Source organism: Pinus tabuliformis, chromosome 3_2 (genome assembly GCF_031772625.1).
Source record: "Pinus tabuliformis cultivar Carrire ecotype Pingquan chromosome 3_2, CPIR1, whole genome shotgun sequence".
NCBI classification, from domain to species: Eukaryota; Viridiplantae; Streptophyta; class Pinopsida; order Pinales; family Pinaceae; genus Pinus; species Pinus tabuliformis.
In genome coordinates this window covers 1,123,140,421-1,123,284,599 of record NC_142302.1, presented here as the reverse complement: position 1 = coordinate 1,123,284,599, position 144,179 = coordinate 1,123,140,421, and the positions used below count along the sequence as shown (strand labels likewise).

The 144,179-nt window shown below is 34.8% G+C and overlaps 3 protein-coding genes across 3 annotated transcripts; all 3 read right to left on the bottom strand.

The window, feature by feature from the left end:
- Positions 1-12,825: 12,825 nt before the first annotated feature.
- On the bottom strand, positions 12,826-14,316 carry LOC149184626 (DNA sliding clamp PCNA-like). Its single transcript, XM_089418959.1, has 3 exons — positions 13,890-14,316; positions 13,621-13,773; positions 12,826-13,135 (listed from the first exon to the last, which is right to left on the bottom strand). Exons 1-3 carry the CDS (start codon positions 14,206-14,208, stop codon positions 12,996-12,998), a joined length of 612 nt encoding a protein of 203 aa, XP_089275085.1. The 5' UTR covers positions 14,209-14,316; the 3' UTR covers positions 12,826-12,995.
- A 32,721-nt stretch (positions 14,317-47,037) lies between these two features.
- LOC149184624 (3-oxoacyl-[acyl-carrier-protein] synthase I, chloroplastic-like) lies at positions 47,038-106,617 on the bottom strand. Its single transcript, XM_089418958.1, has 6 exons — positions 106,270-106,617; positions 51,520-51,951; positions 50,984-51,157; positions 50,733-50,846; positions 47,266-47,367; positions 47,038-47,127 (listed from the first exon to the last, which is right to left on the bottom strand). Exons 1-6 carry the CDS (start codon positions 106,588-106,590, stop codon positions 47,053-47,055), a joined length of 1,218 nt encoding a protein of 405 aa, XP_089275084.1. The 5' UTR covers positions 106,591-106,617; the 3' UTR covers positions 47,038-47,052.
- On the bottom strand, positions 48,217-50,691 carry LOC149184625 (E3 ubiquitin-protein ligase WAV3-like). The gene is made up of 2 exons (XM_089417991.1): positions 50,674-50,691; positions 48,217-49,872 (listed from the first exon to the last, which is right to left on the bottom strand). The coding sequence occupies exons 1-2, from the start codon at positions 50,689-50,691 to the stop codon at positions 48,217-48,219; spliced, it is 1,674 nt and encodes a 557-aa protein (XP_089274117.1).
- Positions 106,618-144,179: the final 37,562 nt, after the last annotated feature.

Below are 144,179 nucleotides of genomic sequence, written 5' to 3'. Positions count from 1 at the left end.
ATAAATATGCAATAATAATACAATACCTATAAGAATGTATATTTTTCTACTTCACATGATTTCCAAGGGAAAGAGTTCAACTTATCATCTTTTGTAACACACCCTCCTTGATCTCAACAAACTTTCCACATGATTCTTTCATCAAAAATTCATTTAAGTTGTCTCTTTCTTGCCACACTCACCCTTTTAGGCTCATGCTTCCCTTTCTGTACTAAATAGTCCCTTGGGGAATCCATCTTACTGAGGCTTTTAATTGCAAGAAGAGTGTTAACGTGTGATGTGTTATTGTTAGAAATAACATTGGTAGCCTCCACTAAATCAATAAGCTATGGAAATCATAGGATTCCACTATCGTCATAGTGGCCTTCTTCTCAAGCTTTCTATAGACTTACATTAGTTATTATCTTCCATGATTAGCTACATTCACCAATATTCTATGTCATAAACATAGGTATACAAATATTATGAGTTATCTCTCTATATTTGAACCAAATTCAAAAATAATGATTAATACACTTGGATTTATATTAATTTAGGAAGTTTCACATATACTTAACCATCAATTGTGTAGGTAATAGTCATTTACTTCATTATATGTCTTACTTTTACTGCCGTGTCCAAGACATCTTTTTCTCTAACTCTATTTTCCCAATAAGATTTCTTATATTCCATCCAAACATGACTACATTTGAATAAAAAAAATCCACTGCATCCACCACAACCTTATGAAATTATTTCATAATTATGAATTACCAATAACTACACCATTTCAATAGTTAACATATTAATTGCAATTAAAAGCATCAGATGCATGCATTCACACAGTGCATTGAAAGATGTGTGTATAACCACAACTTGCACACTTACATAATGTTCTTGTGTTCATTCACACAATGCATCTTTGCATTGTTTCAATAATACCACAACTTCATATCATGCATTTCAACATGGTGAGTTGAAAGGTCTAGTAAACAACTTGACATATCATCCAACTATTTCCTCTTTTTTTCTCAATTTTATTCAGATACTTTCATTTTCATCCCAATATAACACCAAGAATATACCCTTTCTATGCTAAATAATCTCTTCAAGCATACTAGAGGGCCTTTCCTTTGTTCTCATACTAGTGCCCCAAGCACAAGGGGTTTCACCTTGTTGACCAATATCTTACCAAATTCATTCATAAATAAGGTTTTAAAACTATGAAAAGCAGAGTCAGTATATTGTAGTTATTTAGTTTGGGGCAATGTGAGGTAGTTTGATTTTTTAATATTTACTATTACGGGGTATAAAAAAAGGGTATTTCGTTAAAATAGGGGGTATCTGCAAAAAAATGGTGATTATTTTTATTAGAAATATGTATTCAGAGAGGGGTTTAACAAAATGATTTTGGGAGTCTTTTATCAATATCTAGTGGGAGTGGAAGAACTATTTAATATCCCATGAAAGTAGTGCTATGACATACGTTGAATAAGTGGACACCTTGTGACCCCAAGAAACATTTCCCCTTTAATGTCATCTCAATTTTGTGACAAAGGTTACTATTGAGGGCACAAACACTAGCACGAAGACCACTTGACACTTTTACAATGCTATAAACTTTCCATATCCAATATAACTATGGTCTAACATATGTCTATCACATACGATATTCATTCTAGGATATGAGTATAAATACTCATTCACTCTCCTTATTAGTTCATAACTAGTACAACAACATCAATATAAGAGTCAAGGGATTCTACTTTTCTACTCTATATTGCATGGATTCCCAAAGCATAACTAATCTAAATCATGGCATATCTTGTTTCCCTTATTATCCCTTTTTGTATTAGAACAAATTCCTTAGAAATTTGTAGCTTTCTTTAACATTGTTGTAGCTTCATTTTTGTCCTAAGATTCCTTCAAGTACCATTTGATTATTGAAATCATGTTATGCTTTTCTTTAGAGTTGCCTTTGCATTTTGTTCACCCTTTCAAGGCTTGTTGACTTTTCTTGAACAATTCTAGCCTAGTCCAACTTAGCCCTTCTCTAGCTTTATATGGACCTTCTAGCACTTCATAGTGTTGCAATCAATGTCATTCCAACTTCATAAGACCTCCTTTAAAAGTCCATTTTCTTTCACAAACCATCCAACTTTAAATGCACTTTTCTACTCTATATGCATTCTAATCCTTCTCTTTTAAAATTTTATAATTACAACTATCATGTCATGCGTTGATTTTCTAACCTTTGTACACTTAGGATCCACTGAATATTCCTTATCCTAGTCTCATCCAACAATTGGCATATACTATTGGAATCATTTCATCAATTCTATAATATTTTTTACCAACCTTAACATTCATCAATATTGGATGTGTGTTATATTCTTTCTAAGCATTATGGGGTCTGAGGAAACACCCTAGAATTTTTTTATTTTTTGTGGACCCAAATATGGTGGGCGGACCTACCCATGGTTTTGTTCATGGTATTTGGGAACAGTGATTTTTTCCCATGGTATTTGTAGATCCAGTCAAGGGAATTATGATTATGTTCTAATCCATGGTTAGTGAATTGGGGTTTATGAATGTTTATGAATGTGTGTGTATATATATATATTGAAAGGAGTATAATGAAAAATCAATATAGTATTCTCTGTTTTGGGATCTAGAGGAAAATATTTGTGTATATTGTTTTATGTTCTTGCCATTGTATTTTTTATGTTCTAAGAATTCATTTGCAGGTGATTTATGTACAAGGTTAAAACCTTCATTTGGTATCAGAGTTGTTTCAACTTCAAGGGGACACCTTTTTTGTTGAGGGGTTTTGCTCAGCCCTGTGGTGGACCCTATTACAATGGGAGATTTGTAAGATCAATTTTTGCGGTGAAAGAATATGGTGAGCAGTGGAAAGATAGAGATGGATAAATTCAATGGACTGAGTTTTCAGTTGTGGAAAATCAATATGGAGGATTTGTTGGTGGATAGAGATCAGTGGATGATTGTAGATCTAGGTATGACACCAACAATAATGTTGGAAGGGGACTGGGTGAAGTTAGATCGGAAGGCGAAGAGCACAATATGATTGTGGCTCTCACATTCAATATAAATGAATGTATCAGGGGAATCTCATCCTTGTTTTCAGAGGAGATGAGACAAAAAACTATGTAGAGTGAGAATGGAGATGCCTTGACGGTGAGAAGATGGTCCTAGAATAGAAAAAAAAAAGTCATCAAGTGGGAGATATAAATTTGTAAGGAGATCTAAATCTCTATGAAAATTTATAAAGGTATGCTGGAAATACGAAAAAGAGGGGCACTACAAAAATTACTATAGATATAAAACTCTTGAGAAAGGAAAGGGACCTGATGATGCTCCTTCTGCAGAGGTAAAAACCACCTCAGATGAAGGTGAGAACGTGTACTTGGATTCTTCTTCAAGTACACACGTAGATGAAGAGGGATGGTTGATTGACTCAGGTGCATCCTTTCACTTAACACCCCATAGGGAATGGTTCTGCGAGTATGAGAAACATGATGGTGGTGATGTTTGCCTAAGGGATGGCAGTAAGGCTAGAATCATAGGACATGGAAAATTCAATCTGAAGTTGCAAGGTGGAAGGATTAGAACACTTCCTGGTGTTCTACATACTCCTGCATTGGCCAAAAATATGATTTTTGTAAGAAATATGGATGATGCAGGTGTAAAAATAGTGTTCAAGAAAGATACTTGCAATATTATTCAAGGAACATTGGTATTGATGTGAGGAGTTCAGATCAGAACTCTATATAAGTTGTTGGGTAGTACTCTTATTGATCAGTGTAACAATTTTGCGGATCCTGAGGTGGAGAAGAAAGTATTCTAGTCTCTGGACAAAAATACTATGTTGTTGCATCAAAGATTCAGATATATTTGAGACAAGGGCCTTCGAGTAATGCGTGGTAATGGTATGGTAGAAGGTATGTCTAATTTCTATCTGGATTTTGATTTATGTGAACATTTTGTATATGGGAAGAAAAATCGGGTGAGTTTACCCTCTGGTGCTAAGAAGGAAAAAGGGATATTAGAGCTTGTGCATAGTGATGTGTTTGGACTTGTATTGGTCCCATCACTGGGTAGGTCTATGTAATATGTCTCATTTATAGATGATTTGTCGAGGAATACATGGATATATTTCGTCAAGAAGAAATATGAATTCTTTGACAGGTTTAAAGAATTTAATGCTCTGGTGGAAAATTAGACAAAGAAAAAGATTAAGTGCTAAGGATAGATTATGGTGGAGAGTTATCAAAGAAGAAATTTGAAGAGTTTTGTAAGAAGTGTGGTATAGCACGACAAAATACTACTTCATACACACCTCATCAAAATGGAGTTACAAAAAAGATAGACAGGATGTTGGTGGAGAAAGCAAGAATCATGCTCAGTGATGTTAGGTTAGAATAGGAATTCTGGGCAGAGGAAGTGGATATTGTATGTTGCTTATTTAATAGATCACCTTCATCAACATTGGAGGATAAGACTTCACATGAGGTATGAACTAGTAATAAAACCTCTCTCTCACATCTCAGGTTATTTGGTTGTGATGCATATGTACATGTTCCTAAGGAGAAAGCAACCAAATTGGATATTAAATATGAAAGGTGCATATTTATTAGATATAAGTATGGTTTAAAAGGTTATAAACTTTGGAGCCTAGAAACAAGGAAGGTTGTGTATAGCCGAGATGTGTGTTTAGAGAGGTGAAATATGTTATTAAACATGAAGTCCTACCAAAGGAACCTGAGAAGATAGAATTGCAACTAAAGGAGGAAGAATTAGAATCTACAGCGAAGAGCCACATACTCTAGTTTTGAGAAGATCAGTTCAAGAGAGAAGGCAACCAAAGAGGTATATTACATTTTCTTTCTATTCAAATTATTCTTTATCTATTACTGATGACTATCCCAAAACTATCTGGGAGGCGGTGGATTTAAAGGATGGAAAACTCTAGAAGCAGGCCATGGTTGATGAAACGACATCTTTGGACAAAAATTATGCTTGGGATCTAGTGGAGTTTTCGGTTAGAAGGAAACCCATTAGCAGAAAATGGGATTTTAAGAAGAAGATAAATGTAAAAGACAAGGTGGATAAATACAAAGTTGGGTTGGTAGAAAAATGTTATTCCTAGGTGCCGAGAATTGATTTTGGTGATATTTTTTTCTCCTGTTGCCAAGTTAGCTTTTATTAGATTATTTTATCTATTGTTGTTTCTTTTGACTTTGAGGTAGAACAGATGATTGTGAAGAAAAAATTCTTGTGGAAGAAAAAACCGGTATGTAGGTCAAGAAAGTCTTTGTATGGGTCAAAGAATTCACCAAGGATGTGGTATCAAAAAATTGATAATGTATATAGGGACTTGGATTAACAAGGAGAAAATCATATCATTTTGTGTATTTAAATTAATTGGCGACTATGTTATTTATTTAGCCTTATATGTGCATGATACGTTGCTGATTGGAAATGACAAAGAAATTATCGAATATTTGAAGACCCAATTTTCCTCTAAATTCGACACAAAGGATCTTCATGTTGCAAGCTAGATTTTGGGCATGGAAATGAAACGAGATCGGCCAAAGAGGAAGCTATGCTTAAACCAAAGTAAGTATGTTGAGACAATATTGCAAAGCTTTAATATGCAGGACAACAAACCGGTGAAGGTTCCTATTCTTGTAGGTGTAAATTTATTTGTTGAACAGTGTCTCAAGACACGGTGAGAAGAATAGGGCATGTCATGTATTCCATATGCAAGTGAAGTTGGTAACCTGATGCATGCAATGGTTTGTACGAGACCATACATTGCACATGAAGTGGGGGTATTGAGTAGGTTTATGTCTAAACCAGGGAAGGAGCATTGGACTACATTGAAGCGAGTTTTAAAGTATTTGTGTGCCACTAGTGATTATGGTATGTGCTACCAAGGAAGACCAGAATTGGATAGAGTTTTGGACATACATGAATTTGTTGATGCAAAATAGGCTGGTGATTTTGATCAAATAATATATACAAGTCGGTATGTGTTTATCCTATTTGGAGGAGAAGTTAGTTAGATGAGCAAGAAACAATTTGTAGTGGCACTTTCAACTTCGTAGGTTGAATACATGGCAACCACTCTTGGAATAAAGGAAGCAATTTGGTTACAAAGATTGTGTTCAAGTATGGGGTTGGTACAACGCCCTATAAGGATAGATTGTGACAAACAAAGTGGAATTTTCTTGGCAAGGGACCTAGCTTATCATTCAAAGAAAAAGCACATTGATGTTCAGTATCACTTTCTCGGGGATATGGTTGAAGATAAAAACTTGTTTTCGGTAAAGGTGGACACCCTGAAGAATTTTGTAGATGCATTGACAAAGTATATTATCACTGAGAAGTTTTCTTGGTGTAGAGAAACAATGGGAATTGTAGCCTTGGACCAATGCCTAAGCTCTATTGTGACCCCTAGTGTGGCAATAAAACAATAAGTGGGAGAATGTTGGGTGTGTGTTATATTCTTTCCACACATCATGGGGTCCAGGGCAGCACCTCGATTTTTTTTTTTATACGGACCCAAGGATGGGGGGCAGACCCAAAGATGGTGGGCAAACCCACCCATGGTTTTCGTGCATGGTTTTTGGGCACAATGTATTTTTCGCATTGTATTTATAAATCTGATCAAGGGCACTACAATTATGTTCTAATCCAGGGTTAGTGGATTGGGGTTTATGACTACTTCGGAATGTATATATATATATATGTATTGTAACATTGAAAGGAATATAATGAAAAATCATTCTAGTATTAATTGTTTTAGGATCTAGGGGATAATCTCTCTGTATATTTGTTTTATATTCTCGCCATTGTATATTTTTCTATTTTAAGAATTCGTATGTTGGTAATTTTTGTACAGGTTTAAAAGTTAAAACCTTCAATCATATGTCATTTGATGCCATAAACTCCAATCATTTTTAGAATTTGTAAGGCTCTAAAATTTCCCCTTTTAATTGGATAATTCTTTGTGGAGTCTAACTCCATCCACCAATACTAATCTATACATGGAGTTCTTTATTCCCCTATCAACATCCCTATGATGAGTCGAAGTTCATTACTTTTCCTTTCATCACTTACACATAAATCATTCTAGGCTTTCACAATTCCTTCCCATAGAGCTGGTCCACCCATCACATAGTTTGTCCATTACTTCATACACATATTCTCATTCCTTGACAATTCTCCTTTATCATGCAAGCACTATAACCTCCATCACATTGATGGCCTCCATGAGCATAGGAACTTAATTTCTCTTTTAATGCATATTGATGTCATCTTTATTCACTAACCTATTCCATATTCCCTATACTTATCACGTTTTCTTGGCTATATATAATAACTAGCTTCAACAATTGAAACCTCGCAACACTTCTAGATAGGTTGGTATCTTCCATGCCTTAACTAAATATTTTTTATGGAAAAGAGTAACCAACTCCAATAACCAAGAGTTTCCATGGCTCTTCTTTGTAGTTTAGAGGGGACATAAGGATTTTAATAAATTCCTTACATGCACTCTTATTCATAAGTACAACAATTATCTAGCCCGAACCATTCACCCTAGTCGGCAATATGCACCTCTACCATGCTCTAATCATCTAGTTGTGTTTCCACTCTATTATGAAAGCACCATCATGAATTATATGCATCCATCTCTTAGTCAACTTCATCTTTAGGAAACTCCTATATCACTATATAATTGTCTCTCAAAGTTTAGGATACCTTTGAAATTATGCATATTTATAATTACATTACCACTCAAAACTAAGGGCTCTATTCTGCTAACTTTTTGAAATAACTAGAAACATATTTTGGAAATCATAACCTTTTATTACAGTTCTCTTGCATGTTACCTATCTAATGACTGTAACCATGCTCAATTCCAAGCTACAATCTAAAAGTTATAGCTCTCAAAAGTTATCAGTTTCTCCCATTTTTCACAGTTTTCTCGCTAATGCAACTATGTTTTAAGAACTACTTATTCCATCTATAAAATAGAAATCTAAGGATAACTAGAAAAACCTTTGAATCATGTGCATATAGTACTTATGATTGTGGATGCTCAAGGGACGCTCAAAGAGCTTCTTCTTAGTGATCTAATACTCTAATAACTCTTAGAATAATGGAATTTAACATACTTTTAACTTTCAAGTCAAACCCCTTGGAATCTAACCAAAAATCCAACTAGGTTTCTTTGTGTCTAGTTGTATTCTAGATTGTCCAGATTTCATACCAAATAGAGCTCCTATAAGTGAGTACCCTCACCCTTAAAAATCCACTAATTACCACTTTTTGGAATTCTAGAGTTGAATCAACATATTATCCTCATTAACACTTTTATAGTCTTCAACCCTATGACTTACATGAAAACTTTCATGTCTATAGAACTTCATATGTCTCCACTATGTCCAAAACAAGAAATTGGCTCTAAATTTTTTCTTTTGTCGACATTTCATGACATGTGGATGTTCAGTTGTGGACTTGGAGTCCATATGGAACCCATTGTTTCTACCATGTCATTCTCTTGTATCTATGGCTCCTTTGCATTTTCCATGACGTGATTTGTAATGTGGATCTCATTTCCTATTGTAGCCATGACCGCTTACAACACTTGCTTTTCTCTCCTCCATACCTTTCTCCCATTAGTCATGATTAAATCTAGGTTGTTCACGGATCTCTCTATTTAGATCTTGTTTATTTGTGCCATTTTACTTTCTTTGTTTCTCTAACATCTCCCAACATTGTAATGATATGTGTACTATACATCTCCCCTTTTAAAATGATATAGAATTTCCCAACAAATTTATGTCCATCACCTCCACACTTTACAAAGGTCCCCCTATGACGATATCTATTGTAGATTGATCTATTTGAAAAGATCTTAATTGTTCATGACAATTCCAAATTATTGAAACCCCAATAAACTCAACCTCATGGTAAAGACACGACCATTGATCTCACCTATCAAAAGAAAAATCCACCATTTATGACATTTTCAAAACTATGAATCCCCAGGGAACCTAAACTTTGTGTGACTGTATCAATTGTTGATCTCACGCATATGAGTAACACTTTTCTATTGACAACATCTCCAAAATTGCAAGTCCTTCGCAACTCAAATCTAGTGAGGATATCCATTGTTAATCTAAATTTGTCGAACTTAGCCTAGTCCATTTGTGGGTCCTCCAAAAATTAACCTCTCAAGGAATGTTATGCCCAATATTTATCAATTTAAACTATTTTCATTTGATGGAAATTGAAATTTCATATATTTTTATAGTTTTCCCATTTTACCATTGAGCCAAATTTTCAATCCCTAACTACACATAATAATGTTTCCATAAATAGCTCATATGTTTTCTAAAGCACAATCTAAGTATTTCAAAGCCAAAAATATTTCCTTTGTGGGGATTTATACTATCTATCTTCCTTAGCTATTCTCAAACATATAACTTGCAATTGCAACTATCCTTGTATAGTTAAATTCCCACATATATGACCAAAATGTTAAGCAAGAAACCTTGCAAAATATGCCCATCTGTATTAATTTGAGGTATATTTATCCAAAACATTGATCCCATTTAACTAGCATATGGTTTTACTCAATTTTCATTGAGGGTTTTTATGAAATACTTTGTATACAAACGATTTTTTTTCAAGTAGATATTAATTTTAGCCCATACAACATTATTAATGTAACATGTAGCTTTGATACCTATTTGTAACATATCAAGCCACTTGATTAATTCGTAATTAATATTATTACATGGAATCAATTTGCAATTAAAAACACGGTAGCAGAATTAACCTTCCACATGTCAAATTATTTAATTTCCCATGAATGTGACATTCAATGATTTCAACTCTTGAAACATTTTTTTTATTATAAATGAATTACTATAGTTGATAAATGAGACATTATGACAACAGCTATGTACAATTAATTTCCTTCTATAACAATTACATATATTTCATGATTTTTGGCCTATTATGAGATACATACAAAATCCATTATATATATTGTATATAATTGAAGATTGATTTACAAAGTAGAAGCATAACTATTCCCTCTACATTACAAATATGGCTATAAAAACATTGACAATCATCATATAAATAAATGTCAAACAACCCAAAATTATATTCCTAATAAAATATTGATTTCTAGCCATGTACCCTTACCAAATAAGAACCTATTACTCATTTACACCAATAACTACAATCATTAGCCATCAAAATATAATCAATAAGCCCTAAATCTTACCTATTATGAGTTGCACTCGAGGAAAAAACTTTTGGGGATTGTTTTTCCTCCCAACGGTGGGCACTAACTCTAGCAAGTGCCACCCTGATTCTAGATAGTGAAACACGGGAAAATATACTGGCCATCGCTCTTTTTACCTCACTCAATCCCTCAACTATACATCTCATCTAGGGAAATAACATTTTCACTCATTTATTTTAAAACAACCATCCCACTCACTAGTATTTCTTTCCCCTTGGCCTTGCTCAACAAAAGGAATGGCTATCCTTCACTACTAAATAGTTCCTCAGGGTATCCCACTTCCCTCTCTTGTTGCAACAAGATCTAGCAAGAAATCTCAATTATTTGAGACAAAATAATCTCAACTATAACTTTTACCTGTAACTCAACCATGGCCTCTCTAGGCAAAAAAATTATGGAAACGATGTATCTTTCATGGAAACATGTAAAATCTAGTTTTAACATTCCACACAACCATCATTAGATCTACCACATATGTGAATGGTAAAATAAATCAATAGTTTTCCCCAAATATTGAGTGAACACCCCTCCCAAGGTCTCCATGCACTTTAATCTTGCATGAAGAATACATGCACACTCATAAACTTTTGAAATAAAACACATGGGCATATATGAAAAGATAAAAAGAAGGCTTTGAGAACTATACACTTCTCAACTCAAATAGAATAAATATTTATTGGAGTCACCCCTATTTCCCTAAGGTTGGTTTATTACCCTCATGGTGCTCATGGGGAGGTATAACCCCAAGTGCACTTATTTATTAGTTTATACTATAATTTAACTCAAATATAATCAAAGGGTAATATACTTACCCGACTTACCATATAACTACTCATATAGGATATTATATTTGAGAGGATTTATCCTATTATAAGTACCCCATTAATAAATGTTTTCTTTCCTTCTTGAATCTCAATTAGAACTTTATGTTATTCAATATGAAATAAGATTTTCCTCGTAACAAAATATATATCAGTGTCCTTAATAAGGTCTAAATCAATCCCTCTTATATCTTCCTTAACCTCTCCTTCCTTAACTAATTTCTTTGGCTTAAAATAATACTGACTAGATCCCTTTGAACCTATGTCCATGCCCTATCCAAACTATGCATGATGAAATTCCTCTTTAGATAAATAACCTATTGAGGAACCATTTGAAGATGTTACTACTCTTCATCCTCTTCCTAGACTTTATAGGATCTTCTAACCAAGAGGGCCGATGTAACTTATTCCCCAAATCCAAATTAAAATTGGCCTCCTCTATATTAATACTATCAAGTGAAGCTAAAAGATTACCAATATTGCATCTTTCTTCATTCGTTGGGAGTTGGGAATCAACCTTCAAATCTAATGGCACTTCTAATGGAGACTAGATGTCTTCAACCATGGAAACTTCTCTACAATCAACATTTTCAACAACCATACTCACAACCTCATGTAATACTTCTAAGATAATGGAATTTTTTTCTACATGCACTTGATAAACTATGAGCATCAATTACTCATTGGCCTCATTATCCTTTACACACCCAAGTCCTTCTTTCTCCATGATTTTCATGAAAAAAAATCAAACTGTTGACCAATAAACCCTACACTTGACAACATAGTTCATTTAAGGATTAAGGGTTAGGGTTTAAAGTTTTTTTTGAAAGATCGCTTCTCTAAAACCTTGTAATCCCAATCAGAGATAATGAAGAACCATTTGTGTGACTTAAACAACTTCACTAGTTAGAATGATGGAGGCGTTAACTTCATCGCAAGCCTATGTAGGTGTGGGAGCTGCTCTAAGCTGGTTTTCTTCTTCTTGACTTTGGTATACTTGTGTGGGTTTTAGTACACAAAATTGTTGTACGTGAAATGTAGGTCTGAGAGCTGCTCTAAGCCGGCTTTCTTCTTCTTGACACTCAGGGGTTAAATTTGACAGGTGACCTTACCCGTCAAGGAATTTTTTTATGACGTTTTTATTTTTAAACTGCCCATCATATGACTTTTAAAATTTATTTGTACAAGTTTTATCTAATTTCAAATTGTACTCATAATTGTTCAAATTTTTCATTTAAAAACGAGGACCTAGGCTAAGAACATCACATCTGATCAAGTCAGGCACACTAATCCAAGGTTAAGCAAACCCATCTAAAAAAGATAGGGACCCATCTAATCCATCTAAAAACATAGAGGCCGCTCTAACCATTATAGGTACAGGAACCTATGTAGTCCATGTTTAGCACAGGCTCGTATGAAAAAATGGGGAGATATCTAACCCATCTAAAAAAATTGGGGACTGACCTGTAAAAAATATAGCAACCTACCAAACCTGGATTTAGGATAGACCCATGTTAACTAAATTGGGACTGTAATTCAGGATTTAGCAGGGCCCCATCTAAAAAATCAGGGGCCTGTACAATCAAGTGTTTAGCACAAACCCATCGAAAACTACAGGCACTATCCAGTACTTAGCACAGGCCCATTTTAAAAAACGACTTACCTAACCTAGAGTTTAGCCCGGATCCATCTAAACAACCAGGGTCTGTAATGTGTCTTGAGATTTTAAGATGCATACATCAACTGGCCAGCTATCAAATATTAGAATTCAAACATAAAGGAAACCTTAAGGTTGACAACTTCCAACTGGAACTGAATATCAAAGCTATGGGTTTGTGCTAACTTCATAAAGCATTGAAAATTATGAAATAACACGTGAAGCTTACCTTATCAACAGAAGGGTTTTGCCTACACACAATGTTAGCACTACCAATATCTCCCCTGGTTGAGAACTTCACTCCTTCCTTGCTCACAGAGATCACAACTGCAAGCAACACAATATGCAAGGGGAACATTATTGAATAAAACACATAACTGCATTGACAACCATTACACTAACAGAGTACTAAGATGAAATCAACCACATTAAGAAATATCTAGGTGCCTATAGTCAGGTTGGGACTGGAATCAGCCAAACTGTGCATGTGTAATAGCACATTGATGCATTTGACATGAGATACCCATATAGGCCCCAGGTTAATATGCATATGGCCTGGGCCTAGATTGGTTCATGTTACTCAAGTATGATATGCACCTGATCCCACTTTACATGGATTTTATCCTTATAGTAGCATGGATATGCCAAGCCCATCCCATTTTCTCAAGACCTGGCATTACCTTGGTTAGGTTATGGCTCAGCAGAACCAGTGGATTCACTCCAACCGACATTAACTGGCCTAGGTTCAAATACCAGGCCAAACAAAACGAGAGCTTTATGTTCAAAAACTCAGTAGCATGATTGTCACTCACCAGTGTCCCCAATGGAGCTGAGATCCTTGCAGATGCGAGCAAATTCTTGAGATGGCATTCTCACAATGGCATGGTACTCTGACTCTGGAATGCCCAAATGCTCGCTGTCAATGTCCATTAACTTCATTTCGAAGTCGGAAATCTTGTCCTGGTCTGAACCCACAGAAAAACAAAACCCATCAATTATAAAACCTAAAAGGAAAACGAAAGATTGAATGATTGGAAAAAAAAAATGACACACTAGGTATATTGAGGTCGTTTCAACTTACTGGGGCTTTCGAACATGAAGGTAACGGTGTCGCCTCCATCGTCGGCCTTGATGGTGATGATGTCATCGTTGCCGGCGCACTTGAGCATCTTGGCCATGTTATTGAGGTTCATCCCCATGGACATGTTGCGGTCGCAGCGATAGTGCTCGAAGCCCTCAGATCTGAGCAACAGGGAAACGAGGGCAACGTGGCTCGAGTCCATGGCCTGCAGGGAGAAGCCCGTGGCCGAGCAATCGAAGTTAGCATCGGTGACGAGGTCCTTGATGGACTCCAGCACCTTCTTCAGAAGACTCCCCTGCACAAGCCTTAGTTCCAACATCGTTACAGTGAAAACAAACTCTGAGAGAAGAGGACTCTTTCCCTTGTGACAGAGCTCGAGAGAAACGTAATTCGTTCCGAGAGAAGAAAGATGGGTTGCGAGTGAGTGTGGATGTGTGTTTGTAGACTGAAATGGCGGGAACTCTGCTCTGTTTTCCCGCCAGAATAAAAGCATTACACCATATTTGACCAGGGCATCTACCAAAGACAAATGCCAACCAAGTTATTACCGATCCCGACTTGGATGTTAAATATATATATATATATATATCAAAAAATTATTAAAAAAAAAACTTAAAACTTTTCATTTTCAAACATGCCCGTCATATTGACGGTATTAAAAATTAATAGCACGTTACCGCTGACGTGGATATTTGAAATTAGAACGTATTTTACGTGTAAAAAACCTAAAAACGGGCAGACGGGCGTCAAATTTAACCCCTGTTGACACTGGTATACTTGTGTGGGTTTAATGCCTTCAAAATTGTCGTACCTGAAATCGTCTGATATTTAATGCCTTCTCTAACTCCATTGAAGTTCGGCACATGGAGCATCGATAACTATGTTGACAGTACTGCTGGGTTGCTGTTTTGAATAATTCATTATATGAATATTTGTACCGGTCTGAGGTCTCTTTTAAGACTCTGTCAGCTGCTGAGTAGACATGCATATATGTTCGGGACAATGGAATTTAATTTGGCGTTGTGGATTTAAATTCTAAAATTTAGAAGAGTGGATATTGTGGAACGCTATGTACCTGGAATAAAGGAATTGAAAATGCATTTGTGTCAAACTTTTAATTTTTTAATTATCATTAATATAATTTTATAATTATTAATAAAATGCTAAATTATAAGTATTAAAAGATTTGATCACCTTAATTCATTAAACATTTTATATTGTTTTTTTGGTGGGTAAGCACTCATGGGAATTTGAACCAGTGACTTATCAAAAGGAGTGGCTTAACAGTGCGCCGTCAATCCAAAGCCCCGTGGGCAAACATCTTATATTGTTAATATAAGAGTTAAACTAATTGAATTAATTAAATTAGTAGCCATATAATGATAAATATCAAAATATTTAATCATTTAATTCAAAATCTAAGATTTTAAAAAATCATAAAAAATAATTATATTAAAGCAAGACTCATATAAATTAAATAGCAGGTGAGAGTCCATAGAGATCAATGTATGATAGACATCAAAACACTTACTTCATGATACATCTAACATTGTCAAAGGTTATAAAAATAAACAAATTATCATTTTATTTTAAATTATTGTTGTTGTTATTAATTTTTTTCAGTACGAAAAAAGCTAGATTACTATTTATTTCAAAAAGAGATAACAGTACATCATCTGGTGGATAGTGATAACATATACGTGCAGCCTAAATAGGCAACCAAGCCAATGGAGTGAGATACAATATCGATGCCATAAACTCAAAACCTCATCAAAATATGTAGGAAAAAGATACAATATCGATGCCATAAACTCAAAACCTCATCAAAATATGTAGGAAAAATATGGAGAGAGAGAAAGTATCAATGAAAGTATGCAAGGTCAGAAAATTCAAGAGCAACCGGAAGAGAAAAACGGAATACTTGATACATACCAGAGTTGAAGAGGGATCAAAGAGGATTAAGTACCTCACAGTATAAAATCCTGAATTTGGTGCAATTCATCCACCACCGTTATACTCATCTTCCAATTTTTGTATTGCGAAGAAAGTCCTTTTTTTGACAGAGAATCGGCTTCTTTGTTTTTTGCTCTGTCAATATCGCTGATAGTATAGTCCTTTCGAGTTTTCCTGATAGAGTCAATTCTATTCAGCCACCCGTAAGATTGTGGTTTTTTATGGAGTGTATTGACTTTACATGGTCAATAATGACCTTGGAATCACCATAAATTTGCAAAACCTGAATGTTTAGATAGTCACTAAACATAAGGAGACCAGCCAACGCCATTGCCTCTGCTTTGTTGTTTGTTCCTTTCCTACCGTTCCAAAAAATGTCAATATGTTGGTTCTCCATTGTAATAATAAAGACTCCACAAGCACATATACCATTTTGAGCCGCCCCATCAAAATAAGCTCTAGGTATGTCCGTCAGATCAAGATTTTTTGCCTTCAACTTTTCAAATCTCTGTAGGGAAATGGAGGAATGACCGAAATAGTACTGGGAGAGAATGATTCCAAAAACTGAGTTAAAATTTTCCTTGCTATTTTGAAAAAGGGCCTTGTTCCTCCATTTCCAGATTGCCCAAAGGGTTAATAGAGGAATAGGCCTCCAAACCGATTTCAGATTGTTCCACCATTCAAAAGCTTCTTTAAGAGAGAGAAAGGAAACCAACATGAATCCGAAATGGTCTTCCACATTCTTCCATAGCACCTACGTTAATATATGAATTAAACATATATGCATTTAAAAAAAAAAACCTTTACACTATTTTTAACTATAAAGATTCACCCACATTTTACTATTGATAATCTTAACTTGTAAATATAAGTTTATCTTATTTTATAAGATTTTTTAATTAAATTGAAAAGCAAAAGGAGCATAACTATTTTGAGCTAAATCTCAACCTTATGGTTAAACACTACCATCTATCTAATAATTATTGATAAAATAGACACTCTTATTGGGGTAATTATAATTGTATTCTAAATTATTATTATTATTAATTATAGAAGAATTAATGTATAAGCAACCATGGAGATTCACTCTCACTTTACCATAGATATTTTTAATTTTTAAATATGTTTTGTTACAATACCATGGTTTGTCAATTTTTAATCTTGAAATATGTTTTGTTACAATACCATGGGCCAATACCATGACATATCAATATTAAGTGCCCCAAAAACCATAACTCATTTAAAAATGCATAACTAAATATCATCATTTGATGTTAGATCTAAGACTTTTGTGATCCATAATTTAGAAAACAATCGGATTAATCACATTGTAAGGATTAGGTCTATGTTTCAAACCAAGTAATGTGGTTCATCCTCAGGACAAGGTGAGAAATCAATTGGATTAATCAAATTGTAAGGATTAGGTCTACGTTTCAAACCAAGTAATGTGGTTCATCCTCAGGACAAGGTGAGAAATCAATCGATTTGAGAGAATACATAGCATGGATAGCCGTTCAAAATTAGCCATTGGTGAAATAAAATTATTTAGTTAGAAACTAGCTGTTATGTAATAATTATTTATTTATTATTGAAATTGTCTCAATGTATTAATTAAATAATAATATAATATAATAAATATTATAAGAAAGGGTTGACCTAGTCAATGTGAAATAGGAATTAAGAAGAAGACTAGTGGTTATCATGATATAATAAAGAATAATATTAATAATATTAGTTTATTTATGTAATATTATTGGTAAGGGTTGACCTATTAGGTAGAAAACTAGACGTTATAATAATAATTAGTTTATATAGTAATAATATTTGATTAAAAGTTAGTTGTTATAAAATAAATTAGTTGGTGATAATATTACAAATAATTAATATAACCATCAATTCAAATAATAATATCCAAGAATAATTTATAATATTATTAGTTGCGGTTGGCTTATTGAACTCATGGTTATGATATAAATTGGTTACTAATATTATTAATTTATATACTAATATTAGGTAGAAGAAAGTTGAAATGTAATAAATGAATTATCATTTTTTATAATACTATGACCTAAACTAATTATTTAAAAAAAATTAAGAATATTTGGTTAAAACTTCATTTGATTTTGATATATTTATAACCATATATTTAAAAAAAATTAAATTTTTTATCAAAACCTCATTAAGGATTATAAGGTGGAGGATAGCTCACCTCATTGAAAGGAGGAAAGCAAAGAAAAGAGTAACCATCAACATGAGGAGAGCAAATAAATTTAAGGAAGAAAACAATTGAAGCCAAAAAAATAAGGGGGGAGAGAGGCCGGAAGAGTTAGAAGCGAGCACTGGAATCCACCTTTTACTTAATTTCCAGCCATCATCCCTATTAAGGTTTTTGGCATGCCTCTCAATCTCAATCGCTTCCATGAGCTTCCTGTGGTGGAAATGACCAATTTCAGCAATGATCTTAGATTCTTTAATGCAGACATGGTGTTTTGATTTCTTAGCATTTTTTGCAAGGGTTGATGTGCGGGAGCGATTATGTCTAATGTTAGTTGCATGCTCACTGATTCTCTAGCTATTAAATAGTTAATTATTACATAACGACTAGTTTCTAGCTAATTAATTTTATCTCACCAACGGCTAACATTGAACAACGATGCATCCATGCTATTTATTCTCTTATATTGATTGATTTCTCACCTTGTCTTGAGGATGAACCACATTAGTTGGTTCGAAACGTCGACTGAGTCCTTACAATCATTGTTTGATCTTGAGTACAACCAATAATACTTTAGAATATTTCTGGGAGATTAAATGCTACCATATAATTAAAGTGAATTCTAAACTTCTTATTTCAAAATAAACTAACCAATGTAATCCATTGTTAACAAAATATATATAACCATTAATATCTAAACAAGTAACTTAATTTCAACTTTAATGTTTGTGGTATATGTTTGTATTCATACATACTAGAAAAAATGACCTATTTCATTGCCTTTAGTATATATCTTGTTGAATGGGAACTGTTACTTTCTTTTACGATCATTGTTATCTTGTGAACTATTTTGCAAGTTAACTAACAATTCTTTCTATGTTCATGTGTGTCTTTATTAGTATAGTACTATTACTTTTCTCTTAAAGGTTCACTCTTTCTACTTCATTCGTGAAAGAACCTTATATACATTGCAATTGTATGCTTCACAAGTTTAACTTACTTTCTTATCTCAAAGTTTGTGCATAATCTCCTATGTTGATAATTGCAGCTAAGGCATATCTCTAAGAATAATGGTGGTTAGGCCTATTATCCAAATAGGTATCCTACTCCAAACAACATAAGGTTTAACTGATACTTCATAACGAGAAGACCCCTACTATCGGGGACATCCAGCACCATCAACAAGTTCAACATCATTTCAATAAACATAAATCCTCAAATCTACCATGCTTGATAAATGTATTTTTATAGTCCTTCATGAGATGGTATTTGTAAAATCTCCACAAGTATCTTATCTTGTCCAAGAGTATCATTGTTAAAAGCATTTGTAACTTGGTACGCCTAATGTCCTAGGACCTAAATTTACTAATTTTCCCTTTCTGGAATTGAATGACAATCCTTAAAATCATTGAGTATGATTCTTTATTTTCAAGCCCAAGACATCCACACATAAGATTGTCATAAAATAGCTACAAAACTAAGGGTCCCCAAAGTGGTGCGATTAAATTGATCATTTAGACATCAATTATATATGACGTATATAACCTATGACATGTATCAAGTGTTAAAATAATGTAGAAATGGAAGTGTTAGTAATGTGATAGGTTTGTTGAGTTGTCTTCTTAGATCTATATGAGTTACAAGTTGTTGTTCTAGAAATATTTTTTTTTCAATGTAAGTGAGTTGTAGCTAAGTCAAAGTGAGTATCTTCAATGTTGTTATGTCCATTGAGTCTAGTGATCCCATAGTGATATAATGAGACACATTGTGATGTATTTGCAGTGAGAAAGTGTAAGAAGGCTTAGGCCTGAATAAATAAAAAGAATTTTGTTGTGTTAAACTCTGTATTTTCTATTTTGGTATCAGAGCCAAAGGGGAAGATCTAGAGAGATTCAAATCTAGGAGCCAAGAGGCCAAGATTTGTGACTATTGTAAGGTTGTTTGGTACATGTGAGTTTGTTTGGTGTTTGTTGTTCATAAGTTGTGCTTGTTATCGGTAAATTTTGTCGTTGTTTGCATATTCCAGAACATTCACCCAGAATCCGTGAAGGAGAGATCAATGTTATTACAGAAAGTGCGATCTAGATTTATTTGTCTTTGTGTGGTACATTGGTGACTAGATCTACTATCACATCTTGAGGATTTGCATACCCTACTGAAAATATTACTGAAGCTTTTGTCATGTGAAATTGTTATGTGCAATGTGCCTCGCTCTTTGTTTGGGCCTCTAAATCCACATGAAGGTTCATTGCAATCCATGGTACAAACAACTAGAGAGTGAGATTGATGCAGGAGCATCAAGGGCGTTTTTTTATTTTGTAAATATGTTAAAAGGGGGTGTGTTGATTTTTGATATTTTATTAAATTAATTTGAGTAAAATAGGAAAATGTGAGGATCTATTGTAAATATCTTTTTATTTAATAAAAGGATATGAGGGAATTTAATTAGTGGAAGGATTTTAGGGATAAAGAGCTATCCTTTAGGGATGTTGAGAGATTTAGGGGTTTGTTGAGGAATTGAAGGGATTGAGCATTTAATTTAATGATATTTTTAAACTGTGTAAACAGGAGGAAGTTGAAGAAAAAAGTGAGAGTGAGGAGTGAGTGTGAGAAGGAGCAAGGTTTCTCCTTGGAAGCTTTCTGGCAGTTTGTAAAAGGGCCATGGATTTGCATATCTGTCCATGAATGTAAAGTTCTGTATGAATGTTTGTTTTTATGTAATTATGAGCATGTTCTGTATGAGCCTGATTGCTTAATGAATTCTGAGATTTGGTTCTATCCATGATGGCAGAAATCTATGTTTAATGGCTCCTATTTGTTTTCTTATGTGCACATGCTGTGGAATAGTTGCCTGTCGTTTGATGTATAATGACTTAAAGCGCCGCGGTGAATGGTGTCATGTGCATCGATAGTGTTTGTAGTTTCAGGAAAGTGAGCAGTCAAGCGATGGCCTGTCTACACAATCATAACTGCGTAGAACATGATTGCAGTTCCGAATGGTCTCCTTACAAGCTCATTGACATGCCAATGTTCTGTGCTAAATGAAATTGTGGTGTTAATTTCTGGAGCAACGAACGCCGATCGGAGTGGCGTAGCAAAAGCGTATCAGTATGGGGAAGGTGTCGCTGTAGCGTATTAAACCTTCACATATATATTATTTTTATATGGTCTATCTCCAAGTAAAGACGAGAGTGGATATCTCTATGGTCTGCGTATTGTATAACCTTTGAATATTCATTAATTAGACACCTGCTGTGTGGTTAATTACCGAGGAGGCGACATTGGGGAAGAAGGTTCTACAAACCAGTTAAACGTGTGTTTATTTGTGATATATATGTATATCGAACCTGATGGAGGGAGCAAAGATACATGGCGACTTGTAAATATAATGATCCGAAACACTGTAAAATGCTGAAGCATACATAGTCGTCGGTCCATCACATAGGAGCTGTTATCTGTGGTAAGGAGCAGTCATCACCATCGCCGATGCAAGAGGAGATAAAGAACTTTCCGTGGTTATATATATGTATGAGCCTTTGGGTTAAGTAAGAGCCAAGCGACGATATTAGAGGGGAGGAAAGAACATCCAGCGCGTGGCGTAAGTGAATAGTTATTCTCTGTGTATTATATGTTTAAAAATCCTTTGGAATATTCTTTGGTGCTGTATGTTTGCTTGCGGTGGAAGGTTGAATGTCATAAACAAGGTTTTATAAAACTGGTTGTGCGACTTAATGACTATGACTGTCATGTATAAATAGCCATGGTTGCACAGGAAGGAGTAACGCTGTATGCCTTAGCGTATACCTATATGTTGCGTGGTAATTATAACATGAAGGTATATACAATTAGAAGTCCTGGATAAGGGAGTCTTTGTTTATGATGATTCCATTATGTATTGCGTGGATGTATATGGCGTTTATGTAATCCACATTAAAGGAAAGATATCGCTTTTAATCCGCCAAATGGACACTGCTTTTAAGCCTTCACACCAAAGAGGATGTTGTGGGTATGTGTAACTGAGCATATATATATTGTGTAAGGCCGTCGATTGAATAACGTTTTGTTTTGATAGATAGATATACGAGCTTAGTCCGCTGCAGAATTCGGTCTATGACTGTCGCAGAGATTAAAGGTAAGGGCGCAATCCAGCAAATATATATATGAGATTGTTTATTGATATGGAAGGTTTTATGTGGATTGAAATGACGGTATGGCGCATCTTTTATTGAGTTATGAATTGGGTTTTAAATGGAAGGCTTCCAAGGTTTTGAATTTGCATGCTGATGAATATTGCATTTGAGATTATTCCATATATGATGGCGTTAATGAAAGCCTGAAACAAATGGTGAATGTTTTGAACCACATGAAAGATAAACTTCCGCATGGAAAATGGGGCAGTTGTGAGATTGCCGTGTATGGAAATTGAATTGGGGAAATGTTTGAGGCGCATTTTTTTTGTTTACACGCACGAGTAATGGAGATCCTGGGTATTGCAGGCTCTGCCTGCATCAGAGATCTAGAGATCTAGAAAGTAAGAAGGTTGAGATCTAAGAGACCTCTTCCAGGTATAAATTTTATAGAAGGTGAAATTGTCAAAGTTGTTTGTTTTAATGTGGCTGGAGTGGTTTGAATTGGTGCATCAACCGAGGAGAGCCTCTAGATGATTTGTAGCTGTCATGAGGTGAAGGAGTCACTGCAATTAGGGTATTAATGTGAAGGCATGTTGTTGTGTGGTTGATTGATAGAATTGTAGTGGTTGTGTTAAGTGGAATGTCAATCCACATATGAAATTGAATAATTGTCATGGAGGTTTGAAAGGTCTTCAAGTTATAAGTTTTACATTTTAAAATTTTTATATTAAATTTTGGTGTTTTCATCCCCAAACGTTGTGAAGGAGAGATCGAAGTCACGGTGGGTGCGGTCTGGATTATTTCGTCTTGTTGCGGTTTTTTGTTAACTGAAATTTGTGCGTGGATCTGCATGTGGGTGTTGTAAATTTGGAAGAGAAGTGTGGAGTGTGTGTAAAGGGTGAAGTATGGATTGTACGTTGAAGCCACTGTAACCATCTCCATTTGAGTAGTTTGCGCGTGGTCATCTGCAGCCACATTCGTCGTGGGTAGTGAAGCCTGTGGCTAGGAGTGGAACCCATTGTCATGTCATTGTTAAAAACCACCGTGCACAGCGGAGGTGGATTTCGTACAAAGGATTTAAACCAAATGAACCATTGTAGTCTGTAAGTCATCTCGTTGGATGGGGTGCATTACAATTCAGGTGAATGTGAATATTTTATTCACCACTTTTATCTCCATGGTGTTGCATGAGTTGATAGGTATGATTTTGATTTTTAAGCCAAACCATATGTTCAAATTTAATTTCCTATGGAGAAGTAAATTGGAGAAATAAGTGGCAAGGTCAAAGACCTAAATTTAGTATCAATTTTTTTAAATTTGTTTTATTTTTCTTTTGAGAGAAAATTACGAATGGGTTAATGGAGACATAACAAGTTAAAAAATTTATGGTGAAAAAAATATATTTTTTTATGAAGGGTAAGTTGTAAAAAGGAGTTTGTGTGGGAGATACAGAATTTTTTTAAAGATTTGTTTTCAATATCTTTTAAAGATTGAATATATTTTTTCTAGAAAAATGTAAAATTTTTTTGGCTAAAAGACTCCTTAAGAAATTGTGTTGGAAAGAATTGATTTGTGAGTTGCCCATGAATTGGTACATGATTATGGGCAAAGAAATTGTAAAAAAAAAGAAAAAGTGCATGCATATCAGCTAACAATGGAAAATTAAGTAGTTCTGGATAGAAGTAAAACACTTGAGGTGAAAGAATCAAAGGGTAGAATTTACAGGAAAATTTGCAATGTTTCCAGAAGAAGAACCTATACATGAGGAAATCAGAACTAGGCTAGATCAATAAAGAATTTTAAGAAACTTATGCAATTGTTGAAATGATTAATGTCTGTCTTGCCATCTTTCTCAGGTAAAAACTTTAAACATTGGGCATTAAAATTGGAGGGACTGCTTGGTTCAGTAGATTTATGGGAATTTGTTCAAGAAACTTCTATAAATTTTGATGATAAGAGTAGAGGTGCAGTAGCATTGTTTCTTATTATATCAACAGTGGATGAAAACATCTTGTCTAGTATTTTCTATGAATATGGTGAAGTAAACAATGAAAAATTATTTTGGGAAATTCTTGAAGCAAAGTACAGTGAGAAAATAGATGAAGGTGAAGGTGAACATTTAGTATCAGATCTACAGCTAGGTGCAGAAATTGCAAAGGAAAAAGTTGTGGATGACTCAGCAACAACTGATGAATTGAAGAAAGAATTTGCAATTAAATTTTATAATGGATATTTGTGTTATGAAAATGAAATGCAGGTTAGCTCTAAAAAGAAGTTGATTCATAAATTGTTGTTTGTTTTTTATGATCAAGTGGTTGATGAGAAATTTATTAAAATAGCAAAAGCGTAAGAACATGATGAGGAAATCATAACAATAGATGTCAAGCTTGATTATGACGCAGAGATAAAGCTTATTGAAGAATGGTTTAAGAAGTCTTTTGAACAAATTGATGGAGGTCTCAAAGCAACAGTTGTAATGGTGAAGGCTCTTGAAAATGAGAAAAATGGTAAATCAATGAATGATTTAGATGATATAGAAATGGAAACGGTGGTGGATACATATGAAGATGTGATCTGAAAATGAGATCTTTGACTAATATTAAGTTATTACAGACTTATGTGCATGGATTTGCCTATATCACTTAGTGCAACAGATCGAAAAGATTGCGAATAATATAGAAAATGAAGTAGTTAAAGAAAGATAACAGACACACACACATAACACAGCAAGATAATCAAAGAGTTCACCCAAAAATCCTGGGCTACGTCTCCTGGTCCAGCCTTAAGTGGTGACCTCTCTATTATGTCTTCAAGAGCAGAGTTTTATAGAAGTGAGCTCAATTTGAGTCTCAACACAACAGATACAAAACAACAGGCGTGTACTTGAATCCCTCAAGTCTCTTTGAGTACACAGACTCTCCCTCTCGCTCTCTGTCTCAGCATTTCTTGCCTCTGTCTCTGTCATTCTGTGGCTTTTAAGCCAATCAGTGTTGTCTGTTCGTTTCCTCTTCTGGGCTCTCTGGTTCCCGTCATCTGTCCTTTCAAATCACCTCTGAGCGTTAACCAATCGTGGTATAATGTCTTCAGGTATGGTGGCCACCTATTATGAAACAGAAGGGACCATCGGCACCTTTGAAATCCCCAAAATAGTAGTTGTCTGTTTACATAGAGAAATACACAAAAACATGGGAAAATCTGCCCAAACGCGTCTATCGGACTTGAAACATTATCCATTCTGCCCTATAATCCCTTTGGATCCGTCTTTGGGTGCTATCGCAAGTGATCATTCATCCAACGATTATTATTTATTTTGGGTGGCTTATGCGCATGGAGATTACCCACCCGAAAAGGTGGTTTTCTCTCTCTAGCGCCTAGCCATGTGTCGGCCAGTGTATGGGCTCGGGTGGAGCCCGACCAATACCACTTACCGCCTAAGGCCCGCCCAAAATCCCACTCACTACTCAACTCAAAATATATGTCGCGGCATGTATAAACCCTTTCGGGTCCGTTTTATCGCCTAATTCACATTTCCTTTGATTTTCATTTATGTAACGAAAATGTGAATTTACATAGGAAAACTCCTTTTTGTGGAACTCAAAACATATTAAATTTCATCCATAACACCATCGGGTCCGGCTTTATCGCAAGTTGCATGTATATCGGCCCCGCTCTTTTGTATCACTCCAATGCGATATTGCGATATCGCAATCGCATAGTCCTCTGGCCTTTGGTAAGCGCCCCCTTGTATTTTGTCGATTCGATATTGCGGGTTAACCTGGGCTGTCGATCTGCGTGCTTGATCGACGATCCTCGTCGACTCGCGCTGATCGCGGTCGGAACTTCCATATGGTAGCCTCCGATAGCCTCTGCTTGCCATCCCCGATTGCGATATGTCGATCAGATCTGGACCGTTGATCGGCCAGATCCGACGGCTCCTGTGCATCATTGTTCAAGCCTCCAATAGCTCTGTTTTTCGCTGTTTCTTCACGTTTTTCACTCTCGATAGTGTTTTCCACCATTTTTAAAGGTTCATCCTCTATAATAGTTTTTGGTTTTTGAAGACTTAGAGGGTTTTTAGGATCCATTTTGGATCAAGATGTTAATGAAATTTCCATGTATTGGAGTCCCGGAGAGATTAAATAGTATTATGGATTTATGTGGGATATTTCCAATGAACAATAAATTATTAATGATGAAAATGAACTTGTTGGAGGAGGAGTTGAAATAGACTGGCATCATCCTAGTTGCAATAAGAAGAAATATCTAGAGTTCATGATCTGGGGTAGGAAGAAGAATAAATAGGGTGAAAGCGTGAGAGTTTGGAGCAGCAAGTCCATAAAGAAATGTCATCAATATGTTGAAGCAAAGAAAGTCAAAATGAAATGTTTGAGTGATATTTGTAAGCTTATCTAACACTTGACCTGCAATCATTGTTATTTATGTTATAGCAAATACATTTCTCCATTAAGGGGGAATGTTAGAATAATGTAGAAATGGAAGTGTTAATAATGTGATAGGTTTGTTGAGTTGTCTTCTTAGATCATTATGGGTTACGAAGTGTTGTTGTAGAAGTAATTGTTTCCAATGTAAGTGAGTTGTAGTTGAGTCAAAGTGTGTATCTTCCATGTTGTTATGTCCATGAGACTAGTGATCCCATAGTGATATAATGGGACACATTTTGATGTATTTTTAGTGAGAAAGTGTACACAGGCTTAGGCCTGAATAAATAAAAAGTGTTCCAGTCCGTTAAACTCTGTATTTTCTATTTTCAAGTTATTTTAACCATATAAAATTTGTTACATGGTTATTCAAGGACCACTTAACAAAACAATACGATGTGAAAATATATTGTTAGTATCATATTTTTATTTTTTTGGTTAGTTTATCTACAAATTAGTAAGTAAAGTTTTTTGTCATTTAAGTCGTCAAAATCATCGAGAGATGACTCTTAGACCACACCAACTTGTACTCATGGTTGGATTTGCACCCAATGATCTTTTCACCATAAATTACCCTAACAAAACACACGGTCACTATCTCTTCTATGGCCTTTGAGCTATTTCTCCCACTTATAATTACTAATAATAAGATAAATATCAAACATTTAATAAATTACATTAAAAAAATAATAAATAAAAATGAAAAACAATCCTAATAAAAAAGTGAAAATAATTATGGCTATTCCACTTAATTTAATTACATTTTTTATTAAACTAATGAAAAAATATTATAAAATATAATTTGAAATTATATAATTCTTATTATTAAAAATATTATCTATAGAATAATTAAATGATAAAAGATAAACGTATAAATTAAATTAATAAGTTATTAAAAATTAAAAAATTATTATAATTATAATAAAATAATGAGAGTACCTATTCACGGGGTCTAAAATAGATGTTGGGCGCAAAATAAAGGGTAATGGGGTGTACTACTAAGTCACTCAGGGATGTGAAAACTCTGTGAGAAAAAAATAGATGTTGGGCGTAAAATAAACGGTAATGGGGTGTACTACTAAGTCACTCAGGGATGTGAAAACTCTGTGAGAAAAAAATCAGTCATGCTAAGAGCTAGTGTGGCACAGGCCGGGTGCGACCCTGAGTGATTTTGACAACTTAGTTGTATCCATCCATCTTTCTCTCTCTTTGTTCTTTTTTCCCTCTCTCCCCCTTCAACTCCATCTTCGTCCCCTCTCTCTGCCTCCCTTCTCTCTCTCATATCTATGAAACATTTTTAGTAATGGTGAGAATAGAGAGTTTAAATATATCTTAAAAGTAATTATAACTATTTTTTTTTCTTTTAGATTTAACTAAAAAAATGTTGTAAAATTAAATTATTTTGATTGTGAAAAAATTTATGGTTTTTTTGGCATCTAGTATTCATAAACCATGGTATTGGCCTATGGAATTACAACAAAGCTTATATCAAGTTAATAATATGTATGATATAGTGGGGATGTATATCCATGGCGAAATTTTTTGTTATACTGTAAGTATTAAGTTTTTATGTTCTTATTAATTAAATTTAAATAAAGCCTATTGACAAGTTAATATTATCCATGTTAAAATAAGATTGAATATATATAGTTAAAAATCTTATTATATTGTAAATTTATTATAAGTTTTAAGTTTTTGTATACTTATTAATTAAATTTAAATAAAACTAGCATTTGCACCACATGTTGCAAAGGAAATCCCGTAAGGCAATGGCATAAGAAATAATAGCATAGAAGAAAGAAGTCAAAATTTTATGCAATTTTGTTTCTTTACTGGTGTTTCCTTTTTATCATATGTTATGTTTCACGGAGATTACAATGGAATAAAAAACAAAAGCATAGAAGAAAGAAGTTATGCAATTTTGTTTCTTCACTGGTGTTTCCTTTTTATCATATGTTATGTTTCACGGAGATTCCAACATCCTCTTCAACACCAAGACATCCTCTTCAGCTCCCATGCTCATATGGATCACATTGTAAGTGTTTTCATTGTTAATTGGTGTTTTTTTAAGGGGTTGTTAAATTTTTTATGGTTCATATTGAAAAGCAACTATAGCTCAATCTTTTCAAATGTGTAGAAAGCCCCACAATTGGTTTTAACGTCCAAAAATCGAGCATATAAAATAAAATTAATGATGTGGGTTCCTTTCACAAGTCAATCGAGCATATAAAAGAAATAATGTTGTGGGTTCCTTTCACAAGTCAAGACCGAGCATATAAAAAAGAAATAATGATGTGGGTCGGTAAAAATTGATATTTTTATGCAAAGTAATATTTAAAAATTTCTAATTTATATTTTAACTTCAAGTAATAATTCATTTTTTCCCACTATGCTATAATATGGTGAATTGAAAGGCAAATTAAATGGGTAGTCAACCATATATAGAATTTCTTTGTAATGTACATAGAAATTAAATGCCATTATTTAATAAACTAAAATAATGAACATTTCACAAGTGAAGACATTGCTAAACTATGCTCTAATATGGGGAATTGAAGTGCAAATTAGATGGGTAGTCAACCATATATAAAATTTCATACAAATATTAACCCTTAAAATTTCCATATTTATAAAATTTGAGAATTATCAGATTTTAGTATATTTTTATAGTTCTGTATTTAAAAAAATTAACTCAAATTATTTTTTATTGATATTAATGTCATATTTGATTTAATTTAATATTTTTTAAATATTATTTTGAATATTTCTAAAAAGTTTGAACGAGGAAGTAAAAAAATAAAAAAAAAAAAAAAAATACAATACTTTTACCCTGTTTTACCATAGTCCGATTAGCGTACATACAAATAGAATATTATAATCCTAAGACATTATTATTACCATAGTTCGACACTGCTAACCGATTTATTCATATCAAAATCAATTGTCATAAACATACAATGTGACCTTAGCATACATTAAACATTAATGCGTTGTTCTCGTTTTCTTTGGGAAACATGCAGCTTTCATTCTCCTTATACGGTGTATCCTTGGTATTCATTTCGCCTTTAAGATATGGGTTTGTTTTCTTCGAGTTGGAGGCCCACACGGCTTGAATTTGGGCTTCCATCTGCGACCCTAGTTGCCATCTTCACGTGGCACACCATGCCGGTTGCAGAGTCTGCTTACACTGGTGGTCTCGATCGGTACGTGGCCTGAACAGGCTGTCCGATGCTTGGAGTTCCCGCCCAGATTGATGGTGTGGAGATCATCCCACAATCTAACGGTGGGGCTCGGTTCAGGGTTTACCTCTTCATTGTTTGGCAAAGGGTTTGACCTCATTTCGCTTGGACATCTCTTCCACAGAGCTCGCTCTGGTTCGGCTCTTCCTACAGTTTTCAGGTTCCCAGCGTCATGTTAATGCTCTATTTAGAGACTATAATTTGCTCATGTTTTTTCCCATTTCTGACAGAACAATGCTTAAACTATTTCTCTTCTTGGTTTCATACCTTCGCACGCTGTTTTGCTAGCTGCTGGTTACTTCGGGAGAGGGATGCAGCCTCGGCCTTATCCGGGTAAGCTCTTGTTCTAAAGCGATGATTGCCTCACAATTGAGGTTCTTGGTTCAGGCCTAAAACTTGCCAGACTCTCGTGGTTGCTTATTTTGAAAGCTTCCCACATTCTTGGCAGCCCAGGGTTTTGGGTTTTAGCTCCATATCTTTCTTTTTCTTTACTGCATACTCCAGAAGTGGTGGAACCTCCGGTCCATCTAACGGTTGTTAAGTTTAATACCTCATGTAATATTTATTGGCAGAGTTCACAATTGTAATATTTAATAGCAGAGTTTGCATAAGTATTTAATTTGACTGTAAATCAAACTCAATCTGGCGCGATCTTGGCAATGCATACTCACCCAGGTTCTCTTTTTTTGGATTACAAAGTTTATAAATATATTCAACTGTGTTGTTACTGAAAACTTGTCTCGTGTTGGACTATTCCTATGTTTTTTTGCTTCTCTAGCATTAAGCAATTATGTTTCTTGTGTGATTCAATAATCCGTGCATTCAGTGGTGTCCACGCTTTCCCCTCTACGGATGTTTTTATTTAGGTTCAGGGAGAAATCCCTTGGCTTCTCTTTCTTCCACGCATGTCTGCATGGTCGACATTTCCAAACTGTTAAAGTAATTTCCGACAAGGTGCGGGGTTTAAGATTTCCTCCGAAAGGGGTTTCCCTCTATTACCATGTTTTTGAAAAGTCTTTGTTCTCGGCTCAAGCCCTCCAGAAGAAATAAGCGAGGGATTGTTACCCTTTGTAAGTTCTAGTTTGTCGGGGAAATTATAGGTTAGAGGTCATCTCCAGGAACCAATTCGAATTCCTTCGGGGTTCTAAATTCCAAAGGACCACAGCTGAACCGGGGTTAAAATTGTCTACTAAAGCTTTTCTTGCTGCAACGCTTACATGCAAACATAGTTCTATTTGAATCTGAGTATTGTTCCTCTTTTCTTGAGTAGCAAAACTATTTGCGCAATGAGAAAAATTTCAAGGGTTTGCTATATATTACTGACAGTGTTTTTCTTCCATTCTTCTATATGATAATTTCCTTCTATCGACTTGTTTTTCCATCATTACGGTTTCTTTTATTATCATTATTATGAAATCAATATTTTCTATCTCTAAATAATCCTCTGGTTCTATTTTTAAATGGTTAGTAGCTGTAACTTTTGTCAGGAGATTTCTCATTATTTACAAAGTCAACTATAAATGTTATTTAACCGTAGATTCTGATAAAGATTTCACCTTAGACAATATAAATGCTAGTTAGCACAAATAAAGTCTAGGATAGAGAGACAACGAGGCGCCATACTTATCCCGTTTACAGCAGTCTAGATAATCTTGAAATCTCCTAGACTCAGGGTCGCGTATTCAATCTGCTTAGGGCTCGTTTCTACGCCCGGATATCCCTTTATTTGTGTATCGTTGTCCTTAATAGAGATAATTGTCGCTAAAAAGTACATCATGTCCACAATAGTGTACCAGATTACAAGGAAAAGATTGTAGACGATCATGATCAAAGGCCACACATTCAATATTCTCTGGCGTTCGCCGTTAATCGGCCTTGTGTTAGATTTTGGAGTTTTGCGTGGGATTGTGGGAAGGGATTGAGGATCAGCGGCCTTTTTGGTACAGGCCAAGAAAAGTGACATGAGAGACATTCCGTCCCCTAAAGAATGATGTATTCTAAAGAAGGCGTTGGACTCTGCATCCTCCGATCTAATAGGCAGAAAATGAATCTGCTAGAGCGGCCTGGAGGGAACCAGGGGAGGGGCTGTCGCCAAATTAGCTACATATTTCTTCACAAAATCTAGACTGCAATTGTCGGCCAGCTTGATAAACGAGATTATAACATGATAAGAAATATTGACATGGACAGGAAACCATTTCAAAACCCCGCTTTTGTCTTCCTTCTGCAATCATATAAATAATCAGTTACATGTTAGCCTAAAGAAAATACTAGACACAGCGCGCATGTAAGCCATATATAACAAGTAAAAGAATTGAATGAATTCGTATTGAAGATGAGAGGACCAACCACGATGCTAAATGGAAGACGCAAAGCATTTAGTTTAAAAAACAAGTTCGCTAATCGTTACAAGCAACCAATGCATACCACTCCGTAACCAATTTGTAACTATTTCCAATGAATTTGTAACTGTTTTGATCGGATGGTTGAAGTTTTTGTAATCGTCTATCATCTAATCATATGGCGTCCAAAGATGACAGATAGGCAAAAAGAGGAATAGATTTCAAAGGGGAACACTTTATGGCGTCATTATGAAATATTATTTTAAATTACAATATTTCCTTCTGTATTTCACTTTGAAATTTCAATATATTTTAATTAAAAAATATTATAATTATAGTTAAAAAAAAAATCTCAAACTTGCATTATCAAAAACATTAAACATGGATTAATTTGAAAACGTAATTATAAAAAAATATTAAATTTGTACACGCCTGTTTAAGTGAACAGTGAGAAAGCCTCGAAAAGATTCCTGCAAAATAAATTTAAATGGAAATAAACTTAAATGGAAGCATTTTCATACTAAGATAAGATAAGTGTAAAAAGTACAATTCAATGATTTGGAGTTTAGGATTTTTTCGCTTCTTTTTATCTTATTATTCCTAGCTCATTGTAATGTGAAAAAAAAGATTCCTCGATTTTCTTTGTCACTTTTAAAATATTTTTTTAATTCTCTCCTATTTTAATTTATTTTATATTGAAAATAAATGATTATAAATCCATTTTAAGCACAGTTCTATTATGGATGGGTATGCATCAAATCTATTTTAAGTTGTAAATCTCTTTTAAAATGTAAAATTTTTAAAAAATCATTATAATTTTTTTATCTTTTGTAGATTTCAATGAATTTGTAAGGGTTAGCTTTTTCTCCAAATATGTACGATGTCTAATTTTCATTGTTTAAATTGTATTTTTGAATGTATATTGAATTTTCAATTACTTTTTTGCTTTGGACATTGAATGTTTTATTATATACAATATTAAAATATTTTATTTTTAACATTTTCTTTTTATATATAGACATAGATGGAGTTGATATCTACATAAATTAATAACAGAGCTTTTAAAATAGTTTATTTAAATCCTATGTTAAAATATTATAAATTAGCTAGCATAGATTTTCAAATAGTTTATTTAAATCATATGTTAAAATATTCAATATTCTTGAAAAGTATAAGTTTTAAACCTCTTACTCACACAAGTCAAGCGACCATAGTGACCTTGGAATTATTGATCTTTTATAATGCTTTTAATTAAAAGTAACTAGACATGTATATTCATTTTTTGTTTCTTATTATAGAGGATATTATTTTTCTATTCAGAGATTCTTTTGTTTTTTTTGAGCAAGAAGTGCCAACTCCATGATGAAATAACACATCACCCTCATACTAGATTATTGTAACATACAGTGGTCTTTTTTTTCTTTTTTCTTTTTTAAATTAATTTTGGAACATTTGACACTCCTTTATAAAATCTATTGCTTACTTTAAATATGGTTGTAATTAATGTTTAAATCTTTGAGTTTTATATGCATATGGTATACACATAAAATTTGTCTTAGAGAATCATCAACTAACATTGTTGAATATATGAAATGAAATGATATTTTAAGGTCCATGAGACTAAAAATAGTCTATGTGAACATTAGTTCCTTGTTTTTCATTTTTTGCTTCAATCATTTTCTGATTCAAATTGATGATGAGGTGACCAAACCTTCCAACAATACCCTTGCTAAAAAGACAATGCCAAGAAATTGATGCTAATATGTTCTCATAACTTTCTCTGATGTCTTTGAATGCATCACATTCCACAATGAAATGTTTTTCTGATTTCACAGCCCCACATGTGAAAAATGTACACACTCGTTCTTCCCAAGCTTCTTTAGGCCTTTTCCACTGTCATGTTTCACACCGAAGTTGATGTGAGTTGGTCCTTAATTGAGCAATAAGAACCTTTGCCCTCCACGAAATGCTAGCTCCAATGAACTCTTTTTGTTGTAAATCACACATAGGGTTTAATTCCTCAATGTAGTATTTCTTCTTTCTACCCAACTCTTTTCCCCATACCATTTTATGAAACTTATCCATAACAAAATCCTTTAGCTCCTTGCTATTTGTGGGACAACCATTGAGGTAGATATTCCATTTTTGCATCCATGTGTAGTTTTGTTTCATCCATGTTTTCTTTCTTTCACTCATGCCTTCATTGAAGATAACATTAGGCCATCTATCTACTCTCATTTTTTCAATTCTTTTTAGATATCCTATGAGCTGCACCATAGCAATTGCTTCAATGGAAATTGCTCCTGTTTCACTCAACATTATCTCATAAGGTACTGAAATTTTTATTTTGAACTTGCTCATGATTAAGCGGTTTTGGATTTTCTCAATTTGTTTCCATTTTGAGATGGGATTGCTGATAGCCCACAATTCACACCCATATAGCATCACTGGACAAACTGGGAGTCCAAAAAGCACTTTAATCATTTTCCAATCCCATAACTCTACCTCTCTACATCTGTTTTGAAGAGCATATAATGCTTTCCACCCTCCTAAAATTCTCTTCTTTCTGCAGTCCTCCCAATTGAGTTTGTTGTTGAAATCAATACCAAGGTACTTTTACTCATTTACTTCTTCAAGAATGTTGTCTTCAAAGAAAAAAGTATGCTATCTCTGCTTCCTTTTATTAGAAAAAATTATTATTATGGTCTTGCTAGTATTGACTTGCATCCCCACTGCGCTACAAAAATGCTCAAGGGCATATAAGTGCATTTGCAATCCATGGGCCGATTTAGAAATCAATACAATATCATCAGCATATAAAAAAACTTTATCACAAACTCCTCCAACCAAACACCATCTCCACTTCGCAGATTAGGCACTCTTCCAATTTATCAATATATAGACCAAAAATAGCAGAGGATAGATGAAAACCTTACTTGACTCCAATGTCACTTCTAAAGCTTTCTGAAATACTTGCTGAGGTTCTAATTTTAACTTTCACTTCTTCATAAAGTCCATGGACAGTGGCTCTATAATGCACATGAATTTCAAGTTCTTCCATTCTATGCCACAACTTATCCCTAGGAACTGTGTCAAATGCTTTTTTGAAGTCAACAAAGTAGCAAAATACTTCTTATTTGTCCTCCCAATATGTGCCATTGGAGCAGTCTAGCTAAGGTGAATCAAGCAATTAATATTGCTGATGTAAAATTTGATGAAGAGAATTTGGCTAATGATGAATGGTTGCAAGTGATGCAACAAAAACATCATATTGACACGATGTTATTTGGTGAGACAGTTGAAGATGACCACAGGTTAGTACAGAAGTCAAACAGACAGACACAGAGATAGAGGCAAAAGCAAAGGAGGAAGCCGAGAAAGAGAAAACAAAGACAGATGCAGAAGCACAACGGGAAGCGCAACAACTAGAAGTACAACAGGAAAACGCTCTCATTGCAGAGAAGAAAAATTAGAGCCAGTGTGGTTATGTAGATGTTTTTAAACTTACCCATTGATTTGAAATGTGCAACACCATGCCTTGATGAAGTCTACATAGAAGGTTCAGAAATGAACCTTGAAGACAACATACATGATGAACAAATTAATGAAATTTTCAGGTATTGGAGTCGTGAAGAGATGAAATTATATTATAGTCTAATGTTGCAGCAGATTGAAGATGAAAAGCGCACTACAAAAGATAATATGTGGCAGCAACCCACATACAAGTTAGTTTTTGAAGAAGCCCATGGTATGCTTAGGCAACCTGGAAAAATGGAAGACCTGCACCAGCAATTGAAGACACTGAGGTTTGAAGGATAGAACAAAGAGAAAAAGCTAAAACAATTTAGAGGCTATAGGATTTGGAAAAAGAAAAGAAGAAAAGTTGAAATCAATTTTTAAATTGTAAACCTAGCTGAGACATAGACCAGCAAGTATCTTAATTGAATTTTTATGTGATTGTAATTGAGGGGGAGTGTTGGAGAATATAATTCCAGCCACCTGTTAGGTGTCAAAACTGTCCCTCCAAGTGTCACAGTTTAGTTTGAGTTTAAGTCTGAGTTTAACTTCAGTCATTTATTACTAATGTTTCCAATGTAATCTTATTTAAGTGATTTGTAATAATAAGCAAAGCAAATCCTCTCAACATTTTGTTCTCTTCCATTTTTATCAATCACTTGCTTGTACAAATCTTTTAGATTAAAAAAAAAACAAAAACATTTAATATATATATATATAAAATATATATAAATATATAAATATATGTAATAGAATACAGAAAGATGAAAAGTTTTTGTTTGAAAACAGAGTTTCTTTGATGTCTTTAGCTTCTTCCTTTGCTGAAGAACTATATATGAAGATTATAGATGTGAGCACAAGAATCCGAGATTCCAGAAAATGTAACTACTTTTTATTATTGAAAATATGAAGAAAAATGTAATCGTTAAGAAAAGACAAAAACCTGTTCAGAATTAATAAGAAGTTTTATGAAAAACAAATAAATACCTTCTCCAGCTGTTTCCGGCAGAGATGACCGTTTTCAAGAGCCATCTTCCCACTGACCAAACCATATCTCTAGCAATCGTCAAACCGGCGATCGTTCTTCCCATCAATGTACCCATTTGCAGAAAACCCACGTATTTGCCCTGCAAATCTAACACTATAGCTCGAGGCATCAAATCGATCTATGAACCCAATACCGTTCTCTCCCTCCAAAAGTTTATCATAAAACGTATCGACGTCGTTCCCGAATACAGAGATGAGTCCCATTCCAGTTACAACGATCCGCTTCTCCAGATCCGTTTCTCGTTTGTGAGTTGACGCACCTGCAGACAAGACCCAAAATTTCAATTCCACTGTATTGATCACCCACAAACCAAATCATACAAATTGCAAAGTATAAGTAACGTTCCAGCTCTCAGTTTATGAAAAAATCGTCGAGAATTCGGCTGGATCGATTCGAGGCAAGCCTTCGTATGGCCTAAAAGAGGTCCTTGTGAAGGAGTTTACTTCATTCGAGTACGGAGCAGAGGGCAGGAGTGACATATTGAGACTCGCCCTAACAACCTAGTTTGACCTATTTTCGAACAAATTGCATCTGACTTCTGCAGAGGACAATATTATCGATTGTCCTTACGGTGGGGCTTTAGTTGTAGCATTAAAACTGTTTGACATTTAACCCCCTCACCAGTTTCGGCATTTAATACTTCAGTCAGTGTGTGGAGGGTTGGAATTATTGCCAGATACTCTCAATTCTAACCATTCTGCATTCTATTTGTTTTGGGATACTTAGTTTATTCTGCATTTTGTTTTGGTATATTTAAGTTTGATACACCGCATTCTAACTATTCTGCATTTTGTTTGTTCTGGTATATTTAAGTTTATTCTGCATTTTGTTTGGGTATATATAAGTTTGTTTGAAATTTCGTAAATATTTTGTTAAAATTTATTGCCAAATAGACTTCTTGCGAAGGAGTTTACTTCATTCGAGAAGGGAGCAGCGCACAGGGTTGACATGTTGAAACTCCGCTATAACAACTGGGTTATTTCAGTTTATATATATATTTATGTTTTTTAGATTTTTCATATGGCTGAATTTATTTATGCCATTTATGGTAACATGGCCTTAAAAAACTCAAGCCTGGAATGGTTTGACCACGCCCTTCTTTACATATTGTGCAGATTTTCGACAACGCCCGCCCTTACATATTGTGCACATTTTCCTGATTCACAGCGTGTGACATGATCAATGGAGTTTAGATGTGACATGATCTGAGTGGTATTCTTCTTGACATTGGATCTTTACATATTGTGCAGATTTTCGACAACGCCCGCCCTTACATATTGTGCACATTTTCCTGATTCACAGCGTGTGACATGATCAATGGAGTTTAGATGTGACATGATCTGAGTGGTATTCTTCTTGACATTGGAAACTTGTGGTTGGTTTTAGTACAAAATATTTTCAAAATCGTTGTGTTTAAAATTGTTTGATATTTAAGATGATGTCAATCAAGACAAAAATATTTGAGGAAAATTTTTATATTTAAGACAATGGTCACTTAAGACGATGCCAATTAAGACTAAACTCATTTAAGACAGTAAATAATTAAGACAAACCACATCAATTATTAAGATGAAGCTCATTTAAGACAGTTAACAATTAAAACGAAACCATGTCAATTTAACACAATATTATGACTCTGATAGTCTACCCTAAGTCTGAAAGCTTCAGACTGCTATATTGAAGCTGCTATTTCACTTACCATTCATGTTATCTTATATAAAGACAACAATTTTTCGGGGTCTTTGTTTTGTGGGGATAGCTGTCTCTAAAGAACGTGACAACTTTTTCTGACAAGATTTCTAGGACATCAATTCCTCTTATGTCCCTTTGATATTTGCTAATACGATTAGAGACAACTTCTCTCTCATTGCATCTAGAAAGTTTCCACAGAAATTCCATGAGTGAATAGAAGATAATTATATTTTTTATTTTTGAAAATAGATATTCAAACCACATGAAATTTAATCATATCATTTTCTTTATTTTATATTATATTTTTCTTTTTTCATTAATCCTTTTAAATTAAATACAAAATTAGAATAGGTTAATTATATTATTTTTTTAGTTAATTATAAAATTAAAATATAACATTTTGAAAAGCTAGAATATTTTTAAGTATTTAATTTAATGTATATTTATTTGAAAGTTATATAAAAATAATAAATTAAAGATATTTTGATTTCAAAACAATTACAATATACATAGCACATTCTAAAAATATAATAAATAAATAGATAAAAATTATTATTTTTTGGTTGACCTAACTCAGGAGGATTTGAACTTTGAATCTCATGCTTTTACATAATACTTCATAACAAGGTGATTGTCAATTGAGTTACACTTAGCTTTTTTTTTTTTAATATATGAAATTTTTTTAATTACTTCAACTGAAACTTTGATATAAATTTGCAAGAAACTAGAAACTAACTCCTCCTCGAAGAATTGAAGGACTTCCTCTAAATAAGTAATATTAGTAATTGATATCATTTGAAACCGATGAAATAAATTATTAATGAGGTTGAAAGAGTACCTCTAGCATTAACTTTAATTTAACCTAAAAAGTCATTTTCATGCCCCTATATAGTCATCCACATCGGAGACTCACTTAGTGCACCTACATGGTCCATCACTATAGGTTTGTGGTGCATCTTGACTCATTTTATCTCATCGATTTTATCAATCTCAAACTACGTGATTCCATACTACATCTCACTTTTTATATTTCACGATTATTAAAATTCATAAGTTTAACACTTATTGAAGTATGTAGATAATCATTCCATACAATTATGCCTTATCATAACCAATATAAAAATGATATGAATGAAAGTAATCTTATAGAATCAACAACCCAACTGGCCTAAAAGTTGTCAAATATTCAAATATGTTACAACTAAGTGAACTCTAGTCTCCTATAGTAATTTAAAAATTATAAGATCATAAAATTCATACAAACCTATCCCGAAATTTCTTATTTGATTTACTGTCGTTGATCGCAACTTTGTCATAGATCAAAAGCATTTCACTTGATAGAAATAGTAAGTACTCTCGTATGCATGCAATGTATGAAGAGTTAAGTTAAGTGAAGGAAAGCAAGTTAAGTCTAATATTAGAAGCCAAGTGAGTCAAGGTTAGGGTTAAAAAGTTAATGCATTGTCAGCAAAAGCAAAGGAAAAGAAAAATGTTGATTTATGTTTAAGTGAAGTTAGAAAAGTTTAGTTAAAGTGTCAAGCCATATTTTGCATGAGGAAAAGAAATCTAAAGTTTGCATGATTCCATTTTAGAAATTTTAGTGCTTATATACTCATGGGTGGATCATTGGAATGGGAAGTAAGAAGAGATAATAACAACAACTCAGTGGATGTATATGAGAGAATAATTAATGAATAGAACTTCTTTATTCAAGCATAAGCTTGAGTAGTAATTTGTCTTATGTTTGCATGTTTATATTTGCCTCTAAATAACAAGTGGTATCAGAGCAAGGTTTAGCAAGGTTTCAAATAACTAAAGGAGTTAAGAAGGTCATGAGCTACTTCCACTAAGAGCCTTGGCTATTGTGAGTATCCCACAGATCGAAGTTTGCATCCATCGATCCATAAGTAGAAACTAGAGCCTCTTGATGCTTCACATGCCATAAACAGGAAAACAAATGTCTAAGTATTGTGCTTGTTGTCATTTCATCATGTGCTTACTACTTTCATTTACCTAATATGATTATTCTAAGTGTCTTTCCTGTCAGGCCAAGTTTGTAAATCTGAATCAAATTGTGTTTTATATTAAGAGATAATATGAATATATACAAAGAGAGGGTCATTATTGGGTTTCATCTCCCAATGTCTCTTTGTCTTCTAACTTCCTTTATTTTTTGTTATTTACATAAGTTTCCCTAATCCTAAAGAATAGGTTTCAACATTCCCCTCCTTATCTGAAGGGATGTTGGTGTGTCCAAGAATCATTCTAAATCTTTCAAAATTTTCCCTTCTAAGGGCTTTGGTGAAGATGTCTACAATTTGCTCATTTGCGGAACAATGTCGTAGGTGGATTGTTTTAGCCTCAACATGATGTCGAATAAGATGGTATTTTGTATAGATGTGCTTCGTTTGATCATGGAACCTTGGGTTCTTGGCCAACTTTATTGTAGAACTATTGTCAATCAAAAGAGGAGTTGAATGTACTAGTTTCTCGTACAAATACTCCAGAATTTTCCTTAGCCACACAATTTCTTTGGTTGCTTCAACTGTTGCCACATATTGTACCTCAGTTTTGGAATCTGCTAGAATTGATTGTTTATGTGACATCCAGGAGACAAATCCTGATCCAAGACTCATAACATAACCTAAAGTAGATACTTCGATTTCTTTATCTTTATCAAAGCCTGAATAAGAGTATCCAATCAATTTGAAGTCACCCACCTGTCTCTACTTGAGTCAAAAGTCTTGAGTTCCCTTCAATTACTTTGGAACTCCTTTTACAGCGGACTAATGACCCTCACAAGGCTTTTGCATAAACCTAGAGAGGATTCCAATAGCAAATTAAATGCATGGTCTGGTAGTAGTTAGGTAGTTGAGACTTCCTACGATCTGCCTATACTTTGTCGCAACCTCAAATTCTTTTCCTTCAATGGATTTGAGCTTTTACATCTTGTTCCATTGAGTAGTTAAAGGATTGCACTCAACCATGCCAAACATGTTCAACAGATCTCCAATTTACTTCTTCTGAGGTATGAATATAAACTTTGAATGTTGGTTTACTTCATTACCAAGATAGTAGTGAACATAGCTCAAATTTGTCATTTGAAAACCTTTCCTCGGTTCTTTGTTTATCGATGCAATATCGTTCTTATTGTTCCCTATCATCAAAAGATCATCTACATACACCAAAAGGTACACAACTATTTTTCCAACTTAACGAAGTTGCATCATCAAGATCATAATGTTTGAGATTGAGTTTCAGAAGATGCCCAATCAACTTCTCATACCAGGCTCATGGTGCTTTCTTGGCGCCATACAAGGAGGCTCTGAAGATTTATTGCCAACTACCATTTCATGGCATGAAACCTGATGAGTTTGTGTACCCCGACATTCTCAGTGCATGTGCCAGTCTTTCAGCCTTGGAACAGGGAATGCAGATACATGCCCACATTGTGAAAATTGGATTTGAATCACAGAAATGTGCAAGGGATTCTCTTATCAAAATGTATTCGAAGAGTGGATTCCTGAAGGATGCCCAACAAATACATGATTTGATGCCAGCAAAGGATGTGGTCTCATGGGCTGCCATAGTTGCAGGGTATGCACAATATGGGGATGGCAGTGGAGCCCTTCAAGTTTTTGAAAAAATGCAACAGGGAGGAGTAAAGCCAAATAAAATTACCTTTTTTTTTGTATTGTCTACTTGTAGCCATGTTGACTAAGAAGATGGAGGTCATCATTACTTCGATGTTATGTTTTGTGATCATGGCATAATGCCCACGTCTGAGCACTATGCCTACATGGTGGACCTTCTTGGTCGTGGGAGAATCAAGGAAGCTGAAGAATTCATTAACAAGATGCCTGTTAAGCCTAGCGCTTCTGTCTGGGGGGGCATTGCTGGGTGCCTGCGAAGTCCATGGTGACATGGAACTAGGAAAAAGAGCAGCTAAAACCTTCTTAAGTTGGAACCACAATGTGGTGGAACTCATGTCATTCTCTCGAACATTTATGTTGAAGCTAGTAGGTGGGATGATGTGGCAAGGGTGTGGAAATTGATGAAAGATAGTGGAAAGAAAAAGGAGACTATAGTCAGTTGGATTGAGGTAAGGAATACAGTCCAAGCATTTGTTGTTGGTGACTCATTGCACCCAGAGTTAGAATGGATCTATGCAATGTTGTAAACATTAACTCAACAAATGAAGGATGCATGGTATTCATGTGACACTAACCGTGTGCTATAAGATGTTGAGGAGGAGTAGAAGGAGTGCATCCTCCAACACCATAGTGAAAAGTTGGCCCTTGATTTTGGGCTTATTACCTCACCTCTTAGAGCAACCATCCGAATAAAAATGAACCTTTGTGTTTGTGATCATTCCCATAGTAGCATCAAGTTCATTTCGAAGATTGTTGGGAGGGAGCTAATTGTGAGGGATACTCATCGCTTCCATGTTTTCAATGATGGGATTTGTTCCTGCAAGAGTCATGGAGGGCACTAGATGGATTATGTTCAAGCTAACATCCATGGACAATATCATGTACTATGTTTACAGGAAGGTTGATTTCAAGTGTCCGCTTCAGTGGGACAGTTCGAATCCTACACCTACTCCTATGTTCAGAGCCCAGACAATTGTTGGAATTGAACCTTACCAGTGCTCCAACTGAGATGTTGGAATATGTTAAGTCTCATGATAGATGATCTTTTCTATCTCAACCACAAACTCCCTTATTCTTCCTCCAAAAGAAGAGGCAACTTTCCTTCTTGTAAAAAATAAATTTATCATTAGCATTGCAACTAAAGGTCCATGGTTGCTTCAACCAATATGTAAATATATCTATATTGTATTCAATGTTCATCTATTGGGATGATTCATTTTTGTACAAGTGCATTGTATATTTCTCTTTAGTGCATCTAATGAAAAGGATCCAAATCAGGGTTTTTTTTAGTGACATGTTTTTGTTCCTCTCCTATTCTACTATTTTATTGTACTTTCTCATGCTGAAGGGTGAATATGATTGTGACTTTAACAACATTTCTTGCATGTCATTTGTTTTCTTCCAATATGTTTATTCATTTTGGGCTTTTTAATCCTTAATATGGATTTGAATTTCACCCTTGAATCCATGAATGGTGAATGTGCTTATGAATTTAATAGTAGAGAATCTAGATTGCATGGAAGTTGTGTTCCTCCAACATGTTTATTAATTTTGGTATTTTTAATCTTTAATATGGATTTAAATTTCACCCTTCAATCGTTGAAAGGTGAATATTCTTGCGGATTTAACAACGTTTATTTCATTCAATTGGTTTTCTTCCAAAACTTTTGGTTTTTGAATCTTTAAAAGAGATTTGCATTCCCTCACATCCAGGCTTTCAAAATATGGAGTTTGTTTGATCAGAAATTGTGGGCCAGTTTTTTAAACAACTCATGTTCAATTTAAACCCCAGAAAACTGAATTGGAGTTTTAAAGATTGCACCTTTGTATTTGTTGATTAATTTGAGATCTATACTTTAATGCCTTTTTTAAGATCTCTTATTAAACTGTAGATGTGGACCTCTCAAGCTATGGTGAGAATGTGGATGCTTAATAACTATGAGTTGTGTTTGAGCCCTGAGCTGAGTCAGCTCAAAAAAAAAAGAAAAACTTTGTGAAGGAGTTACTGTTCCACTTCAGGAATCTAGATTCTAAAGTAGGACATGGAACTAATCTAGCTTAAAGCCATCTAATCATGGATTTGATATGCACCTTTAGGTTGCATACCAAAGTTACAGTATTTGATATATCAGTTATTTGTTTGTATGAGCTCAAGATCCATTGGTTTTTACGAACTCAAGAGATGTAGCATTTCTGTCCTATGCGATTTCTTGCTCTCCTCTGAATGGAATTAGAGTGTTAGAGATAGATTTATTTAACAATAAGGTTTATCACATGATTAAGCTTAAAGATACTTAGAATATCTTCTATAAGTAATGGAAAATTCATATTTTAAATAGGAAAAATGGAAATTTCATATTATAATATTGTGGTTAATTAACAACTTAATTATAATTATATTGTAGTTACTCTAATATATTATTTTATTTATTAAAAAATATTTTAATTATAAATATTATAATTAATGCATGATTAATTATTATTTATTTAATAAAATAATTTATTTTAAATGGTAAAAATTGTGATTAATGAATTATTAATATTTTTTTTAATTAAATGTTTTATTTAATTAAAAAATAAAATTTATCTAATCTCTATTATCTATTTTTCACAAAGTTATCAAACTTCATGGGAAGAGGAGTTGGAAACTTTCTTTACAAATTTAATTAGTTTTATTTTTCTTTTCATATTCTGAAAACTTCCAAGTGCTTATTTTATTATCAAATGTTTCAATTTTTTTTTTTGTAGTTTTCAATAGACATGACTTAATATAAGTTAAGTAATTAAAATAAAATAAATTTGTATAAAATTAAATGGCGGTAAATATATATAGTTCTCAAAATACTTCATAATATATTTTATATTTAAAAAAAAAAAAAAAAAAAATCACAAAACATGTAACAAGATTTGTTAAACAAGTTAATACAAGTTAAACAATTAAAATAAAATAAAATTTGTATAAAATTAAATGGTGGTAAACATATGTAGGTCTCAAAATACTTACTTCATAATATATCTCATATTTTCAATAATTAAAAAAATCATAAAACATGTAAAACCATTCGTCAAAGAGTTTCCTCATAACACATCCCACATTTCCAAGATTAAAAAATCACAAAACATGCAACAAGATTCTCAATTGTGAAGATTCACTCTCACTTTACCATGAAGATTCTTAACTTATAAAAAAGTTTTGTTGCAATACCATGGCTTACTAATAACACATGCCAAAAAACCATAACTAGTATGCACATGACTTTTTTTAATTAATCAATTTAATAGATTCTTAACTTATAAATAAGTTTTGTTGCAATACCATGGCTTACTAATAACACATGCCTAAAAACCATAACTCATATACACGATTTTTTTTTAATTAATCAATTTAATTATAAAAACTAAAAGAGAATAACTACTTTTGAGATAAATCTCAAAATTTTATTTGAAATTAAAATTACTAATAAAATTATTTGAAAATATTCTAAAGATTAAATCCCTACCATTCATTTAAGAATTATTTATAATTAAATAAAAATTCTAAAATCCTTATTCCAGAAGAAACCTATCTATTAACATAATTTTGTGTTATTAATTATTAAAAATTTAAAATCTCAAATATTAATTATAAATATGAATTTACAAAATTCATAAATAACTAAAAGTTAATCTTAAATATATAATTAATTGGACTTATTTACAAATTCACAAATAAATAAACATAATTTCACATACATATAAATATAATTTTTAGATTTAAAAAATAATAATAATATAATTTGTAAATTTAAAATTTATTAATATAAAATTTATTAATTTATTAATTAATTCTTATTTATTAATAAATTTTAATATTTAGTATATTCAAAAAATTTCATAGTTTTATAATACATAAAAATTTGATTTAGACAAATTATCAATTAAATATCAAATTAACCTTCTACTTTTGGCTAGTTAAATGAAATCTATTTCCTACCCAATTAAATTAGTCCCTAGTCCCTTATACTCCTGTTATGAAATTAAAGATGCAAAGCCTAATTCATCGTGATTCATAATGGCCACTTAATTAAAATATTTGAGAGTCTGTTATGAGTTTGGTGCATCTTTATTATTTAGTTTATTTTAGATTTTTTTGCGTAAATTTTAGATTAAAAATAAATAAATTTTATGAATAATAATTTAAGAATAATTGTTAGACAAATTAAGTATTGGTATTTTAATAGTTTTCCTTCTCACTTTAATAGTTTTCCTTCTCACTTTAAACTCAATGCATAGACTAAACTTAATCTAAATAGTGTAAACACAAAAATATTACAAAACCAAACTTAATAAAATAATATAATAAACAAGAAAATATTACAAAACCAAACCTAATAAAATGATATAACTCAGTACCCACATAGTGATGGCAAAGAAGATGGAAAAGACATTTACCAAAACAGTGATGGCAAATAAATGGAAAAGACAGATAATTGTAACTTTCTTTGATCAATAAAACTTTACATTCTCAACCTGCATCATAAATAATGTTAGGATCTTACAACATAAAAATAATATATCCAAAAAGCTATCCAAATTATCTAGATATCATTAATGATATGCTAGCAATAGCCAATTAATGAAAAGTGCTTGGTGTCCTAGATACACCTCATAGATCAACATCGTGCCACATTTATGCAAATGGTCAGATAGTAATGTAATGCCTAAGAGGGAACAATAAATTCCAAATAACAACGCTGGCTTTAATAACGACAGGTGAACACATGTTAAACACTAGGTAAGAGAAACCAGCATTTATATCACATATAAGCATTGCAGTGTTCGATTATGACAAGGAATTCACTGAGATTAACCACAAGCTATGTTATCAAGGGAACCAAGATCGTTGTTCAATAAATTCTTCAGGAGAATTGATGCTGTACCCTAAATTTAATCAAATTTACTTACCAACGTGTACTTCATGCTGCTTCTTTATATTTGGCACTGTGTCGATAGTAACATCAGGCTCAGTATCCTGCCAAGAGTCTCCACATGTAATTTGTTTTTTGATAAAACGATAGCTAAAATGTTATTTGTACATCAAAGGGCAACGAGTTGGTCATTTCCATCTAGTTATTAACAAAAACAACTGCAATGCATGTAAACAACTTACAAACTGATTTATTGTGGGGTGAAGCCACCCGGTAGTGATAGCCTTTATGGTGGCAATTGCTTCCAGTGCACCGGCAGCAGCAAAAGTATGCCCAATCATAGACTGGAAAAGTAAGTCATATTTAATGTCAGAAACAGAGATGGTGTTTGCAATCGAAGAATGGCACAAGAACATTCTGAAGCGCAGCAAATTATTGAACTATAGGCTAAATGCATTCGGCTAAGATCAGAAAGCACTGGTTGAGAATCATTTTGGTGAATTCAAGATACTTGCAGATTGAACAGCATCGTAAAATCTTGGTTGGAGGTATGCAAGATTTTTGAGATACAAAGATAGATCTAGATTTGCAAAACAATAACAAGCTTGCAAGAGAAGGAAGGAAGCGAGCAAGAATTGACAAAAGAATGAAATTGATTCTACAATATTAGTTTTAGAATAAATACATAAAAGCAACTAAGTTAAGCTTAGTTGTACATGCAATAACTAAAGCTAAGTGTGCTTTACCTTATGTTAATGTGTACATGTGCCACATGCAAGCAATAAGTTAATTGGAGCTAATCTAGGTGCATGTACACCAACACAGCTAGTCTAAGTGCATGTACACCAACTGGAGCTAATCTAGGTGCATGTACACCAACACAGCTAGTCTAAGTGCATGTACACCAACTGGAGCTAATCTAGGTGCATGTACACCAACACAGCTAGTCTAAGTGCATGTACACCAACACCCCCCTTAAGCATAACTTAGGTGAGTGTGATGCAAAATGAATGAGTCCCGGCAACACGGCCATTTTAGGTACCCATATACAATGCATAAAAAGGAGGAAAGAGGGAAAACCCAGTGGGAAGAAAACCCCCCCTCAAAATATAATGCAAAAGTAGAGAAAAGACAACGGCTAGGCAGTCGTGTCCTTCACCCCGGGACGATCTCGCAGGAAGTGAAACTTCTGCTCAGCATGTTTTCTTCCAGGGGTCGCAAATCCGCGGCCTGACAAAGCGCGAGCAAATACGTGGAGACCATGAGATTGAGTATGTCGATTGCCTCGGCTGATTTGCGGGCTGAGATGAGGCCCAGAGAATTGACATCTTGGTTGTGCTGCTCATCATCCTCGCTAGAATTTTTGTAATTTCCGCTTCCAGTGCAAGGGAAAGCGAGTGGTGGCCGGTTCGAATCTGTTTCAATTCCATTTTGGCATTCTGGAGCACCCTCTGTGCAGACAACATTTCGCCCTGATCGGCAAGCGCTCTGGCTTCAGCTATGGCTTGAGTCGTTCTGAGACGGATCCTTTGCTTCTCCACTTGCAAATTTAGAGCAACTGGAGCTCCATCTGTGCTCTCCGGACGCAAAATTGAAAGATACTGTTCTCTTGAATTGAAAACTTGCTGAGAAACAGGTTCTTTATGGAAGCAACGGACCGAGATTAAATTCACAAGGTTTGATGCAGATTTTACGCCGGGCAATTTGAGATCCACTAGAATATATCTATCTTCTTCGGCGTAGAGATCACCGAGATCTACCGTCCCGTGGCTTCCGTCCTCAGCAACACAGGTTTCGTAGCTTCCGGCATGGAAGCTTTTCAGCTTCGTTCCTTCGCAAGCCGAAACTGTTATCCTGACGTCCTGCACAACGACGTTGAGCAGGCCACCAATACACTGAGCGAAGGCGTCTTGCACGAGACTTTCGGTCTGAATGAATGAAAACGTGCCCCCGGACTCTTCAGAAATGTTGTGCATCGTGGCTGCATCGTGGTCGACTCCGAAGCCGAAGGCATGGACAGGAATTTGAGCGTGGCCATGACGTATGCTTTGTCTTGCACTCCTTTCATCGCCGGGAAACAAAATAGTCCCGCGAGAACTGAGACTGTAAGTGTCCTGGCCATCCGAGAGCAACATGATGCTCGCCACAGGATTTCGTTCGCGACGATCTTCGAGCACCTTCGCGCCTTTCTTCAAACCCTCGGCGATATTCGTACCCCCCGTGCAGAACAGTCTCTCGACTAGGAGGTTCGCTTCTAGCTGGTCGTCTGAAGACATGCGCTTCAAGGGAAAAACTCGCTTTGCCGTCGAAGAGAATACGACGACGGATAACCGGTCCATTGGGCTCAGATTTGATATGACAAAAGCCATGGCCCGTTTCAAGAGCGACAGCTTCATTCCCGTCATGCTTCCGCTAACATCGAGCACCGTAACAAGATCTATCGGCGCACGGCCACCTGGATCTATAACCGTATTTCTCTCGCAGTTTTCATAATTCTGTTTCTTGGAAGCTTCGCTCGCCGGTGGAGCCTTAACATGCACCAGCACTGTAAAATTCTCCGAAGCTTCAGTGGCCGCCACGGCTTCGACCTCGGGATGCAATGCTATTCTCAATTTCCGTACATTTGCGGTAGCTCGATCGCTTGTTCTTTCAGGATCGACGACGAAACCCTTGAATTCGAACTCTTGGTCATCATCGGGTTGTAAGCTTGTTTGCCTTTCAATCTCTCGCAAGTTCGAAATCGAATCCAAAGGTTCGTCGTCGTCGTACACGGCCGGTTCTAAGCTAAAGATTTCACGACGATTTCTATAGGTTGCGATCGAATCGTCTATCATTCTAAGCGTTTCATCCTGTTTTCCAAACAATTCTTCCAAAATTTTCCATACTTCATTTGGAGTTGAACATGATTCAACATGAAATAGCAGTTCCGGAGAAATAGATAAACATAGGATGCCGAAGGCCTCGTCCATGCGATTGAAATATCTTGTTTTCTCCATTGCCGATGTTGGTTCAACTTCTGTTTCCATGGTTATTCGAAATAAGCCTCTACTTCTGAGATGAAGTTGAATCTTTGGCTTCCATTCGAAATAATTATATGGAGTGAGAATTGCCGATTGTGGAAACTCCAATTTAGACTCCATTCTTTGTTGTTGCTTCAATCTTCTGAACCTGCAAATAAAATTGCTTGTGCACTGATTACAAATCCCTGTGCTCTGATACCATGTAAGATTTTTGAGATACACAGATAGATCTAGATCTGCAAAACAATAACAAGCTTGCAAGAGAAGGAAGGAAGCGAGCAAGAATTGAGAAAAGAATGAAATTGATTCTACAATATTAGTTTTAGAATAAATACATAAAAGCAACTAAGTTAAGCTTAGTTGTACATGCAATAACTAAAGCTAACTAAAGCTAAGTGTGCTTTATCTTATGTTAATGTGTACATGTGCCACATGCAAGCAATAAGTTAACTGGAGCTAATCTAGGTGCCTGTACACCAACACAGCTAGTCTAAGTGCATGTACACCAACTGGAGCTAATCTAGGTGCATGTACACCAACACAGCTAGTCTAAGTGCATGTACACCAACAAGGTAACATGTTTTAATTCTTAATAACTAATCAACACTAATCAGCACACATTATATGTACAGATGACAAACGAAACATAACAGTGAACCCAAGGATCTAATCTCCAATGAATTCTTCACCTTTGTTCCATTTATTTTGATGCTAGAAGTATCCTTGAAAACCTTCTTGATAGCATTAATCTCTGCCAGATCTCCTACCCGAGTTGAGGTTGCATGAGCATTGATATAGTTGACCTGCATTGTTATTGAGCATACGATAATTGGTAATTAAGCCAATATTGAAACTGTATAATTGGTATTTAAGCCAATATTGAAACTGTAGTAATTCTACACCATTGATAAACCTTGAATAAAAAATCAAAACCACTTACCTCCTCTGGTGAAATTCCTGCATCTTCCAGAGCTTTCCGAATGCACATTGAAACTCCAAGCCCATCAGAGCGTGGATCGGTCATGTGATAAGCATCACAAGTGACAGCCCCACCAAGGTACTCGGCTACTATGGGAGCCCCTCGCTTTATTGCATGTTCAAGACTTTCCATAACCTGCTTTTGGAGAAAAGCCAATGTTCTTATTATCTAAACTGTTCAAAGTCTGAAACGATATTTTAAATATCATTTGTATCTAAATCAAACTCAAATTCGCCACAAGAAATGATATTTGAAAAAGTTATTTCATAAAATAGGCAATGCAATTCAGATACACAGTCACTTGAAACTGAAATCAAGCTAACAATTTTAACCCAACAGGCTAAATCATTCAGATTAGTCAATGGGATCAATGATCAGGGTAGCAGTTCATTGTAAATCTGAGGCTCCACTGTGATTAGTATTGTTTATGTTATATTTTTTTGCAATCAGTAGCATAGAAGAAAAATACATAGCTGTTAAATTCAGGTTAAGCTCACCAGCACGCCAGCACCTTCACCCATGACAAATCCATCACGATCTTTGTCCCACGGTCTTGATGCTGTCTGTGGGTCATCATTCCTCTGTGAAAGAGCCCTAAGGGAAATAAATCCACCAACTATTGCCGGCACAATACCAGCATCTGCGCCACCTGCAAGCATGATGTCTGCTTCACCTCTGCGAATATGGTTTGCAGCGGCATATAAGCAGTAATTTCCCGTTGCACACGCTGTCGAAATTGAGTAGGTTGGACCCATAAATCCCGTATCAATTGCCAACAATGCAGATCCCATGTTTGGAATTATATAAGGAATGAAAAATGGCGTGATCCTCTGGTAGCCCTTCCGCAAAACAGCTTCAATTCCAGCAGAGTAGGTTGTAACACCCCCAATCCCGCTTCCCAACAGCACCCCTACACGGCTCTTGTCTACCTGTGCAGAGTGGAAGCGTGCTCAGGTTAATTCAGAAAGTTGATATTTAGTTTTATCCCAGCTCAGGTTTTACAATCTGGGTCAAAGTGCGCAATGAATGCTTCATCTTGTGCGTTTAATTTTCCCAGAAATTAAATGATGCATTGAAATGCGCACTTTCCACCAACATTAATATTGTGAGGATGGATAAACATTGAGAGATGATTTATAAATTGTATATAATTTGAATTTAAATGATACATCGTAATGAGATCTCTCCATAAGCACATATCAATGGTTTAGTGTTTTGACAAAAGGATTTATAATTTATCTACAATATGGATGCTGTTAAGTAAATGTTAATTTGCATGTTAATTTAATATAGGATAGGGTGGTGTTAATATATATATATAGTTTTGTTGGAATAATATTTTTATAATTTTATTTTAATTATCAAGTGGAAGGTGGGAATTTAATTTACTAAATATTTATAGCAGTAGTAAAGAATATAAGAATGAGATTTTTTAAAAGTGGTTATGTATTTTTTGTTTTCATTTTTTTGAGTTTTATTATGAAAATCAATTTTTCTTATTATTTAGTGTTGCTTTATTATATTTTTCTTTTTATTAAGACTAGAAAAATACCCTCTCTAAGACTTGCATGCACTTTAAATTTGCAAGGAAAATATATGACATATGTTCATATATAAATTTGAGAAATAAAACATATAGGCATATAATACATAATAAAGGGAAGGGTTACCAAATTAAACACTTGTCAATTCAAATAAAGAAACTTATTGAACTCATCCCTATTTCCTCTCTCATTGGCTTGCTCCTAGGGAAATATAACTCCAATTTTAAATATGCATGCTATATCCATTTTTATGTATCTATGAACCCAGTCACAACAATTTTTTAATACATAATGTATACACGTATATTCATAACATAAAAATAAATATGCAATACTAATCTAATACTTATATGAATGTATATTTATCTACTTCACAATTTTGTCAAGGGCAAAAGTTCGTCTTATCATGTTTTCTAACACACCCATCCTTGATCCTGGCAAAGATTCCACATGACTATTTCATCATAGATTCATTTAAGTTGTCTCTTTCCTTCCACACTCGGCCTGTTAGGCTCACACATCCCCTTCTCTACTCAATAATTCTTTGGGGGATTCATCTTAACAAGGCTTTCGTGTAGGAAGAGTGTTAGCGTGTGATGTGCCATTGTTAGAAATCCCACTAGTAGCCTCTACTAAATCAATAACTTACAAAAATCATAGGATTTTGGTGTTGTCATATTGGCCTTCTTCTCGAGCTTTCTATCTTACATTAGTTATTATTTTCATTTACGAGGTAAATTCACCAATCACCTATATCATAAACATTGATATACAAATATTACGAATTATCTCTCTCTTTGAACCAATTTTGAAAAAAATATTAATAAATTTGGATTTATATGAACTTAGGAAGTTTCACATATACTTAGTTTTCAATTTTGTAGGTGATAGTCATTCACTTCATTATATGGCTTAATTTTACCGTCATATCCTTCTCCGACTCAGTTTTCCCAATCATCTTTCTTGTATTCGATCAAAACATGATTGTTTTTTCATATAATTCTTTCCACTACATCCACAAAGACCTTATGAAATGATTTCATAATTACGAATTACTAGTAGTTCCATCATTTCAATAATTAACATATTAATTGTAATGAAAAGTAGAACATGCATGCATTCACACAATGCATCGAAAAACATGTGGATAACCACAACTTTCATATTTACATAATATTATTGTGTTCATTCACATAACACATCATTGCATTGATTCAAGAATATCATAGCTTCATATCATGCATCTCACCATGATGAGTTGAAAGCTCTAGTAAACAACTTGACATATTATCCAACTTCTTCCTCAATTTTGCTCAATTTTATTCAAATACTTTAATTTTTATCCCAACACAACACCAAGAATATAACCTTTCTATGTTAGACAATCTCTTGAAGCACACTAGAAGGTATTTTCTTTGTTTTCCTAGTAGTACCCCAAGCACAAGGGGTTTCACCTTGTTGACCAATATCTTATCACATTCATTTATAAATGGGGTTTTAAAATTGTGAAAAATAGAATCAATATATTGTAATTATTTGGTGGGGGGCAACTTGGGGTAGGAGATTTTTATTTGTATTTACAATTTCGGATATAAAAAAAGGGCATTTCGTTAAAACAAGGGGTATCTACAAAAATATAGCGATTATTTTTATTAAAAATATGTATTCGGAGAGGGGTTCAAAAAAATATTTTGGGAGTCTTTTATCAATATCTAGTGAGAGTAGAAGTATTCTTTAGTATCCCGTGAAAGTATTGTTATGACATTGGTCAAATAAGTGGAGACCCGGTGGCCCCAAGAAACCTTTCCCTGTAGTGTTGTCTATATGTTTGGACAAAGGTTACTATCTAGGACACCAACACTAGTATGAAGACCACTGGACACATTTACCATGCTATAAATTGCCCATAACCAACAAAATTATGGTCTAACATATGGCTATCTCATATGGTATTCATTATAGGATATGAGTATAAATACTTATTCACTCTCATTCTTAGCTGTTAAATGGTACAAAAACAATATATAAGTGTCAAGGAATTATACTTTTCTACTCTATATTGCATGGGTTCCCAAAGCATAATTGATTTAACTCATAGCCTATGTTGTTGTCTTTTTCTACTTTTTCTATTACAACAAATTCCTTAGAAATTTGTAGCCTTTCTTAACATTGTTGTAGCTTCATTTTTGTCCTAAGTTGCCTTCAAGTTCCATTTGATTAGAGAAATCATCTTGTTATTCTCTTTAGTGTTTCCTCTTCATTCTATTCACCTCTATACGACTTGTTGAATTTTCTTGAGTAGTTCCATCGCATTGTAATTTAACACTTCTTTCTCCAACTTTAATGTTAAATGGACCTTATAACACTTCATAGTGTTGCAATCATTGTTTCATCTTCATATGTACTCCTTTGAAAGTCCATTTTCTTTCACAAACCATCCAAGTTTAAATACAGTTTTATACTCTATATGCATCCTTATCCTTCTCATCTGAAATTTTATAGTTAAAACTACCATATCATGCTTTGATTTGCTACCCTTTATACACTTAGGATGCACTCAACATTTCTCATCCTTATCTCATCCACCAATTGGCATTTACTATTGGGGTCATTTCCTCGATTTTGTAATGTTTTTGAACAACCTTAACATTCATTGTATGACATTTGATGCCCTAATATCGAGTCATCTTTAGACTTCGTAAGGCTCTAAAATTTCCTATTTTAATTGAACAATTATTTGTGGGGTCTAAGTCCATCCACCAATACCAATCGAGACATGGAGTTCTTTATTCCACTGTCAACATCCTTCCAATGACTTGAAGTTCACCATTTTTCTTCTCATCACACATAGATCATTGGTTCATATCTTGCAACTCTTCTAGGCATTCACAAATCCTTCCCATAGAGATGGTCCACATATTACATAGTTCATACATTACTTCATACACATATTCTCTTTCCTTGGAAATTCTCCTTTATCATGCAAGCACTATAACCTCCATCACATTGATGGTTTACAATATCTCCACTAGGATAATAATTTCATTTCTGTTTTCATGCATATTGGTGTCATCCTCATTAGCTAGTCTATTCCATATTCCCTATACCTATAATTTTTTCTTGGCTATATATAATAACTAGCTTCAACAATTGAAACCTCACAACATTATGTTGTTGTCTTCCATGCCTTCACTAAATATTTTTATGGAAAACAATAACCAACTCCAATAACCAAGAATTTCCATGGCTCTTCTTTGCAATTCAAATTACACACATGGATCATAATAATTTCATGAGATGCATTGTTATTCATAAATACAACTATATAGGCCTAATAATTCACCCTAATTGGCAATATGCACCTCTACCATGTTTTAATCATCTAGTTGTTCCTCCAATCTATTGTGAAAGCACCATCATGAATTATAAGCAACCATCTCTTAGTCAACTTCATCTCTAGGACACTACTATAGCACTATATAACTGTTTCTCAATATTTAGGGTACCTTGGAAATTATGCATATTTATAATTATAATGTCCACTCAAGCCCAAATGCTTTATTCTGCTAACTTTTTGAAATAATTAGAAACATGTTTTGGAGATCGTAACCCTTTATTACATTCTCCTATATATTACTTATCTAATGACTATAAACATGATAAATTCCAAGCTCTAAGCTAAAAATTATAACTCTAAAAAATTATCATTTTGGCCATTTTCCACATTTTTCTCACTAATGCAATTAAGTTGTAAGAGCTACTTATTCCATCTATAAAAGAAAATTTAGCAAGAACTAAGAAAAAAATTGTATCACTGCAGATAGTAATTCTTATTATGAACACTCAAATAGCTTCTTCTTAGTGATCTAATACTCCATTCACTCTTAGAATAATGGAATTTGACATATTTTTCCACTTGCACTTCAAGCCCCTTGGAATCTAACCAAAAATCCAACTAGGCTTCTTTGTGTCTTCTTCTATTCTTCATTGTTCAAATTTCTTAACCGATTGAGCTCCTATCAGTGATTACCCTCTCTTCAAAAACCACTAATTGCCTTTTTTGGAATTATGGAGTTGAATCAACATACCCATTGATTCTACCATGTCATTCTCTTGCATATATGGCTCTTCCCATTTTTTGTGATATGTTTTGTAATATGGATCTCATTTCCTATTGTAATCGTGGCCACTTACAACACTTGATTTTATCTCCTATATACATTTTTCCCATTAGTCATGATGAGATTTAGGTTGTTCATGGAACTCTCCAATTAGATATCTATTTGTGCCATTTTATTTTATTCATTTTCTAACGTCTCCCAACGCTATAATGAGATGTGGACCATTAAAATGATCGAGAATTTCCCAACAAATTTATGTCCATCAACTCAACACTTTACAAACCCCCTGAAAATATATCCATTGTATATTGATCTATTCAAAAATATCTTAATTGTTCACGACATTTCGAATTCTTAAATCCCCAATAAACTCTAAACTTATGGTAAAACCATGATTATTGATCTCATCTAGTGAAAGAAAATCCACCATTTATGACATTTTCAAAAATGTGAGTCCACATAGAACTTGAATCATGTGTGAATGTATCAATTGTTGATCTCACCCATATGATTAATCCTTGTCGATTCACAACATCACCAAAATTTCAAATCCTTGACAAACTCAAATCTAGTGATGATCTCCATTGTTGATCTAAATTTGTCAATTTTCAATTCAGCCTCCAAAAATTAAACCCTTAATGAATTCTATGCGCAATATTTATCAATTGTAACTTCTATCAATTGAAGAGAAATTTCATTTTCATAGATTTTTATAATTTTCCCATTTTACCATGGAGCCAACATTGCAATACTTGATGGCACATAGTTATATTTATGTAACTACCTCATATGATTTTTCTAAAGCACAATATGGACATTTCAAAGCCAAAGGTCTTTTCTTTGTGCAGATTTATACTCTCTATCTTATGTGGAAGTTGTCAAACATATAACTACAACTATCCATTGTACAATAGATAAATTTCACTATTCTATATTGTGCATAACATTTATGACATGGAATATTTGCATCGAAGAGAAGAGATCTCATGTGGATTGTATTGTCACATGTCATGGTGATTGTTATAATTTCTTTTGGCTAGAGGAGATAAAAAGAAATAAAATATGATGGATAATATGACACATTAAGATGAATATAAATCTACATATTTATCAAATGAGGACAAGGAAACTATATATCAATAAGACTGAACTATATTAAAAGATAATATATCCATCCAATAATAAAAATAAAAAATAATATATCCACCCAATCATAGAAATGTAATTAATATAATTCCAAAAATACTAGGAATGTGATATTTAGGGATGTTAAAATTAGTGTCTTATGTTGCATATCTATTATACTAAATGTATATGCTATGGACGATATGGTGTTGGGTCCATCCATAATTGTTGTGGGAACATTGCATTAATGCTATTACTATATTTCATTGATTTCAATATTTGAACAATGAATAAAGCATTCACCAACATTAATGTGAATCACCAAAAAGGATTTACAATTGAGGATAAAGGATACATGAAAAATATTTTCTCATTACTTTGAAATGATTGACTAATAGAATTACGAGAAGTCATTACATAGTAAACGAATTTAGTTTTGAGACAACCAATAACTAATGAATTAGATTTTCTAAAATCATAATTATATAAAAAAAAAATTAAAAATAAAGGATCATATGAGATCAAAATCATGGTTTAATAGAATTGGAATATCAAATTGAAATTTCACATGATAGTTTCGACGCTAGATGGTAAGAATTCAAACCAAAAATTCATATAAATCCCATTTTTCTTTCATCAGATTGGGTGCATAACAATCCTTAGCAAAAGGTGAAGTTGAAATTCTAAATTAATGAAGTCAAAATCCAATGGCAAAGGCAATGTCCCAGAATCCCAAGCTTTGGTTACTAGAGTTGTTATTGTTTAAAATTTCCTTAATTTTTATATATGCATTCCTTATGTTGGCCACTCTCAATTGATTTTATGAGTGAGACACTAATATCCTTTATTATATATAAATGTACAAGAATTGGTTACTAGAGTTGTTATTGTCTGAAATTTCCTTAATTTTTATATATGCATTCCTTATGCTGGCCACTCTCAATTTTTTAAGATCTAGACACTAATATCCTTTATTATATATAAATGCATGTTGTAATGAAAAAATTAACATGTACTACTATAATGAAAATCAATAAAAAACAAATTAAAAATATCTTAGTGTAATTATTTATTAGTTATAATATACATATTATTACTTTAATTACCATCCATATTGTTTATTATTAAACATTACTACTTTATAATTATTCATTTTTTTATTTATATAATTTTTACAATGATTTTTTAAATAATACTTTTTAAATTATATCTAATATTTAATCAATTTAAAAATAAATTAAATTCACTTAAAATATTTATATACCTGAAAAATACTTGTGAATTGGTGTTATCCAAGTTTTAATCTCAATCTCAGTTAATAACATATTAAACTATAATATCTAAATATTATTGTACTAGTTTCTAATGTTATATTTATAAATTGGCCTAGTGCTAACAGTGACAGCCTCACTCTAGCTCTTAAAAAAATAAAAAATTCTTAAAAAAAAAATATTCCAACAAATAAATTTTAAAATTGAACATCTAAAAAAACACAAACCTTTCATTAAATTTTACACTAGCAAAATTAACTTCAAAATGGTTGATCTCTCTATGACTCATAGCTCTGACATTTATGATAAACCTAGAATATGACTTCAAAACGGTTGATCTCTCTATCCCTGATAGCTCTGACATTTATGATAAACCTAGAATATGACTTCAAAATGGTTGATCTCTCTATCCCTGATAGCTCTGACATTTATGATAAACTTAGAATATGACACTAAGTTTATATATATAGATCAGTACATTCAGTGGAGAAATATCAGTATTGAGTTTATGGGAGAATTTTTCTTGGAATCTAAATCTATGATTTAATTTACTCGGATTAAGAGAATAAATATTGTGAATAGAGTGAAGAAATCACTATTCAGTATTAATAAGAAATTTTCAGGATGTAAAGATTTGTGAAAAATAAATAAATACCTTCTCCAACTGTTGCGGGCCTAGATGAGTGTTTTCAAGAGCCATCTTCCCACTGACCAAACTGTATCTCCAGCAATCGTCAAGCTGGCGGTCGTTCTTCCCATCAATGTACCCATTTGCAGAAAACCCACGTATTTGGCCTGCAAATCTAACATTACAACTCGAGGCATCGAATCGATCGATGAACCCAATACCGCTCTCTCCCTCCAAAAGCTTATCATAAAACGTATCGACGTCGCTTCCAAAAACAGAGACGAGTCCCTGTAAGATTTTTGAGATACACAGATCTAGATCTGCAAAACAATAAACAAGCTTGCAAGAGAAGAAAGGAAGCGAGCAAGAATTGAGAAAAGAATAAAAATTGATTCTTCAATATTAGTTTTAGAATAAATACATAAAAGCAACTAAGTTAAGCTTAGTTGTACATGCAATAACTAAAGCTAACTAAAGCTAAGTGTGCTTTATCTTATGTTAATGTGTACATGTGCCACATGCAAGCAATAAGTTAACTGGAGCTAATCTAGGTGCATGTACACCAACACAGCTAGTCTAAGTGCATGTACACCAACACCCCCCCTTAAGCATAACTTAGGTGAGTGTGATGCAAAATGAATGAGTCCCGGCAACACGGCCATTTTAGGTACCCATATACAATGCATAAAAATGAGGAAAGAGGGAAAACCCAGTGGGAAGAAAACCCCCCCTCAAAATATAATGCAAAAGTAGAGAAAAGACAACTGCTAGGTAGTCGTGTCCTTCACCCCGAGACGATCTCGCAGGAATCGAAACTTCTGCTCAGTGAAAGTCTTGGTGAAGATGTCAGCAATCTGCTCGGAACTAGGACAGTACTGAAGATCGATGATCCCATCATGAATGAGTTCTCTAATGAAGTGCATGTGGATCTCGATGTGTTTGGTACGCTGCCGCTGCATTGGATCTCTGCAAAACTTTAGCGTACTTTGATTATCGCACCAGATGACAGTTGGATGATGGACATTAATCCCAAGCTCAGATAGGAAATGTTGTAGCCGAATTGCCTGAATAGTGGCATTGACTGCTCCTCTATACTCGGCCTCGGCTGATGATAAAGCAATGGCAGCCTGCTTCTTACTTGACCAACAAATTGGGTCGGATCCCAAACTAAGTACATAACCGGAAGTAGACTTGCGATCAATGGTGTCGCCAGCCCAGTCTGAATCTGTGAACCCGATGAGATTCAAAGAACAATTGGCTGCATAATGAATCCCATAGGTGATTGTCCCCTGGACATATCGAAGGATGCGCTTTGCAGCATTCCAGTGTAACTCATGTGGCTCCTGCATGTATCTGGAAACTGCTCCGACAGCATAGGAGAGATCAGGACGGGAGTGAGTGAGATAAAGAAGACTTCCCACAAGCTGGCAATACAATGTGCAATCAATCAATGGTGTGTCTTTGCCATTCTCAAGCTTTATCCCTAATAAGAAAGGTGTGGCTGCTGGCTTGCAGTCACTCATGTGAAATCGTGCCAAAAGATCTCTGCATATTTTGGTTGAGAAATGGTAATGCTAGAATCACGCTGATGGATCTCTAGTCCAAGGAAGAAATTTAGCAAGCCCATGTCTGTCATAGAAAACCGCTTATGCAATGCAGTTTTGATGCTAGTAATGACAGAAGCTGAATTACCCGTTATCAAAAGATCATCTACGTAGAGTACTATGATCAACAAGGAGTCAATTTTCTTCAGAAAATAAACATTGGAATCAGATTTGCAGCGTACAAAATTTTGAGATAACAAATAAGAATCCATCTTTGCATACCATGCTCTAGGTGCCTGCTTGAGGCCATAAAGAGACTTCTTTAGTTTGCATACCAGAGATGAATTCTGCATGTATCCCGGTGGCTGCTCCATGTAGATTTCCTCCTCGAGATCACCATGAAGAAAGGCATTCTTCACATCCATATGATGCACCTCCCATCCTCTTGCTGCTGCAATGGAGAGAGCTAGCCGAATGGAATCCATTTTTGCCACTGGAGCAAAAGTCTCATCATAGTCAACACCATGTACTTTCTGAAAACCTTTTGCTACCAATCGTGCCTTATATCGACTAACTTGGCCATTTGATGCTTTCTTGGTCCGGTAAACCCACTTGCATCTCACAAGTTTGCGATTTGAAGGTAGCGGAACCAAATCCCAAGTTTGAATTCATCAGAATATCCAACAAACATGCATGCTTTGCTTTGAGGCTCGAAAGCCTTTCTATTCTCTGGAGGAATGCGGGCCCATGCTCGAGATCCAAAAATGCGGAAATGACTAACTTCAGGTTGCATGCCAGTCCAAGCCTCAAAAGGTGTTTTTCCAGTAACAGATTTATGAGGAGATCTGTTCTGGATGTATGAGGCACAATTAATAGCTTCGGCCCACAATTTCAACGGAAGAGATCTTGCATGCAACATGCAATTAGCCATCTCTTTCAAAGATCAATTTTTCCTTTCAGCCACGCCATTTTGTTGTGGAGTGTAAGGAACTGTATGCTGCAATTGTATGCGTGCTTCATCACAAAGATTCTTGATATCTTTGTTGACATATTCCGTCCCATTATCTGTGCGGAATATTTTGATGCATTTTCCAGACTGATTTTCCGCATGCGTTTTGAAAATCTTTAGATGTTGAAAAACTTCAGACTTGAGTTTCAAGAAGTAGACCCAAGTGAATCTCGTGTAATCATCTATAAATGACAACACAGATCTTGCTTTGCTCATTGAAAGCACCGGAAATGGACCCATGAGATCACTGTGTACAAGTTCCAAAGGTGAAGAGGCTCTCCATGCATGCCCCTTCTCAAATTTTTCTTGTGGATGCTTTCCAAGAGCACATCCATTACAAACACCATCTGAAAATTCAATGGTTGGCAATCCTTTGACCATCCCTTGCTTACTAAGCTGTTGCATATATCTGAAATTCAAGTGCCCAAATCTCTCGTGCCAAATCCTACTTTCTTCATTTGCATGCGTAAGTAGCAAAATAGAATCGGATTGAGGAACAAAATCAGAAAATGTATACAGACGAGATTGATCATTTACCTTGCCAGATGCAATCTTCAAATTGGTTTGCATGTCATAAATGCTCACGGAATCTGGGGTAAATTCCACTTTCCTTCCGCTGCCTGTGTGTGTCATCTGATACACTGAGAGAAGATTCACAGAAAGCCTTGGAATATGCAAGACATTTTCAAAACTTCCATCTTCGAATTGCACTCTTCTTTGTCCAGTTGCTGCAACTGCAGAATTATCCCCCATGAGAATGGGAGGACCTGAGTATGCATGTAGAGAAGAAAAGGATTCCTTTGAAGAAGCCATATGATGTGAAGCTCCTGAATCGATGATCCATTCTTGTGGTGCAGAATGAAGAGCAATCAAAGCATGCTCGTTACCTCTTGGATCTGGTGCTTTTTCTCCAGACTTCTTCTTAGCATTCTCAGGAATGTGGTCTCCAAGATTGTGTTGCTGGAGTGTCCGCGCCATAAGATCTATAGTCTTCTTCATGCATGCAGATTCAGGATGAAAACCACGGTGGCAATAATTGCACATTGATTGCCCTTTCGTTCCTTTCCTTTCCTTTGAGCCAGATGATCCATCAGGGGGTTTGGGATGTCCTCTCTTTCTTGGATCAGGATCCTTCTTCCCTTTTCCTTTCTGATGGTCTTTGGAATTTGCCTTTCCTTTTGCATGCACAGTAAGTGCATGCGCTTTGGAATTTTTAAGTGTGCCCATTTTGATGAGCTTATCTTGCTCATGCATCAAAGACTGAATAAAAGAATCCAGTGAGGGCATCTTCCAAGCTGCACCAGTTGCAGATCTGACTGTGTGGAATGTAGAGACGAATACTGCATACTCTGGACCAAGTTTTGATAAAATGGAAAGAATCAACTGATTTTCTTGCTTGGATTTGTCGATCCCGCATCCTTTCAGCTGAACCAACAAGGCTTTATACCTTGTGAAAAAATTTTGAATGTTCTCAAAGTTTCTCGGATCTAATGAGTTTAACTCATTTTCGAGAATGTGACCTTGTATTTCATCCTGTTTTCCAAACAATCCTTCCAAAATTTTCCATACTTCATTTGGAGTTGAACATGATTCAACATGAAATAGCAGTTCCGGAGAAATAGATAAACATAGGATGCCGAAGGCCTCGTCCATGCGATTGAAATATCTTGTTTTCTCCATTGCCGATGTTGGTTCAACTTCCGTTTCCATGGTTATTCGAAATAAGCCTCTACTTCTGAGATGAAGTTGAATCTTTGGCTTCCATTCGAAATAATTATATGGAGTGAGAATTGCCGATTGTGGAAACTCCAATTTAGACTCCATTCTTTGTTGTTGCTTCAATCTTCTGAACCTGCAAATAAAATTGCTTGTGCACTGATTACAAATCCCTGTGCTCTGATACCATGTAAGATTTTTGAGATACACAGATCTAGATCTGCAAAACAATAAACAAGCTTGCAAGAGAAGGAAGGAAGCGAGCAAGAATTGAGAAAAGAATAAAAATTGATTCTTCAATATTAGTTTTAGAATAAATACATAAAAGCAACTAAGTTAAGCTTAGTTGTACATGCAATAACTAAAGCTAGCTAAAGTTAAGTGTGTTTTATCTTATGTTAATGTGTATATGTGCCACATGCAAGCAATAAGTTAACTGGAGCTAATCTAGGTGCATGTACACAAACACAACTAGTCTAAGTGCATATACATCAACAGTCCCATTCCCGTTATAACGATCCGCTTCTTCGAATCATTTTCTCGTTTGGGAGCCGACACCATTATGGCCCTTGTTTTGCCATTTCTACCACCTCCAGACGAGAACCCACAATTCCAATTCCATTGTATTGATCGCCCACAAACGAAATCATAACAAATTGCAAGTATAATTAACGTTCCACCTCTCAGCTTATGAAAATATCGTCGATAACGCTCCACGGGTTCTATCCCTCCCAAGCCTTCATATTGCGAAAAAGAGGTCCTTGTGAAGGACTTTACTTCATTCGAGAACGGTGCAGAGCCCAGCGTTGTCATGTTGAAACTCCGCTATAACACATACAGAGGAGAATCCTATCGGTTTTCCTTACGGTGGGTTTTCGTTGTAGCAATAAAAATGTACATTTAATTCCCTCACCTATCTCATTGAAGTCGAGCATTTATAACTTCAAGAGTTATTGGAGGGTTGGCAGTACTCTAACTATCCTCCGTTTTGCGGTTTTTTTTGGGTATATTTTTAATAATAAAAAATTATTTTTATAAGCTGTTATTCTTTTAGATTTTTCTTATTTTTATTAAGCAGTTATTCTTTTAGGTGTTTCATGCTGGTGATTTTTATGATATAATTAAAATATATTTTATATAGGATGATTTTTAAAAATTAAGTTATTTTTTGTGTGATTTTTAGGATTTTTTAGTGTAAAAAAAAATTGAGGTGAAATTTTGATTTGTGTTATTTAAACTAGTTTTTTGATTTTATATATAGATTCAGTACTCTGAAAAACCCTAAAATACTTCAACTGTAGAGAGACTACTATCAAGCTAGTGATTTCAATAAATTTCTAACTAATTTTAAAAATATTAAAAAAAAACTTACAGTAAAAACAACTTGTTAAAAAACTCTTACACAACACCTTACTGACAAATGTTCACATTTTGCTGATCACAGCATATCACATGATCAATGGAGTTTAAATGCGGCCGGATCCTAGTTGTTTTCTTCATGACACTCGTATACTTATGATGGTGAAGTACAGAATGTCTTCAAAAATGTTGTCATTAACATTGTCTGATATTTTAATTTGGGTTTTCGTTGGAATTTAGTTTATTTTATTTTATGAGTATTTGAATGAATTTTAGTTAGAATAAAAAATTAAAAATATTTGAATAATTTATTTATTTTTAAACTATGGAAATAGATTAATACGATAAAAACTTAGGAAATACGAAATCTTCAAAATTAATAATGGTAATTCAAATCTCAAAAATTTCCACTCTACTTTATTAAAATAATGTCAAAGTTTCCATTATTTTTTAAACGAAAATATTTAATAACTTCATTGAAGTTTGATACATGGAGCATTGATAATAAAATTGTGGTCGCTGACATTGTTTGATATTTGATCCCTTCACTAATTTCAATAAATGATTTGATGCCTGACAGCGATGCATGTGAGATGATAAATGGAGTTTAAATTTTTAAACACCTTTGAATTTATAGGGTTTTGTTGGAATTGGTAATGCATCTTTCTGTCGTTCCCGGCATGTGAGATATGAATGGAGTAGGATTTGTTGGGATTGGCCATTAAAATAAGAGATATAATAGAAAAAAGAGAAGAAGGATAAGAATAAATATGAAATTATTTTAAAGTTTGAAAAATTATATTTATTTTGTTATTTTGAAATTGAATTTGTAACCAAATTTTTAATCATTAATTTCTTTCATATTTAATAAAAAATATACCCATATCGTTATATTTACCATTAAAAATTTAATAAAATACATAAAACACCATATTTAAATGATTAAATTTAAATACTAAATTTAAATACTAGACAAACAATTTACAAAATTCTGAAATCACATATATAATATTTATGGATTATGGTAAGTAACGAGATTCAACATATTTGATTGTAGTTTTTGGAAGAATAAATATTTTCCTTAGATAATGGTAAATTGATTTCCATGATGGTAAATTGATTTCCATGATTATTTTAGTAAATTTTTTTAATTAATTTTTTATTTTATTGTGGGGTTAATAATATGATTATTATTTTTATGTTTATAGGTATGTTTATTATGAAATAAATTTTTCAGAATTTTAATTTAATTATGATTGTAGATATTTAATTTAGTAATAGTATTTATATGAAAAGTTGACATTTATTTTCAAAGTAGTTAAGTATCTTTTGTTTTTTTTTTTTTTTTAATTAAATTGATAAACTGAATTATGGTTTTTTTAGAGGTGTGGTATTAATAAGTCATGATATTCTAATAAAATCTATTTACAAATTAAAAATCTCCACTAAAATGGTTAAGAATCTTGCTCCATAATTTTAATTATATAGTTATTCATTGTTTTAATTAAATTGATAGATTAAATTATGGTTGTTTAGACATGTAGTATTAATAAGCCATATTCTAATAAAATCTATTTACAAAATAAAATAATTAAGAATATTGTTCCTTAATTTTAACTATATAATAATTCCTTTTAATAATAATAATTTAAATTAAATTATAATTTAGTTATTTGTTCTAAATTTTTTTTTTCTAATTTTACTAATATAACATGTATTATATAATAAATATTTTAATGTTTATATCGTGTAGTAATTATTTTAATATAACTATTTACTAAATATTTAATTTATATGAGTATAACAATTATATTTTATTTTTATTCATCCTACATTATTGTAAATATTTATATTTATACAAATATCAATATACTTACTATAACTTTAAAGATAAATATCAAGAAAAAACAATGCCCACTGATGCACCAGGAGAAATGGGCTTCAAAAGATTAAGTATTTTAATATAACTATTTACTAATATTTAATTTATATGACTATAACAATAATATTTTATTTTTACTCATCATGCATATGGTAAATATTTACATTTATATAAATATCAATGTGATTACTATCACTTTGAAGATAAAGATAAATATCAAGAAAGAACAATGCCCACTGATGCACCAGGAGAAATGGGGTTGAAAAGATTATGCTCTGGTTCAAGAGAATTGGAGTGTTGAAAAGAGAGGTAGAAGGGATCAGGGTTTCTAACCCATTCGCAGGAATCGGGAACAAAGGTTCTAAATATTCCCGTGGAACAAGAATTGATCTTAAATTTTCTTGTTAAATGCTCATAATAAAAGATTTCAAGAACAGTGATGCGTGGTTTGATGATAAGTACACTTGGACCAAAGTCTAAACTCAAGAGACCGAAATTTAAATCTCACTGACCTGCTATGGTGTTAGATAAAAGAACAAATTAAAACTGACAATTACCAATTCACCATGACTTAAAAAAAATAAAAAAATAAAAAAATTCGGCTACCATGGCACTGCACTTGATTCTGCCTACGCTAAGACAACAGCCCAGGATCTCACTGACCGCCCGTCGCCTTACACCGTGAAATTGGTTAACGAAGGCAATAGACAAGTGAGGGAAGAATATATGCAATCTCGGCTTGATTTGGCGGAGTTGAAAGGGCGTCCTCTTACCCCATCAGATGGTTCTTCCATCGTTTAGACGTTTCCAAAGTTATGCCTTCCAAAGCAAAGTAGGATTTTCGGTGGGGAAAGTATCTCCATCAATTTCTGGGATACTTTTGAAATTAGTAATCAAAATAAATTCAGTAATTTAACAGTGGATAATTTTGGTGGGAAAATGTTGGTTTTTACTGAAATTTTGAAAAATAATTGGGTTATAGTTATTAAGTTATGGAATTTGTAATGGGGTTGTTTATAATGATTTTTTGGAGTTTTTGGTGTTGGAATTAGGTAGAAAAATTTGAGGTGAAATCTTGATTTGTATTATTTAAAATAATTTTTTCACTACATATGGATTCAGCAACATTAAAAATCTTAGGGTACTTCTCTTGTGTAGGATTTACCCATCAATCTCGTGATTTCAATGAATTCCAGTTCAGAGCAATTAAACCATCAATCTCTTGATTTCAATGAATTCCAGTTGGATTTTAGAGCAATTAAACCAGAAATCCACCGGAAAAGATTTCAAAAAGTCACACTAAAGACAACATTAAAAACCGCTAGGGCACTTCTATTGTCCAGGATTTACCCATCAATCTTGTGATTTCAATGAATTCCAGCCAGATTTTAGAAAAATTAAACTTGAAAAATATACCAGAAATCCACCTGAAAAGCTTCCAAAAAAATCACACTAAAAGTAATTCCATTTATAATGTTTTAGAAATTTTTAATGATGTTAATTTTATTTCTAATTTAAAAATTCAAATTATAATTATTAAATTATAAAATTTAGAGTAATTTAAAAGTTTTTGATATTCCCAATGATAAACAAAGCCCCACCAAACTTTATGAAGCACTCGGAAGCAATCGTAGGTTCCTGTTTGTTTGCCTTTTTCTGTAAGCAATATCCGCAACTCTTCAAGTGATACAGCGTGTGGGAGTTTAATGTTTGATGGCAGAGTTTGTGAGAGTTTAATGTTTGATGGTGGAAATTAAAAGGATTCGAGCTAGTTTAATGTTTGACTATATAAATTAAAAGAGAGAATGGTAATTAAATGTGGGTTTAGTTTGCTCCTTTAATTCTGTAGGAGGGTTTAATTTTTTTCCTTATGTATTAAATAAAGATAAATGATATTAACAAATTTTTGATAGGTTAATTATTAATATTAATATTAACTAATTACTAACAGTAAAATAATTAATTAATTAAATTTTTTTTAATAATAATTTTATTTAAATTTTAGCCCTAAGGGATAGCTCAAATGGTCGAGTTCCCGTTGCTAAGCACTTTCCCAGTTGGGAGGTCACGGGGTCAAATCTCCTCGACGCCCTCGGGGTTAGGCCTGTTATGGCTGACGGGCAGATCCCTTCGAGTGGAACTGCCCCGCTTCTCTACCGTGGATGTAGCGGCCACTTAGTGACCGTGAACCACAGCTAAAAAAAAAAAACTTTATTTAAATTTTATATTCTTTAGTATTGACAATGTCTAAACATTGTTTTTGAAACTATAAAATAATTACTCTCAATTGTTTGGTGAAGATATATCTTAGTTGATCTTTAAATCTATAAAATTAAATAGAAATATTACTATTGTGTTGATGGCATTAGATGCCACCAACAATTAGGGGGTCTCCCCGATGTGAAGTCTCAATTAGAGCTCACATTGATAGGGATGAGAGCCCCATCCTATATGTAAGCATGACTTTAACATCTCCTCATTTAACAACCAGGAGTGAAAACCAACATGACATCTCCTTGTTTGACAACAAGGAGCGAAAACCAACATGCCATCTCCTCATTTGAAAATGAAGAGTGAAAACCAACATGATGGTGGTCGCGTCTACATACAGGATGGGGCTCTTACAGGAGATATTGCACTTTACTTGCATCCATCAACCTTTTGATGTTGTTCCTTTGATATGGCTAACTAGTTCCTACACACACAATGGGGCTTTTACATGAGATATTGCGCTTTAATTGCATCCATCAACCTTTTGATGTTGTTCCTTTGATATTGCTAACGAGTTCCTAAAACTTGCATGGAACCATCTTTCCATCTTGCAACTTCTTTGAGAAACCCTAGCTTCCTCCATATGGTCAAATTTCTCACTCCCTTCCTTCTACAGGCAAGAAACACACATCGATCATACATATTTACAACAAAGAATGATATTAAAAGAAAATAAATTGACTAAAAATATGATATTAAAACAAAATCAATTCTAAAAGAAAGATATTAATTTGGACCCCTTTACAGTCTTTTTTTTTGCCATAGTGTTGTTAAAGCATGTGGCCTCTTCAGGTTTTTTCCAAAGCTTCAAAATGTTCACAAAAAATCCTGAAAGAACTACGAACATCTACCTTTGTTCAAACATTAATGGCAGTGTTTTCATTTCAATTTAAGCATCCTCAACCAGCGTTTGCAAATCACATTGGGAAGGATCTTGTTCTCATATTTATAGAGTCATTTCCTTGGACATAAATAATGTATTTAAACCCCTGATTATTCCTAATAAGTGGACTTGAATTTGAAATGATCTAAGAGGTACTCCATCAAATGGTGTTTTATCCAAAATACCAAAAGCTCTGCCATGATAAATAAGGATTCTAGAGTAAGGCCCAAAATTCTAAATAATTTTGTAACGTTGATGACGACATGTTTTTTCTTGCTTACAATATCCATTAGTAATCGAGCCATAACAAAATCGGTTAGGCATCCATTAACAAGCATTTCTTGTGTTAGATTGTTGGCTTCCTGCAATCTTCCTCCTTTTCTTAGCCCAAGTAGATAATTAAACCTGGAAAGTAATCTCGCTTCCTTGCCTCGATCATCTCCTTTGTTTAACAGAGACCATCGATAATTGCATTGGCCTCCTCATACTTTGCGAATAGCTTGTCCACTTTTCCTGCCATATTGTAGAATACCTTGTGGGAATTTTGCTCCTCTTCCCAACGAGATTCTTCATTGGCCATGTTTCTTCTTCGTTGTGCACATCCTGCTTCAGGATCAAAGGACTGAGGTGTTCCTTCTCCTTTTCACAGATTGTTTCGAGTTAGCATAAAATCCTGCAATTCACATCTACAAAGACCTGCTCTAATACCAAACTTGATCCAAGATCTTGTACTTACAGATGCATCGGGATTACATAAAACAAAGCTTCTTAACCATAGAACTTAAAAACACATAAACAATGCAGAAATAACTAGAAGAACATGAAAACCATGACCCAAACATTTGATTACGAAGTTCATCCAATTTGGACTACATCTCCAAGCCCTGCTCAATAGTGGGGAGGCCTTCATTCATTAAGTGACATAAAAAAAGAGAAAAGTACAAGAAAAAGTCTTTACAATCCTTATACCTTCAAGCTGGAAGATGGACAAAGAATAAAGAGCCCAGCTTCATAAACAGACAGTACCACTGAACTCCTAGCGAAAAATCATGCAAAAACACCTATCCAAGCTCATAATTTGGATAATCGAGCTTTTTGCAACTTCTCGGAACCTCCCTACTACTCAAGACGAGGTCCCAACCTGCTGCGAGGGTTAGGGTCTGTTGTACAATGGATTCTAAATTAATCGATCAGTCCTCCCCGCCTTCTTCCGACACAAAAAGGTCTTTTATACAAGCATGGCGCAATTCCTCAACTCCCGGATAGTTCTAACCATAGGCCAAGTTAGGCATGCGAGATTGTCTTGAGACCAGGGATCTTGGGCCTGAATGATACATGCAACAAACCTTTACAAGTATGTTGAAACACTTTTTAAATATGGCATGAAACCTCTTTGATTGCGTGTTGAACTCGGCAGTTGATGCTATCAATGGTTCTTCACAATCGGTGTTCCATCGGCGTACAGACTAGCCCTTATATCACGCGACCTATGATATAGTGGACCTGTCAGGCTTATACAACATAATATATAACATATCGCATCCGGGGACACCATCGCAATCGCAATCGGCGCTTAAACCATCGGCATATCAACCCAACTTACGTTCTGCGATAACACGAACCCATCGGGATTATAAATCTCAATGTATAAAACATCGCATCCTGCAGTCCTATTGCAATCGACGATCACTGACCAGGCTGCTTTGCATCCACTTGCCCTTATGCGATTGCGATATGCGATATATCGCATCGCAAATAGGCTCCGTCGAGCGCTAATTCTTAACACCTGTTCCTCCAATCCGTGATGTGAGATGTTGAAATCACAACCGGGATCCTATCGGGGCCGATTCTTAACCACTTTATTTTTTTGCGAGTGTGATATGCGATTATCGCATCGCAATTTGCCTAGGGCTGATTTTCCCTTAAGCCGCTTCATCTCCTTGCTGCGATATGCGATATGTGGGGCTAATGGCAGCCTGCCATTTGGCGCTCCCCCATTCCATGAGACTTTTGTCACATCATCTCCTCCTGCCACTTGGACAAGTCAAACTTGAAATTTGACTTGATCTAACTTCTTCATATGAACTCGGATTTGAGTGTCGTTCACACCGTTGGAATCAGAGTAACAGGCACTTCGATCCAATGCTAAGTTTATTCAGATTCTTCCACTTTGAGTTTTGAGTCTTTTACCATGCCACTGGTACTTTTCTAAAGATCCACTTGGATCAATCCTCCAAGATCCTCCTCGATCAATGCTACAAGTCAATGGTGAATTGATTTCACTCATCCACAGAGAAAAATAAGTTATGTTCAAACTCTACATTTTCAGAAGGAGATTTCTTGAGTCACCACACTACACACCGATTTGGTGAGTTAGGCTTGGTATCGAGACCCCATATCCCGTGGTAGGCCGCAAATTATATGGCAACTAGGAAGGAGGGAACCGACTTGCTGTAGCTAATGCGAAGTAGAAATGTTTGTACACAGGAATAGAGAGGGAAAATACATATAGGACAAGTCAACCACAAATATTAAGTAAGGAGGATACCTAAGAGAAGGCACTGGACAAATTGTAATAACCCAATGTTAAAGGTAAGAAGAGTTTACTTGTATTTGAGACAACTTGAGAAAGAAGAAAGTAGACTTCCTTGACCATTGGAACACTAGAACACCAAGGAGGAAGTGTTAGGAAGTCAACAAGCCACTATATGTTGATACAAGTAAAAACGCATAAAAGATTATGTACAAGGAAGTAAATTTAATTTGGAAGAATTTCATAGCCTCACGTTTTGAAGGGAGAAGTATAACTGTAAACCCTAGCATATGAATGTCAAAATCCCTTGTACATCGAAATGGGCCTAAGTTTATAGAGAATGGTGATGAACACCTAGGACTATAACAGAAAACATATGACAATTAGGCAAAAAATTTTAGAACCGGGAACAAAAGAAAGACAACATGAATTTGCTAGGGGTCACATTCGACTACGGTAGAACTGCCATAAAACATACCTGGAACAATCATACTACTTGTGAACTGATGAAGTCGTTGGAACAATTATGGCGCACCCAGAGGAACAAAGAGGGGTGCACCAAAGACCCTTAAAATTGCAACGATGCACTCTAGCAGTGAACCATAGAAATTAAAAACCCTTAATTGAGTTTCAGAATGAGAACAAAAATTAAAAGAATGAGAAAGGTAGTTAACGCTCCATTAGTGAAATAAGGGTTGACCATAACATTACTAACCACCTGGGAACGAACATACCTGGCGTTGGTGGGATTGATTTGGTTGCCATGGCTCAGACCATGGCTCAACTGCCATTCTTCGGGAAACTTGTGCCATGGTTTCAAGGGAAATGGCCGGACCATCCATGAAAAAGATGAATGAGATTGAAACTGGCAAGGAGGAATTGGCTGTTAGGGTTACTGAAGAGAGACAACCACCGTCGATCCACAAGACTCTCATCCCATCATTCGTGCAGGAGGAACTCACACACCCTGGTGCACTTCACATGGGCATGGTATACGTGTCCACGACGGATTGTTCCACCAATCCAAACCTATACGAGCCATTTCAAGCGTCATAAAGGTACGGTACATGAGCCCGAGTGATACCTTGGTAGTGATCCACGTTGGTTTGTTACACCATACCAAGAAAGACTTTAGCACCATCATTTAAATGGAGCACAATACCCTTAAAAAAATGAAAACATCACAATCCAAGGTGATAATAAAATTAAACATACACCTAGATCGAAAGGGGACTATGACATTTATTTAGCTTCACAACTCTAGTAATAATAAAACCATTTAGAGTCGATGAAACAACAAGCGTTAAACATAATATGATAGTTCGAAGTTGAGGTAATAGTAAGTGATATAAAGGACAAAGGGTGTTGCCATAGGGTATTGCCTTTGTTTATAAAAAAAATAAAATACACAGTGACTCATTGAATGGCGGCTATGGCTATCCAAACATTATGTGCTCCTTTAGCTCTTCAGGATCCATTTTTCCTTCACTATGTGACGAGTAGTATCAACTTGTTCTGAGGTGAGATAAAATTACATATCAAGAAAAACATTGGAAAATTGGTGTAACTTGGTTTAAACTTACACAATATAAACAAAGATTTTGAGAAATTCAAACTCTAACAACCATGTAACTAGTAAAACGATATTTAAAATATTAATGTGGTTGATATAGCCAAGGCTTCATAAATATAACCAAAAAACTATTGTGATCCGAAGAATGTCTTACTAATGCTTACATTTCCGTGATTAACCATGTCTAAAAAGGTTATGAGCCAACTTTAACTTAAGAAAAAAAGAATTAAAAATGAATGTTATAAATAATAATGACAAAATTATCATGGAAGAACTTATTAGAATTGGAATAATTGTTTGGTGGGGAGTGTGGCACATATCTAATTTTTTAAATTTATTAAAACTAATGGACCATTTTGCTAAATAAATTTGCTTATATATAAATGAATCTTATAATGAATAATGAGGAACTTATCATAGAGGAACTTATTAGAATTGGAATAATCTCAAATCCCTAGGAAATTGGTAGGTTTATTAAAATCAATGGAACCTAACAAACTCTTTAATACACCATAACCATTGATAAGCATTAAGACTAAACATATGCTGAGCATACTCTCTTGAGAATCAATCTAGGCCCTCTATTGAATAAACCAACAAAAAAAAAAAACGCCTAAAGTTGAAATAAGAAACTTTCGGCAACTAACTAACAAATTTCTTATCTATCTAACCATTAATAGCAAACCCAACTAGCTAAACACACACACTTAGTTAATACAAAAGATTACATACTTTTAACAAAAATGCTTTAACTTTAGAAGTTATCTATAAAGATAAGTAAATTCAAAGTTATCCATAAAGATAAGTTGAAATGAGAAACCTTCGGCACTAATTAACAAATTTCTTATCTAACCATTAATAGAAAACTTAACTAGTGAAACACCCATACTTAATTAATACAAAAGATTACATACTTTTAACAAAAATGTTTTAACTTTGAAATTTATCATGGAAGAATTTATGAGAATTGGAATAATCTCAAATCCCTAAGAAATTGGTGGGTTTATTAAGATTAATGCAACCTAACAAATCCTTTAATACACTATAATTGTTGATAAGAATTAAGACTAAGCATATACTGAGCATATTCCCTTGAGAACCAATCTAAACCCTCAATTAAAAAATTAAAATACAAATCAACCCATCCTCATCCCCTAAAGTTAAAAGAAAAAACTTTGAACAACTAATTAATAAATTTCTTATTTACTCTTAATAGCGAAACACCCCTACTTGGTTAATACAATACTGACCTTCCTAACCTTTTACAATGTCAAAATTATAGTGAGCTCGGGAGGCTTCTCTCCAAGCTTTTTGAACATAGGAATAAAATCTTAAATCAAAATAGATAATTTGTTTCTTTAGGTCCGATAGACCATTATTTGGTCTCAACGGACGTTAATCATCATCATCATCATCATCACAAAAAATTACACACTTTTAACAGAAATGCTTTTAACTTTCGAACTTATCCATAAAAATAAGTAAAGTCGCATATCATTATCCAAACATAAACTAGGAAAATTTTAAATTTCATTACACTCAAAGCTAGGGCGTGAAACCCACATCGGACTTCAAGCTGCATTTAAATCTTCAACGCCGCTCATAAGGGCTAGGAGTCAGAAATAAATAGCACTCTATTTATATTGAAATCCAACCAGCCTCGGGGCCCGTAATTGCTTCCCGAGCATAGGCAGCACCAAAAGTATGTCCAATAATAGACTCGAAAAGTAAGCCGTATTTAATGTTAAAAATAGACATGGTGTTTACAATCGAAACTGATTATTTCTAAATTTCTAAATTCACACATAGGAAACCGATTATTTCTAAATTTACAATTAGAAATTTAACGCATTATTTCCAATATATAATTAATTTTATTTGTTCACATCTTTTAAATTAAATGCAAATATTAAATAATTGAGCAAATCTTAAACCGTAAATTAACTACGAGCTGACTGTTTTTTCATTTTATTTATCTTTATTCCATTTATCTATCATCCATCTTATTAAAAAAGAAATAACTCTATAATTAATTTATCACATAGTGATTCATATTTACCTCAATAATTAATTTATCAGAGTGATTAATATTTATTTAAATATAATTATATGATGTGTTTATTTATTTATATATATTACGATTGTGTTTAAATGTGTATTGAACATGTTTGTTAATATTCACTGATCCAAGATTGAGAAACTCAAAGACGAATATCTAACTTCACACAAATGAATTATATATATATATATTATTAACTTTTTAAGTTTCAAGTTTTGCAACCTTGAAACTCACTATAATTAAAAAAAAAACATGTACAGTTTACATCTGGATCAAAGCGGTCAAGGAATGCTTCATTTTGTAGGTTTAATATGCATTGAAATTAAATGATGCGAGCTCTCTCCACAACCATAAAGATTATAAGGATCTATAAATTGTTTAGTGTTTTGATAAATAGATTTATAATTTGTTTTGATAAATAGATTTATAATTGATCTATAATATAGATGTTTTTTTTTTCAGTATGAAAAAAACTATATATTTATATTATAATTCATGATTGAGATACATACAATGTCTATGTTATTGTCTGATGATACATGATTGATATACATATAATGTCTATGTTACTGTCTGATGATAAACTGTAGATTAAAAACATATCTCACTTTGAAACTGACAAAATAATGAAAATTTTCCAGGATACATATCCAGAAACTGAGCGGATATCAGATGTGATAGGGATCAAGAAAAAAGTTTTCAGAATCTGCAATGTATGTTGCAAATAAGGAAGAAGTACCTACACTGCTAGAACTATCATGTATGGATAAGACATTCTTACCATTCTTTAATGCTATATGCCTTGAAAATGAAAATCCTGGATCTGGAAGATATTGCTGTCCGCCTTTATCTGCATTCTCCATAAACCTTGGGGTGAGGTTAGACTCATTTTAGATAAAGCATCAGCCTTTTTGTTTTTGTTCCTGTCAATATGAGAAATAGAATAGTCCCACCTGTTGTTCCATAACGCTGCAATCCTGTCCAACCATCCAGCAAGATGAATGTTTTTTATGTGTTGCTTTGACAAAACATGGTCCGTAATTACCTTGGAATCTCCATAGATTTGCAAGTTCGGAATATCAAGAAAATTGCTGAAGGAGAGAAGACCCGCTAAAGCCACTGCTTCAGCTCTGTTGTTTGTCCCCGGACCAGCATTCCAATAGATTTCTATAGCTTGTGTATTTGATGTTCTGATGTAAACACCACATGCACAAATTCCTTGTTGAGCTGCACCGTCGAAATATGCACATGGTGTTGCCGAAGCAGTCATTTTCATTGTTCTTCTTCCACTCTCATACCTGTAGATTGTTGAGTCATAATTCCTTCCATTACCGTTGTTGTTCTTTTCGGATATGTCAAGGGCACTGTATAGAGCTATTATAGAAACAGTTACAGAAGAGCATGTTTCCACCTTTGAGCTGAAAATTTTTCCATTTCTCCATTTCCATATGCCCCAAATAGCCAATAGGGATATGGTCTCCATTCTTTCTGTTTTATAAATATATAGAAATAAGAGTATGGTTCTCCATGCTTTAGGTTTTATAAATATATATAATTAAGCTGATAAATTTGTTTATTTTAAAATAATATTTTTATAATTTTATATTAATTATTAATTGAAGTGTAGGATTTAATTTACTAATAGTAATAAAAAAATACAAGGTTGAGATTTTTATAAAGTTAGTTATAATTATGCCCTGTAAATGACATGTACGGTTGTAACAATCTCTGTCGTCAATATATAAATAACTACCAAATAACACAAAATTGTATTCTTGGGCCAATATTAATTTTGACCTTGTAATTTTATGAAATAAGAGTATATTACTCATTCACAATGGCAACCACAAGAATTAGCTATCAAAATATAATTAATAAGATAAAATACTTATTTATTAGGAGTTGCACTTGGGTAGATAACTTTAGGGAAACATTTTTCTATTGGGTGTGGAGCTTGCTTATCTTCCTAATTCAGAGGTCTTGTTTTAGCTTTATTTGGTCTAAATCCTTAACGAGTTGTGTGGGGGGACTTGCCCCCCACTACTGCTGCGAGGGGGTATAGGGGGGCCAAAAACAGCCATTTAGCTGTTGGAAAATGTAACTAGAGCCATCTTCATAATTGTTAATGTACTCAAATTGTTACGTATATTTTATGTTACAAGAAAAATAAGAATGAAAAATATTATTTAAAGCATGGGTTTCATGCTTCATTTTGATGGTCATCTAGGTAAAGCATGTTCTTTATGCTTCCGAGTTTGTCATGTCAAAAGAATATTTTTCTTGAGTAAAGAGAGTCGTTATATTTTTTATAACACCCTATTGGGCAAGTTGTAACTTGTAAAAGTTAATGATTTTGAGTCTAGATGGTCCTCCAAGCACAAGTCGACCTAGTCAAGGACAAGTCAACCTAGAGAGGGCTATTCAACCTCTTGGAAAGGCTATATATATATATATATATATATATATAGAAGGAACTTCGACCTCATTTGGTACACACACAACAAGTTTGATCTATAATAGAAGGAGGACAAAATAAGAGCAACAAGACGAGGAAAAGAAGAAGAAAAACCAAGCAAAGGAGGAAGACTTTGATTTTGAGCTAATGCTCTCCCAAATGGATGAATTATGGTTTTTGTTCTACAAAAAGGATGTCGAAAATTGCAGGTTGAAATTATGAAGTCACTGCAGGTCCGAATTTCTAAGATAGAGGGTCGAAACCTGTGATTGAAGCAGGTTTGAAGAGGGTTGACTCTTGTTGACTAGAAGTTGATTTTTGTCATCTTGGAAGGGTTTTGTAGGAGGACTAACTTAGTGCTTGGAAGAGGATTTGTTCTAGCGTTTGGGTCTTGGTTTTCTCATTTGAAGAAAATTATATAAGAAGAGGAAACGTTTTCCCCATGGAGGGGTTTTTACCCTGTCTTGGAGCCTAATACTTGTGTCCATTGTCTTTATTTTTTTTGTTCTTGATAATTGTTTAATGCAAAGATTTAATAAAGAAACATAAGAAGATAACTAAATTTCCCAAGAAATTATTAAGGTTAAGTAGAATTTGCTACTGCATTCTCTAACATGATAGCAAAGATAAGGTGAACAAGAGAAGGCAGCTAGGAAGATCATGTCTAAGGGTTTGCTTGCCAAGGGAATCATTTTCAAAAGGACACAAAGAAAGAAGAAGAAGTCTTATTTACCTTGAAGGAAGGACACTACATCAATGGTTTTATCATCTCAAGAAGGTTCAAGTTATCATTGAAGGGAGGAAGGACAGGTTTTCGTTGAAAGTCTTGTAGTACACTCCATCATCTTGAAGAATAAGAAGCATCAAAGAATCTTGGGATCATCATTCACTCTTTGAAGCTATTCAAGGACACCATTATTGAATGGCATCCTAGAAGTCATCATTCTAGGGCATTTTTGAAGTCTCCTTGAAGGTCTTGAAAACATGAAGATAGTTGGAGACATCATCAGGAAGAAGGAATCTTGGTTAAAAAGTAAGTATTATTTTTTCTTCTATATCTCAATCTTCAGATCATATGGCTGCATTTTTCAAGGAAAGTAACAAGATTGTTGGATCAAAAAACTTCCTAGCATGGAAGAAGAGGACTGACTTGGCACTCACAAAAAATGAGGTCATGGAATATTTCCTTGGTGATGTAGTTGTACCAGATAAAGAGAAGACTCGAGAGTTGGAAAAATAAAATAAAAAAGTAAGAGCACAAAGGATCAATGTTAAATCCATAAAATATCATCTTGTTCCCTTTGTCGCTGATTTGAAGACATAGAAGGCTATATATGATAAGTTGGTAATGTTGTACATTAGGTCAAAAGATTTCCTTGAGGAATCAACTATATAGAATAATGAAATCAAATGATGAAGACATGAAGACATATCTTATGAAAGATATAAAAAATAAGAGATTAGTTGCAAGGGCTTGGGGAGAATGTTTCCAACTTTGAAATGACCATTTGTGTATTAAGAAATTTTAACTAGTATCTACTCTAAGAAGGATACTAAACCTTTTGATGAATTATGGGCTCAATGTATCTTGGAAGAATATAGGATCAAGGAAAAGGATGAAACTAAATCAAATGGAAGGTCTCAAGCCTTTATTACTAGGACCAAAACGCTGAAGAAGGGGAAGTTTAGAAATTCCAAGAAGAAAACTAATGTGTCCATGGTTCAATGTTTTGGATGCAATGAGTATGGCCACTTTAAGAGGGATTATCCAAACAAGCAGAACAACAAAAGAAAGGAAATAAGTGAAGCTCACATAGCTAAAGTGAAGGGAGAACCTGAGAAGAAGTTGAAAGGAGAAGATCCCAAGGATCTTTATTATTGAAGGAAGCTTCATCCCTACAAGTTTCTTTATTTGTATTTCCTCGTATTTACAAAGTTGAGTAGCATGCATTGTTGTATACTCTAGAAAAGTCTTGATTTTTTTAAAAGCATGGCGTCATAGATAGAAGCATGTGATGGTATAATAATTAGAGTTGCTTTGAAGAGTCATCTAGCTGTCAAAGAATGAGAATATTGGGGCCATGTTTCATATTATTCACCCAAGTAATTTCTAACATAATGTTAGAGGTAGTCATTTTGCTAAGAAGGATCATCAATATCCTATAAGAACCATCATTTTTGGAAGGTTCTTAAAGGTGCATTATGACATGACTAGTATATATTCCATCTAGTATGGAAACAATACTCTTGAATGATGAAGGAATGAATATGGTCAAGTTGCAGTATGAAGGGCATAATGAAATTCTTTCTACTCCTAGATAAAGAAACTATCTTCAACAAGTATAAGAAGCATGCTCATTCAAGAAAGGATGGCTAGATGGTTGTTTGGAAGCAAAGGTATGCATATTTTGAATCTTCTCTAGGGTAAGGTTCATATCTACAAGAATCATACAAGAAGAGTTGGTTGTGAGAATTTTCTTGGCAAGTCTTCCATAAGGTTACATGATGCTTGAAAGAAGGAATTTGACATACTTTGGAATGGATAGAGATCAAGACTCTCTCACAACATTGCATAGGACATTGATCAATATCAGATAGTCTTCAAAAGAAAGAAAGGGAGTTAACAATAACAACTCCAAGAAAGATATTGTAGCTTGGTAATATAGTTCGATCCATCGACACTCTGACTAAAATGAATGCATGAAGAAATATTCATGTGTAGATGAACCATGTGAAAGGATGTTGATATCAAAGAACTCAAGTAAGTTGATGCTTTAATGAGAAGTCCATCATGATAAGGTAATTATGATATTAATATTTTGATACTGGTTATCCAGTTAACAAATTATTTTCCTATCTGGAAGGATATTACAGGAATACATTATGATAGATGACGCAAATTCAACTGTGGATGTTGAAATCAATTCAGAGAACATATGGATTGATCATCCCAAGGTGATGATGTTGAAATCAATTCACATCATCACCTTGGGATTTAAAGGTAGCAATATAAGTGGATACCCTGATGTTCATGAAGATCACTTTCATATTTAAGGGAAGTTATGGTTAACTATATTTTTGAAAGGCTCAATATAATGCCTATATTGATGATATCTAGAGGAAATTGATATGCAAGATTGATGGCCTAAACCCTATCACAATATTGAAGGAAGAATGGTTCCAAAAAATCTTAGAAGAAAGAAGCTCAACATGATGAGATGCAAAGGAAAGAGGGAGCCATGCAACTATCCCCATGAAGAATTGTTAGTTGATACATTTATGAAGACAAGATATAAGGCTTGTGATTATTACTTCCAAATTGAAAGGAAGTGAAAGAATCTCCTCTAAATGCTTTAGAGGGAGTATGAAGTCTCCTTAATATTTTTGAAGGAGCAAGGATCTATTCCCTAAATCAAGTGGGAATAGGGATCTCATCTCCAGTTGATAGGGAGTGATTATAAACATCACATTTGTATTATATTCTTCATGTGCCATGCACTAGGCCAAGACTAGTAGTCGTACATCTAAGTGAAGGCCATGGAAGGAGAATGGAGGATTGGATAAGAATCTGTGATTCCCTTGAGGATAAAAAAATACAATATAGGAAATGGACCGACACTCTTTGAGGATTGGACACGTATCCAAGACAAGAGTGGTTGAAGAGCATTGATATTCTTTGAGGATTGGGAATCCAAGATAAGAAAATTCCTAAAAGGACATACCTAGTAAACATCCGATGGGGTTTTTACCTTGTAGAGGTAGTGTGGTATCTCACATAAAGCCTCCCCGCATTATTCTCTTGTATAGGAAAGATCTTGTCAAGTTACGTCCTTACTATGATGACAATGTTAGTCATGACATTGATGCTTAAAGATGGATTACCAATCCAACTCTTCTTATGAGAACTCTTTAGCTTGAGAATAACCTTGTAGTAGGTGTACAATTATGAATACCTTCCTAGGTAAGAGGGAGTGTTGGAAAATACATCTAGTTTCAGTGTTCATAATTGTCAATGTACTCAAATCACTATGGATATTTTATGTTACAAGAAATATATTATTTTAAAGCATGGGTTTCATGCATCATTTTGATGGTCTTGTAGGTAAAGCATGTTCTTTATGCTTCTAGGGTTTTTTATGTCAAAAGAATATTTTTCTTGTTTAAAGAGAGTAATTGTCTTTTGTATAAGACCCTATTAGGCAAGTTGTAACATGTAAAAGTTAATGATTTTGAGTCTAGAAAGTCCCATGATCCTCCAAGCACAAGTCGGCCTTAGTCAAGGAAAAGTCGGCCTAGAGAGGGATGTTCGTCCTCTTCGAAAGGCTATATATATATATATATAGAGAGAGAGAGAGAGAGAGAGAGAGAGAGAGAACTTCAACCTCATTTGGCACACACACAGCAAGTTCGATTTACAATAGAAGGAGCATGAGATAAGAGTGAAGAGACAAGGAAAAGAAGAATAAAAACAAAGCAAAGGAAGAAGACTTTGATTTCGACCCAATTCTCTCTCACACGTACGAGTTATGGTTTATATTCTACTGTAGGTAGGCCAAAATTTTGAAGTTACTACAAGTCTGAATTTCTGAGATAGAGGGTCGAAAACTGTGATTGAACCAAGTTTGAAAAGGGTTGACTCTTGTTGACTAAAAGATGATTTTTGTCATCTTGGAAGGGCTTTGTTAGAGGATTGACTTGGTGCTTGGAGGACGACTTGGTTTAGGGTTTGGATGTTGGTTTTCTCATTTGAAGCAGATTTTATAAGAAGAGAAGAGATTTTTTGGGTTTTCCCCTTGGAGGGGTTTCTGCCCTGACTTAGAGCCTAATACTTGTGTCCATTGTCTTTAGTTTTTTTGTTCTTGATAATTTTTTGATGAAAATATCTAATAAATAAATCTAAGAAGATAATTAAATTTCACAAAAAATTATTAAGGTTAAAGAGAAGTTGAATTAATAGTTTACCTACTGCATTCTCCAACATTATCCCCCTTGGTCGGGGGTTTGGGGGAAGTGCCCCTAAAAGCAAAATTTAGAGAAAATATTTCCATGTAAAATATTTTAATTTCATAGTCAACTTGGTCCATTCATTAGGTGGAAGATCCGACAATATAAAATATGTTAATTTATGGTTTTTTCGTACAAGGAAACCCTCGATTTATATGAGGGAATTGTATTGCCACCATGTATCATTCTGTGTGAGAAAAAGAGAGGAGATCGTGTGAGAGAAAAGAGCAAGTTACAATGGATTTTTTGCTGATTGTATCCCTTTAGATTGTTGGATAATATAAAAGGAAGGACTAGTTGTTTCTCCGTAGACGTAGCCCAAATTGGGTGAACCACATATATTTGTCTCTCTTGTTTTATGCTTTTCTTTATTTCCGATATTTTCGTTTCATTTCTCTATTATTTAATTTTTAACATTTTCCTCTCAACCATAGACACCATCTCGAGCAGGTTCAACCCTTTCTCTAAGAAATGAAACAACAAGGATGAATGTATTGGATATATCTATAGAATCCTCACTCAACCCCTTATTTAATCATCCAATCCAGAAAATAACATTTTAGCTGAATTATTTTACAATTTCCCCTCTCTCTAGCCTATTCCTCCACTCCCCCCCCCCTTCGCCTGTAATTTAAGGAAATGGATCCCCTTTGTTGGGTTGTGTTATATTCTTTCCACGACTAGCTTACGTAGTTAACCAGGGGGTTAGAGGGGGCGCAGAGCCCCCCCTTAGTTGCGCCGATTGAGTAGCAGGGGGGTCACCTACCTATGGTTTTGTGCATGGTTTTCGCACATGGTTTTGGACGCGATGGTTTTTCGGTCCATGGTTTTTGACGCAATGGTTTTCGGCCCGTGGTATTAGATGCTTCGGCATGTATAAATATGTATTGTAGCATTGAAAGGAACATAATGAAAAATCAAGCTGATAGTCCCGCTTTTGGGATCCAGGGGAAAATCTCAGTGTATATTTGTTTTATGTGTTATGCTCTCACATTTTTTATTTTCTATGTTTTAGAATTCGTATGCAGGTAATTCCTGTATGGGGTTACAACCTACATTTGGTATCGGAGTTGTTTTGGCTTCAAGGGGACGCATTTGTTGCTGAGGGGTTTCGCTCGGGCCTGTGGTAGACCTTGTTCATTGGGAGATCTGCGGGATCGATTTTGGTGGTGAAAGAAGATGGTGAGCAGTGGAAAAATAGAGATCAAGAAATTTAAAGGTCAGAGTTTTGAGTTGTGGAAACTCAAGATGGAGGATCTGTTGGTGGATAAAGATCAGTGTATCATGATAGATCCAGGTACTAAACCAACAGGAGTGTCTGATGAAGAATGGAATAAGTTGGATTGAAAGGCAAAGAGCACAATACGATTGTGCTTCTCAGATTTAGTATTGTTGAATGTATCAGGGGAAGCTACGGCGAAGGCTTTGTGGGACAAGTTAGGGATTTTGTACCAAGCTAAGTCTCTGGTGAATAAACTGTTCCTATGGAGAAAGTTGTATAAACTAAGGATGAAAGATGGAGACTCGGTGACAGAGCATCTGAATGCATTTAATACTATGGTAAGTCAATTATTATTTGTTGATATTAAAATTTCAGATGAAGATAAGTGCATCAGTTTGTTGTGTTCTCTACCAGATTCGTGGGATGCTCTGGTTATTGCAATAGGTAGCAATGCAACTGCCTTGCAGTTTGATGAAATAGTCTCATCCTTGCTGATGGAGGAAATGAGACGGAAAAATATGTGGAGCCATAATGGTGATGCCTTGTCTGTATGAGGATGATCCCAGAAGAGAAACAAAAATAAGTCATCGAATGGGAGATCTAAATCTAGAGGGAGATTTAAATCTCTAGGAAAACCTGTAAAAGGTGGTTTGTTGGAAATGCGAAAAGGAAGGGCACTACAAAAAGGACAGTAAATCTAAAGCTCCTGACAAAGGAAAGGGATCTGATGATGCTCCTTCTGCAGAGGCGAAAACCACCTCAGATGAAGGTGGGAATGTGTATTTGGATCCTTCAAGTACACATGTAGATCATGAGGCATTGCTGATTGACTTAGGTGCATCCTTTCACTTCACTCCCCATAAAGAGTGGTTTTGCGATTATGAGAAATATGATGGTGGTGATGTCTTCTTAGTGAATGATAGGAAGGCTAGAATCGTTGGTCGCAGAAAAGTAAAGTTGAAGTTGCAAGGTGGAAGGGTTAGAACACTTCCGGATGTTCTGCATATTCCTGCATTGGCCAGAAATCTGATTTCTGTAAGCAAGTTAGATGATGCAGGTGTAAAACAGTGTTCGAGAAAGATACCTGCAAGATGGTTCGTGGAGCACTGGTATTGATATGGGGAGTTCGGATTGGAACTCTATACAAGCTCCAAGGTAGCACTGTTATTGATGGGTGCAACAGTTCTGTGGTTCCTGAAAGTGGAGAAGAAAATCTAGTGGTCTCTAGAGAAAAGACCATGCTATGGCATCAAAGGCTTGGACATATTGGAGAGAAAGGCCTTTAAATACTTCATGGTAAAGGTATGGTAAAGGTATGGTAGAAAGTAGATTTCTGTGAAAATTGTGTATATGGGAAGCAGACTCGGGTGAATTTACCCTCTGGTGTTAAAAGGGCGAAACAGATATTAGAGCTTGTGCACAGTGATGTGTTTGGACCTGTGAAGTTCCATCACTGGGTAAGTCTGTGTACTATGTATCATTTATAGATGACTTCTCAAGGAATACATGGATATATTTCCTTAAGAAGAACTCTAAAGTCTTTGACAGGTTTAAAGAATTTAAGGCTTTGGTGGAAAACCAGAGAGAGAAGAAGATAAAGGTGTTGAGGACTGATAACGGTGGAGAGTTTTGCAGTAAGGAATTTGAAGAATTCTGTAAGAAGTGTGGTATAGCACGGCGGAAGACTACTCAATATACACCTAAGAAAAATGGAGTTGTAGAAAGAATGAACATGACGTTGATAGAAAGGGCAAGAAGCATGCTCAGTGGTACCGGGTTAGGACATAAATTCTGGGTAGAGGCAGTGGAGACAACATGTTACCTGGTCAACAGATCATCTTCATCAACGTTGGAGGATAAGACTCCACAAGAAGTATGGACTCGTAAGAAAACCTCTCTTTCACATTTGAGGGTATTTGTATGTGATGCATATCTACATGTTCCAAAGGAGAAAATAACCAAGTTGGATAGTAAATCTGAAAAGTGCATCTTTATTGGGTATAAGGATGGTTTAAAGGGTTATAAGCTTTGGAACCTAGTAACAAGGAAAGTTGTGTACAGTTGAGATGTGGTGTTCAGAGAGGTGAAAGATGTTATTAAACATGAAGTCCAACCAAAGGAACCTATGAAGATAGAGTTTGACCTTAAGGAAGAAGAATCAGAGTCTACAGCAGAGGAGGAATCAGAAGATGAAGAGCCAAAAAATCCGGGTGTGAGAAGATCAATTCGAGAAAGAAGTCAACTAGAAAGCTATAGTCCATCTGATTTTTGTTCAAATTTTGCTTTATCTATTACTGATGATGATCCCAGAACTGTGAAGGAAGCAGTAGATTCAAAGGGTGGCAAACTCTGGAAAGAGGCCATGGTTGATGAAATGACATCTTTGCACAAAAATGAGGCTTGGGATCTGGTGGAGTTGCCAGCTAGAAGGAAACCCATTGGCAGCAAATGAGTGTTTAAGAAGACGACAAATGCAGAAGGAAAGGTGGAGAAATACAAAGCTCGGTTGGTAGAAAAAGATTATTCCCAGGTGCCGAGAATTGATTTTGGTGATATTTTTTCTCTTGTTGCCAAGGTAGCTTCTATTGAATTACTTTTATCTGTTGTTGTTGCTTTTGATTTTGAGGTAGAACAGATGGAAGTGAAAACATCATTTCTTCACGGGGATCTGGAAGAGGAGATATACATGAAGCAACCTGAAGGCTTTGCGGTGAAGGGTAAAAAAGAACTGGTATGCAAGTTAAAGAAGTCTTTGTATGGGTTAAAATAGTCACCAAGGATGTGGTATCAGAAATTTGATACATTTACACAAGGACTTGGCTTCACCAAAAGAAAAGCAGATCAATGTGTGTATTTTAAATTAATTGGTGACCGTGTTATTTATCTGGTCTTGTATGTGGATGATATGTTGCTGGTTGAAAATGACAAAGAAATTATCCAGAATTTGAAGACCCAATTGTCCTCCAAATTCGACATGAAAGATCTTGGTTATGCAAGCTATATTTTGCGCATGGAAATTAAAAGAGATCGGACAAAGAGGAAGATCTGGTTAAACCAGAGGAAAAATGTCAAGACAATATTGCAGAAGTTTAATATGCAAGATAGTAAACCAGTGAAGGTTACTATTCCTGTAGGTGTAAAGTTATTTGCTGAACAATGTCCCAAGACATAAGAAGAGGAAGAGGACATGTATCGTGTTACATATGCAAGTGCAGTCGGTAGCCTGATGTATGCGATGGTCTATACTAAACCAGACATTGCACATGCAGTGGGAGTATTGAGCAGGTTTATGTAAAAACCAGGGAAGGAGCACTGGACAACAGTGAAGCGAGTTTTCAGGTATTTGCGTGGCACTTGTGATTATGGCTTGTGCTACCAAGGAAGACCAAGATTGGACAGAGTGTTGGATATTCGTGGCTTTGTTGATGCAGACTGGGTTGGAGATCTGGATCAGAGAAGATCTATAAGTGGGTATGTGTTTAACCTATTTGGAGGTGCAGTCAGTTGGATGAGTAAGAAACAATCTGTAGTGGCACTATCGACTATAGAGGCAGAATACATCACAGCCACTCATGCAAGCAAGGAAGCAGTTTGGTTGCAGAGATTGTGTTCAAGTATGGGGTTAGCACAAGGAGCTATAAGGATAGACTGTGACAACCAAAGTGCAATTTTCTTGGCAAAGAACCCTGCTTATATTTCAAAGACAAAGCACATTGATGTTCAGTATCACTTTGTGAGGGATATGATAGAAGACAAAAAGGTGTTTCTGGTAAAGGTGGACACTTTGAAGAATAGTGCAGATGCATTGACAAAATGTGTGAACTCTGAGAAGTTCTCTTGGTGTAGAGAAACAATGGGCGTTGTAGGGCTGGATAAATGACTAAGCTCTCTTGTGGCCCCCTATGGAAACAAAACAACAAGTGGGTGAATGTTGGGTTGTGTTATATTCTTTCCACGACTAGCCTACGTAGTTAACCAGGGGGTTAGAGGGGGGTGAAGCCCCCACTTTATTGCGCCGATTGCGCAGCGGGGGGGTCACAGGGGGGGGCGGGAGCCCCCCCTTTCCAGGGGGTTTGAGGGGGGTGGGTAGCCCCCCTCTACGGGATCTGAGGCAGCGCCCCGAGGAAAAAAAATTTGGACCCTATATTAGGTTGGGCGGACCTACTTATGGTTTTGTGCATGGTTTTCGCACATGGATTTGGACGTGATGGTTTTTCGGCCCATGGTTTTGGATGTGATGGTTTTCAGTCCATGGTATTGGATGCTTCGACATGTATAAATATGTATTGTAACATTGAAAGGAACATAATGAAAAATCAAGCTGGTAGTCCCGGTTTTGGGATCTAAGGGAAAATGTCAATGTATATGTGTTTTATGTGTTAATACTCTCGCATTTTTTATTTTCTATGTTTTAGAATTCGTATGTAGGTAATTTCTGTACGGGGTTAAAACCTACACCCTTCACTACTAAATTATCCCTCACACTATCCCACTTCCCTTCAATGCTACAAACTACATTGGACAAACCCCTCTCTCTAGCCTTTTCCTCCCCTCTCCCACCCTTCGCCCCCAATATAAGGAATTAGATCCCCTTCACTACTAAATTATCCCTCACACTATCCCACTTCCCTTCAATGCTGCAAACTACACTGGACAAGAAATATCAATTATTGTAGACCAGGAAATCTCAATTGTGACGTTTATCCTTAACTCATCGGAGAAAAAAAAAACTACTATGGCAACAAGATATCTTTCATGAGAGCATGCATACTCCTAATCACAAGCATTCCACCATAAACATCATCAACTCCCATACATTCGTGAATGGGAAAATGAATTAATGGTTTTCTCACATGCTTAAGAGAATACCCCTCTCAAGAATTTTGTTCACTCTACGGTTGGCATGACAAATACATGATCATATATAAATTTGGGAAATAAAACATATAATACAAAATAAAGGGAAGGTTTGTGAAACTAAATACTTTTCAATTCAAATGAAATAAAATAGATTGAACTCAACCCTATTTTCCCTCTCATTGGCTCATTTTCCCCATGTTTATCTTAGGAAAATATAGCTCCAAGTTCAAATATGGATGTTATATAGCTCCAAGTTCAAGTATGGATGCTATATACATGTTTATGTATCTATTAACTCATTCACAATAATTTTTAATTACATAATGTATACATGTATATTCATAACATAAAAATAAATATGCAATAATAATATAAAACCTATAAGAATGTATATTTTTCTACTTCACATGATTTCCAAGGGCAATATTTCATCTTATCATCTTTTGTAACACACCCTCCTTGATCTCAACAAACTTTCCACGTGATTCTTTCATCATAAATTCATTTAAGTTGTCTCTTTCTTGCCACACTCACCCTTTTAGGCTCATGCTTCCCTTTCTCTACTAAATAGTCCCTTGGGGAATCCATCTTACTGAGGCTTTTAAGTGCAAGATGAGTGTTAATGTGTGATGTGTTATTGTTAGAAATAACACTGGTAGCCTCCACTAAATCAATAAGTTATGGCAACCATAGGATTCCACTATCGTCATAGTGGCCTTCTTCTCAAGCTTTCTATAGACTTACATTAGTTATTATTTTCCATGATTAGCTACATTCACCAATATTCTATGTCATAAACATAGGTATACAAATATTATGAGTTATCTCTCTATATTTGAACCAAATTCAAAAATAATTATTAATACACTTGGATTTATATTTAGGAAGTTTCACATATACTTAACCATCAATTGTGTAGGTAATAGTCATTGACTTCATTATATGTCTTACTTTTACTGCCGTGTCTAAGACATCTTTTTCTCTAACTCTGTTTTCCCAATAAGATTTCTTATATTCCATCAAAACATGACTACATTTGAATAAAAAATATCCAACGCATCCACCATAACCTTATGAAATTATTTCAGAATTATGAATTACCAATAACTACACCATTTCAATAATTAACATATTAATTGTAATGAAAAGCATCATATGCATGCATTCACACAATTCATTGAAAGATGTGTGTATAACCACAACTTGCACACTTACATAATATTCTTGTGTTCATTCACATAATGCATCCTTGCATTGGTTCAATAATACCACAACTTCATATCATGCATTTCACCATGGTGAGTTGAAAGGTCTAGTAAACAACTCAACATATCATCCAACTATTTCCTCATTTTTTCTCGATTTTGTTGAGATACTTTCATTTTCATCCCAATATAACACCAAGAATATACCCTTTCTATGCTAATAATCTCTTTAAGCATACTGGAGGGCCTTTCCTTTGTTTTCATCCTAGTGCCCCAAGCACAAGGGGTTTCACCTTGTTGACCAATATCTTACCAAATTCATTCATAAATAAGGTTTTAAAACTGTGAAAAGTAGAGTGAGTATATTGTAGTTATTTAGTTTGGGGCAATGTGAGGTAGTTTGATTTTTTTAGTATTTACTATTACGGGGTATAAAAAAAGGGTATTTCATTAAAATAGGGGGTATCTGCAAAAAACTGGTGATTATTTTTATTAGAAATATGTATTCAGAGAGGGGTTCAACAAAATGATTTTGGGAGTCTTTTATCAATATCTAGTGGGAGTGGAAGAACTATTTAATATCCCATGAAAGTAGTGCTATGACATACATTGAATAAGTGGAGACCTTGTGACCCCAAGAAACATTTCCCCTTTAATGTCATCTCCATTTTGTGACAAAGGTTACTATTGAGGACACAAACACTAGCATAGAGACCACTTGACACTTTTACAATGCTATAAACTTTCCATATCCAATATAACTATGGTCTAACATATGTCTATCACATATGATATTCATTCTAGGATATGAGTATAAATACTCATTCACTCTCCTTATTAGTTCATAACTAGTGCAACAACATCAATAGAAGAGTCAAGGGATTCTACTTTTCTTCTCTATATTGCATGGATTCCCAAAGCATAACTAATCTAAATCATGGCATATCTTGTTTCCCTTATTATCCTTTTTTGTATTAGAACAAATTCCTTAGAAATTTGTAGCTTTCTTTAACATTGTTGTAGGTTCATTTTTGTCCTAAGATTCCTTCAAGTACCATTTGATTATTGAAATCATGTTATGCTTTTCTTTAGAGTTGCCTTTGCATTTTGTTCACCCTTTCAAGGCTTGTTGACTTTTCTTGAACAATTCTATCCTAGTCCAACTTAGCCCTTCTCTAGCTTTATATGGACCTTCTAGCACTTCATATTGTTGCAATCAATGTCATTCCAACTTCATATGACCTCCTTTAAAAGCCCATTTTCTTTCACAAACCATCCAGCTTTAAATGCACTTTTCTACTCTATATGCATTCTAATTCTTCTCTTTTAAAATTTTATAATTACAACTATCATGTCATGCGTTGATTTTCTAACCTTTGTACACTTAGGATCCACTGAATATTCCTTATCCTGGTCTCATCCAACAATTGGCATCTACTATTGGAATCATTTCATCAATTCTATAATATTTTTTACCAACCTTAACATTCATCAATGTTGGGTGTGTGTTATATTCTTTCTAAGCATCATGGGGTATGGGGCAGCACCCTGGAATTTTTTTATTTTATGTGGACCCAAATATGGTGGGCAAACCTACCCATGGTTGTGTGCATGGTATTTGGGAACGGTGATTTTTGCCCAAGGTATTTGTAGATCCAGTCAAGGGAATTATGATTATGTTCTAATCCATGGTTAGTGAATTGGGGTTTATGAATGTTTCGGTATGTGTGTGTGTGTGTGTGTGTGTATATATATATATATATATATATATATATTGAAAGGAGTATAATGAAAAATCAATATAGTATTCTCTGTTTTGGGATCCAGGGGAAAATCTTTGTGTATATTGTTTTATGTTCTTGTCATTGTATATTTTTTAGGTTTTAAGAATTCATTTGCAGGCGATTTATGTACAAGGTTAAAACCTTCATTTGGTATCAAAGTTGTTTCAGCCGTGTCACAGGGTTCGTCGAACCTAAAAGTTGAGGTCCGAAATTCGGCGAATTTCAAAAAAAATCTTAAGGCTCGTTTATGTTCGAGAAGGTTCGGTTCCTGCTGCGTGCATTATTATTATAACGACATTCATATGGTTATTACCCACAACAAAAGAGACATTCTACAGGAGATGCTAGTATATTAAGAATTATTTTTAGGGTTTTGTGTCCTAACTTGGACAGTATTCCACATAATCATCCCAATCTCCCAGTGAGCTTGTGCGCAATTTCCGAGCCATGGTTCAATTTGTTTTGCTAACGCGTTGACATTATTATAATTTTACAAGTATTATAATATATTGCAGTATCGAAATCTGTGGACATACATTATAATGTGTTAAAAGCATTATATTTTAAGGCGTCAACATTATTATAATTCTATAAGTATTACAATGAACTATAGTATTGAACTCAACGTACATGTATTACAGGCAATACAATATGTTAACACATTACAATGTATTGAACTCAGCGTATATGAGGCATTACAATGGGCTAATGTATATTTATTATTATTATTATAATAATAAAGATAAGTTAACATAATTTTAAAATTATATATTTTTACTAGAATTATTTTTAATATATTTTAAATTATATTACATTAACGAAATTAGGGTATTGTTATTTTAAATATTGTAAATTAATATAACTTATATTTATGGAAAATTATAAATTTATTGATATAGTATATGATAAAAATTATAAATATATATTAATTATAAATGAATATAAAAGATTTATGTAATTTTAATTATTATATATATATTTTTAAAATTATATATATGAACGAACCTAATGGCGAACCTCATTCGAATCTCATCGAAAAATTCGAACTCGAATCAAACTTAATTGTAATCGAATTCGAATTCGAACCCGAACCATGTGACATTGGTTTCAGCTTCAAGGGGACACCTTTTTTGTTGAGGGGTTTTGCTCAGCCCTGTGGTAGACCCTATTACAATGGGAGATTTGCAAGATCAATTCTTGCGGTGAAAGAAGATGGTGAGCAGTGGAAAGATAGAGATGGATAAATTCAATGGATAGAGTTTTGAGTTGTGGAAGCTCAATATGGAGGATTTGTTGGTGGATAGAGATTAGTGGATCATTGTAGATCTAGGTATGACACCAACAATAATGTTGGAAGGGGACTGGGTGAATTTAGATCGGAAGGCGAAGAGCACAATATGATTGTGGTTCTCACATTCAATATAAATGAATGTATCAGGGGAATCTCATCCTTGTTTTCAAAGGAGATGAGACAGAAAAATATGTAGAGCGAGAATGGAGATGCCTTGTCTATGAGAGGATGGTCCTAGAATAGAAAAAAAGTCATCAAGTGGGAGATATAAACTTGTAGGGAGATCTAAATCTCGAGGAAAATTTACAAAGGTATGTTGGAAATACGAAAAAGAGGGGCACTACAGAAAGTATTATAGATATAAAACTCTTGAGAAAGGAAAGGGACCTGATGATGCTCCTTCTGCAGAGGCAAAAACCACCTCAGTTGAAGGTGAGAATGTGTACTTGGATTCTTCTTCAAGTACACACATAGATGAGAAGGCATGGTTGATTGACTCAGGTGCATCCTTTCACTTAACACCCCATAGGGAACGGTTCTGCGAGTATGAGAACTATGATGGTGGTGATGTCTTCCTAAGGGATGGTAGTAAGGCTAGAATCATAGGACGCGGAAAATTCAATCTGAAGTTGCAAGGTGGAAGGATTAGAACACTTCCTGGTGTTCTACATACTCCTGCATTGGCCAAAAATATGATTTTTGTAAGAAATATGGATGATGCAGGTGTAAAAACAGTGTTCAAGAAAGATACCTGCAATATTGTTCAAGGGACACTGGTATTGATGTGGGGAGTTCAGATCGGAACTCTATATAAGTTGTTGGGTAGTACTCTTATTGATCAGTGTAGCAATTTTGTGGTTCCTGAAGGTGGAGAAGAAAATATTCTAGTCTCTGGACAAAAATACTATGTTGTTGCATCAAAGATTCATATATATTTGAGACAAGGGCCATCGAGTACTGCGTGGTAATGGTATGGTAGAAAATATGTCTAATTTCTCTCTAGATTTTGATTTATGTGAACATTGTGTATATGGGAAGAAAAATCGGGTGAGTTTACCCTCTGGTGCTAAGAAGGAAAAAGGGATATTAGAGCTTGTGCATAGTGATGTGTTTGGACTTGTATCGGTTCCATCACTTGGTAGGTCTATGTAATATGTTTCATTTATAGATGACTTGTCAAGGAATACATGGATATATTTCGTCAGGAAGAAATATGAATTCTTTGACAGGTTTAAAGAATTTAAGGCTCTGGTGGAAAATTAAACAAAGAAGAAGATTAAGTGCTAAGGGCAGATTATGGTGGAGAGTTATCCAAGAAGGAATTTGAAGAGTTTTATAAGAAGTGTGGTATAGCACGACAAAATACTACTTCATACACACCTCATCAAAATGGAGTTGCAGAAAAGATAAACAGGATGTTGGTGGAGAAAGCAAGAAACATGCTCAGTGATGTTAAGTTAGAATAGGAATTCTGGGCATAGGAAGTGGATATTGTATGTTGCTTATTTAATAGATCACCTTCATCAACATTGGAGGATAAGACTCCACATGAGGTATGAACTAGTAATAAACCTCTCTCTCACATCTCAGTTTATTTGGTTGTGATGCATATGTACATGTTCCAAAGGAGAAAGCAACCAAGTTGGATATTAAATATGAAAGGTGCATATTTATTAGATATAAGTATGGTTTAAAAGGTTATAAATTTTGGAGCCCAGAAACAAGGAAGGTTGTGTATAGCCGAGATGTGGTGTTTAGAGAGGTGAAATATGTTATTAAACATGAAGTCCTATCAAAGGAACCTGAGAAGATACAATTGCAACTAAAGGAGGAAGAATTAGAATCTACAGCGAAGAGCCACATACTCTAGTTTTGAGAAGATCAGTTCGAGAGAGAAGGCAACCAAAGAGGTATAGTATATCTTCTTTCTATTCAAATTATTCTTTATCTATTATGGATGATTATACCAGAACTATCAGGGAGGCAGTGGATTCAAAGGATGGAAAACTCTAGAAGCAAGCCATGGTTGATGAAATGACATCTTTGGACAAAAAGTATGCTTGGGATCTAACGGAGTTTTCAGCTAGAAGGAAACCCACAGGTAGAAAATGGGTTTTTAAGAAGAAGATGAATGCAGAAGACAAGGTGGAGAAATACAAATTTGGGTTGGTAGAAAAATGATATTCCTAGGTGTCGAGAATTGATTTTGGTGATATTTTTTCTCCTGTTGCCAAGTTAGTTTTTATTAGATTATTTTATCTGTTGTTGTTTCTTTTGACTTTGAGGTAGAACAGATGATTGTGAAGAAAAAAAATTATTTTGGAAGAAAAGATCTACATGAAGCAACCAAAAGGATTTGCAGTGAAGGGTAAGAAAAAATTGGTATGTAGGTAAAAGAAAGTCTTTGTATGGGTCAAAGAATTCACCAAGGATGTGGTATCAAAAAATTGATACATATATACAGGGACTTGGATTAACAAGGAGAAAATCATATCATTGTGTGTATTTTAAATTAACTGGCGACTATGTTATTTATTTGGCCTTGTATGTGCATGATATGTTGCTGATTGGAAATGACAAAGAAATTATTGAATATTTGAAGACCCAATTTTCTTCTAAATTTGACACGAAGGATCTTGGTGCTGCAAACTATATTTTGGGCATGGAAATGAAACGAGATAGGCCAAAGAGGAAGCTATGCTTAAACCAAAGTAAGTATGTTGAGACAATATTGCAGAGGTTTAATATGCAGGATAGAAAACCGGTGAAGGTTCCTATTCTTGTAGGTGTAAAGTTATTTGTTGAACAGTGTCTCAAGACACATGGACAAGAAGAGGGCATGCCATGTATTCCATATGCAAGTGAAGTTGGTAACCTGATGCATGCAATGGTTTGTACCAAACCATACATTGCACATGAAGTGGGAGTATTGAGTAGGTTTATGTCTAAACCAGGGAAGGAGCATTGGACTAAATTGAAGCGGGTTTTCAAGTATTTGTGTGCCACTAGTGATTATGGTATGTGCTACCAAGGAAGACCAGAATTAGATAGAGTTTTGGACATACATGAATTTGTTGATGCAGAATAGGCTGGTGATTTCGACCAGAGAATATATACAAGTGGGTATCTGTTTAACCGATTTGGAGGAGAAGTTAGTTAGATGAGAAAGAAACAATTTGTAGTGGCACTTTCAACTTCATAGGTTGAATACATGGCAACCACTCTTGCAATAAAGGAAGCAATTTGGTTACAAAGATTGTGTTCAAGTATGGGGTTGATACAACGACCTATAAGGATAGATTGTGACAACCAACGTGAAATTTTCTTGGCAAGGAACCTAGCTTATCATTCAAATAAAAAGCACATTGATGTTCAGTATCACTTTCTGAGGGATATGGTTGAAGATAAAAAGCTTTTGTCGGTAAAGGTGGACACCCTGAAGAATTTTGTAGATGCATTGACAAAGTGTATTATCACTGAGAAGTTCTCTTGGTGTAGAGAAAAAATGGGAATTGTAGCCTTGGACCAATGACTAAGCTCTATTGTGACCCCTAGTGTGGCAATAAAACAATAAGTGGGAGAATGTTAGGTGTGTGTTATATTCTTTCCACACATCATGGGGTCCAGGGTAGCACCCCGAATTTTTTTTATACGGACCCAAGGATGGGGGGCAGACCCAAAGATGGTGGGCGAACCCACCCATGGTTTTCGTGCATGGTTTTTGGGCACAATGAATTTTTCCCATAGTATTTATAAATCTGATCAAGGGCACTACAATTATGTTCTAATCTAGGGTTAGTGGATTGGGGTTTATCACTCATTCGGAATGTATATATATATCTATATATATATATATATATATATATATGTATTGTAACATTGAAAGGAATATAATGAAAAATCATTCTAGTATTCATTGTTTTAGGATCTAGGGGATAATCTCTGTGTATATTTGTTTTATGTTCTTGCCATCGTATATTTTTCTATTTTAAGAATTCATATGTTGGTAATTTCTATACAGGTTTAAAAGTTAAAACCTTCAACCATATGTCATTTGATGCCATCGTCTCCAATAATTTTTAGAATTTGTAAGACTCTAAAATTTTCCCTTTTAATTGGATAATTCTTTGTGGAGTCTAACTCCATCCACCGATACTAATCTATACATGGAGTTCTTTATTCCCCTATCAACATCCCTCTGATGAGTCGAAGTTCATCACTTTTCCTTTCATCGCTTACACATAAGTCATTCTAGGCTTTCACAAATCCTTCCCACAAAGATGGTCCACCCATCACATAGTTTGTCCATTACTTCATACACATATACTCATTCCTTGACAATTCTCCTTTATCATGCAAGCATTATAACCTCCATCACATTGATGGCCTCCATGAGCATAGGAACTTAATTTCTCTTTTAATGCATGTTGATGTCATCTTTATTCACTAACCTATTCCATATTACCTATACTTATCACATTTTCTCAACTATATATAATAACTAGCTTCAACAATTGAAACCTCGTAACACTTCTAGATAGGTTGGTATCTTCCATGCCTTAACTAAATATTTTTTATGGAAAAGAGTAACCAACTCCAATAACCAAGAGTTTCCATGGCTCTTCTTTGTAGTTTAGAGGAGACATAAGGATTGTAATAAATTCCTTATATGCACTCTTATTCAAAGTAAAACAATTATCTAGCCCTAACCATTCACCCTAGTTGGTAATATGCACCTCTACCATGCTCTAATCATCTAGTTGTGCTTCCACTCTATTGTGAAAGCACCATCATGAATTATATGCATCCATCTCTTAGTCAACTTCATCTTCAGGAAACTCTTATATCACTGTATAATTGTCTCTCAAAGTTTAGGATACCTTCGAAATTATGCACATTTATGATTATATTACCACTCAAGCTTGAGGGCTCTATTCTGCTAACTTTTTGAAATAACTAGAAAAATATTTTGGAAATCATAACCTTTTATTATAGTTCTCTTGTATGTTACCTATCTAATGACTATAACCATGCTCAATTCCAAGCTACAATCTAAAAGTTATAGCTCTCAAAAGTTATTAGTTTTTCCCATTTTTCACAATTTTCTCACTAATGCAATTATGTTTTAAGAACTACTTATTCCATCTATAAAAGAAAAATCTAAGGAGAACTTGAAAAACCTTTGAATCATGTGCATATAGTACTTATGATCATGGACGCTCAAAGAGTTTCTTCTTAGTGATAAAATACTCTAATAACTCTCAGAATAATGGAATTTAACATATTTTTAACTTTCAAGTCAAACCCCTTGGAATCTAACCAAAAATCCAACTAGGTTTCTCTGTGTCTAGTTCTATTCTACAATGTCCAGATTTCATACCAAATAGAGCTCCTATAAGTAAGTACCCTCACCCTTAAAAAGCCACTAATTGCCACTTTTTGGAATTCTAGAGTTAAATCAACATATTATCCTCATGAACACTTTTATAGTCTTCAACCCTATGACTTACATGAAAACTTTCATGTCTATAGAACTTCATATGTCTCCACTATGTCCAAAACAAGAAATTGGCTCTAAATTTTTTCTTTTGTCAACATTTCATGACATGTGGATGTTCAGGGGTGGACTTGGAGTCCATATGGAACCCATTGTTTCTACCATGTCATTCTCTTGTATCTATGGCTCCTTTGCATTTTCCATGACATGATTTGTAATGTGGATCTCATTTCCTATTGTAACCATGACCACTTACAACACTTGCTTTTCTCTCCTCCATACCTTTCTCCCATTAGTCATGATTAAATCTAGGTTGTTCACGGATCTCTCTATTTAGATCTTGTTTATTTGTGTCGTTTTACTTTCTTTGTTTCTCTAACATCTCCCAAAATTGTAATGATATGTGTACTATACATCTCCCCTTTTAAAATGATCTAGAATTTCCCAACAAATTTATGTCCATCACCTCCATACTTTACAAAGGTCCCCCCGAGACGACCATTGATCTCATCTGTCAAAAGAAAAATCCACCATTTATGACATTTTCAAAACTATGAATCCCCAAGGAACCCAAACTTTGTATGACTGTATCAATTTTTGATCTCACCCATATGAGTAACTCTTTTCTATTGACAACATCTCCAAAATTTGAAGCCCTTGGCAACTCAAATCTAGTGAGGATATCCATTGTTAATCTAAATTTGTTGAACTTAGCTTAGTCCATTTATGGGTCCTCCAAAAATTAACCTCTCAAGGAATGTTATGCCCAATATTTATCAATTTAAACTTTTTTCATTTGATTTGAAATTTCATATGTTTTTATAATTTTCCCATTTTACCATGGAGCCAAATTTTCAATCCCTGACTACACATAATAATGTTTCCATAAACAGCTCATATGTTGTCTAAAGCACAATCTAAGTATTTCAAAGCCAAAAATATTTCCTTTGTGGGGATTTATACTATCTATCTTCCTTAGCTATTCTCAAACATATAACTTGCAATTGCAACTATCCTTGTATAGTTAAATTCCCTCATATATGACCAAAATGTTGAGCAAGAAACCTTGCAAAATATGCCCATCCGTATTAATATTGAGGTATATTTATCCAAAACATTGATCCCATTTAACTAGCATATGGTTTTACTCAATTTTCATTGAGGGTTTTTATCAAATACTTTGTATGCAAACTATGATTTTTTTCAAGTAGATATTAATTTTAGCCCATACAACATTATTAATGTAACATGTAGCTTTGATACCTATTTGTAACATATCAAGCCACTTGATTAATTCGTAATCAATATTATTACATGGAATCAATTTGCAATTAAAAACAAGGTAGCGGAATTAACCTTCCACGTGTCAAATTCTTTAATTTCCCATGAATGCGATATTCAATGATTTCAACTCTTGAAACATATTTTTTTTATTATAAATGAATTACTATAGTTGATAAATGAGACATTATGACAACATCTATGTACAATTAATTTCCTTGTATAACAATTACATATATTTCATGATTTTTGGCCTCTTATGAGATACATACAAAATCCATTATATATATTGTATATAATTGAAGATTAATTTACAAAGTAGAAGCATAACTATTCCATATACATTACAAATATGGTTGTTACAACACTTACAATCATCATATAAATAAATGTCAAACAACCCAAAATTATATTCCTAATAAAATTTTGATTTCTAGCCATGTACGCTTACCAAATAAGAACCTATTACTCATTTACACCAATATCTACAATCATTAGCCATCAAAATATAATCAATAAGCCCTAAATCTTAACTATTATGAGTTGCACTTGAGGAAAAAACTTTTGGGGATTGTTTTTCCTCCCAACGATGGGCACTAACTCTAGCAAGTGCCACCCTGATTCTAGATAGTGAAACAAGCGAAAATATATTGGCCATGGCTCTTTTTTCCTCACTCAATCCCTCATCTATACATCTCATCTAGGGAAATAACATTTTTACTCATTTCTTTTAAAACAACCATCCCACTCACTAGTATTTCTTTCCCCTTGGCCTTGCTCAAAAAAAGGAATGGCTATCCTTCACTACTAAATAGTTCCTTAGGATATCCCACTTCCCTCTCTTGTTGCAACAAGATCTAGCAAGAAATCTCAATTATTTTAGACAAAATAATCTCAACTATAACTTTTACCCGTAACTCAACCATGGCCTCTCTAGGCAAAAAAATTATGGAAACATGTAAAATCTAGTTTTAACATTCCACACAACCATCATTAGATCTACCACATATGTGAATGGTAAAATAAATCAATAGTTCTCACCAAATATTGAGTGAACACCCCTCCCAAGGTCTCCATGCACTTTAATCTTGCATGAAGAATACATGCCCACTCATAAACTTTTGAGATAAAACACATGGACATATATGAAAAAATAAAAAGAAGGCTTTGAGAACTAGACACTTCTCAACTCAAATAGAATAAATATTTATTGGAGTCACCCCTATTTCCCTAAGGTTGGTTTATTACCCTCATGGTGCTCATGGGGAGGTATAACCCCAAGTGCACCTATTTATTAGTTTATGCTATAATTTAACTCAAATATAATCAAAGGGTAATATACTTACCCGACTTACCATATAACTACTCATATAGGATATTATATTTGAGAGGATTTATCCTATTATAAGTACCCCATTAATAAATGTTTTAATTCCTTCTTGCATCTCAATTAGAACTTTATGTTATTCAATATGAAATAAGATTTTCCTCCCAAAAAAATATATACCAATGTCCTTAATAAGGTCTAAATCAATCCCTCCTATATCTTCCTTAACCTCTCCTTCCTTAACTAATTTCTTTGGCTTAAAATAACACTGACTAGATCCCTTGGAACCTATGTCCATGCCCTATCCAAACCATGCATGATGAAATTCCTCTTTAGATAAATAACCTATTGAGGAACCATTTGAAGATGTTACTACTCTTCATCCTCTTCCTAGACTTTATAGGATCTTCTAACCAAGAGGGCTGATGTACCTTATTTCCCAAATCCAAATTAAAATTGGCCTCCTCTATATTAATACTATCAAGTGGAGCTAAAAGATTACCAATATTGCATCTTTCTTCATTCGTTGGGAGTTGGGAATCAACCTTCAAATTCAATGGCGCTTCTAATGGAGACTAGATGTCTTCAACCAAGGAAACCTCTCTACCATCAACATTTTCAACAACCCTACTCACAACCTCATGTAACGCCTTTAAGATAATGGAATTTTATTCTACATGCACTTGATAAACTATGAGCATCAATTACTCATTGGCCTCATTATCCTTTACACACCCAAGTCCTTCTTTCTCCATGATTTTCATGAAAAAAAATCAATCTGTTGACCAATAAACCCTACACCTAGACAACATAGTTCATTTAAGGATTAAGGGTTAGGGTTTAAAGTTTTTTGAAAAATCGCTTCTCTAAAACCTTGTAATCCCAATCAGAGACAATGAAGAACCATTTGTGTGACTTAAACAACTTCACTAGTTAGAATGATGGAGGCATTAACTTCATCGCCCATACTTCACCTCGATCTATATTATGATTCAAATTTAAATTAGAAATCCTAATATTTTGGACCAGAAAAGCTCACCTTATCCCCTAGGATTGCTTATTAGACTTGAAAAATCAAAGACCCAACTTTCCTTCTCATCTCTTCCCCATAATCAAAGATCCAACCCTTCTTGCCATCTCTTCCTTATACTCTATTCCCCCCCTTTCAAATTGTATATGTATCATTGATTTTTAATGGTTAAAATCTATGATAAATTTTATACTTCTTTTTTATATATGCACCCCATCACAAAATAAGTTATTTACTACAATTATTTGATTATATTGCATAGATTACAATGTTTATACAGTTGATAATTTTTTACCAAGTTGTTTGTTGCATTTATCTTATTATAGCACATTGATTTTAAAGTTTGTACTATGGATAAAGGTTAAATGAAAAATATTCTCTCACAGTTAGAAAGAATGGTAGGGACATCACTATAAACTCACTAAAAAAATTTAGTAGTGGACAAATGGATAAATAATCAATTAGATGGTTTACGATTGTGATCTCAGTAAAATAATTAAAGGGAAATGCTTACATGAGCTCCAAATCACAAGATAATAGAACTAGAATCATGAAGCAAATGGTCATATGATTCCAATTTCTCTAATTTTTGATGTCCACACGTTGGGAATATGAACCAAGAGGCCATATTAGGTCCATTTATATAGCTTCTATTAAGCCTAAGAGCTTACATTTCAGTGTTCACAAAATCAATAAATTTCAACTAAGTTGTTCATTGCATTGGTATTAACGTAGTTTGCATTGATTTCAATGTTTACTGTTATTGTAGTGCATTGAATTCAACATTTCTACCATGGATAAATTTCATTATTTTATATTGGGCATAACATCTGGGACATTGAATAACTGCATCGAAGAGATGTCATGTGGATTGTATTGTCACATGTCATGGTGGTGGTTATAAATATTTTTGACTAGAGGAGATAAAGGGATAAAATATGATGGATAAAATGACACGTTGGGATGAATATAAATCTACATATTTATCAAATGATGTCAAGTAAACAATGTGTGAATGGGATTGAACTATATTAAAACGTAATATATCCACACACACATAAAAATGCCATTAATATAATTTCCAAAAGTTTAGGAATATTTAGCAATGTTAAAATTAGTGGGTTGTGTTGCAATCTATTATACAAAATACGCACATTCTATGGAGGATATGGTCTTGGGTCCATCTATAATTGTTGCAGGACATTGCATTGATGCTATTAGTATATTGCATTGATTTCACTATTTTTACAATGGATAAAGTATTTACTAACATTAATGTCAACCATCGATAGGGATTTATAATTCAGGATAAGAGATACCTAACAAATATTTTCTCACTACTTTGAAATGATTGGAATAGCAAGGAAATCATTACATGGTAAAGGAATTTAGTTGTGAGATAATGGTAAAGGAATTTAGTTGTGAGACAATGAATAAATAATAAATTAGATTATCTAAGATTATGATCACTGAAAAATAATTAAAGACAAAGGATCATGTAAGCTCAAAATCATGAGTTAATAGATTCAGAATCACAAATTGCAATGTCACATGACTTTAGCATCTCTCCCATTATGGAGGCCAGATGGTGAGAATTTGAGCTTGAAAGTCATATAATCCCACTTTTCTAACATCTACTCGAACCAAGTGGTTAATAATCCATAACAAAAGTTCATATGAACTTGAAATTCCAAACTAAGTGGTTAATAATCCATAACAAAAGTTCATGTGAACTTGAAATTCCAAACTAATGAAGTCAAAGCCCAATGGCCAAGGCAATGTCCTAGAATACTGAGCTTTGGTTACGAGAGTTCTCATTGATAGAAATTTCCTCAATATATATGCATTTCTTATTTTATGAATAGGATGTTCGTGAGGCCTCATGAAATTACAAACCTATGTGGAAGAAAGTAACTAATAAAATTAGTGACAAAAAGAAGCAAGGTTCAATTTTAAATACAAGATTTCAATTTAAATTTTTTTTTTTAATATTTTTGAATTTTAGTGTCCATTCTTATATAATAATATATAAAGATGAGAAAATTAACAAATGTAATTATAATAAAAGTGGTCAAAAAAATGAATGATACATAAAGATGAGAAAATTAAAATAGGTGACTATAACGAAAATGGAAGAAAAAGATTGAAAATATCTTAGTGTAATTATTTATTAATTATAATATGCATCATATTTGTGTCTTTATTATTTATATTATTTATCATTAAACATTATTACTTTATAATTATTTTATTTATGTAATTTTTAAAATGGTTTTTGCTTTTTAAATTATATTTAATATTTAATATATTTTAAAAAATTAAATTTATTTAAAAATTTTATATATACAAAAATATTAACCAATTAGGTTCATTAAGGTTTCAAACTCACTTAGTGCCTTAGTGACCTGATAAGCTATAAGCATAAATATTGTTGTAATGGGATGCATGTCTGTGAATATTGTTATATTGACTTAAATATGTTGTTCTAGCCTTATATTTTTGGGGTAACCTCGTACCAACAACCTCACTCTAGTTCTTAAATTGAAAGAGAAACTTCCTCAATCTAATTCTCGAATTGAAGAAAAAAATCCTCACTCACTCTAATTCCTGAATTGAAAGAGAAACTCCCATCGACAAAGAAAACTCAAAATTTTCAAATAATCACCATTAAATTTTAAATTTATTAAATATTAAAAATAATTCTCATATCTAAAAATGCAAACCTCTCATAAAATTTTACACCCAGCAATGAAAACTATTCAAAAATAAATACCTTCTCCAACTGTTGGTGGCCGAGATTAGCGTTTTCAAGAGCCAGCTTCCCACTGACCAAACCGTATCTCCAGCAATCGTCAAGCCGGCGGTCATTCTTCCCATCAATGTACCCATTTGCAGAAAACCCACGTATTTGGCCTGCAAATCTAACACTGTAACTCGAGGCATCGAATCGATCTATGAACCCAATACCGCTCTCTCCCTCCAAAAGCTGATCATAAAACGTATCGACGTCGCTCCCGAATACAGAGACGAGTCCCACTCCCGTTATAACTATCCGCTTCTTCGGATCCTTTTCTCGCTGGGGAGCCGACGCCATTATAGCCCCTGTCTTACCATTGCTACAACCTGCAGACAAAACCCAAAAATTTAATTCCACTGTATTGATCACCCACAAACGAAAGCATAACAAATTGCAAAGTATAAGTAACGTTCCAGCTCTCAGTTTATGAATTTTTTTTCCAGAATGCACCGCCGGATCGATTCGTTGCAAGCCTTCGTATTGCCCAAAAGAGCTCCTTGTCAAGGAGTTTACTTCACTCCAAAATGGAGCAGAGAGCCGAGGTGACAGGTTGAGACTAGCCATAACAACCTGGTTTGGTAAATCTTGGGCAAGCCTATGTAGGTCTGAGAGCTGGTCTAAGCCGGTTTTCTTCTTCTTGACTCTGGTATACTTGTGTGGGTTTTAGTACACAAATTGTTGTACGTGAAATGTAGGTCTGAAAGCTGCCCTAAGCCGGTTTTCTTCTTCTTGACACTGGTATACTTTTTTGGGTTTTAGTACACAATATCTTCAAAATTGTTGTACGTGAAATCGTCTGATATTTAATGCCTTCTCCAACTCCGTTGAAGTTCGGCACATGGAGCATCGATAAGTATGTTCACAGTACTGCTGGGTTGCTGTTTTGAATAATTCATTATATGAATATTTGTACCCGTCCAAGGTCTCTTTAAGACTCTGTCAGCTGCTGGGTAGACATGCATATGTTCAGGACAATGGAATTTAATTTGGCGTTGTGGATTTAAATTCTAAAATTTAAAAGAGTGGATATTGTGGAACGCTATCTACCTGGTATATACTATAAAGGTATTGAAAATGCATTTGTGTCAAACTTTTAAGTTTTTAATTAGCCTTTTTAATTATTGGTCAAAGATTATCGTTAATACAATTTTTTAATTATTAATAAAATGTTAAATTTGATAGATGTTAACTTATGATAAGTATTAAAATATTTGATCACTTTAATTCATTAAACATTTTATATTGTTTTTTTTTGTGGGTAAGCACACACCGGGATTTGAACTAGTGACCTATGACAAGGAGTGGCTTAACAATGTACTTATTCACTGTCAATCCAAAGCCCCGTGAGCAAACATTTCATATTATTAATATAAGATTTAAACTAATTGAATTAATTAAATTAGTAGCCATATAATGATAAATATCAAAATATTTAATCATTTAATTCAAAATGTAAGATTTTAAAAAATCATAAAAAATAATTATATTAGAGCTAGACTCATATAAATTAAATAGCAGGTGAGAGTCCATAGAGATCAATCTATGATAGACATCAAAACACTTACTTCATGATACATGTAACATTGTCAAAGGTTATAAAAATAAACAAATTATCATTTTACTTTAAATTATTGTTGTTGTTATTAATATATGAATTAAACATATATGCATTTAAAAAAAAAAAACCTTTACACTATTTTTAACTATAAAGATTCACCCACATTTTACTATTGATAATCTTAACTTGTAAATATAAGTTATCTTATTTTATAAGATTTTTTAATTAAATTGAAAAGCAAAAAGAGCATAACTATTTTGAGATAAATCTCAACCCTATGGATAAACACTACCCTCTATCTAATAATTATTGTTAAAATAGACACTCTTATTGGGGTAATTATAATTGTATTCTAAATTATTATTATTATTAATTATCGAAGAATTAATGTATAAGCAACCATGGAGATTCACTCTCACTTTACCATAAATATTTTTAATTTTTAAATATGTTTTGTTACAATACCATGGCTTATCAATTTTTAATCTTGAAATATGCTTTGTTACAATAGCATGGGCCAATACCATGGCATATCAGTATTAAGTGCCCCAAAAACCATAACTCATTTAAAAAGGCATAACTAAATATCATCATTTGATGTTAGATCTAAGATTTTTGTGATCCATAATTTAGAAAACAGTTGGATTAATCACATTGTAAGGATTGGGTGTACGTTTCAAACCAAGTAATGTGGTTCATCCTCAGGACAAGGTGAGAAATCAATCGATCTGAGAGAATAAATAGCATGGATAGCCATTCAAAATTAGCCATTGATGAAATAAAATTATTTAGTTAGAAACTAGCTGTTATGTAATAATTAACTATTTATTATTGAAATTGTCTCAATTAATTAATTAAATAATAATATAATATAATAAAAATTATAAGCAAGGGTTGACCTAGTGAGTGTGAATTAGGAATTAGGAAGAAGACTAGTGGTTATCATGATATAATAAATAATAATATTAATAATATTAGTTTATTTATGTAATATTATTGGTAAGGGTTGACTTATTAGGTAGAAAACTAGCCGTTAAGGTGGTGGTGTCAAACCAACAGTGAGGACAGCCATCTCTGGCTGCTATCCGCGAATGCTGGGTTGACTCATCACTGTTAAATAGGAAAACCACGCCACCTGGCATAACCCTGCTGGTGGTCCGTAATCGGGAGCAGGCTCTCACTCCTGCCAGATGCCTCTGGGTCTTGGGCCGTTAACCTGTTTCCTTACGTCCGAGGAAGACGAGCTCTTAGCCAAGCAGAAGCAGTTTTACGGCATACTCCAGGCCGGAGAAAACTAGCCGTTATAATAAATAATTAATTTATATAGTAATAATATTTGGTTATAAATTAGTTGTTATGTAATAAATTAGTTGGTGATAATATTACAAATAATTAATATAACCATCAATTCAAATAATAATATCCAAGAATAATTTATAACATTATTAGTTGGGATTGACTTATTAATGTGAAATAGGTAGAGAACTCACGGTTATGATATAAATTGGTTACTAATATTATTAATTTATATACTAATATTAGGTAGAAGAAAGTTGAAATGTAATAAATGAATTATCATTTTTTTATAATACTATGACCTAAACTAATTATTTAAAAAAATTTAAGAATATTTAGTTCAAACTTCATTTGATTTTGATATATTTTATAACCATATATTTATAACCAAAAAAAAAAAAAATATCAAAACCTCATTAAGGATTATAAGGTGGAGGATAGCTCACCTCATTGAAAGGAGGAAAGCAAAGAAAAGAGTAACCATCATCTTACTTAATCTCCAGCCATCATCCCTATTAAGGTTTTTGGCATGCATGTCAATCTCAATCGCTTCCATGAGCTTCCTGTGGTGGAAATGACCAATTTTAGCAATGACCTTAGATTCTTTAATGCAGACATGGTGTTTTGATTTCTTAGCATGTTCTGCAAGGGCTGATGTGCGGGAGCGATTGTGTCTGATTCAGCCACATGCTCACTGATTCTCTAGTTATTAAATAGTTAATTATTACATAACAACTAGTTTCTAACTAAATAATTTTATTTCACCAATGGCTAACACTGAACAACGATGCATCCATGCTATTTATTCTCTCAGATCGATTGATTTCTCACCTTGTCCTGAGGATGAACCACATTAGTTAGTTCAAAACTTCGACCGAGTCCTTACAATCATCCTTTGATCTTGAGTACAACTAAGAATACTTTAGAATATTTCTGGGAGATTAAATGCTACCATATAGTTAAAGTGAATTCTAAACTTCTTATTTCAAAATAAACAAATCAATGTAATCCATTGTTAACAAAATATATATAATCATTAATATCTAAACAAGTAACTTAATTTTAACTTTAATGTTTGTGGTATATGTTTGTATTCATACATACTAGAAAAAATGACCTATTTCATTGCCTTTAGTATATATCTTGTTGAATGGGAATCGTTACTTGCTTTTACGAACATTGTTATCTTGTGAACTATTTTGCAAGTTAACTAACAATTCTTTCTATGTTCATGTGTGTCTTTACTCGAATAGTACTATTACTTTTCTCTTAAAGGCTCACTCTTTCTACTTCATTTGTGAAAGAACCTTATATACTTTGCAATTGTATGCTTCACAAGTTCAACTTACTTTCTTATCTCATAGTTTGTGCATAATCTCCTATGTTGATAATTGCAACCAAGGCATATCTCTAAGAATAATGGTGGTTAGGCCTATTATCCAAATGGGTATCCTACTCCAAACAACATAAGGTTTAACTGACACTTCATAACGAGAAGACCCCCTACTATTGGCGACATCCAACACCATCAACAGGTTCAACATCATTTCAATAAACATAAATCCTCAAATCTATCATGCTTGATAAATGCATTTTTATAGTCCTTCATGAGATGGTATTTGTAAATTCTCCACAAGTATCTTATCTTGTCCAAGAGTATCATTGTTAAAAGCATTTGTAACTTGGTACGCCTAATCTCCTAGGACATAAATTTACCAATTTTCCCTTTCTAGAATTGAATGACAATCCTTAAAATCATTGAGTATGATTCTTTATTTTCAAGCCCAAGACATCCACGCATAAAATTGTCATAAAATAGCCACAAAACTAAGGGTCCCGAGAGTGGTGCGATTAAATTGATCATTTAGACATCAATTATATATGACGTATACATCCTATGACATGTATCAAGTGTTAAAACAATGTAGAAATGGAAGTGTTAGTAATGTGATAGGTTTGTTGAGTTGTCTTCTTAGATCTATATGAGTTACAAGTTGTTGTTCTAGAAATAATTTTTTTTTCAATGTAAGTGAGTTGTAGCTATGTCAAAGTGAGTATCTACAATGTTGTTATGTCCATTGAGTCTAGTGATCCCATAGTGATATAATGTGACACATTGTGATGTATTTGCAGTGAGAAAGTGTAAGAAGGCTTAGGCCTGAATAAATAAAAAGAGTTTTGTTGTGTTAAACTCTGTATTTTCTATTTTGGTATCAGAGCCAAAGGGGGAGATCTAGAGAGATTCAGATCTAGGAGCCAAGAGGCCAAGATTTGTGACTATTGTAAGGTTGTTTGGTACATGTGAGTTTGTTTGGTGTTTGTTGTTTGTAAAGTTGTGCTTGTTGTCGGTAAATTTTGTCGTTTTTTGCATATGCCAGAACATTCACCCAGAATCTATGAAGGAGAGATCAATGTTATTACAGAAAGTGAGATCTAGATTTATTTGTCTTTGTGTGGTGCTTTGGTGACTAGATTTACTATCACATCTTGAGGATTTGCATACCATACTGAAAATATTACTGAAGTTTTTGTCGTGTGAAACCGTTGTGTGCAATGTGCCTCACTCTCTGTTTGGGCCTCTAAATCCACATGAAGGTTCATTGAAATCCATGGTACAAACAACCAGAGAGGGAGATCTAGAGATCTAGAAGGTTGAGATCTAAATTTTATAGAAGGTGAAATTGTCAAAGTTGTTTGTTTTAATGTGGCTGGAGTGGTTTGAATTGGTGCATCAACCGAGGAGAGCCTCTAGATGATCTGTAGTTGTCGTGAGGTGAAGGAGTTGCTGCAGTTAGGGTATCAGTGTGAAGGCATGTTGTCGTGTGGCTGATTGATAGAATTGTAGTGGTTGTGTTAAGTGGAATGTCAATCCACATATGACATTGAATACTTGTCATGGAGGTTTGAAAGGTCCTCAAGTTATAAGTTTTACATTTTAAAATTTTTATATTAAATTTTGGTGTTTGCATCCCCAAACGTTGTGAAGGAGAGATCGAAGTCACGGTGGGTGCGGTTTGGATTATTTCGTCTTGCTGTCGTTTTTTGTTAACTGAAATTTGTGTGTGGATCTGCATGTGGGTGTTGTAAATTTGGAAGAGAAGTGTGGAGTGTGTGTAAAGGGTGAAGTATGGATTGTACGTTGAAGCCACTGTAACCATCTCCATTTGAGTAGTATGCGCGTGGTCATCTGCAGCCACATTCGTCGTGGACAGTGAAGCCTGTGGCTAGGAGTGGAACCCATTGTCATGACATTGTTAAAAACCACTATGCACAGCTGAGGTGGAGTTCGTGCAAAGGATTTAAACCAAATGAACCATTGTAGTTTGTAATTCATCTCGTTGGAGGGCGTGCATTACAATTCACGTGAAAGTGAATATTTTATTCACCACTTTTCTCTCCATGGTGTTGCATGAGTTGATAGGTATGATTTTGATTTTTAAGCCAAACCATATGTTCGAATTTAATTTCCTATGGAGAAGTAAATTGGAGAAATAAGTGGCAAGGTCAAAGACCTGAATTTAGTATCAATTTTTTTTAATTTGTTTTATTTTTCTTTTGAGAGAAAATTACGATGGGTTAATGGAGACATAACGAGTTAAAAAATTTATGGTGAATTTTTTTTTTTTTTTTTATGAAGGGTAAATTGTAAAAAGGAGTTTGTGTGGGAGATACAATTTTTTTTTAAAGATTTGTTTTCAATATCTTTTAAAGATTGAATATATTTTTCTGGAAAAATGTCAAAAATTTTGGTTGAAAGAGTCCTTAAGAATTGATTGTGTTGGAAAGAATTGATTTGTGAGTTGCCAATGAATTGGTACATGATTATGGGCAAGAAATTGTAAAAAAAGAAAAAGAGCATGCATATCAGTCACGGATCAACAATAGAAAATTAAGTAGTTCCGAATAGAACTAAAACAACTGAGGTGAAAGAATCAAAGGGCGGAATTTACAGGAAAATTTGCAACGTTTCCAGCAGAAGAACCTATACATGAGGAATTCAGAACTAGGCCAAATCAATAAAGAATTTGAAGAAACTTATGCAATATTGAAACGATTGATGCCTGTCTTGCCATCTTTCTCAGGTAAAAAATTTAAACTTTGGGCATTAAAAATGGAGGGACTGCTTGGTTCAATAGATTTATGGGAATTTGTTTAAGAAACTTCTATAAATTTTGATGATAAGAGTAGAGGTGTAGTAGCATTGTTTCTTATTATATCAACATTGGATGAAAACATCTTGTCTAGTATTTTCTATGAATATGGTGAAGTAAACAATGAAAATTTTTTTGGGGAATTCTTGAAATAAAATACAGTGAGAAAACAGATGAAGGTGAAGGTGAACATTTAGTAGCAGATCTACAGCTAGGTGCAGAAATTGAAAAGGAAAAGGTTGTGGATGACTCAACAACAACTGATGAATTGAAGAAAGAATTTGCAATTAAATTTGATAATGGATATTTGTGTTATGAAAATGAAATGCAAGTTAGCTCTGAAAAGAAGTTGATTGATAAATTGTTGTTTGTTTTTTATGATCAAGTGGTTGATAAGAACTTTATTACAATAGCAGAAGCATAAGAACATAATGAGGAAATCGTAACAACAGATGTCAAGCTTGATTATGACGCGGAGATAAAACTTATTGAAGAATGGTTTAAGAAGTCTTTTGAACAAATTGATGGAGGTCTCAAAGCAACAATTGGAATGGTGAAGGCTCTTGAAAATGAGAAAAATGGTAAATCAATGAATGATTTAGATGATATAGCAATGGAAACGGTGGTGGATACATCTGAAGATGTGATTTGAAAATGAGATCTTAGATTAATATTAAGGTATTATAGACTCATGTGCATGGATTTGCCTATATCACTTAGTGCAACGGATCGAAAAGATTACGAATAATATAGACAGTGAAGCAGTTAAAGAAACATAACAGACGCACACATATAACACATCAAGATAATCAAGGAGTTCACCCAAAACTCCTGGGCTACATCTCCTGGTCCAGCCTTAAGTGGTGACCTCTCTATTATGTCTTCAAGAGCAGAGTTTTACAGAAGTGAGCTCAATTTGAGTCTCAACACAACAGATACAAAACAACAGGAGTGTACTTGAATCCCTCAAGTCTTTCTGAGTACACAAACTCTCCCTCTCGCTCTCTGTCTCTGTTTCTCTCTGTCTCAACACTACTTGCCTCTATCTCTATCATTCTGTGGCTTTTAAGCGAATCGGCAATGTCTGTTCGTTTCCTCTTCTGGGCTCTCTTGCTCCTGACCTCTATCCGTTCAAATCCCCTCTAAGTGTTAACGAATCGTGGTATAACGTATTCAAGTATGGTGGCCACCTATCATGAAACGGAAGGGACCATCGGCACCTTTGAAATCCCCAAAATAGTCGTTCTCCGTTTACACAGAGAAATACACAAAAACACAGGAAAATTCCCCCAAACGCGGTCTATCGGACCTGAAATATTATCAATTACGCCCTATAATCCCTTTGGATCCGTCTTTGGGCGCTATCGCAAGTGATCATTGATCCAACAATTATTATTGATTTTGGGTGGCTTACGCGCACGAAGATTACCCGCCCGAAAAGGTGGTTTTCTCTCTCCGGCACCTAGCCACGTGTCAGCCAGTGTATGGGCTCGGGCGGAGCCCAGCCAATACCACCTACCGCCTAAGGCCCGCCCGAAATCCTACTCGTTACGGAACTCAAAATATATGTCGCGGCATGTATAAACCCTTTTGGGTCCGTTTTATCACCCAATTCACATTTCTTTTGATTTTCGTTTATTTAACGAAAATGCAAATTTACATAGGAAAACTCCTTTTTATGGAACTCAAAACATATTAAATTTCATCCATTAACCCCGTCGGGTCCAGCTTTATAGCAAGTCGCATGTATATCGGCCCCGCTCTTTTGTATCGCTCCGATATCGCAATCGCATAGTCCCCGGGCCTTTGGTAAGCGCTCCCTTGTATTTTGTCGATGCGATATTGCGGGTTAAACTGGGTTGTCGATCTGTGCGCTTGATTGACGTTCCTCGTTGACTCGCACTGATCGTTGTCTTAACTTCCATATGGTAGCCTCTGATAGCCTTTGCTTGCCATCTCCGATTGCGATATGCCGATCGGATCTGGACTGTTGATTGGCCAGATCCAACGGCTCCTGTGCATCGTTTTTCAAGCCTCCGATAGCTTTGTTTTTCATTGTTTCTTCATGTTTTTCACTCCCGATAGTGTTTTCCGCCATTTTTAAAGGTTCATCCTCTACGATAGTTTTTGGTTTTTGAAGACTTAGAGGGTTTTTGGGATCCATTTTGGATCAAGATGTTAATGAAATTTTCATGTTTGGAGTCTTGGAGAGATTAAACAGTATTATGGATTGATGTGGGAGTTTTCCAATGAACAAGAAATTATTAATGATGAAAATGAACTTGTTGAAGAAGGAGTTGAAATAAACTGGCATCATCCTAGTTGCAATAAGAAGAAATATCCAGAGTTCATGATCTGGGGTAGGAAGAAGAATAAACAGGTTGAAAGCGTGAGAGTTTGGAGCAGCAAGTCCAAGAAGAAATGTCATCAATATGTTGAAGCAAAGAAAGTCAAAATGAAATGTTTGAGTGATATTTGTAAGCTTATCTAACACTTAGACCTGCAGGCATTGTTATTTATGTTATAGCAAATCCATTTCTCCATTAAGGGGGAATGTTAGAATAATGTAGAAATGGAAGTGTTAATAATGTGATAGGTTTGTTGAATTGTCTTCTTAGATCATTATGAGTTACGAGGTGTTGTTCTAGAAGTAATTGTTTTCCAATGTAAGTGAGTTGTAGTTGAGTCAAAGTGTGTATCTTCCATGTTGTTATGTCCATGAGATTAGTGATCCCATAGTGATATAATGCGACACATTTTGATGTATTTTCAGTGAGAAAGTGTAAGCAGGCTTAGGCCTGAATAAATAAAAAGTGTTCAGTGCGTTAAACTCTGTATTTTCTATTTTCTTGTTATTTTAACCATATAAAATTTGTTACATGGTTATTCAAGGACAACTTAACAAAACAATACGATGTGAAGATATATGGTTAGTATCATATTTTTATTTTTTTTGGTTAGTTTATCTACAAATTAGTAAGTATAATTTTTTGCCATCTAAGTCGACAAAATCATCCAGAGATGACTCTTAGACCACACCAACTTGTACTCATGGTTGGATTTGCACCCAATGATCTTTTCACCATAAATTACCCTAAGAAAACACACGGTCACCGTCCCTTCTATGGCCTTTCAGCTATTTCTCCCACTTATAACTACTAATAATAAGATAAATATCAAACATTTAATAAATTACATTAAAAAACTAATAAATAAAAATGAAAAACAATCCTAATAAAAGAGTGAAAATAATTATGGCTATTCCACCTAATTGAATTACATTTTTTATTAAACTAATGAAAAAATATTATAAAATATAATTTGAAATTATATAATTCTTATTATTAAAAATATTATCTATAGAATAAGTAATTAATAAGTTATTAAGTTAAAGAATTAAAAAATTATTATAATTATAATAAAATAATGAGAGTATCTATTCACGCGGCTTAAAATAGATGTTGGGCGTAAAATAAATGGTAATGGGGTGTACTATTAAGTCACTCAGGGATGTGAAAGTCATCGGTTCTGTGAGAAAAAAATCAGCCATGTTAAGGGCTAGTGTGGCACTGGCAGGGTGCGACCCCTGAGTGATTTTGACAACTTAGATGCCCCCATCCATCTTTCTCTCTCTTTGTTCTTCTCTCCCTCTCTCCCTCTTCAACTCCATCTTCGTCCCCTCTCTCTGCCCCCCTTCTCTCTCTCATATCTATGAAATATTTTTAGTAATGGTGAGAATAGAGAGTTTAAATATATCTTAAAAGTAATTATAACTATTTTTTTTCTTTTAGATTCAACTAAAAAAATGTTGTAAAATTAAATTATTTTGATTGTGAAAAAATTTATGGTTTTTTTGGCATCTAGTATTGATAAACCATTGTATTGGTCCATGGAATTACAACAAAGCTTATATCAAGTTAATAATATGCATGATAAAGTGGGGATGTATATCCATGGCCAAATTTTTTGTTATATTGTAAGTATTAAGTTTTTATGTTCTTATTAATTAAATTTAAATAAAATCTATTTACAAGTTAATACTATCCATGCTAAAGTAAGATTGAATATATATAATTAAAAATCTTGTTATATTATAAATTTATTATAAGTTTTAAGTTTTTTATACTTATTAATTAAATTTAAATAAAATTATGAAATATTATTTTAATTCACAATATTTCCTTCTATATTTCACTTTGAAATTTCAATATATTTTAATTAAAAAAATATAATTATAGTTAAAAAATAAATAAATAAATAAATCTCAAACTTGCATTATCAAAAACATTAAACATGGATTATTTTGAAAACGTAATTATAAAAAATATTAAATTTGTACACGCCTGTTTAAGTGAACAGTGTGAACGCCTCGAAAAGCTTCATGCAAAATAAATTTAAATGGAAATAAACTTAAATGGAAGGATTTTCATAGTAAGATAAGATAAGTGTAAAAAGTACAATTCAATGATTTGGAATTTAGTATTTTTTCGTTTCTTTTTATCTCATTATTCCTAGCTCATTGTAATGTGGAAAAAAATTCCTCGCTTTTCTTTGTCACTTCTAAATTTTTTTTTTATATTCTCATATTTTAATTTATTTTAAATTGAAAATAAATTATTACAAATCCATTTTAAGCACAGTTTTATTATGGATTGGTAGGCATCAAATCTATTTTACAATGTCTAATTTTCATTGTTTAAATTGTATTTTTGAAAGTACATTGAATTTTTAATTACTTTTTTACTTTGGACATTGAATATTTTATTATATATAACATTAAAATATTTTATTTTTAACATTTTCTTTTTATATATAGATGTACATGAAGTTGATATCTACATAAATTAATAACATAGCTTTTAAAATAGTTTATTTAAATCCTATATTAAAATATTATAAATTAGTTAGCATAGATTTTCAAATAGTTTATTTAAATCATGTGTTGAAATAAGTATAAGTTTTAAACTTCTTACTCACACAAGTCAAGTGACCATAGTGACGTTGGAATTATTGATCTTTTATAATGCTTTTAATTAAAAGTAACTAGACATGTATATTCATTTTTTGTTTCTTATTATAGAGGACATTATTTTTCTATTTAGAGATTCTTTTTTTTTTTTTTTTGAGCAAGAAGTGCCAACTCCATGATGAAATAACACATCACCCTCGTACTAGACTATTGTAACATACAATGGTTTTTTTTTTCTTTTTTCTTTTTTCAATTAATTTTGGAACATTTGACACTCCTTTATAAAATCTATTGCTTACTTTAAATCTGGTTGTAATTAATGTTTAAATCTTTGAGTTTTATATGCATATGGTATACACATAAAATTTGTCCCTTTATCCTCACTGAGACAATCATCAACTAACATTGTTGAATATATGAAATGAAATGATATTTTAGGTTCCACGAGACTAAAAATAGTCTATGTGACCATTAGTTCCCTGTTTTCCGTTTTTTGCTTCAATCATTTTCTGATTCAAATTGATGAAGAGGTGACCAAACCTTCCAACAATACCCTCTCTAAAAAGACAATGCCAAGAAACTGATGCTAATATGTTCTCATAACTTTCTCTGATGTCTTTGAATGCATCACATTCCACAATGAAATGTTTTTTGGATTCCACAGCCCCAGATGTGCAAAATGTACACACTCGTTCTTCCAAGCTTCTTTAGGCCTTTTCCAATGTCATGTTTCACACCGAAGTTGATGTGAGTTGGTCCTTAATTGAGCAATAAGAACCTTTTCCCTCCACGAAATGCTAGCTCCAACGAACTCTTTTTGTTGTAGGTCACATGTAGGGTTGAATTCCTCAATGTAATATTTCTTCTTTCTACCCAACTCTTTTCCCCATACCATTTTATGAAACTTATCCATAACAAAATCCTTTAGCTCCTTGTTATTTGTGGGACAGGCATTGAGGTAGATATTCCATTTTTGCATCCATGTGTAGTTTTGTTTCATCCATGTTTTCTTTCTTTCACTCATGCCTTCATTGAAGATAACATTAGGCCATTTATATACTCTCATTTGTTCAATTCTTTTTAGATATCCTATGAGTTGCACCATAGCAATTGCTTCAATGGAAGTTGCTCCTGTTTCACTCAACATTATCTCATAAGGTACTGAACTTTTTATTTTGAACTTGCTCATGATCAAGCGGTTTTGGATTTTCTCAATTTGTTTCCATTTTGAGACGGGAGTGCTGATAGCCCACAATTCACGCCCATATAGCATCACTGGACAAACTAGGAGTCCAAAAAGCACTTTAATCATTTTCCAATCCCATAACTCTGCCTCTCTACATCTATTTTGAAGAGCATATAGTGCTTTCAACCCTCCTAAAACTCTCTTCTTTCTGCAGTCCTCCCAATTGAGTTTGTTGTTGAAATCAATACCAAGGTACTTTTACTCATTTACTTCTTCAAGAATGTTGTCTTCAAAGAAAAAAGTATGCTATCTCTACTTCCGTTTATTAGAAAAAATCATTATTATGGTCTTGGTAGTATTGACTTGCATCCCCACTGCTCTACAAAAATGCTCAAGGGCATATAAGTGCATTTGCAATCCATGGGCCGATTTAGAATCAATACAATATCATCAGCATATAAAAAAAGCTTTATCACAAACTCCCCAACCGAACACCATCTCCACCTCGCAGATTTAGCCACTCTTCCAATTTATCAATATATACACCAAAAAGAGCAGGGGATAGATGGCAACCTTACTTGACTCCAATGTCACTTCTAAAGCTTTCTGAAATACTTGTTGAGGTTCTAATTTTGACTTTCACTTCTTCATAAATTCCATGGATAGCGGCTCTATAATGCACATGAATTTCAAGTTAGTCCATTCTACGCCACAACTTATCCCTAGGGACTGTGTCAAATGCTTTTTTGAAGTCAACAAAGCAGCAAAATACTTCTTATTTGTACTCCCAAACCTTTTCAACAATGTGTCTGAACGTGATGCCATTATCTAATGTAGAATGTTTTGGCCTAAAACCCACTTGTCCTCTTGCCCTATTTTCTTTTACTTCTGCCCACTTGCTAATTTCGTCTTCTACCATGCTACCGAAAATCTTTAAAAACAAAGGATTGATCATAATTGTTCTATAGTTGGATGGATTATTAATGTCTCCACTTTTAAAAACGGGTATTTCTAGCCTAGTTGTCCAGTCTCTTGGGAATCCTTGCTGAATAATGTTGTTGAATATTTCCATGCTGTGCGGTGCAAGAGCGTTCATTCCCCATTTCAGATACTCTGCTTGAAGTTCAACCAAGTCCTTTTCCTTTCCTGTTTTCAGCTTTTTAATTCCATTCTCCACCTCTTGTAATCTGAAGAGCTTTGAATTTTTGTTGATCCCAGGGGGGTACTCTGCCTCAGCTTCTTTCTCATAGAGTTGCCTTGCATATTCAAAACATTGATTGGCTATAATATTATTTTCAATTTGCTTCTTCCTTGGTTGCAGTTCCTGCCAAAAAAGCTTTGGATTATTCTTGCTTAAATATATTAACTCTTATCTCCTTGTTTGCATGAACTCATATTTTTTCCTTTTTAGTATCTTCTTATATATCTTTACGATCATATTCTCCTTTCCTGCCTTTTTCAAGGTTCTCCTTGCCATTTTGCTTTCCTCATCAAACCAAGAATTTACAGGAAAACAATTTGATTCTTATTTCCTATTTTTTTCTCTTTTGCACTTCTCAAGTGCACTTTGAATTATATTTGTTAACTCATGACTGTTGAAGCATTTGAAACCAATTTTCTCCTTTTGAATTAATCTCTCTAACATTGTATTGAAGATAGTATCATTTTCTTGTGTTAGAAGAATTTTTCCCCTTGATAGTGATTGTCGAGAGCATTGGGTTTTCCTCCTATGTTGTCTTTCTTCTAACCATGATAACCTTATATAAATTGGGTTATGGTTTGATTTTAAGTCCCAAATATGCTCTCCAATACTAACTTTGTTTATATTTTCTATTTAGCTTTGTGAACACATCACATAGTCAACGACACTTGCCCCATTGTATGTGTTGCAAGTGAAGTTCCCAGACCTTTTCCATCTATCTAGACCATTGCAAATAATTAAGTTGAAAGCCCCACACAGTGTAAGCAACTCCTCTCCAAAATGATTGCTAACTTTGTCATCTTCTGAACACCTCACCTATTGGGGATTCTCCTCTTCAGTGAGCCAAATATAATTGTTATCCTCTTTGCAACAAAGAATACTAGCCTGATTATTTGTTGTTCTAGCATTGAAATCTCCCACTAAAAGAAATTCTCCCTGCTGAGAGTACATGGAAATATCTTGTTTTAAAGATGCATATGAATCCTTGTTGTCAAGCCCCTTATTTTTGTAAGTTTTGAGACTTGAGGGGCAAAATAGCATGCTGCAATTCTTATGTGATTCTCATTCTCTGATATTTTCAACCATAAATATTGTTTATTTTCATCTTCTTTAATTAACTAAATGTGACAACCTTCTTTTTCTTTCACTAAAACTAGTATTCCCCCATACCCTTTGCCATTTTCTGCTACCTTATTCCAAACTGCCAACTTCAAATAACTGTCAAATCCATGAGTTTTGCAACCATCATGCTCATGAGTTTCCGTGAGACAAAGTATGTCTCTACCTTTTACAATAGGCCCTAACCCAGGTCCCCTCCTCCAAGGGTAACCTCTACAATTCCAACAAAATAAACTTAGGTAGACCTGGGTAGGATTTTACTGCTACGTAGTTTGGCACATAAGACTCAAATTTGAGTCTTCGCCCCTTTTTGTCCATGCTTCTCTTATTGTTTTCATCTTTATTATTAAATTTTCTATTTTTTCTTTACTGCCAGATTGCTGCCTTGCTTTGCCTAGAGGTCCAAACACTGCAATAATGGCTTTCCCATTGTACAACCATGCCCTTTTCCCTTCATTTCTTTATGTTCTAATTTTCTCCACTTCATCCCTTCTCTCCTCTTGTTGTTTTTTGGTTAAATCTTCATTAAGGAATAAGTATGAGCCTTTCAAGAGTTTCTTTTTGCCCAAAAGCTATCGTTTTTCTTGTACGCTTGCCATGGTGACTTTTATGGGTCGAGGCCTCTCTTCACATATCCTCCCAACCCTTCTTTGCTTGGAAAATTTTCCCTTTCCAATGTAGTTTCTCTTTCAGAAAGTCTCTTGTCAAATTGAGAGTACTTTCATTCTTCCCATAATCTCTTATTCCCCTGATAATAAAGTTTGTTTTCTTGTCCTGTATTTCTTTGTGTTCTATTTCTTGTGCTCTACGAGCACTTGCATCTTCTTCTTCCTTTGTCCTTATGTAACCATTAGCGTCTTCAGCTCTAGCTTTGATTTCTTTTGGACTATCTTTCCCACTGTTCATTTTTGCCTTCTCTTTGGAAATGTATGTTTGCTAAGATACCTATGTATCTACCTGAGTTTGTTTAGAAATTATCACATCCCTGATTGCTGCTATTAATCCTTTCATTTTTTGCCACACTATCTTCATGTTTTTCCATTCTTGTTTTCCTGTCTCTAGAGCCTCTTGTAACATGGATCCATGTTCTTTTAAAATTCTATTACCTTCCATTAGACATCAGTTTGCAACTGTGATCTCTGAAATTTTGTGGTCCCTTTCCTGTTCTCTGGCTTCCAAAATCTCCAACCTTGTCCTAGCATTCATCAGTTCTTGGACATATAGATTTGATGACCAAGTAAGAGGTGTAGATGTGGGACTGTAAATGATTAATTCTTCTTTATTTTTGTTTCTCTTATTTATTTTCTTTCTCTTGATCGACTTTCTTCTCATTTGTCCCCATTTAAAGCGAGCAATCCTACGCCTTAAAATGCCCTGATATTGCTTTGTGTTTACCAAAATCCATTTTCCTGTTTTGTCTGTTGAAGCAATTTTGACTTGACCCAGATGATTTGTTTCCACAAAATCTGAAATTTCCTTTCTCTTTACGCCTTGGCTCTTCTAAGCATTTTCCATGTTCTGAATGTTTACCTATTTAGAAGTTCACTGCCTAACACTGCTCTGTGCTCACGCTGCCTCAGCCTCTATGCTCACGAAACCCTGTTCACGTTGCCTGTCCTCTGTGCTCATGAAATCATGTCCTATGTGCTCACAAAACACCAGAATGGTAATTTTATCTTTGGGGGATAAAATTTTGTTAAAAACAAATAAAAATAACATTTGGAACGCAGAGTCTTCAGAGATATGAAGCTCTGCTAAGGTAAGATTTGAACAACCTATGATCACCTTCTCCTACCACTACCAACAAAGCACTACGCCTCCCTTAAAGTGTCGCTTTTCATTTTAATGAAAGATGAAATAACGAATGGGGTAATGAAGAGCATAAATTTATATTTCAACAAGCCTCCACTGCATAAACGATACCACCAAATGATTGAATAAAATAATCCACAAATTTTCTTCCAGCCATCTCTGTCTTGGACGATGAGAACAGAGCGGAATAGTCACCAGTCACATTAGGAAGGTTGAGGCCAAAGCCAAAATTTCGTCGGGCAGCCAAACTAACATTTTATTAATCACAATGCCTTGTTCTCTTTTGGTTATTAATGAGATGACCATATTTGTAATTCCAAGACACGGGACAAGAATGTTTGGGTGATATATAGTTCGATGGTTCCAACATAATACATAACTCTTTTCAAATCAGGTTATGATAATGTTTATGTATATGTCATCCTAGACGGTGCTCATAACATTATTCAATCTCTTGTGTTTAATGAAAATTCAAGAAATATTAGTTGTCATGCATTGGGATTCACCACCTATGTAGTTCTATTAGATTTTGGGTTTTGTTGAGGGGTCAACAGATCCACGGTTCATAGAATTTAGGGTTTCAATTAATGGCAGGGAGGCATGGTGGTTGGCTATGGGGTAACTACCCCTCTCCCACCGCACCATGCAGTTCTCATTTTCACATTCGCTCTTCTAAAATGAGCTCTACAACTACTCACTTTGTTGCCTCTTGATTATATATCTTTCTCGGTCATTACCGCCCCCTCAGTCATCCATATTCACAAGAATGCAAAAGCCATCTCGTGAGAAGGTATGGGTTACTCCAATGTGTAAACCTTCGTTTAAATTATCAGTTTGATGAAAGTTTTAATTCAAAGAGCAATTATTTTCATGCGACTATTCTTGGTTTTTATTTCATCATATCTTACTTTTATTTATTGTTTGTTGCTATTTAAGACGGTCTGTCCTCCAACATTTCTCTAGGTTTTATGAAGACCATATTTTGACAACACTCCTTGAATTCCTTGGCATTTGCAAATGTAGAATAGGTAAAATATTTACCCAATCGTGCACGTAAACGAAGAACTAGATATTTCTTAGCTTAGGGTTTTAAGTTCTCTAGTTTGATTTTCTTTGCTTTTCTATGCAGGGTTTACACACATTTCCTCTCAATTTCCCATCCAACCAACATTTACAATCTACAAAGATTTTAGGCTTAGATTTGAAATTTTCGTTGTATGGATCATTAGAGGAAAATTTAATGGATCTCAACAAAATTGTTTTATTGTATATAGATAAATTTGTAATGAAGTTCATAGATTAGAGAATATGAGTTAGTTAGAGAGGTCAAGGGACTAAGAGAGGTCCAAGAGGAAGAGAGGAAAGGACTAATTATTGTGTAAATTAGGACATGTTGTACATATTCCACCAATGGAAATTGTGTGTAATTATCCTCCTTATTTTTGTTTTATCTTTGTGTTTAATTAATGTGTTTATATTCCATGAATGATTGAATTAGTGAGGTCATGGTAGAAGATTATAAGTGGAAACAAAATCCTCACATGAAAATAGAGTTATGCATGGGAACCTTATAACTAGATGAGTTTGAATCAAATACATGAATGAGTCATAATGGTCATGAATCAACAGTTGCAGATTAACTAATGAATATGGTGTGTAGAGTAATATTTGTTCCATATGTTTATATTGCTCTTTTGTAGCAGTGTTGTCTCAAGGCTTGACCTTTATTAGAGCTGACAGCGATACAACAAAAGGACTTAGTGAAAAGATCCATGTGAAGTTTCCTGCCAACTACAATATAAGTTATTGTTGAGGGTCAAGGTTCGAGGAAATTTCCAATTCGGATTTTAGACACTAAGTAAATTCCCTAGAAGGAAATAATTCTCATATCGAAGGAAAATTGTGCAAAAATGGTGATATTAAGTCGACCAATGAAGAATTTCGATGGATATGCCTTTTTTCTTCAGCCTTGAGCTCCAAGCCCTTAGTGATATGCATTGATTCGAATTAAGCCTGGGTGTTATGGATATATGTGTTATCACCTAGAAAATGATCACCTACCCATTTCTAACTAGGTGGATCGAAATACACCATGTACGATTAATTTTACCATAGTAAAGTCACTTTCACCATAGGGACTAATTTAGTAAACTATTTTTATTAAATTATTTCTAATTAAAATTAAAAACCCCATGAAAATAATTGAATAAATCATTATTTATTTATTATTCCTTAATTTTATTTTTGAAATAATTGTTAAATCACTACTTAATAATTATTTCGAATTCACACCTTTTTTTAATCCTCATAAAGTGATTAATAAATCATTTGATTTGTTAATTACTTCAACCATTTTCTAAATAAAGATATTTGACCATTTTGAATATCTTTTCTCTCTCCAAAAAATATAACAAAGTATTCCTAATGGCTAGGTTTGTTATTTTCCAATTCCTATTTTAGCTCAATATTGTGTTATAAATAAGATGGTTTTCCATTCATTATTCACCATGATCATTATCATCATCACCACTATCGTATTATCGCATTTGGGCTCCCATTATCGTCTTATTGTCTTATTCATTATTCATAATATTCCCATATTATAATGGGAATATGGGCACAATTAGTATGTTTTGCATACTAAGAATGGGTTTTATGGCCTCTATAATGGATAGGGAAGAAACAAATATCCTTAGTCCCTAAATAAAACTTCTCTATTTTAATGGGCGTGAATAAGGCCTCAAACCACCACACATATCCTATCTAAGATATGTCTAGACTTCAAGTGCGTTATAGGTTCTATTTGAAGGTTTTGTGTGCCATGGTTGGGTCTTGGGACCTCTAAGTTTGGCCAGAATATAATTTGGAGGTTGTTTCCACCATGTATGGCACTTGGGGCCTTAACCATGGTTATGGAAGGATCATAAGGTGCTTGGGTCATATTTGAATCTTCCCATGATCAATATTTTTGAACAAGTATTTGAGTTACCACACAAGACATCTGTAGGGGATATTTGGCCTCTATGGGGGATCTTTATCACCATTGGTATGGTTTACATGATAATAATGGGTCTTAGGGAGTGTACTATCTCGAGGGGAGGAGAAAAGAGGGCCTTAGGCCCTAAATAAAGCTTCTAGAGTTCAAGGAACATGAAGTAACCCTCAAACAACTACATAAATACTCTCTAAGAGATATTCATATTTCAACTAGTATATGGGAGCCATGGCATGCTATAATTCTATATAAAGAGGCATAATAATTGTTAGTATGTATGGTTTTCTAATAATAGTGTGTGCACATTCTAAGAATGTGAATGTGCTTTTAGAATTTGTGCACATTTTTGTAGTTCATGTATCCACAAAAATATCTATAGAATAATATGGCTTTAGTGTAATCTAGATTTATATTAATTGACCAAGTTTAAATCAACCTACTTTGAATTCAAATTAATAAAATCATTGTCTCTATGAATCTAGTGCAATAATCAACCATGGTATGTAACAACACCACAAAAACCCCACAACAAATAGTGTGTCATCTCTCTAAGATGTGAGGAACAAATTCCTTATATTAACCTTTAAAACCCTTCCATATCGGTTTCAAACTCTCTTTCTTGTTCTTCCTTCTAAAGGGAGTATAAAAATATTATATATTGTAAACTTATATTGTATATTGTATACAATTGTTATAATTTTAACATTATAGATGGATTCATAAACCCCCTTAAGGGGGTCGTTGAATCCATCTACCTAAATTTTAACATTGAAAACATATTCAGAGCCCCTTAAAGGCAGTCTCTAAATTTATCTATAGTGTTAAAATTTAGTGAAATGTAACACTTGAGTATCAAAATTACAATTTTCCATTTACGGAGTGACACAATTAAAAATGACTAGCATAAATGACTAATTCATACACTTGTTGTACTTGTTAGTTGGTTATATTTTTATTCTTGGACTATAGTATTCATTTACATTAATCATTTTTAATTTTGTCACTTATTATCTAGTCATATATTTTAGTCATAGACTAAATTATTCATTTAAGTTAGTCGTTTTTACTTGGGTCACTTTTTATCTAGCCAAATATTCTATCTCTAGACTAAATTAGTTTTTTAAGTTAGCCGTTTTAAATTGAGTCACTTAAAATTTCTCAAATTTTGGTAGTAATTCACTTGAAAGAATTGTGGTGACTAACATTTTTAGTCATGTAGTCACTAATCTCTCATTTTGTACTAGTGGATGCAAAGCCTCATTTGCCTCTTTTCCTCTTAGCAGTCATTGGACAATTTGGAAAGTGGAGAATGGAAAAAAAAAACTAAGAATTGGTTAAGATCCATGGTTAGGAGTAATTGAAGCCTATGACCTTCTTAATAATCTTTTTCAATCTCTCCATGGAGTAAGTACATATTCTTTTAGTGATGCGAAAGCAAAATACCCTTGGGATCTGTGTATGAGGAGACTAAAATCTGAATCAAATCTTTGTCTTATGGGTCATGAGGGGTTCTAATGGCATAACTTTGTAGGAAATCTATGCTCCAACTTTATCAATGTATTAGAAGAGAAAATGACTCAATTTATTGGTTTAAAAATTCCAAATCATGTAATTTTACGACAAATCTTGGTTATAATGTTTTGATAGAACTTCAGTTTGTGTTAGAAAAAATATAATGTTGGAATATTTTATGGAAAATTTGGGGAACATATAAATGTGAAATAATTATTTGGCTCGCCCTTGATAATGAGCTTCTTACCTAGGACAATGATGTTAAGAAAGAATGGTTATTATGAATAGATATACCCTTTGTAAAATTAACATAGATTCAATTTCTCATTTATTCATTTCTTGTCATTATACAATGCAGGGATCAGATTCGATGGTAACCTAGAAAAAAATATTCTCTAGAGGAATGTATACAACACTAGAAACATGAAGGTGAAATTCAAGAGTATGGCTCATTTCCAAGTTTTATGGTTTATTTTATTTGGGTGGCCCAAAACACTGGTATTTTCTAGTGATGTGAGTGATTGAGGCAATGTTAATGGTCTCTCTTAATAATCTAACCAAAGAATATGGAATGAAGCCTAAGAAAAAGAAGCAAAGCACTCTTGAAATGCCTCTATTAATTTTGATATCCCATGGGGATTCTTGGATGGACCAAGCCAAGGTGACCTACCCATATATGGGGTTGGAGTGGTTCTACTCTTGAATCAAAATCATTAATTTCACATTCATTATGCTCCAACACATGCAAAATTCTAAACTCTATGGTCTCTCTTTCTATTCCTATAAAAAATGCATAGCAAAGATCCAAATGATGGAGGACTCGAAAACAATTATAAACTCTACTTGTAAGCATATTGTGGTGGAAAATGTATACTTTGGCTTATTGTTTTGGGACATTCTTTCATCTTCTCATATTTTCACTAGTATTCCTTTAAACATATATACAAAGAATTGAAGAACACTCTTACTTCCTTTAAACATATATACAAAGAATTGAATCAAAATGTTAAAGAACACTCTTACTTCCTTTAGAATTTTTTTTACTTATATCAATTATTTGAGAGTCTGAAGATATGGAGTTCTTTCTTTAATAATTTGTCTTTTAATTGATAACAATCATGCTAGTTTGTAGAGACAAGCTATGGAGTTCCATTTTTATTTTGTCTTTTAATTGGTAACAATCATGTTAATCTTTGAATCTTATTGTTCTCCATATTTTTGTTCTATCTTAAATAATATTTTAAAGTATATTCAATTTATGTTTTTTTTGTGAGATCCAATCTTTGTATTTGTTAGAAAGTAGATAATTTGCAAAAATTTTGTCAAGTGTTACAGTGAAATTATAAGAATAACAAGGTCAAATCATGTTTTAGTTGTGACATTTTCAATTATAAAATCTTATACATCAAACAACAAAATATATAGTTATAATAATTTTTATTTTTAAATCATTTTTTACATTTTATAAATATTATAATAAAAATCACATTCAATTCCTCATAAGGTTTAAGATCAAAATTCCCTATGCATTTAATCTCAGAGCATATATATTTAAATGCTATTTAAAATCAAAGTTTCCTAGACATTCTGTGTCACACGATATAGACTTTAGCATCTCATGAAAATGTCATTTAATATCAAAATTTCCTCTATATTCTCTTTTTAAGCTCATGTATAGTCGTGTAGTTAGGTGTTCACATCTTAAAATATCACATAAAATCAGAACTTCCGAAACTCTCTATATATAGATGTTTCAAAATAGATAAACAAACACAATTTTATACACATCTATCATATATTTAATTATAATTAAAAAAGATAAAATCTTTTAAATAAACACATTTTTTAACACTACAAAATTATTATAATAAATTAATACATTAAGTGATTTTATATGGCAATTTTACAAATGCACTTAATAACTTTAAAAAGTGAACTGCTAGTGATCAACTTTCAATATTTCAAAAAATTTAAGTATCAATCTATAGTAATTGCACACTAAATGCAAAAAACATTCAAATAAAAAAGACACCTATATATTAGAATAATGTAACAAAAAATATTTTTTTATTATGGTTTTGCTATCCAATTTTGGATTATTTGAAATTTAATGATTCTAATAATTTGATATTAATAACAAATCAGATTAAATTGGTACAATATTAGAAAATCCAAAATTTTGGTTGTAACTCTGCGAGATTTTGTCCATTTCAAATGTTTATTAAAAAAAAAAAACTTAAAAATTGAATAATTATAATTATAATTTGCATAATTAAATATTTTTAAATTTTCAAATAAAACTAGACTTATTTATAACTTTTAATTATAATTTTAGAAAAATAATATATTGCTAAACATAATTTTACAATCACCAGATTTAGATACATTGTATCACCAAATTTCTATTAGATGGCATCACATGAACTTCAATATCACATGAAATTCAACAATCACCATATTTAGATACATTGTATCACCAAATTTCTATTAAATGGCATCACATGAAATTCAATGACTTTGAACTAGGCATGTATATTAAGATCCAAAAAAATATATATCCACATAATAATTGAATGAAAAAAAAATCCAATGAGGAGGAAGTGAACCATTAGCGAATTGAACTGAGTGTGCCATTGGCGGAGGAAGTAAGTCAACCAACAGAATGAAATTAATTTTGAATAATGTTTTACTAACACTGCAACTCTGTGTTGGGTTATGGAACTTCATGAAGGTCACACCCTTTGGGATGCTGATACAAGGCGCACTCGATTGGTTGTTGCGACGCTTTGGACTTTCCCCATCTTATTAGATTCTTAGCTACAATATTGGGGTGCTATAAATTTCAGAAGAGTGAAGTGTTTTGTGCTCCAAGCAAATATTTTTGGATATTCTACTTGAGAGAGGAGCATCACGAGGGATGAAGTTAAGAAGATCAATTTGCCTACCTGGGCAACGATTTTCTCCAAAAAATGGGCAGGGGATGTGACGGAAATATTTTCATCAATAATAAAATTTGTTCATTCATTAATGGCACAATTTAGGAGAGGAAGAGTGACCTTGGAAGATCTTTCACGCTAGGGTTTGTAGTAGAGGTGTAGAATCGATATTGGTGCCAAGCAAAATGATCATTTTGACTTCATCTCTCGCGAAGGCTCTCCTCTTAGATGGACTATCAGTTTGGGGTGCATAACACTTCAAAGCAACAACATTGGCTTAGAAAATGTGTCTTCCCTAAGAAGCGAACTGGAATCTACTCTCGCTTATATTCAAAATTCATGTTCGAATTCAAATTGAAACACGATGTTGTCACCTCAGCACTGATAGACATCTACTCCCACTTAAATTCATTCACGTGTAAGCTATAATGTGACTTTTCAGAGAATCTGGTTATCCAAAAAGCACATTATTCCGGCTTAGATGTGACTTCATCAGAATGGAGAAACGCGGCATCACCCATTTGATGGTCCTCTCTCCTTTGTTATCTCCTGTAACACCCCCTCCTCCTAGGTCCACCCAAACAATCAACCAGCCGGGGTAAACATGCGACGAGAGAGGCTACTATAAGGGATTCAATTTCCTTGGTGACCTTAAGGAAATGGAACCGACGGAACATATCATAAAAACCCATCCACATCAGCAACAACACCCTCAGGAGACATGTCAACCACTCAGACATCCTTTCCCTAAGTCCCACTGATGATTTAAGCCTTTTAAACCATGGTCACTCTCATGTTATAGGCATGACAATGTCCAACAACTAAAATTCACTCTCATGCTATAGGCATGACAACATCTAGTGACCCAAATTCGCTCTCATAGGCCTATGTGCCAACGACTATGGACTTTTCTCAGCAAACTTGTACCAGCGACCCCACGATTTTAGCCACTTTTCTAGCCCAGAATCGCGACCTTTTTCCAGAACTTGCTACGACCCTCAGAATCCATAAAAGACATGATAACAATGTTGATAAATCAAAATTCAATATCAGGACTAGGCCTGAGCATCCCCAACTGGGACTGACATTCTGTCAAACACTTGGCATCGAGGCAAACTACAGGTCTAGGATACAAGACAAAGCATAAATGACTGAAATAACTTATGAAGCATAACCAGAAGGATCACCTCCTTCTCCGTTGAACTATTATATCATTAATTAGGTCTTGCATCCATCCATTTAACAATTACAAGTAAATACATGAAATAACCATGACATGAACTAGTCATTTAACCATGCTTATAACCAGCATAAAACCATATAAATATCATAGATATGACAACCATTAAATCCACATATAAACTAGTGAAAAAAATAAAAGAACATAGCTTTCATTAATCATAGGCAAATCCGACTAGGTCCAGGTCTTCCGTGTACCACCCGACCATAGACATGGTTGAACCAAATCTCTCTTTTAGCTAGTCACCCCCGTGCCATATTCCAAGCATGAATGTGGGATCTCATAGAAAAACCAATCCATGAACAACCAAGGTAATCTAGAGGTTAAACCACCTCCAACCTCACCAAACCGTGAACACACCAAAACTGGTGCACCGATCACAACCGAATTGAACTTAGAATGCCATCCGAAATCCATCACTATCCTTGAGGAAATTTGTGTCTCCTTGTCTCTCAGGTTTTACCGCAATCCAATCTTGGATCACTAGGCCATAAACCAAGACTAGTCTCTCAAGCTTTACCGCAATCCAAACCCGAATCACTAGGCCCTAAACCACGACTACTCCCTCGGGCTTTACTGTGTACCTAACCAAAACTAGTCAAGGGATTCCTAGGCCTTTGGGAATGAAAATTGAGACTACCTTCACCTCGGATTCCGAAATCCATCCAGCAAACCAAATCTCAAAAACCAAAAGATACATCCCAACATCATGTCATCCGAAAAAGGCAAGGCTAGGCTAAAAACCACTTTCATAACCAGACAAAACCACTTTCATAGGCTAGTTACTCTACTTGTTGCAAAACTATAGGTATCATTCCACTTGTTCTTTCAATGCAAAACCATGTTTATAAACATGAACTACGATTATTCTTTTTATTACCCATGTAATAACATATGCAAATAGTGTAAAACACAGTTATCAATTTTGCCTATATGCATAATACAAATGCATATAATTATAAAAGCACACTTATTTACGCAGATTTCAAATGCATTAAATAAAAACATTTAGATATAGAATCCTTGTTATTTATGGTTGAAAATGCAAAATCCTATGCATTAATAAAACTATATCTATATTATTTTTCGTGAATACAAAAAATCAAATGTATTATGTGTCCCATACATTTAAAAAAAAAAAGAAAAAAAAAAAAGAGAGTATTATGTCTATTTTGGGTGCTAAGGATATCTCAGACTATCACTTGATTATCTTTAACCTTGATATATTAAAACCACATATTATCAGAATTAATGTAAAGTACTAAATCCATGGAGTACGTATGTATTTCATTATTACTAGCGATGAAGAAAATATTATTTAATATGTTGCATGCCAACTTGGATTAGTGTTTTCAACACCGCGAACGGAAAATAAGCAACTTAAGGAAATACAAAACATGATTGATTACTATGTCACATGCCAACTCAAAATAGTGTTTTCAACATCGTGAATAGAAAATAGGCAACTTAAGGCAATACACAACCACTTTGTCATAAGCACTTAATTTAACCCTTACTCACGAGAGCATTTATCATGGCTTACTGTAATAATCATAACTATGAGCTCATGATACTTGGAGTGATACAAAGCTCACCTCAAGAGCAACAGATCATAATAGAAACCGCTCTGCAAGGTGAAAGATAGAGATCTTTATCTACAAATTAATATAAAATCATTTATGTGTACATTTTAAAAATACCAAATGGAAACATCAAGAAGCTCTCCTCAACATCCAAATTTAAACTTTGTGAGACTCTTGCAATTGGTTCCTAAGATTTTAAAGAAGCTGGACTCCAAGTCCCAAATCTTATCAGTGACCTTGTCTTTAAATGACTTGGAAACCAATACAAATATTAACAAACTGCTTGGAACAATGACAAGGATGCGAGCCATGGTGGGTGTGACTCGTACAACCTCCCCACAGAGCAAGGAAAGATCTGTCCTAAATAAAGAATGATGTTGGTTCCTTCAATGTCCTCTCTCCATGTATATTTTAGCTTGAAACAAACCATATGGTAGTTGAAAATCATTCAAGAACTCCCACTGATTCTTGATGCCAACCGATTTGGAGCACATCAAACATATTAAATCAATAATTTATTTTTATATTATTCAAATGCCAAACATTAATATGCATATTTTAGGGATATTACATTCCCCCCTTAAAGATAACATTGTCCTGAATGCTCAGATCTTCTTCTTTTCGTCACATTTTATTTTCGTCTAGCATTTATCTCCCACTAGAATTTGTTTTTTCATTTAGATTGCTTTTATTTCCCACAATCTTCTTTTTAGATCATCTTTCACACATGACATCTATCTTTAATCACGATAATTCTGTGATGGAGGATTTTTTTTAGGAAATACCAATAAGTAGAAGAAATCATATTGTATTAAAACATAAATATTTACAGCAATGAAAATATTCAACTTTTGCTTCCAACCTTTTAGCCCTTTTTCAATTTCATGAAAAAAACAACAACAAAAAGTCTTCATAAAATCTGGTTGTTGCCATCGAATATTTTTTGAAACCATGGCCATTCCATGCACTCTAAGAGTGGTTTATCATCCCAACAACAAGCAACTATGGTAGTCTATCAACCCCAAGCTAATATGCAGTGGCATATTGACCAGAGAATCTAGTTAGTGTTCCTCAATTTTACTCACATTATTCTTATTCACAATATTTTCAACTATCAATCATTTATGTAATTTCATGTGCTAATCACAATATTTTTAACTATCAATAACTTATGTAATTATAGGTGCAACCATTAAACACGGTACATCTGCAAGTACTCAAAGAGCATATAATCCTCTAATCACATGATTGTTCAAAGTAACCATAACTACACAAAGTGCATATTGTCTTATCCCTTGCTAAAGACATCCACAAGTCTAGTATCATGACTTCCTAGAAAACAAAATAGAGGCTGCCACATTCCTTTCAACCATTGAACTACAATTCCAGTGGTTTCCCTGGAAGCACTAGGATCTTTTCCTGTGAGGAAGCTAATTAGAATTATTTCACATATTTACACCTCTTAAATGAAGCAACACCCTCCTAGTTCTGGGTCCAAGTCCATTCTTATCTCCCACTGGCACCTTCTAATATGACTGCCTTTATCTCCTACAATCATTTTCATTCATCTTCCACCCATGACATTTATATCTAAGTAAGCTAGCTTTCAATTGTCAGATCAGCCAAGCAGAGTCATCCCTCTTGGAAAAATGGAGGATTTTCCTTTTTTTCTATGTTTTTTTTTGTCTCTTCTTGGACCATAATTAATTCTAACTGTTTCCTAGCAGTAAGGAGTCTAACCTCTCACATGGTGGCTCCTCTTGTTTCCAAAATAATAATAAGTAAGATACTTTTATTTTATCAACACAAATATTTACATTCTCATAAAAAATATTTTCTTTTCAACCACATGTCATCTTAGAAAATTGTAAAAATCATTTCAAAAATGATTTAGCATGTTGCCTTGACATTGATTGTCAACTTGGATTTTATTTTATAAAAAATCAGAGTTCAATTTGATTTCCAATATCATCAAATGTTTCCATGAAGGGTTTTCCAATTAGAAACTTATGATTCCTATCAGCTCATGATTCTTTGAAAAGTCTCAAGCCTTACTACCCGAGTGTCCTCATGGTTTTGGCTTTCAATCAGGACATCCTCTGAAATCCAACAATTCTCAAGAATCATGACTAACATATCATTTCTCATGGGTGGCGTTCTTTCAAATTTTCCACATAATAATCAACATGCATTTTACGAAAAACACCATTATATCTTCTATGCACAAATCTTGCATGTCATGTTTGTATAACAGTAAGAATTATGCCTTCATATTTTCAATTGCAAGTCACATTGCAACCTCTTACTTTTCACTGGTGTTACACAGTAATTTGTCACTGTCTCCCTGTCAGTCACCCTACTGTGTCAGGAATTCACAATAATCAAGTTCATGCCTTCTGAACTAGCCAAAAACCCACTTTTCCAAAGTTTTCCTCATCAGCGCGTCTGTTTCTAAAATATCCGCGATGACTGGCGCTTTATAACAGACCGCGTGCGCTGCCAGTGCGGAAGCACACGCCTTTCCCGCGCTGATCGAAATTTCATGACCAGCACGGCCTCTGTTTGTATCTACCCGCGATGACATGGCTTTCCCATTATGTCTTTGCGACGTCAGCGCGCCAGACCAGTTATACACCTGCGCTGATCCAGTTTTGGCGAATTTGTTCCAACAGCCAGCCTTCCAGATAACTCTAGGCTTGGTTGTTGGCTTTGTGAGTATCGACTCCCTTCTATGGCATGTCTGTTCGACCCTTTGCAACCATTTCCCTTGGAGATAAGCTCATCCTTCCACCCTTTTAGGAGCCTCCTTCTCCTATATAAACTTCCACCATTACCATGAGCAGCTAGTTTGGAATAGCTTGGATTGTGTAGAGCTTATAGTGCTCAGATTGCTGCTACTATAGGTATTTGGTGTGCCAAGTGTGGAAGTGCATGATAGCTTAGGGAAGGTTGTGTTGTGTTGCTTGTGTGAGAGAGAGAGTCTCTTGTCTTGGGAGAATCATTTCCAAAGGTGAATACTTGACACACTTGCTGACTGGCCCCTCCTGAGAAGGTTACCAACGTTAGAACATTTGGTTGTACTCTTCTCTGCTTGATTAATAATAGATGACTGCTATTATTGTTCCATTCTCATTTGTCTATGCAATGGTTAATGTGAATTACATCTTTTCTGACTGATGTATAGTTGCTTTTGTTAGATTTCACGCTTGTGTTCGTTTCCTCTTCGTGTGTGCAGGTGTCTGTTCGCAGAGATCGCGGAGGATCGTGACCAGCCAAAGCGAAGGAGTGAAGGTGGCATCTCTTCATCGAACAACAACGTTGGAATCCAAGTAGGTGTTCTTTACCTCTTGTTTAATTGCAATTAGGAACATGCATAGTAGCATTGACTGATTGTTGCTAGACCCTTGCTGGGCTAGTAGGGATCGCCTCTATCCGTAGAGGGGATTTACCTCTCCAACAATTTGGCGACTCCACTGGGGATCAGCCTTTTGTCTCTTGTGTCCATTCTTTGTGCTTGAATTTGATTTTTTCTCTCTTGTCAAGTTTTGGGGATTGTTTCTCTGCCTGTAGCCTTCCTGGGTCCATCTGGGAAGTGTCTTGATTGTTAAAAGGTCTCTACCTTTGGTTTGGGAATTTTTTTCGCTTTGATTCTACTCGTTTTTACCTTCAGCGCGGTTTAATTCAAAACAGACGCGCTGACGTCGCACACCTGCTTCTTTGTTCTCCTTGTCATCGCCCCTGTACGAATAACAGTCGCGCTGACCTCGTTTTTGAGACAGCGCGCTTTATCCGTGTTCTTCCGCGCTGACGTCGCAAAGTTGCTACGGGCCTTCTCTTGTCAGCGCCGAGTTGCTGAAGGCTACCCGCGCTGATCCTGTAGAATTCATTTTTGTCCAAATTAGCCCCCTGAACCTGTTGCTTTGACTTTCCCCTCTTCTCTCCACTTGGTTTGTGACTTGTTTTTCATTACCTGAACTCTGAGCTGCTTGTTTGCGAAGTCTTGTTCCACAGGGTTTCGTTTTTGCTCATTTTTCAGTTTTGCAAATACCTTCCTCTTTGCTTTCGCTGCTTGGTTTGTATTTCCGCCATCACTTTTACAGTTGCTGGATTGTGTTGAATCTCTAATTGACTGGTTGGGACTCTTATCCTCCGGGTGTTTGCTTTTCTCCATTGATTTCGCACTCTAGCCCTAGGGCATCTAGTGGCCGTGTGTGTGTCAAGCCTTCCGTAAGGATCTTGTTCTCTTGTTTGATCAGCCAACTTCAGATTTGTTTTTTACACTTGTTCAGCGATTGTTGAAGTATTTTTGGTTGTGTTTCCAAGCGGTTTTTGCTTCTTCCTTGCTTGAATCCTTGCTTGTCTTGCCGAGCTTAGATCACATAGCTCGTGCGGAATTTGGTTTTCCTTTTGATTTGGAAATCTTTGTTGGATGTTTTGGGAACTTTGTGTGCTTTCATTAAGTGATTTGCTTGGTGTTCCTGTTCCTCCAAATTCATTTAGATGCTTTGTGCCATTGAAAGAAAATCAAACTAGTAGCTTTGCTTTTGAGAATTGAAAAGGGAAAGAACATTTCGTTGATTTGCATTTTCAAAAGAAAAAGTTTCCTTTCCTCGCTTTTAGCTGCATTAGGTTGTTTGATTGCTCGTATTCGTTTTGTTTGATCAAAAATTCTTTACCTTCTCATAGCTAGAATTCATCGAACAAAATGGTATTCTTTGGCATGTAGTTTGCATCTAGGTAATTGTGAGAGAACATACGATAGGACCTGAAATCGAAACTTAATTTCAAGATCAACTATAAAATGAACTGAATTAACCTAAAAACGCATTGGAACTAAACGCAAACATCTAGAGGTCTAGGTTAGAGACGTGTTCCGGCGTCTTTAAACATAGTCACTGTTGTTTCACATTATGGTTGGGTGATTCCTCCTTCTGTGACTCGATAGTGGTCTAACACGGACTGCGCTCCCACGTACCGTCGCGTATATAGGGAGACCCCACTAGGCTTTTATCCTTTATCCATAGGAAGCCGAGTCTGCCGCCTTGTGAACCGTAACGCACCGAACACAGCATTCGGGAAGATTGACTGCAGTACGGAAAGTCCTTGGCTCTCATACGATTGCTAAGGTGTATAAGCAGTTTTACGGGTCACCTGGTAAACCCTATACCTAGAGTCTCCAGAGCAGTCACTTTTGATCCTTTTCAGACTCCCTAAATGAAAAGGTGCCTGTGAGCGTCTTGTCACTTCGTGCTCATTAAACATTCGAAGGAGACTGGAGTCATCTTTTCGTCCTTTTCTCGACTCTTGAAACATGAAAAGGTCAAGTTTGGTTCTTGTGTCTTAAAATTAATTCGGCCACGATAACATCACCTGGTTAGATCTTGTGTGCGTTAGCTTTGAGTAGGGTCTTTATCGTTAGTTTGCTTTAGGTTTTCTAAGGGGTCTTGTCATCCTGGCTGACCCGTCAACTCTCGGTCCAAGTGATCAAGGTTCTCCATCTTCTGTTGCTCCAGAGGTACCAGTTGTAAGCGATACTCTTCCCATTGTTCCGAGTATCCAGCCTATCAAAGTACGTGCCCCAGGCGACGAAGATTACATAGAAGATTGGAATCCTATCTGGGAGCCTGACAGCGATAATACCCCCCGTACTCCTTTCGGTATGTCGTCTCCGATGTCTACTTCCCCCATGGATGAGATAGCTTCCAGCACAGGTGAGACACCCGTGGTGACAGATATTGAAACTCCGATCCCGGCTTCCTCTCCACTCCCTCCGCGATATCAGTCAATGAGGGATAGGATAGCTGCTAGAACTACTTCTACGACTATATGGGATCCTAGTCTCATTGCTACCACGGGGCCCTTTATTTCGCGACCTCTTAATATGCCTCTTACTTTAGGTCTTAATACGCCTGTTACCTCAGTTCCTACCAATCCAACCGTTTGTATAGCATGCCCGACTCCGGTCATTAGTGCTGTGCCAGCATCCTCATCTACAGACCCTGGAGCTGGTCTCTCTTCTGGTGGCATCCCAGGAGCAGGGCCGTATGATGCCCATGGGCAGCCCATTGTGGATCCAGATTACCAAGGTCCACTCTTTTATTATGATGCGAACGGCGAGTACCTCGAGAACGTTTCGTCCCTGCCTCGTCGTCCTTTTGAGGAGAACCAGGAACCGTTGGACGTTACATATGATCCCGTTACTCATGTTTTTCATGGGCGCCGGAATCCTCCCGGACAGCCCCAAGGACCACCCAATCAAGGCCAGCCGCCTTATGTGCAAACCCCTCAAGGGAAACCACTTTATGGCCCGCCTTACCCAAGACAATCTGGGGGCCCACAGGGACAACCCTACCCGGGACAACCCTCGGCCATTGGAGGTCCGTCGTATTCATACCAAGGTCAACCTACTGGATATCCAGGGCAACCTGGTACCCAGCAAGGTTACCCAACTGGACAACCCGGGCAGCCTTACATTCAACAAGGCCAACCCGGTTTCCAGCAAGGATACCCATCCGGACAAACTGGGCAAGTTTATACTCCTCAAAATCAACCAGCAGTCCAGCAGGGATACCCTCTTGGGCAGGGGGGGCAACCCTACTTACAGCAGGGCCAACCTACCGCCCAGTCTGGTCATCTTTCTGGGCAGGGTGGGCAACCCACTGCTCAAACCATGCATCCTTCTGGGCAAGGGGGGCAACCTTCTATACAGCAAGGCCAACCCTCTGCTCAGCCTACGCACCAAAGGGGGCAGCCCGCTATACAGCAAGGCCATCCCTCTACTCAGTCTGTGCACCCTGAGGGGCAGACGGGCCAACCTTCTATGCAGCAAGGTCAACCCGCTGTTCGCCCTAATCGTCCATCTGGACAAGCTGGCCAACCCCAGGGTCAGCCAGCTGTCCAGCCAGCTCAGTCATCCGTTACGCAAGGACAACCCTTGGTGGTTCACGGACAACCTGGTACCCAGCAAGTCCATCCTGCTGGCCAACCAGGTCCATCTCAAATCCAACCAAGTCAACCTTCGGGACAGATGGTTCAACCCCAGCCGGTTCAAGGACATTACTCTGGGCCTCAAACTCAAACGGGTTATCAAACGCAAGGTGGGCCACAGCCTCAACCTTCTTACCAGACGCAGCCTCCCTATCAGGCTCAGTATGGGGCCCAGCAACCATATGGCTACCAGCAACCCCAGGGGCAAAATCAGTTTGCTCCTTATCAAAATTATCAACAGCCACAGGTCACTCCTTACCAAAACTATCAGTATGGTGCACCTGTGGGGCAAGCTGCTAATACATGGGGAGCTGGGGGGCAGACACAGGGACAACCGTCCGCATATGGCCAGAATCCGTATGGACAGAACCCCTACGGGCAAGCTCCCTATGCACCAGGCCCTTTTGGGCCAGGTCCATCGGGACAAAGTTCTTACGCGCTAGGCCCTTTTGGACCAGGTCCGTCCGGACAGAGTTCGTGGGGGCAACCACCATCTGGTTGGAACCCTAATGTCGCCTTGAATCCACAGCCACAAATGTCTTTTAACCCGCAGTTACCATTCTTAGCGACGTTGGAACTGCCTGATGTGTCCAAGTTAACAAATGATCCTATTTTGCATAATCCGTATTGGCCACCGGTTCCGACCAAAATACCAGGTGATTGTCCAAAGTTTGATGGCAAAGCTGGTGAAGACCCTCAGGCCCATGTAATGACTTATCACCTTTGGTGTTCATCGAACTCATGGCTTGATGATTCTATCCGGCTTCGCCTCTTTCAGAGGACTCTCACTGGTTCAGCCGCTAAGTGGTACATCGAACTGAATCGCGGCATGTTTCAAGATTTCAACTCGTTGGCTATGGCCTTTTTGACTCATTTTCAGTTACCCATTCGGTACGAGACTGGGACACATCTTCTCACGTCTCTCAAACAGGATACGGCTACGCACATCTCTGATCATATACATGAATGGAGAAGGCGTCGTCGCTTGATTAAATTTTGGATTCCTGATCAACTCCTGACCGACTGGTTCACGACTTCCTTTGTCCCTAAGATTGCAAAAGACATCACAATGGGAGCGTGTGTAACTGAATAGCAAGCAATCGCGCGAGCTCAGTACCTCGACTTAGTGTACTCTCAGTCGGGTACTTTGTATGAGTATTTGCCAGATGCCCCGAGGCCTGGACAGCCCAAGGCTCCACCAAAGCCCTCTGTTGATGGGGTCATTGGTTCTGTCAATTCGTCATCAAAGAAATCGGCCGCGAACCCTGGGAAGCAGAAACAGAACGCCTCTAACGAAAATGCTTCTCAGGGCCAATCAATTTCTGGGACTACCTCCGAGGTAAACGCCGTCCAGTCCACCGCGGCAGATAAATCCTCGAAAGGCAAAAAGAAAGGGAAAGCTAAAGATAAATCTGGACAGCCCAAGCAGGGCCCTCCTAAACCTCCCTCCGAGGAAGGAGCTAAGCGGAAACCTAAGTATCCTTGTCTCATCTGCGATGAGGATCACTATACCAAGGATTTCCCAAGGCGGTCCAAGGTTAGTCGACTTTTGAAAGGTGCTCCGGGGCCTCCTGCTGTGCTAAAAGAGCCTTTCCCTTCCCAGCAGACGCATCAAGTGGCAGATCCCTCTCAATCCTCTTCCTCATTCGGTTCTCAAGTGTTCATGGCTGGCACGATTCCCATCCATGTTTCAACTCGAGCGAAAGATTATCCATCTCCAGCCGGGAAAGAGCCGGAGGTTCCCTCCAGCGCTCCTCCGTCCAGTTCTGGTCCCCTTCACATCGAACGGCCCAGCACTGAGACGATCCCCCGACCCCCTCCCAAAGGTGTACTCAGGAAGTCATCTTATAACCCCAATGCTCGTGCTGCCCAGCACTATAACATTGTCGAGGACTTAGCTCAGGCTCCGTCTGCTATGTCCACGTTAGAAGTCCTCCAGAGCTGCCCCTCCCAGAGGAAGTCCTTGCTATTAGCAATTGGTGGCATCGACCCGGCAGATTCGGATTTAATTTCTTTTGATCTCGAGGGTTTCACACAGAGACTGCCTCATCAGGTGGCTTTCCTTATACAGGTCCTCATCAACGGCAAAACGATCCATCGTACAGTCATTGATGAGGGTGCCTCAACCTGCATCATGTCAGTTGCTTGCTGGAAGGCTATTGGTTCTCCTGCCCTGAGCCAGTCTCCTACGACCCTGGAAGCTTTCGATGGAAGAGAATCTCGTCCATATGGTATCCTCCCACGATTGCCTATCTCTTTAGAAGGGAAAACTGTAGAAGTAGAGGTTGAAGTTGTTGACGCTAATCTCACTTACAACCTCCTCCTTGGACGAAGCTGGACATACGCCATGCAAGCCGTGGCTTCCTCCTTGTTCCGTGTCGTTCGCTTCCCCCATCAAGGAAGAATCGTCACGGTGGATCAGCTGTCCTTTTTTGCTTCCTCTTCTGAAGGAAATGTGTCGTTCGTGGAGCATACCTCCAAGTCATTAGTGAGTGTGGGTGCTGGATTGTTCAAAGATCCCTCATTGATGGGAGTCTTTCCCCTCCCACCTCCGAATCTCGCCCCTGTCAACATGATTTCAGTACGTTCTGATCCATGGGTTCTTCCTCCCTTGAATCAGGAAGACTCTTGGGGTGATATGATGCCGTTGAGTCCTGCCGAGCTCAACTACATCGAGATTGTCGCTGCATCGGCTCCCCCTCCTGAACCTGCTTTTCTAAGCAGTGTTCCCGATTCATACGATCATTTCCCTTGGCTGGGTGATGAGGCCACTTCGGATCCCCTGAAGGAATCTTTTCCCTCCGATGAGGCCATCATAGAGACTATGTCTCTCGAAGAACTCCCTTGGTTAGATCACCACCATCGCTCTTCGTTTCTCCCTCCACATTCGGAAATGGTCGCATGTCTCGAGCGGTTTGCTTCATGTGTCCCATCTCCGCCTCTCCAAACACCTGTTCAGCTATATCAAGTGTCTTCGGAAGGCAATATGGGTAACATCACGCAGACCCAGCCTATCGACATCTCTGTCAAACCAGGGATTGTCGAGAATATTTTCATTGGAGTCACATGCACTCCTGAGGAAGTTCAACTTTATACCGCTTTATTTCGTGAATTTCGTGATGTATTCGCATGGTCTTACGAGGAAATGCCCGGCATCAACCCTAGTATTGTGGTGCACGAAATACCTACTTATCCAGGCGCTAAGCCTGTTCGTCAGCGCTTACGTCCAGTGCACCCTCGAAAGGCTGCAGCCATCAAGGCCGAAGTTGAAAAGCTTCTTCGAGCTGGTTTCATCTATGCCATTCCCCTCACGGAGTGGGTATCCAATATAGTCCCTGTGA

Coding starts and splice junctions, on each gene's coding strand:
- LOC149184624 (XM_089418958.1), bottom strand. CDS start 106,590: ATGGCGTCGGCTCCCCAGCGAGAAAAGGATCCGAAGAAGCGGATAGTT. Junction 50,847..50,983: donor CAGGAATTTCACCAGAGGAG/GTAAGTGGTTTT, acceptor ATAACAATGCAG/GTCAACTATATCAATGCTCA. Junction 47,368..50,732: donor TCAAAATAAATGGAACAAAG/GTGAAGAATTCA, acceptor TTACTTTTCCAG/TCTATGATTGGGCATACTTT.
- LOC149184626 (XM_089418959.1), bottom strand. CDS start 14,208: ATGTTGGAACTAAGGCTTGTGCAGGGGAGTCTTCTGAAGAAGGTGCTG. Junction 13,774..13,889: donor CTTCATGTTCGAAAGCCCCA/GTAAGTTGAAAC, acceptor CTGTGGGTTCAG/ACCAGGACAAGATTTCCGAC. Junction 13,136..13,620: donor CAGCTCCATTGGGGACACTG/GTGAGTGACAAT, acceptor TGTTGCTTGCAG/TTGTGATCTCTGTGAGCAAG.